This window comes from Hibiscus syriacus, unplaced genomic scaffold (assembly GCF_006381635.1).
Source record: "Hibiscus syriacus cultivar Baekdansim isolate YM2019G1 unplaced genomic scaffold, ASM638163v2 tig00110338_pilon, whole genome shotgun sequence".
NCBI lineage: Eukaryota > Viridiplantae > Streptophyta > Magnoliopsida > Malvales > Malvaceae > Hibiscus > Hibiscus syriacus.
In genome coordinates this window covers 1,406,869-1,551,047 of record NW_024062691.1, presented here as the reverse complement: position 1 = coordinate 1,551,047, position 144,179 = coordinate 1,406,869, and the positions used below count along the sequence as shown (strand labels likewise).

The following is a 144,179-nucleotide window of genomic DNA, read 5'->3' as shown; positions in this document are numbered from 1 at the left end:
CAAGCCGAAACTCATACCATTTAAAAACTGGCCTTATTCATCTCCTCCCTGCTTCCACGGATTACCAAACGAGAATCCACATAAACATCTCATGGAATTTCATATGGTCTGCTTAGCATGAGACCACAGTGAGTAATTAAGATCAAATCAAACTTAAGTTTTTCTTCTTCCTTAGCCGATTCGGCTAAGGAGTGGTGATTTTATCTACCCTAAATTTTATTATTCATGGGCTCAAATGACACCTTTTCCTGACAGGTTTTTCCCTGCGGCGAAAGCACGTGAGTTAAGAAGAAGAATACTTGGAATCAAGCAACTTGATGGAGAGTCATTCTATGACTACTGGGAGAGATTTAAAATGTTATATGTTATTTCCCCCACAACATGGGTTAACCGAACAAACAATCCTTCAATATTTTATGAAGGATTAACTCCCTGGAAATGAAGATGATCGATACTGCTAGCGAAGGAGCTTTGGCGAACATGACTCCTACTGAGGCTAGAGATTTAGTTTCTACAATGGCAGCAAATTCTCAAAAGTTCCGCCCAACTAATGAACCTCCTCGAAGGGTTCATAAGATAAGTTCATCTTCTTTAGAAAGTAAAATAGATAAATTAACTGAAGCAGTCAACTCTCTTGTTGCAGGAAAGATAAAACCCAACAGATTATGTGATTATGTGCATTACCTGATCATCCAACAAACAGTTGTCCACTGATTCAAGATGGCACAACAGCTCAAATCAATGCAGTAGGGAACTTTCCAGGACCTCCCCAGAGGGCTTATAATACCTACAGTAACACTTACAACCCAGATGGATGGATCATCAAAATTTCAGTTACGCTAAAAATTCAAGGTCGAATCAAACTTATCAATCAAGGCCACCTCCACCACCCCCAAAGCCACATAAGACATCGTTAGAATCAATTGTTGAAAGATTAGCTCTTTCCCAAGAAAAATTCCAGATTTGTACTGAAGCCCACTTCCAATAGATGGACAAGAAGATGAGACAATTGGCTCAAACCATAGGATGCTTAGAATCACAAGGTAAACTTCTGTCTCAAACCAAGGTAAATCCAAGAGAAAATGTCAGCACCATCATTCTTCAGAGTGGTACAGTGATCGCTCCACCTAATCTAAAAGATGAAGCAATCCAAAAAGGAAAGAAGACGGTTGACTCAGGATCCCAGAAGAAAAGTGACGAAGTACAAATGGATCCAACGTCATCTCCCTATGACGTGCCACCACTTTTTCTATCGAGGTTAGTAAAAATGGATAAACAAGCTGAGGAAAAAAATACTAGACGTATTTCGGAAGGTGGAAATCAATATACCTCTCCTTGAGGTTTTCCGAAAGGTTCCAAGATATGTCCGGTTTCTGAAGGATCTTTGTACAGCAAAGAGGAAGCTTTCTGGGGTTGAGAAGGTGAATTTGGGAGAACATGTCTCAACTGTCTTCCAACGAAAGTTACCACTGAATTTGAAAGACCAATGTATGTTTGCAATACCCTGTAAAATTGGTAAAGTTGGGATAAAACGAGCCATGTGTGATCTTAGTGCCTCTATTAATGTAATGACTCTTGTTGTTTATAATATGATCACTAACGAGCCCTTGAAGGATACAAAAATATCAATTCAGATTGCTGATAGATTTATCATTTACTCGGAAGACTCTTGGAAAATGTGTTGGTGGAGGTAGACAACTTAATATTTCCCGCTGACTTTTATGTAATTGACATGGAGAATGATCGTACCAGTACTTCTTCCAATATTCTATTGGGGTGTCCTTCCTAAGTACAGCGCACACAAAAATTAACATAAGAAGCATGATTTTAACCATGTTGTTTAATTGTGAGATCATTAAATTTGATGTGTATAAGAAAATGAACACTCAGACAAAGTGGCGAGCATAAATTATGTTGGTATTATTGATCCCTTGGAAAATGAGTTTGTAGAAACTAATTTTTCTTTTGATCTATGCAGGGAGTTAGAAGAACATGAACGGGAAATCAGGAAGTTGAAAAAATATTTTCAGATTTTGCCAATTTAAAATTGATTCTTTCTAAGTCTAAAATTCTGCCTTCTGTTTTATAGGCACATGAGATAGAATTGAAACAAATGCTGAAAAAACTTAAAGAATGCCTTTTTAGGAGAAAATGCTACTTCACCGGTTATTTCGGATAAGCTTTCAAAGCTAAAAAAGATCCAAAGATAACATATGAGAATGCCAAATTCTACAATGAGAAAATAAAAGAATTATACGATCGTAGATTTTCTCATAAGGAAATTCTTAGGTGGAAAAAACGTATGAAGTGGAAGAAGTATTTCTCTTAGAACATGTAGTTTGAACTAGGTCGTCGAGCTAATGAGTTAAACAAAAGCACTTCGTGGGAGGCAACCCGTTGTTTTTAATTTTGTTACATTTATTTTTATTTTATTTCAAATGAGCAAATTTCATTTATTTTTTTGTTTTATTTTTCAGGAACCAAATGTTTTTAATCAAACATAAAATGATGAAGATTAGCGCAAATTATATTCGAACAGTGCAAAAAGCAGACCCTAGGAGCAGTAAAAATCGCACAAAGCATTGAAAAAGTTTATGTGTGTCTTTTCATTAAACGACTAACGTTAGCTTTCCCCTTAAGTTGGTCGGCGCACATTAACCAAAGTCTTAGAAAAATTATCACCCTATCTCTTCTCTTTATTTTTCTTTGACCGAGGGCCCACCACTATCCTTATCACACTCCTTTTAAATTTTAAACTTTTTTTCCATTATTTATCAACCCCAACCAGTTTCAACTCAATTAAAACTCTTTCCCCCACATATTTTTGAAACCACACTAAAACAAATTGAAATCCAAACATATTCATCTTCCCCAAACCATTACCCTCTTCTCTGTCAATTACCGTCACCGGCCTTACCGTAGTTCTCTGGCGCCATATCACTTCCCTCTTCAAACAAATCGATGTACTTTTACCCGTCCGTTGTTGCTCACAATGTTCGTACAAGGAACCAACAACATTGTCACGCTGCACCACCACCAACTGTCCTCGGTTGGCATCGCCAGCTCAACGCGTCGGTGTTTGTTGAACTACTTAGTGAATTTGACTCATTATACCGCCATCCACACATTGCCCGATGTGAGTATGAGGCCACACACCCAACTCTCTGCCACATCGTACCATTCAACGTTCACACCCACCGTCTCTCTTCAACCGGACCGAGCACTGTTCGTCATCTATCTTCGCGCTCGGCATCTCCATCATTCCAATCCATGCCAACTGTGGCCACTTCTTTCGACAGTTGGTATTCCCCTCATGTCCAATCATTCAACAACATCAGATAATACTCCTAAAGTAAACTCCAAACCTATTTTCGTTCAACTATTACTAATGTACTATCCCATTTATAGTTTTACAGGGGATTTAGATGATGGCTTTCACCTACCACACACCTGATGATTTATTTTCACGGCATCAACTCGGGCAGCTCACTTCACCGTCCCAGCTCCTCCCACCGCGGTCGTGGCTGTAGTAATGGCCTACAGTAAATCTGGGGAGTACTCTATTCCTTCTCTTATACATTAATTTTACGTTTTTAGATAAAACTCTTTAAATGATGGGGAGTAGAGTCTAGGTTGAATTTCCCTTTGTTTATCTCTATGTTTTGATGCTAGTATGTGTTGATTGGATTTGCGAAAAATTTCATTGAATTCTTGTCTTGTTGAATATTTTTGGTATTTTATGCTTGTTTGGGGACACATAATTGTTTATATTAGGATATTCTTGATAGTGGATAGCATGAATTATGATCAAGTTGGTATTCTTGTGATATTTCATGATTTTTTGATTGAAATGCACTTAGCTCTATGCAAAAAAACAATTTGGTGAGATTTGAGTCTTTACAAGGATATCATTTTGCTCTCATTTTGTTGGATTGAGTGTGTCAAATTTGACATTGGTATTCTAGAACCTACATTTTAAAGACTGTCAAGATTACACATGAACATCATGCTTAAAAATGATTTGGGCACTTTATGATTAACCACTCCGTTTCCCACTAAAATTGTCTACCCATGCATTTTCCCCTAGTTAACCACTCTTGAGCCTATTCCCATTTCTTTGTTTTCACCACATTTATAAACCCAAGCCTTTTTATTTTATCCCTCTTTTCTACCCTTTTCAGACAAGTGAACAATTTATCCGGTGTACGCTCCATGAATAGAAGAATTTTTTGGTGTGATGTGCAAAAGAGAGAAAAAATAAATAAAATAAGTTCTTTTATTTTAAAAAAATAATAAATAAATAAAAAATACAGTTCGAAAAAAAAAAGACATGAGAAATAATAGAAAAAATAAAAGCAACAAACTAGTGTGGAAAAATCAAATTCAATTCAAAAGGAAATGTGATGTTTGATTGTATTGTGTCTTTTATCTTGTTGTACTTAGTCGATTGATGGAGTTGTACTTATTTGTAGTTCCTTGTCTTTAATTTTTAGCCAAACTATTAGCCTTTTCCCCACTTTACCTAAGCCATGTTACAACCAATAAAAGACCATTTGATTTATGCATCTTTTTCTTATTAGTAGTGGATATTTGATTTACTTGTAGGCCTATGGTAATATCGTGTTGGTTCTGACATTGAGCGTTTCTATACCTCAAATACATTGAGTGATTTGAGTGAATCCGGTAAGGTGTTGAGTTATGAGCATTGAGATTGATAAATGAATGGATGTTACAATTGCATTTTTCTTGTTCCAGTTGGTGATGTTCAATTGATTGGTGTCTCGACTTGAATAATTATTGTGGTCTCTATCTTGGTTCCTTGAATGTGAAACTTGACAAAAAAAGGTAAATGGAATTTTTGGCTGATTTGATTATATCATACTTGAGGACAACCATGAGATAAGTGAGAGAATTTGATGAGTGTTTTGAATCGATAATATTTGCTTGTTAATTCTTTGATCTTATGAATTTATTGTTGCTGATTTGGTTTGTTATGCTTATTTTCATGCAGGTCTTACTTTCCAGAATTAGTAGTAAAACGGGTGCATTATGTATTTTTTATTATTTGGTCATGGCTGGAGACATGGGCACGACTCAGGGCATTGCACGGTCTGACGTGACAATTTCTAGAAGGTCAGTCAGCAGCAGTTTTCTAGAAGATCTAGTCAGTGCCTTCTGGAAGGTGGACGGGCAGAAAATATTAGGAGGTTTATTTTTAAATTTTAAAGTTTGAATTTAGAAAACATTTGGAATTATCTTTAGGATTATTTTTATTTTAAATTCTATGTTATCACTACGATTTTAGAGGCTATAAATACCCTCTTGGGGTAAGCCTAAAAATAACTCAGAATTTAATCTTTCTCTTCTTTCTAGTTATATAAAGTTATTTCTTTTCTTTTCAAGTTTTTGTTTTTCTTTTCGTTTTCATTTTTATTTTAAGTTTTATTTTTAAACATGCTAAGTATGACTTTTGTCATGCTTAGCTAATTTTCTCATAAGATGAGAGCTAAGCAATGACTCAATTCCAACGTGAGAATTGAAAAACACCTTAATAACTTCGGAATATCTCTCTCAATCCCTACGCTTATTTTCAAAATCAAAACAGTTTTCAAAATCAAAGATTGACTTTGGTCAAGATGTTGTTGTGATTAAATGTGTGGGAGGAATGATCGGCTTATTGAAAACACATTCGACTTCATGGGAACACACTTGGCGAGATTGCCTTGCCAAGAGGGAATTGAGATCGGAATTAGTAGTTATTGAAACAACAATACGAGTCGGTCTCCATGAACTTAAACAGTTATTGATCTACAACAATTGATGTTGATCAGATCAATTTTTTAAGCTGGAGTCAAAGATTGCCTTGGGTATTCGGTATACAAAGAAGAGTCACGAGGATTGCCCTTGTAGACAAAGTAACCGACGTGAATCCCGAAAGGAAAATCTAATTCAATGATCCGAAGGAAATTGAGTCAAAGCGAGGCTTGAGGCTGTTTTTAGCATATTCATTTTCAACCTTCAATTTCTATTCTCTTTATTTTTCTTTAAATTGCTTTTTATTATTTAATCTTTTTTTACCAAAACCCTCTTTTTTACTACTTAACGTCTAGTTTAAACTATTCAAACAGAAATTTAGAATTTTCTAAGTCCCTGAGGATCGACCCTTACTTCTTTTTACTATGTATTTTCTTTATTTATCAAATTAGAAGAAGGAATTTATTTTGACATCAAAACGGCAGTTGTCAAAAAGAATAGGAGAAGGCAAGAGAAGTATGAACCAAGCGCAATATGAACCTTTATCACATGTACACTTTGGACATTAAAATAATGCACGCACCAGAATTTCCTGATACATCTAATTTATGCTACAATGGTATTATCTCCTCTTTCACTGAGGGGGAGTTATATATTAGAATGGAGTTCCCAACCAAAGAACATACATTGATTGTAGTAAAATAAATTACAACAGATGTAATTTCAGTCATTCTAAAGTCAAATGAGCTAATGGAAATAAACATGTTTTCTATTGTGGTCATCTTAATGAGAGATGCAACTGGATGGTATGTGTATCAAAGAAAATGAATATATGAAAAATAGCAATATATAATATACAACAAACCTCGTACAAGTCGTGGAGGAGGATTACTCGGGATCATCAAAACTTTGATTATAACATTATTTGTGTAACAATCTTTCATCAAAGCTATACAATTGCAATATGTTTACATCGTCTCCAACAACAACAAAAATACTCTTTTTATTAAAAAATATTTTTCAAAAAGATGTAAATTTGAGAATTAATAAAAAAAAATTGTCATTTTGATAATAAATTTGTATATTTGAGTAAAACCCCCCGATAATTGAGACATATCATTAGTAATTGGGTTTAATTGGTCATATAAATTTTGATAGAATATAGTTTCAACCAAGATACCATTTTATAATATGGTGTTATGGGTGAGCATTCGATCTAATTGAGTTATTTGAGTAATGAGTTTATGTTTAAATTTAATTAAAAATATTTATAATATTAATGTAATATTTGATTCTAATTTAAACGATTTTGTGATATACATATATCATATATAATTGAAGAACTTGACTCAAACTTGAAAACCAGTAATCTAATTACTAAAAATTTTGAGTTATTCAAATATTCAAGTTCTATTTTACAACTTAACTTAAATTTGAAATTTTTTCGAGCCGAATTTATAAAATTACAAGTTGAGTTAATTGAAATCGAATTAAAAATATCAATTTTTTATATCCAATTGAGTTTTATTTACCTCTAATTAATGTCATTGATAGTGGTTTTTTCTCAAACGAGCCATCGGTTTAGAATAGTGATGCCACAAATAATTGTTTTTATTTCAATCGAGCCATCGATCCAGAATAGTGGTGTCACATATAATGATTTTTCCAACTAAGCCACATATTACGGTAACTTCAGTTTTTCTATTAAAGGTTTAACCTAATCAATTAAGCTGCTCAAAATTAATCTTACATATTTGTGAGATTTTATTTCACAAATTCAAGATTTTATTCCATTTTGGTTCGAGACATCATAGAAGTAGCGAAATCAACACTTAAATTTTCTTTTTCTTTTTTCTTATTAATTTATAGTAAATATAAGATAATATATGTTTAAAGATAATTCTCACACATTTGACATCAAACGCTCACATTCCTACCATTCATGGTGCTCGAACTATTTATTTACTATATATATATATATAAAATATATATATGCAAGTAATATACTTAAAAGGTTATATCACATGCTCAAACTTCCAAGATATACTTAAAAAGAGTGAAACCCAACCAATATGATTCTTTTATATAAAGTACTTTCAAGAACCACTCCATTTGTTTGTTTGTTTGTCACATGCAAATAGCAGCAGTAGGAGTTAAGGCATAGTTAGCCTGGCTCACCTTCATTTATTCCAACCTTCTCAAGCTTGCCCTCCTCAACGTGCTTCACTGACTGTATGAACAAGAAATGGGAGATTTTGCTAATCAAAGTCAAAAGAAAATTCCAATGGCATTTTATGATTTAAACCCTACTTTTCTTCTTCCCCATGAAAGGAATCCAACATATCAGAAGAGAAGAAAACATTAAAGTATTAACCAAAAAGAAGTTTCTTGTTATATATTAACAGCCAAGCTTAATCCCATTTTACATAATTAACTTGCTTCTCATTTCCATTTGTTTCCCTTAGTTTCTGGGACAAACAAAAAAACATGCTTAAACTCAAAGGTCTTCTCGTTTGTCTGCTGATTGTTGCCATGGATGTTGCAGCGGGGATTCTTGGCATCCAAGCCGAAGTTGCACAGAACAAGGTGCTTTGTATTGTTTAGTTTAATAAATTTTGTTAATTCTATCAACTAATTCACCAGGTTTCATCTTTCTCGATATTGATCAACAGGTTAAGCATTTGAGATTGTGGATATTTGAGTGCAGAGACCCGAGCCATGAAGCTTTCAAGCTAGCTTTGGGTGCAGCTATACTATTGAGTCTAGCCCACGTTCTCACTAACCTGCTGGGCGGCTGCATGTGTACCTGTTCTCAAGAAGAGTTCCAAAAAGCCTCCCCTAACAGGCAACTCTCATTGGCATGCCTCATTTTCACATGGTAATTATGTTCCTGCACAATCAAGCATTGAAAATTTAACCCTTCAGTGTATCTCATTTCATACTTAATTTGTGGATTGATCAGGATCATGTTAGCCGTTGGATTGTCGACACTGGTGATAGGGATGATATCAAACAACAAATCCAGGGCTTCCTGTGGTTTCACGCACCACCATTTCTTGTCGGTCGGAGGGGTTTTGTGTTTTGTTCATGGGCTGTTTTCTGTTGCATATTACGTTTCCGCCACAGCAGCTACTGAGGAACATTAGGAGATGACATCTTTAGAGGAACCTTACTCATCATTGATTGACAATCACTTTCGCCCTGCAACTAAAACAAAATGAATGAATATCAATCTTGCGGGACAGCTGATTCAATTGCTATATATTGGTTTTAAGTTAAAAAAAATTAGTTCAGTAATTGGAGGTTTGACACATTTGTTTACGTAGAAATAAGAAATGTATTAAAAGATAAGATTTAACGTGATTTAATATTATTTATTTTTACAACCGAACGAAATAAATAATCCACTATATAGTAGAGATCATAAAAATATAGATACATGATGTTTCATGTATCTCATGACATGGTATATATATCTCAAAATCTGGTGTATCTCAAAATACTATCTTAAATTGTTTACAAGATCATCCTTACAACTGAAACCCCAAAAATTATATAAATCTAAAAAAATATTATAATTATTCAAAATAATTATCTCATAATTTTAAAGAATAAGACATATTTTATATTTATAGCGTCAAATAAATTATCATCAAGAAATCAAATTTCATATGACTTTTTGTCTAAAGTAAATATTTATTTATTTATTTATTTTAATCACACATAATTATTAACTCGTTATTCGTTATTCAAAGCTTTAATACCAAACACAACTCTGACACTCTTAATTAAAGTATGAAATTTCGTTGATAGGTTCGAAATTACCAAAAATATTGGTAGTTGAAGTAGAGGTCATAAATGACTTTGATGTTAATTGAACTCTCCTAGTATTTATCCAAGAGGTTTTTAAACATTCTAATATAGTCCAAAAGGGGTGAATTGGTAATATAAATTTTGGTGAAAGTTTCTGTCAGAAAAATAAAGAACAATTTGACACAAGTGACTTAGAATGGTTCATCTTCCTCAATCAAATTTAAATTCACTACCTTAATTATCCACACTAAAGATTTTCTTGTGAGTATTGATACTCTTAAGGGAGTATCGTCAGTCATCACAAAAGTATTGATTCTATGTTGAAGTATTGATATTATTTTGTTATACTAGAATCTTTTAAGTTGTTTTAGCTCTGAAGTAGTATCGATGCTCATATAAATAGTATTAATATTACTATAAGAGTACTGATACTCATTTTTAATATTGGTACTATGTTCTAATAGTCATTACAAAACTCAGTGAGTCTCGATACTCTTAAATGAGTATTAATACTCATCATAATAGTATTGATATTATATTGAAGTATCGATATTGTCTGATATGCTAAAATCCTTGAAGTTGTTTTAACGCTTAAGTAGCATCGACACTCATACGAGTAATATTAATACTACTATGAGAGTATCTAGTACTCATATTATTTTATCAATATTATGTTATAATCTTAAAGAGTGAAAATTCAAATAGCATCAATATCGTAAGAATAATATCGATATTGTTTATATAATATCTATACTTTTGATAGAGTATTAGTATTTGTCAAATATTGAATTATTGAGTAGAAAATGACTAAAAACTTGATTAAAACTTTCTTATTTTACAAGTATTTTATCAATATGTTGAAAAAGAGAAATCGTTTATTTTGTTAGTCTAGAAAACTTTTTATTAATTAAGTTTATCTTAAAATTTTATTTTGAGAAAAAGTGTTCGTATGAGGATATGAATTCATCAAAAATATTTTTAACCCTATCACCTCACCTTTAATCATATATCATGATGGACCCCTATTTAAAAAACTCGTGATCAATTAAGCCTCTCTTATTGTTTGTCATTGATCACACTACTTGTCATTAAATTTATTGACATGAAAACATTTAATTGGTGAAGTTTGTTTGGGATAAAAATTCCTTACATAATGAAAAAATAATTTAATTTTTCAAAGATTAAGGACGGTTGGATGAGAAAATAGATTATCGAGATTAATAGTAGTAAATAAAGAGATATTCATTAGGGGGAAATGAGTTCAACTCAGCTATCTATTTTCACTTGTCGCACGATCATAAATCTATATAAAACTAAAGAATTTTACATTAGGTAAGTGGATCCTAACTCATTTGTTTTTCCATTTAAAATCATTAAAAATTCAAAAAAAATAGAAAATAAATATTTAAATAATAAACATTATTAATAATATTCATAATTAAAAATATAAAAATTCCAACAATATCTAAAATATTCTAAAAAATAAATTTAGTTAATTTTACATATTCGATAACATAAAGACAATTAAAATATATGGTTTTAAAAATTTAAATAGTGGGATTTTATTCCTTAAAAATTGATGGTCAAAGACTCCTTATAAAAAAATCCATAAAATAAAGTTTATTTAGTAAAAAAATCATAAAATAAAGTTGATTTGTCAAATAAGTAATTTCCATAAAAAATATTTGACTTTTTAAATAAATTTCTTTGGAAAACAAAATATATCATCAATGTTGTTAGAGGAAAGATTTGATGATAAGCCGGTAACACAATGGACGAATGAGGAAAAGCGTAAGGATCGTAAAGCTCTTTATCAGATCCGTTTACACTAATCAAATCAAATTTTACAAGATGTGTTGAAAGTAAAAAACCAAATGCATCTTTGTGGACAAAATTGGAGGAACTTTGCATGCAGAAATCATTGACCAACAAGTTGTACCTAAAACAACGTCTTTATTCCCTCAAGTTGGCAGAAGTCTCTTGAAAAGCACCTGGCCACATTCAATGAAACCGTCTCTAATCTAGAGACTTTAGAAGTGAAGTGTGATCAAGAAGACTTAGGATTGATCTTCCTATGTTTGTTGCCTCCTTCATACTCGTCTTTCAGAGATACAATCTTACACAGTCACGAAACACTTTTGAAGAAGTTTATAATGGTTTACACTCGTTTGACAAGATGAAATATCTTGTATCTGTTTCCGAGCTCCAGACAGATGGTCTCGTGATGCATAAATTGATTAGCTCAGACACTGGAAGAAAAGGCGAGCTTTCTTCTGATAATATTGGAAGGGGTAAATCAAAATCTTCCAACCAAGATAAAACTTGTCACTATTGTAAAAAGAAATGTCATGTTAAATCGAAGTGTTACAAGTTGCAAAATAAAATCAAAAGAGAAACTGAAGAGCAGAACTCTGGAAAATCTAGTGTGGTCAGTATAGTAGAGGAGTACGATGACGGATAACTCTTAGTTGCGACTGATGACAACTTTATAACAAGTGATGAGTGAATACTTGACTCTAGTAGTAGTTTTCATATGAGTCCTAATCGTGATTGGTTTACGACGTATGAAGATGTTTCTATAAGTGATGTATTTTTGGGAAATAATGTTCCTTGTAAAGTTGCATGTATTAGCACAATTAATATTAAGATGTTCGACGGGATTGTTCGAACAGTTGGTAATGTGAGACATGTTCCAGATTTGAGTAGAAATCTAATTTTGTTAGGTACTCTAGATTCAAAAGGGTACAAATTCTTCAGTGAATGTGGAGCTATGAAAATTTGCAAGGACTCTCTTGTGTTGAAAGGGCAGAGAAAGACTACCAAGTTTTATGTTCTACATGGTTCAACAATTTTAGATAATGCAATTGGTGTTTCATCCATCGTGTCAAATAACGTTGTTGAACAAAATAACAGTGGTTAGAACGGTTATGTGAAGCAGAAAGTAGTTCAATTTCATGAATATAATACATTTGAAGACAGAACTATCTTTGATGATTAGGATCGTGTTGTGCATGATATTGCTCGTGGTGAAATATTTGTGAGCAAAGTTGACACTTATGATAATCATGTCGATGTGAAGACTATATCCAAGCCTAGAAAAAACTTAGATTCGATCAGTGTCCATTACTGAAGATTTCCCCTTTGAGGGGTGTTGTGGAAGAGATAGAGAACTTGTTCGCTGAAGTAAAGAATTGTTTTTTTGTTGAGTTTGGATGTCACATTGAATTTGAGTGTTTTGTCTCGAAACCTTTGCACTTTTAGAATTCGTGTCAATGTGGAGATTTGTTAGAGTTTGACTCGAATTCAAAATGGCACAAATTAATTAATATATAAATATTAAAAAAATAGGAAACTCAATTTAATTAAAAGTAGAAAACTTTATTAAAGTATATTTCTACTTTATTTAGTTTTCATTTATAATCATGTGCTATCTCTATAAATAGATACTAAGGGTCATGATTAGAAATCAAATTTTTTTCTTTCACCAAAATATTCTTGTATTTTCTTCCTTCATATTAGAAAATTCTTCTACTCTACCTGTGATTTTTCCATGTAAATCTGATATCTTTGTTTTTCCTTTTCGATCCTGTTTATTGGTTTGTCAATAATCGTTCCGATATAACAAATGTTTATCTCCGAATGAATCAACATTAAATTGTCTTAAATATATTATTATTTGGTTGAATAAAAAATCTAATCAAAGATTAGGAAAATTATAACCCAAGACCAAAATGTATTCACTATTTCATTAAAATTCATATCATACTGTGATCAACAGGCATAAACCCCAACAAAAATGGGGAAAAAAGTAACCCGAAATCTGTACCTAAACTCCAGTACCTTTGATAGAGTTCAATACGGATTCAGCAATTTCCTGAGCAAACTTTACCTTCTTCAGAAACAGTTCCAATCGATCAATCCTCAGCTGCTTCTCCGCCTTCTCCATTTGCTTCAACTTCTCTCTACCAGCAGCATCGGTTTTCCTCCCCATTTCCTCCAACATAGAATAACCCGCAACCCCCCATCTTTCAGTGAAGTCCGTCTCTAAACTCTCCTTCAAGAACGGGAAATCCTTCCAAAAATCTACATTATCTTCTTTATTACCTGAGCTAATTTGGGTTGAGGATTTAGAAGCTTGTTCATTGTCTTTTATAGAAACAGGCAACCCAGAATTCTCTCCTCCGTTAACTTCAGTCTTGCTTCCATCTTCACTGCACGGAGCCTTTGTTTGCGTTTGGGGCTTGTCATCATCTGCGCTGCTCAAACTCTTCGTTTTCTTTCGAGTCTTGTTGTTCTTTTCATTAGTTTCATTTCCCCAAATCTTCTTTGATAGCTGGAAACATTTGCGAACGTGGTAAATTGGTAAACCAGGTTCATTCCCGTTCTGCCCCTTTTCAGCGTTTACTTTGTATTTGTTCTTTAGTCTCCTGATCTTCTCATACAACTGGGTCTTTGACACGTCGGCTTCGAACTTTTTCTTGATGAAATCAAGAAACCCGCTACTAGAATCCTTAAAAGAGTCGGCTCCTTCCTTTGATTTGTACTCGATCAAACCTTTCAAGATCGCGATCTCCTCAGCCTCACTCCACCGCCTAACTATCACTGGCGACTTCACGGCACCAGATCCACCATCGGATGCAGATGACAATGCCCTCTTTCTCTTTGAACTTGATTCATTAGCAGATTGCTTCGGCTTCGGAGCGGACTTGTTGGGCTTGGGAACAATAGGCTTAATAGTGAAATCAGAGACATTAGGGGATGGGAAAGACTTATCTGAGTCGTACTCGTAGCCAAAGCCAACTTCACCGGAATCGGCCTTCTGCTTTTTCAATGAAGTTTTCTCCTCTTCCTCTTCATTGGTGGCGTTGCTGCTTCCGTCGGAGGACTCTTCGTCGTTGGAAGAGGCGGGAGGAGTGTATTCGTCGGGAAGTTTGCGAACCATTGATTGTTTCAGACAAGAAATGAAGTTGGGAATTTGAAAAGGGGAGGACGGTTTATGAGGTTAATATAGAATAGAGTCTGTGTGATTAGTAGGGTTTTGTCATTTTACTGCATCAATAAATTAATTACAGTGGTTATTAATTTTGTTTAGTAAATTGCTAGAGTAGGTCCCGCTATTTTCTCGTTGGAATAAATACATTCAATCGTTTATCTAGTGAGTTGATCTGGAGTTGGATAGTATTAGATTTGTGTTTGTTAAAAAATATTATTTAATTTAATTCGTTACTCGTTGTTCGTTAAAATTTTATTAATGTTGCTCGTTAAAAAAATTTATTGCTCAACTCGCTGTTCTCTTTAAGCTCACTGAAATTTTTATCTTATTTTTTTAACTAGATAAAATAAACTAATATTATATAAAGCTTAATAAACATAAATTAACAAATTTAACAAAAAAATTATTAAAAGAGTGCATGAAGCAATTTCAAAGTTTTAACTCAAAAATAAAATCCATAAATATACCAAATTAACATATTAAAACCAAAGTAACAATCCACAAATATATCAAACTACAATATTAAGCATTCCGAAATAAATTCAACGATACATAATCATAAAAATGAAGAAATCACCAAGAACAATTATAACCGCTTTCCCAGGGAATAACCGTTTTTCTCTCTCGATAGCAGATCTATTGTTTTTGAGTTTTAGGGTTTTCCCCTGGTTCTTGCTGATTGTTTGGCTCCATTCGCTTAGGATGGATTCCTTGTGACTGTCTTGTGGCATGGATTGGAGGAGTTTGTTCTCTGGTGTTGAGGACTAATCGCTGGAATTCTTTCCTCCGGAGTGTTGTGAGGGGGCTACGACGGTGGTTCCTCCGATTGTTATCTTTGAGGAGGGGATTTCGGAGTGGCAAAACTCTCTGGTGGGGTAATTTATTGGGTCGACGCCCAATTTTGGTTCCCTGCAGAAGCTGGTGGAGATTAAGTAGGGTAAATCGGTGGTTAAGGTTAGTATTGCTAGCTCTAACCTTTATGTTTTCTCCTTTGCTAATAGGGTTAGTCGGGACTGTCTTGAGAACGATCCCTGGCATTTTCAACACAAGCCGCTGGTGCTTAGGAAGTGGGAGCCCAATCTGAAGCGTCTTGATTTTAACCTGGAAATGATGCCGGTGTGGATTCAGTTGTTCAACGTTCCGCTTGAGCTCTTTTCAAAGTTAGGGCTTAGTTATATAGCTAGTGCCCTGGGTGTCCGTTGTACATGGACTCGATCACGACTGCTAAGGAACGGCTGGAATTTGCAAAGGTATGTATTGAAGTTGAGGTTGGGACTAGATTGCCTCGTTCGATTGATATTAGGTGTGAGAGAGTCTGTTTGTACTGTGAAGGTGGTAATTCCTTGTTTCCTGCGTGCTGCTCTAAATGTAAGATATTTGGTCACTCAGATAAGATTTGCACTGTTGGTGGAATTGAAGGAAAGATGGAGTGGAGAGTTAAGGACAAGGCTCCTGAAATATCAGATAAGCTACCTGGGATGAGAACTTATTCAAGGTGTGGAAGGCGATTTGGGTTTGGGTTTGGTTAATTCTGGATTACAGCCTATTATGGAAAAGGGATATGTTGGGCAGAGTCACGCTAATGATAAAGATGTTCCTGGGTTAGCTCCAATTGATAATGTGAAGGCTAGTGAGATGCCTTTTGCTGCTGAGGATGTATAGGGGCTAGACAAAGCTAATAACGTGGAGGTTGGGGAGTTGTCCCTTAAAGAACAATAAGATATTGGGAAAAGTTTGAAGACTAGTATGGATTCAGGTAAGGTTGCTGACAGTATGGTGAAAGCGGCTCCTAAGGGAGTTGATATCTTGCCTGTGGACCCTGCTTCTAATCGGAGAGGTAGGGGAAAAAGGTTAAAAGAATAAGGGGCATGTTGTTGGTTCTTCAAACAAGTTTGAAGTCCTAGGTTCTTTATTGGATAAGTTGAGGGTGGGGGAAGAAAGCCGAGACTAGCTTCTCAGGGTGTTGCCAATATTCTTCTGAAAATGAAAGCCAAGAAGAAAGATAATATGGAAAAGATAAAAAGGCTTGGTGAAGTGGGAGGTTTAAACCTTGTCCCTATCTTATGACTGTGATTTTTTAGAATATTAGGGATTCAACCATCCCTAAAAACATAAGGTGTTATGTCTCGTATAGAGAAAATGCAGGCTGAGATTGTTTGTTTGCTTGAAACTCGGGTCAAAGAGATTAAGGCTCAGAATGTTATGGCTCAGTTTGTGGAAGAGTGGAGTTACTGCTGGAATTACAGTTGCTTAGATAATGGTAGGATCTGGGTCCTGTGGAGGAAGAATTTATAATTTTTTGTTCTGAAAATGGAAGATCAGTCTATTTCTATTCAGGGTTGCTTGGGTGGTAGGAGTGTTGTTGTATCTGTTGTGTATGGCAGCAATAATGGTGTTTCAAGGAAGAGCTATGGAATCAACTCTCTAATGTTTGTTCTTTGGTTGGTAGTAATATTTGGTTGGTTGGGAGAGATTTGAACGTTACTGTTAAAGCTATGGAGAGCTCAAAGTATGAGGATTGGCACCTCACATCAGAAATGGATGACTTGAGGAATTGTATGACAGATTTGGGTCTAGTAGATCACCCCTTTTTTGGGCCTGTGTTTACTTGGTCTAATAAACAAGAAGAGGGCTTCCTAGCCAGAAAATTGGATAGAGTTATGGTTAATGATCAATGGTGTGAGGCATTTCCAAACTCTCATGTGGAGTTTCAAGCCCCTGGAGTTACTGATCATTGCATGACAGTTGTTTGGTGCACTCATGAGAACCTTGCTTCTAGGCCAAAGCCCTTTAATTTTTTTTACTTTTGGGCATTGCATCATGAATTTAAGGAGGTGGTTGGGCAATCTTGGGCAAGGATGTGCAGGGGGACCCTATGCAAGTCCTGTTTTGTAAATTGAAGAGACTTAAGCATGTGCTGAAAGTGTAACACCCCCAACCCGTATCCGACCTAATACGAGTCTGAGGTGTCACATTGACTTTTCAAACTTTGACTCTTGAGAAAATTCAAATAAAATTTAAAACTTTCATTAAAATAAAAGCGGTTTATTTACATAAAGCGACCAAAATAACCAAAATCGATCAGAGCATATTCAACTTAATCAATAGTACATGCCAACTATATCAAAATAACCAAACACATTTAAATTATCTATTTTCTGATTTGAAATTTTGTAAGGGAGATGCTGACATGTCTTGCTCTTCTTCGCTTCTCTTCTCGATTCTGTACCTACGTGTGAAACAATCACACATTAAGTCTATGACTTAGTGAGGCATAAACAAACTGACTATAGCATATCATAACTAATTCCTATTATACACATTTCATGTAATCATGATAAACCATAAAATGCATCCAAACATAATATATATATATATATATATATATATCATATACATACATATTGTTTCACAAAGAAATACCCATATCATCATATAATTATGGTAATATATTTCCTAACACAAAACATATAAAGCGTATATAGTAAATTTCTCATTATCTCTTTAATAGTCTTATTTTCTTCTTTATCTTTTAGTCATATGTTCTTGTGCCTATTCTTCTTAACCAAGCTATATACACATCACCATCATATCACATATATCATTTCACCATAAAGATTACAAACAAAGCACATAATATCATACAAGGTTCTTTTATATCATATTCTTTATTAGCATGATCAACTATGTGTCTCAAAAGACATCACACATTCCAAGGAATACATATATGTCCCGAAAGACCGCGTAGACCCTCGACTCTTGGCATGCCAACTATACCCCTAGCTCTCATTACACATATCATGGGCATTATCTTTTATATCCTTTTTCATATTCATGTAAACATATCACATATTCATATAAACTCGTATCTTCATTCACATATACATTAACGTAGTTCATGTAAATTCTCATATCATTTCGTATTCATGTATCACATGGCATATAACACTTCTCCTGTGTTCCATAAACATGTCATATCCTATCCTTATATAGTTCATATAATTTATGCTTTAATCTCTTATATTCACTGATTCAATATCATTTAACTTGTTTCCTTTCTCATATAACATATACTTTCTCTTTCATATATCTAATATCCGGTATCATATCTTGTAATCGTGTAAACATGTCTCTTTAATGTAATTTACATAGTAATGCCCTATATTTATACCATATAATGATTTACCCTAAGTCCTCTTTATAAAGTTTATAATACATGTTCAAATGGTCTCATTTATCCTATAAATAATTTCTACTTATTTTATCTCATTTCCCCTTTCACTTACATAATTCATCTATATATACTAATTTAATATATTTAATTAGTTTAATTTCCCATTACTTCATACATATACTCTTTCATAAAGCTTTGTAGCTCTTCACTTTAATTCTAAACCATAGTTTCCTTTAACTATATAAATCTTCCCTATATAACTTATGTATCCTTATTTATGCATATACCCTCGAATTTATACTATCCTCATAGAGTCTTATAACATTTCTCGTGTAATCACCTATACCATATAATATGACTTATACTCGATTATCTTATACTCACTCGTTCATTTCATTCCTTATGTCTCTATCATATAATTTATTTCATGTTCTTCCATTATTACATTTTAGTGTTTTACACAAATCCTATAGCATATACAAAGCATATCAATATCTTTAGTTATGCATACATACAATTAATGTAAAATATATAATCACATATAACACATATAATAATAACAACCACATAATCTCATTCATGACTTCATGCATATTATTCTAGGAAATAGACTCATCGCAAGTTCTATTTCCATTAAACAATACATGTCACTATTATGCACTCACCTTGGCCTCACTAAATTTTGATCCCCTTTTATGATTTTCTCTCTTTCGATCGAATCTTAACTTGATACTCGTTCCGAAACTTGTTCATGTTCGATATTTACATAATCATACATTAATACATATATCCATTGATATACTAATCTATCATTTCTTAGACCAAAAGAAATGTCTATTTCAATTTCCCCTTGAAGTGCATCGATGCATTCTACAGTGCATCGATGCATTCTACAGTGCATCGATGCATTCTTTAACATGTGCATCGATGCACTACACATGCATCGATACACAACTCACCTTCGATGTTTTCATTTTAAGGGGGTGCATCGATGCACTCCTTATGCATCGATGCACTAACTGCATTCGATGTTTTCATTTGTAATGGGTGCATCGATGCACTTCTTGTGCATCGATACACTCTGAACAATTTCTAGAAATTTACCCTTGATGCATCGGTGCACATTCAATGTGCACCGATGCACATAGCCCAGAATTCATTTTTAAGCCTGAAAATCTACTCAAATCAATTTAAATGCTTCATCTTTCATCCCCTTTCATGTTCTTAACTCATAAACACATGCTTAAACCAATTTATATCCATATAAACCATCTTTAACTTCAAAATTCTACTCCTCATATGTAACTCAAGAATTAAACCAACTTTGCAATATGTTTTGATTCCAATTCTATGACTTCTACTTCTTAATTAGACCCTTGACAAGTCAAATTTAACTTCCAACTCTAGTTATGAACTCTATTTCAAGATTTTACCTAAGAACCTAAAATCTTTAATCCCTCCTAACTCCATCATACTTTGATTTTAAGATAACTTAAGCTTTCCTTAAGCTTAGTTATCATCTTATATCAAAACCCAACCTTAAAATCAACAATTAATCCATAAACAAAGAAAATCACCTTTGAGCTTGGAGATACGGGAGGAGGAAGAAGAAGAAGAAGAAAGAAAACTCTGGATAATTCTCTCCTTTCCCACTTGGTTTCTTATCTTATAAAGAATAAAAATCTACTTGTCATTGACCATTTTACCCTTTAATTCATTCAATAATTACTAATTAACCTTCATCATATTTCCAATAAATCATTGAACTATTCAATTATCACTTTAATCACCAATTTCTAAAACTTTACAATTTGGTCACTAACCCAGTATTGAGGATGTTACAGAAAGCTTTCAATAAAAGATGCTTTGCTAACATAACTGAGAAAGTGGCTGAAAAAATGATTCAATTGGAGAAACAACAAATTCTGAACCTTTTTGGAGGGATTCCAGGTGATGTGATGAATGAAAGGAAACTAGGCCAAGAGCTTAGTGATTTAGAAAATGCTGAAAGATTATTCTACCAGTAGAAGGTTAAGGTGGACTGGCTGGTTAGTGGAGATCAATGCACAAAGTTTTTTCATTCTCATGTGGCAGTTAAAAGAAAGAGAAACACAATAAGGGTCCTGGTTGATGAGGGTGGTAATAAATTGGAAACTTTTGATTCCATAGCTGATGAACTTGTGAACTATTTTACAAGGCAGATTGGTTATGTTGATGATATTGTGCAGGGGTGTACTAACAATTTAGTGATAGATTTATTGGGGTACACTCTTCCTGCAGGTGCTAATGAAGACTTGGTCAAAACTTTCACTAATGATGAAATTAAAATGGTTGTATGAAACCAAGGCAAGGATAAAGCCCCTGGCCCAGATGGATACACTGTTGGGTTCTTTCAATATGCCTGGGACATTGTTAGAGTTGATTTTATTGCTGTTGTGAGGTATTTCTTTGAAACCTCTAGAATGTTGTCTGTTTTTAACTCTACTGCCATAGCTTTAGCTCCTAAGAAGCCTAACTATTGTAAAGCTATGGATTTTATACCCATATCCTGCTGCTCTGTATTTTATAAGACTGTCACTAAGATACTGGTGAGTAGACTGGTTGGATACCTTCCTGAGATGATTACTCCTAACCAGTCAGCCTTTGTGAGGGGGAGAAATATCGAAAGCAATACACTCTTGGCTCAAGAGCTTGTCAGAGGGTATGGAAGAAGTTATATTTCCCCTAGATGTGTTATTAAAGCTGATTTGCAAAAAGCCTTTGATTCTTTAAGTTTGAAGTTTCTGCTTGCTGTCTTGAAGGGGTTAGGGCTGCCAACTCAGTTTAGAGGCTGGATTGAGGCTTGTGTTATGGACTCCAGATTCTCCATTGTTTTGAATGGTAGCCTTGTGGGATATTTTAGAGGGAGAAGAGGAGTAAGGTAGGGGGACCTTTTATCCCCTTACTTATTTGTCATTGCTATGAACATCCTGTCCAAATTGCTTGATGTTGCTGCCTCAGAAAAAAATTAGTTTCATCCTAAGTGCAAAAGAGTGAATCTAACTCACTTGTGCTTTGCTAATGATTTGCTTATTTTTTTCAAAGGCAGCTTGGATTCAATTGTTGGGGTTAAATGTGTTTTGGATAGGTTTTATGTGATGTCTGGGCTAAGGCTTAATGCCTCTAAGACTGAAATATACATTGCTGGTATAAATGAAAGACAGAGGACTTTGATTCAAGAGACTACTGGATTTACTATTAGCTGTCTCCCAGTGAGATACCTGGGGGTACCTCTTGTCCCCAGGAAACTGACTGAGAAAGACTGTGCTAGCTTAGTGGAGAAAATCAAAGCTAAGTTGGGACACTAGTCCAACAAATGGTGAGTTATACTGGTAGGTTACAACTGGTGAAGGTTGTTCTATTTAACATAGCTAATTTTTGGTGCAGACAACTTATTTTACCTGCTGTTGTAAGGAGGGTTTACCAACTTTGTGCCAGGTTCTTTTGGAAGGGAGGTGATATCCCAACTAAGGGTGCTCGTGTGAGCTGGTATTTGATTTGTTCCCCTAAGTATGAGGGGGGGTTAGGCCTTAAACATCTAAAATGCTGGAATAAAGCATGTACTATGCTTCAAGTAAATATTTGCTCTTTGCTGAGGGTTCTTTGTGGGTAGCTTGGGTGAGGTCTTATGTCCTTAAAGGGGCTGATTTTTGGTTCATTGAAAGTAAAGATTCATTCAGCTGGAGTGTGAGGAAAATTCTGAAAACAAGGGAAGATTTGCAACCTTTGTTCTCAAGGATAACAGACTGGAGCAAGGTGAATGCTCATTGGATTTGGCAGGAGATTAGGGAGAGAAGAGTGAAAGTTGAATGGCACAGGATAGTCTGGTTTCCTATGCACATACCGAAGCACTCCCTTATTACTTGATTGGCTATACTTGATAGGCTGCCAACTACTGATAAGCTAGCTCGCATGAGGATTGAGGTGGATGACAAGTGCAGATTGTGTGAAGATACGCCTGAGACTCGCAGCCATTTGTTCTTTGAATGTTCGTTTTCGAAGGCTGTGTGGGAGAGGATTGCACGACTTTGCAATGTTAACAGACCTGTAGGGACCTGGGATGAGGAGCTAATTGGGCTGTTAATAGGTTCAAAGGTAAAACTTTCCCTGTGTTTATACTTAGAATTGTATGGTATGTTTATGTTTATTGTATATGGATGGAGAGGAATTATAGACAGTTTAGAGGAGTGAGTAGGGATATAGATAATGTGGTGAATTGTATTAAAGAGGTAGTGAGGGTGAAGGTAGCTAGAATTGTGATTAAAAGTAGTATAGGTAATTGTAGACTTTGCCAGGCTTGGGGGATTACCTCCTCCTAGAAGGCTAATTCTGTTTGTTTTGGGTGGTCTGTAATTGTTGTAGCAGTGTTTTTGTCTACTGCTTCTTGGATAATAATATGAGGAATTTATCCAAAAAAATGAAGAAATCAACATATCTTCACTTCGTTCATTGTTGTTTGCGATCATCAAACTACACAGTTGGAAGAATAATTTTCTTGTTGATTAACATAGTTATCCTGTTAATAAAAAACAGTTATAACATCTTATAATAATTATTAATTAATAATTTGGTTTTTTATTAGAAAATTAATAATTATCATCTTTTTATTATTTATTAATAAATTAATATTTTTTTGAATGAAATAATTTTTAAGATAATTATTAAAAAAATATATAAAAAATTAACGAGTTGCTTGCGAACTTATCGAGTCGAGTTAAACCTTGCTCAACTCAATTAAATTTATTAAAGTCTCGAGTCAAGTTTAAATTTGAATTTAAATCAAATTTTAATCAAATAAATTTAATTATTTTCAAACTACTCAACTTATTAAACACCACATTCTAGTAGTCACTTAATAAAAATTAACGTTTATTCTTAATTATTCATATTTGTTGCTTTGTCGAATGTCACATTGATAGATCGATATAATGATGCAGTTAATTTTGACGGAACGTTTCAAAATAATATCTTAAGACAGGATGATATCACACCTGTGTCCCCTAGTTGAAACAAAGATGACTGTAGATGTGTGTTAAGGACAAAGTTGGAAAATTTAATTTGAAGGTCATATTTAATCATTGTGAAATGTATTTTCTTTTGAGCCTCAAAATCCTTTTTAAGTGTGGTGTCATTTTCTTCAAATATTATATATATATATATATTTTTATAAAAAAAAAATTTAAAAAAATTTAAATGTTAATTGACACCCCTCGTTGTATATGGGCTCCGCCCGTAAGGCGACAAATTCTTAAATCTTATATAAGAAAGATATATATATTTAATGAAAATGAGGGTCATAGATATTTCGATGAATCCTATCAACTAGCTGAGGTGGTAATGTGCCGAAAGTAACAAGGGAACCATCAAGAGGGGCGTCCATCTTGACGATGAAATCAACCGCGGCATTGGCTTCACCATATATATGACGGTAATCTACGAACCAAACTTTATTAAAAAGGCTAGCGATTGCTCTAACAAGAGCAAAAGGATTGGTCGTAGTTGGAGGGGAAAGAAGGTGAAAAGCTTCAGAACTATCGGTCTGAATTATAAAAAGTATTTTGTCAATATTGATGTTGGTGTCAAAATTTGAAGTCGACCTTTGGAACGATGTTCTTGAAACCATTCTATGTAAAAGGGAAAACGCGTGAAGGGTATGAAATATTATTTGCCTAGGATCCCATGGGTTTTAGGGGGAAAATTGGAATGCTTATGCATTGTGAAGATTTGAAGAATGCATTGCTCATGTGGTGGAAATTGGGAATATAAAGGCCACTATACAATTGACTTAACAGTCTGAGCGTTTATATAACTCTCATTTTATGGGTGATAGATTACAATTAGTGGCAGGGATGAGGACTGTTAGGAGCGATCGTCTCCTCCAAAAAAAATTAAATTGTTATATATTTTAATTTTTTTATATTTTATATTGATAATTTATTTTTATTTCTTTAAAATTTTATAATTCACTTCCTTTAAATTAAATTTTGTATTCGTGTATGTTACTAGGTTATTACAAGTAGTTTTTGTGAAAAGTCAAATTAGGTGGTGGTGGCTTTCGGTGCATTAATGCACCGAAATTATACAGCTTGATTTGTTGAATTTTTGTAATGGGTAAAAGGCAAATTTAGTCATTACAATTTAGGGTATTTATAAGATTGGTCTTTAAGCTTCAACTATAAATACTCTAACCCATTTAGCTTCAAAATCATCCTAAAGCATTATAGCTTTCCTCCAATACTAGAGAGAATTTAGAGAGTTTCTTGAGAGTTATTTTCTCATTTTTATTAAGAGATAATTATCATTGTTTTCTCCTTGGTAGATTGAGAGAAGTTGTAATTCCTATTTTCTCATAGTGAAATTCTTCTACTGTTGCCCGTGGTTTTTACCCTATATTATTTAAGGGTTCTCCAAGTAAATTTTGTGTCTTCTTTTATCTTCATTTTTATTTTCTCAAATTATCAGTTGTGATTTTGCTTTATTCGATAGTTGTCTTCCGCAATAATTGATATCAGAGCCAGATTTGAGTGTGTAATATCTGCTTATTGTCTTTGTGGTTGCCACCAAAAGGTGAAACCTCCAACATAAGAAAGTAAGAAGTTATTACCCATTCTTTGAAGGTTCCAGAGAACTATTCACGATAGTGAAATAGTGGGAGCTATCTGTAATAGAAGCTATGGTAACGAAATTTGATATTGAAAAATTTAATGGGAGAAATTTCTCATTGTGGAAATTGAAGATGAAGGCCATCCTGAGGAAAGACGTTGTCTAGCAGCTATCGGTGAAAGGTCGGTAGATTTCACAGACGATAACAAATGGATCGAAATGGACGGGAATGTTATGGCAAACTTTCATCTAGCATTAGCATATTGTCAAGCATATTGTCAACCAGTACGAGAAGAAGTCCTAAGGAGATATGATCAGAATCTACTTCAGTGACGGAGCACTTAAACACACTAAACACTTTATTTTCTCAGCTTACTTCCTTAAGCTGTAAAATAGTAGAACAAGAACGTGTAGAACTTCTACTTTAAAGTCTATCGGATTCGTATGATCAACTCATCATCAACTTAACAAACAGTTACCAGTCTAGTCTTCGATGACGTTGCAGCTGCTGTTCTACAAGAAGAAAATCGACGCAAGAACAAGGAAGACAGACAAGTAAATCTGCAACAAGCAGAAGCGTTGACAACGATGAAAGGGAGATCAACAGTGTAACATCCTCCATACCGGGTTATTGATCAAATTGTAGAATTTTAAAATTCAGTGACCAGATTGGATAGATTGAAAAGTTTAAAGAATTGATGGAAATGTTTTATGTAGGATTAATCAGCAAGGAATGAGGAATAAAAGGGCAAATGAATCTTTTAACAAGGAAATAATTAAATCTTATTTGAGGATATTTATTCCCACGTGGAAGCTAGTGAGAAAGACCAAAAGTTTCTAGATTTCTCTTCTTCTTCTTTCTTCTTCTTCACCGTGAAGACAATGTTAGAGGTGAGTTTCTTGTGAATCAAATTCTTGATGCATTTAAGGTTGCTAATTGATCATTAGATGATAACTAAGCTTAAGGAAAGCTTAGGTTATCTTAAAACCATAAGATGATGGGGTTAGGAAGGATTAAAGAAAGGAAGTAGAAAAGTAAAATCTTGGAATAGAGTTCATAATAAGACTTAGAAGTGGGATTTGACTTGTCATCAAGCTAATTAAATGATATGAAGTGTTAGAATTCGATTTAGAACATGTTGGAAATTGAATAAAATTCTTAAATTTTATATGGAGAATTGGATTTCTAAGTTTTAAAGGTATCGAATGGATAATAATTAGTTTAAGTAAGTGTATGCAAGTTAGAGATATAAAATGAGGTGAAATATAAAGTGTATAGAAGATTATAAAGAGATTTTCGTGCTTAAAATGACATTTCTGGGCTATGTGCATCGTGCAAATTCAATGTGCACCGATGCATCAAGGATAAATCCCAGAAATTGTTCAAGGTGTATCGATGCACATGAAGTGCATCGATGTACTCTTTTAAAATAAAAACATCGAATGCCATCAATGCATCTATGCATAAGGAGTGCATCGATGCACCCCTTAAATATAAACATCGAATAGGATTTATGCATCGATGCATGGTGCGGTGAATCGATGCATACCTTCATTAAAAGATGAAAATGGCTTTTCTTTTAGCCCAAGAAATGATAGTTTATAATACATTAATTAGTATATTGATTAGTATCAATGAATTACTCTGTAGATACCGAGCCTAAACAAGTTCCAGAGCAATTACCTCGTAAGATCGATCGAGGAAAAAAGCAAGGAAATATGGTGAGTGCATATGCATAGCATGAATATGTATTCTATTCAGTTCTAGACTTGTGATAAGTCTAGATTCAATATTTTGATACATGATCGCATTTCATATTATGATACATGACATGAATTCATATTATATGCATTAAGTGACATGAATATGCAGGAAATGTTATATAAGTTATATGATAAAGTGATGGAACATGATATGTTTATGTGATAAAGGTATGGAAATTATATGTCTATACAATATAAATTATGGGAATGGTGGAAGTCCATGTTATGTAATTGAGAACTATAGGTATAGTTGGCATGCCAAGAGTAGAGGGTCTATGCGGTCTTTCGGGACATATATATATTCTTTGGAACATGTGTGAGGTCTTTTAAGACACATATTTGATCCTTGGCATATGTATATGATTCTTAAGGAAATTTTTTACTTGGTCCTTAGGGACAATCTTATATGGCACTACGGTGCAATTCTACGTGGCAATTCGGTACAATTCTACGTGGCACTTCGGTGCATTTATATGAGCTGTGGTGACAGCATAGTGCACAACCTCACAGTAGTCACATACCTTAGGTTCTTAGTATGGTATCATGGGCCAATAATCTTACTAATATGAATTCATGAATGTTAATATATTATGCTTACAGGTAAAGAACATGGTGATATAAACTGTATGGTTAAGCATTTGATTTCGTCTCATTCTATTTAATTATGGCATTTCCATTACATTTCTTTGTTATCATTATTATTATATTGCCTCACTATGTCGATGACCTAGCGTGTGAGTGTTTCACACGTAGGATCCGAGAAAGTAGACGATCAAGGTTAAGCAGTTGGACAACATTACTCCTGCAACTATCAGATCAGAGGCAACTTGAGCAGTAGGTCCTTTTGTTATGTAAATGAATGTTGGCATGTAATCAAAGTGTCAAGTGGTGTATGCTCTAATTATTTTGATAAATTTGTATTAACATATGTATATTATTGTATTTTAATAATATAAGTTCAAATGTTTTATCGGTTTTTTTAGAGTACTATTTTGTTTAGTCAATGTGACATCCTGGACTCGTATCCGGGTCAGGTACGGGTTGAAGGTGTTACATTTAATGGTATCAGAGCTATAGTTTAGCTGATTCTAGGCATAAACCAGAGTCTATAGAGTCTTTAAATGGAATACATGCGACAAATAGTGAGACTTCTGATCTGGTATAGTATGAGTATGTTGTTTTGCTAATAGAACAATGTGTTTATTTTATTAGATGTCCGGACATAATAGCTCTCGAAGTGAAGCGGGAGAAGAATAGGCCTGTTGAAAGCAGTAATTCACCTGCCCTGGCCAGGCAAGGTGAAGGACAAGCATCTCAAGGAGTGCATGTACAAGATCAAGACACTTTCTTTAGGACGTTGGACGCTATTCTGACGCATCTTCAACCTCAAAAAGAGTTAAGAGGTTTAGGAGCTCCCAAATTTAAGGGAAAAGCCGAGGAAGGGTCGATTGCGGTGAATCTTTGGCTAAATGACTTGAAAATCATGTTGGATGGTCTCCACTGCTCTGAAGTGGAGAAGTTAGATGGAGTTATCTCTTTACTGAGGGGTCAGGCGAGGATATGGTGGACGAACGTCACCATGAGGATGTCAAGTAACCAATTGACTTGGTCTTTATTCTTAGATGAATTTAAAAACAAGTATATTGGAGATCAATTTATTCGGCAGATGAAGCAGGAGTTTATGAACTTGAAACAGATGAACCGCTCTGTATATGAGTATGAATGCGAGTTCAACAAGCTGAGTAGGTTTGCATTGAGCTTGTGCCTACTGAAAAAGAGGCTTGTGAATTGTTTGTGGAGGGCTTACGCCCTAGATTGAAAGAGATGCTGATAGTATTGAATTTGTCCTCGTTCTAAGAGGTGATCAATCATTCCAAGGCTCTTAAAAGAGCTTAGAATGAGAGATTTGGGGACTCAAGAGTTCAGACATCAAAGAGGACGGGTGCTTCTTCTAGCTAGCACCACCAAAAAGAGGAAGAGACTCCAGATTTCAATCACAAGCTAGATCAGAATCAGTTGCATCATCTGCTAGGGGAGCAAGTCAGGCAAGACCTAGACAAACACAGTCAATGGATCTGGTACTGGGAGATCTAATCAGGGTCAAGCAAGACAGTGTCAGTATTGTGGGAAAAACCATTTCAGGGCTTGTCGAATGACTATTGGGACTTGTTTTCGATGCGGAGATCTCGACATTTTATCTGGGATTGTCCGTTAATGGTTGGTAAGCCTGCACCATCTAAAGAGTTGGTTCTGCCTCATAGAGAGGACGAGGAAGAGACAGAGGAAAAAACCAATCTGAATCCTCTGCTCAACCTGAAGTTCGGTCAACCACACGGGTGTACAATCTAAAGACAAGTGAAGACCGTGATGACCCTGATATTATAGCAGGTACTTTTCAGCTGTACATAAATTAGTATTGGTATTGATTGATCCGGGCTCTAATTATTCTTACATTACAAGTAAGTTAGTAAAGGAATTAAAGATTCCTTTAGAAGCTACGAGTAATGAGATTATAGTAACTAATCCTTTAGGCCATAGTGCTCGGGTGAACAAAGTCTGTAAGGGGTGTCCCATAAAGATTCAGGGAATTGAATTCCCTACTAATCTGATGGAATTACCCTTTGACAAGTTTGAAGTGATTTGGGAATGGATTGGTTGTTCCGTTACTATAGAGATGTTAATTGTAGATCGAAAAAGGTAACCCTGAAAAGTCCGGGATGAACAAAATAAGTGTGATCGATGAAAGATTTAATCCTTTAGCAAATGTAATATCAGTAATGTCTGCTAAGAAGCTTTGTTACAAGGATGTCAGGGTTTTCTTGCAAATGTGATAGATACCAGAGCTAAAGAGAAAGAATTGAATGAGATTTTAATAGTTCAGGAATTCCCTGATATTTTCCCTGTTGAGTTTCCAGGATTACCTCCAGATAGAGAGGTAGAATTTCAAATTGAAGTAATGTCGGAACAACTTTGATTGCAATGGCACCTTATCAGATGGCTCCGAAAGAATTGCAAGAGTTAAAGAATCAATTAAGAGTTGTTAGAAAAGGGATTTATTCGACCAAGTGTGTCACCTTGGGGAGCTCCGGTGTTATTTGTTAAGAAGAATATGGATCAATGCGTCTTTGTATTGATTATCGACAGCTTAATAAGGTTACCATCAAGAATAAGTATCCCCTTCCGCGCATTGATGACTTGTTTGATCAGCTAAAAGGAGCTTCGGTATTTTCGAAGATCGATCTATGTTCGGGTTATCACCAATTGAAGATTCAGGAGAAAGATATTCCGAAGACGGCTTTCAGAACGAGATATGGTCATTATGAATTCATTGTAATGCCATTCGGAGTAACGAATGCACCTGCTGCTTTCATGGATCTCATGAACAGGATTTTTCAGCCCTATTTGGACCAGTTTGTTGTTGTCTTTATTGATGACATACTGGTGTATTCGAAATCCATTGAAGAGCAAAACACACATCTGAGGATAGTTTTGCAAATTCTCAGGGATAAGAAGCTTTATGCGAAATTGTCCAAATGTGAATTTTGGCTAAATGAAGTAATTTTCTTGGGGCATGTGATCTCGGCAGATGGGATTAGAGTGGACCCTCAAAAGGTTAAAGCTATAATGGACTGGGAAGTTCCCAAGAATGTATCTGAAGTTCGGAGTTTCATTGGACTTGCCGGTTATTATCGAAGATTTGTTAATAATTTTTCGATGATAGTGTTGCCTTTAACAAAGTGATGAGAAAGAATGTACCGTTTGTTTGGACTTCTGAATGTCAAGAAAGTTTTGAAGCTTTAAAGAGGATTCTGATAGAAACTCCTATATTGGTTCAACCAGAATCTGGCAAGAAATTTGTCGTATACAGTGACGCGTCCCATAACGGGTTGAGGTGTGTATTAATACAAGAAAGAAGGTGGTAACGTATGCATCGAGGTAGTTAAAACCACATGAAAAGAATAACCCTACCCATGATTTAGAAATGGTTGCAGTAGTGTTCGTTCTCAAGATTTGGCGTCATTATCTGTATGGAGAACGATGTTATTTGTATACGGATCATAAGAGTTTGAAATACCTAATGACTCAAAAAGAGCTTAATTTAAGACAAAGGAGATGGATTGAGTTTTTAAGAGATTATGATATAATAATTGACTATCATCCTGGAAAGGCTAACGTGGTAGTAGATGCTTTGAGTAGAAAGACGTTTACAGCTTTACAAACTATGGATGCAAGGTTATCTTTGACTGGAGACGGTGGTCTATGTGCAGATTTAAAACTTAAACCAGCATGGTTGGAACGAATAACAGAATTGCAAAGTAAAGATGAATGGTGTTTGAAAAGAATTGATCAAGTAAATAGCAAAGAGATTAAAGACTTTGAGGTTAAGTCGGATGGAAATTTGTATTATAAAGGAAGAATTGTGATACCAAATTATAAAGAGTTGAAGAAAGATTTATTGACAGAGGCTCATTGCAGTCCATTGACGATGCACCCGAGTGGAACTAAGATGTATATGGATTTAAAAGATTGGTATTGGTGGCCAGGGATGAAACGAAGCATTACTGAATTTGTGTCCAAGTGCTTAACATGTCAACAAGTCAAAGCCGAACATCAAGTACCGTCTGGATTGTTGCAACCACTTTCCATTCCACAATGAAAGTGGGAAAATGTAATAATGGATTTTTTTCGGGGTTACCCCTGACTCCAAACAAAAGAGATTCAATTTGGGTAATTATTGACCGATTAACCAAGTCATCACATTTTCTTCCTTTCAGAACAAATTTCTCTATGGAAAAGTATTCAGCCGTATATTAGAGAAATTATTAGATTGCATGGAGTACCTGTTTCTATAGTTTCTGATCGAGATCCTCGATTCACCTCGAGATTTTGGAAATCCTTACATGGAGCGTTAGGACTCGTTTAAATTTTAGCACAGCTTTTCACCCTCGGACAGACGGACAATCAGAAAGGACAATTCAAATATTAGAAGATATGTTGCGAGCATGTGTCATTGAGTTTAAAGGGCCGTGGGAGAAATACTTACCACTGGTGGAGTTTGCTTACAATAATAGTTATCAGTCCATTAAACTGGTATGTGCTCAAAGATCGAAGTGTTCTTGGTCCAGATTTGATTCAAGATATGGAAGAGAAAGTTTGGGAAATTCAGCATAACCTAAAAGTGGCATTTGATCGAAAAAGTCCTATTCGGACCTTAAAAGGAAGGAGATTGAATTTGAAGTTGGGGATAAAGTATTTCTGAAGGTATCTCCATGGAAAAAAGTATTAAGATTTGGTCGGAAAGGAAAGCTAAGTCCTAGATTCATCGGGCCATATGAAGTTGTTAAAAGAATAGGACCAGTAGCATATCAGTTATCTTTGCCACTAGAAATGGAGAAAATCTATAATGTTTTCCATATCCATGTTACGAAGATACATGTCCGATCCTTCTCATGTTGTTGCACCAGAACAAGTAGAAATTCAACCTGATTTGACCTATGAAGAGGAACCAATACAAATTTTGGCTCACGAAGTTAAACAATTGAGAAATAACGATTCCGTTGGTCAAAGTTCTTTGGAGGAATCACAAGGTAGAAGAAGCCACTTGGGAACGTGAAGAAGATATGAGACTTCAATATCCTCATATGTTCGTGCAATGAAAATTCGAAGACGAATTTTCTTAAGGGAGGGAGATTTGTAACATCCTCCATACCAGGTTAGTGATCAAATTGTGGAATTTTAAAATTTAGTACCAGATTGGATAGATTGAAAAGTTTAAAGAATTGATGGAAATGTTTTATGTAGGATTAATCAGCAAATAATGAGGAATAAAAGGGGCAAATGAGTCTTTTAATAAGGAAATAATTAAATCTTATTTGAGGATATTTATTCCCACGTGGAAGCTAGTGAGAAAGACCAAAAGTTTCTAGATTTCTCTTCTTCTTCTTTCTTCTTCTTCACCGTGAAGACAAAGTTAGAGGTGAGTTTCTTGTGAATCAAATTCTTGATGAATTTAAGATTGCTTATTGATCATTAGATGATAACTAAGCTTAAGGAAAGCTTAGGTTATCTTAAAACCATAAGATGATGGGGTTAGAAAGGATTAAAGAAATGAAGTAGAAAAGTAAAATCTTGGAATAGAGTTCATAATAAGAATTAGAAGTAGGACTTGACTTGTCGTCAAGCTAATTAAAGGATATGAAGTGTTAGAATTCGATTTAGAACATGTTGGAAATTGAATGAAATTCTTAAATTTTATATGGAGAATTGGATTTCTAAGTTTTAAAGGTATTGAATGGATAATAATTAGTTTAAGTAAGTGTATGCAAGTTAGAGATATAAAAGGAGGTGAAATATAAAGTGTAAAGAGATTTTCGTGCTTAAAATGACATTTATGGGCTATGTGCATCGATGCACATTCAATGTGCACCGATGCATCAAGGATAAATCCCAGAAATTATTCAAGGTATATCGATGCACATGAAGTGCATCGATGTACTCTTTTAAAATACAAACATCGAATGCCATCAATGCATCGATGCATAAGGAGTGCATCGATGCACCCCCTTAAATATAAACATCGAATAGGATTTATGCATCGATGCATACCTTCATTAAAAGATGAAAATAGCTTTTCTTTTAGCCCAAGAAATGATAGTTTAGAATACATTAATTAGTATATTGATTAGTATCAATGAATTACTCTGTAGATACCGAGCCTAAACAAGTTCCATAGCAATTGCCTCGTAAGATCGATCGAGGAAAAAAAGCAAGGAAATATAGGTGAGTGCATATGCATAGCATGAATATGTATTCTATTCAGTTCTAGACTTGTGATAAGTCTAGATTCAATATTTTGATACATGATCGCATTTCATATTTGATACATGACATGAATTCATATTATATGCATTAAGTGACATGAATATGCAGGAAATGTTATATAAGCTATGTGATAAAGTGATGGAACATATATGTTTATGTGATAAAGGTATGGAAATTATATGTCTATACAATATAAATTATGGGAATGGTGGAAGTCCATGTTATGTAATTAAGAACTATAGGTATAGTTGGCATGCCAAGAGTAGAGGGTCTACGCGGTCCTTCGGGACATATATGTATTCTTTGGAACATGTGTGAGGTCTTTTAAGACACATACTTGATCCTTGGCATATATATATGATTCTTAAGGAAATTTTCTACGTGGTCCTTAGGTACAATCTTATATGGCACTACGGTGCAATTCTACGCGGCACTTCGGTGTAATTCTATGGCACTTCGGTGCATTTATACGAGCTGTGGTGACAGCATAGTGCACAATCTCACAGTACTCACATACCTTAGGTTCTCAGTATGGTATCATGGGCCAACAATCTTACTAATATGAATTCATGAATGTTAATATATTATGCTTACAGGTAAAGAACATGGTGATATAAACTACATGGTTAAGTATTTGATTTCGTCTCATTCCATTTAATTATGGCATTTTCATTACATTTCTTTGTTATCATTATTATTATATTGCCTCACTAAGTCGATGACTTAGCGTGTGAGTGTTTCACACGTAGGATCTAAGAAAGTAGACGATCAAGGTTAAGCAGCTGTACAATATTACACCTGCAACTATCAGATCAGAGGCAACTTGAGCAGTAGGTCCTTTTGTTATGTAAATGAATGTTGGCATGTAATCAAAGTGTCAAGTGGTGTATGCTCTGATTATTTTGATAAATTTGTATTAACATATGTATATTATTGTATTTTAATAATATAAGTTCAAATGTTTTATCGGTTTTTTTAGAGTATTGTTTTGTTTAGTCAATGTGACAACCTAGACTCGTATTCGGGTCGGGTATGGGTTGAGGGTGTTACAAACAGAACGTGGCCAAAGCAGCAGTCACAAATATGGTAGATCGAAGTCGAGAAGCAAGAAGAATTTAAAGTGCTACAACTGTGGAAAGAAGGGTCACTTGAAAAAGGATTGTTGGAGTCTAAATAAAAACTTCAATCCATAAGACAATACTGCAAACACTTCAGATGATGGAGATGCTATATGCCATGAAGCGTCAACCACCGTAGAAGGTAGACAGAGATATGCAGACATATGGCTCATTAATTCAGAAGCAACATATCACATGACCTCAAGAAGAGAATGGTTCCATCATTATGAACCTATCTCAGGAGGATCTGTGTATAGTTGCAATGATCATGGCTTAGAGATCATTGGTGTGGGAACCATCAAATTGAAGATGTATGATGGAACAATTAAAGTTCTTCAAGATGTGCGGCACGTGAAAGGCCTGAAGAAAATTTATTATCCAACGGATTGTTGGATAATAATGCAAGTAAGATTGAAACACGAAAAAGAATCATGAAGGTATTCCATGGAGCGATTGTGGTGCTAAAAGATGAAAAGATAGCTCCAAACTTGTACATGCTAAAGGGAGAAACTTTTCTAGAAGCAGAAGCCTCTGTTGCCTCATGTAGTTCAGATTCTGAAATGTATGGCATCAAAAACTTGGACACATGTCAGAACAAGGAATGAAAGTCCTTGTGGAGAAAAAGCTACTTCCAGGCTTAACAAATGTATCACTTCCATTGTGTGAGCATTGCATAACAAGTAAGCAACACCAATTGAAATTCAACACGTCAAATTTTAGAGCCAAAAGTGTTCTAGAATTGGTTCACTCTGATGTATGGTAAGCACCAGTTACATCCCTAGGTGGAGCAAAATACTTTGTCTCATTTATTGATGACTACTTCAGGATATGGTGGGTGTACCCTATTAAGAAGAAGTCAGATGTGTTTTCCACTTTCAAAAACTACAAAGCGTAGGTGGAACTTGATTCTGGAAATAAGATCAAGTGTTTCAGAACAGATAATGGAGGAGAATACACAAGTGAAGAATTTGTTGACTTTTGCAGGAAAGAAGGCATCAAAAGACAGTTCACAGTGACAAAAACTCCTCAACAAAATAGAGTGGCAGAGCGGATGAACATAACCTTGTTAAAAAGAACAAGAGCAATGTTGAGGGTTGCAGGCCTAGAAAATCATTCTAGGCAGAAGCAGTCAATACCGCCTGTTATTTGGTGAATCGAGCTCCATCAACTGCAATAGAGCTGAAGACACCAATGGAGATGTGGACTGGTAAACCAGCTGATTATTCAAACCTCTATGTATTTGAAAGTATTGTGTACATGATGTACAACGCCCAAGAAATTTCAAAGTTGGATCCAAAATCCAGGAAATGCAAATTCTTGGGGTATGCTGATGGAGTAAAGGGGTATCGCTTGTGGGATCTCACTGCCCGCAAAGTGATCATTAGCAGGGATGTTATCTTTTTAGAAGATAAGCTACAAAAAAAAAAGACGATGATAGCGTTGAAAAGTCAAAGACTACATAGATACATGTGGAAAAGGAGTTTGAACAAGGAGATTCTTCTGAAGCAGAACCAGCACATGATGAACAAGAACCAGAGAGTTCTGAAGTTCCAACAACTCGTCAATCAGATCGTTTGAGAAGACGTCCCAATTGGCACTCAGATTATGTTATAGAAGGAAATATTGCATACTGCCTTTTAATAGAGGACGGTGAGCCATCAATATTCCAGGAGGCAATAAACAGCTCAGATGCTTCACTGTGGATTATGATGATGAAAGAAGAAATTGAAGCCCTTCATAAAAATAATGCATGGGACCTTGTGCCACTACCACAAGGAAAGAAGCCAATTGGTAACAAATGGGTCTTCAAAATCAAGCGAAATGGTGACGATCAAGTGGAGAGATATCGTGCAAGACTGGTGGTCAAAGGATATGCTCAAAAAGAAGGTATTGATTTCAATGAAATATTTTCTCCTGTGGTTCGACTAACAAAAGTTCGAGTAGTTTTGGCAATGTGTGCTACATTGAACTTACATCTAGAGCAGCTAGATGTTAAAACAGCTTTTCTTCATGGAAATCTTGAAGAAGAGATTTACATGCTCCAGTCTGAAGGTTTTGAAGAAAAAGAAAAGAAGAACTTGGTTTGCAGGTTGAACAAATCTCTATACGGTCTAAAGCCGTTTGATTCCTTCATTATGTTCCTTGGATACAACAGACTTAATGCAGACCCTTATGCTTATTTCAAGAGATCTGATGATAATGATTTTGTTATATTATTGTTATATGTGGATGACATGTTGGTTGCAGGACCCAACAAAGATCATATTATAGAATTGAAGGCACAACTGGCTCAGGAATTTGAAATAAAGGACTTGGGATCAGAAAACAAGATTCTAGGGATGCAAATTCACCGAGACAAAAGTAATATGAAGATTTCGCTTTCACAAAAGAATCGCTTAAAAGATCTTGTCACGATTCAACATACAAGATTGTAAGCCAATTTCTACCCCTCTTCCTATTAACTTCAAATTATCCTTCAGTATGAGTCCTAGCAGTGAAGAAGAGAGGATGGAGATGTCTCGAGTATCGTATGCATCGGCAGTGGGAAGTTTAATGTTCGTTATGATATGCACAAGACCAGACATTGCACGAGGAGTGGGACTGGTTAGTCGGTACATGGCGAATCTAGGCAAAGAGCATTGGAATACAGTAAAGAGGATCCTGAGATACATCAAAGGGACCTCAAATATTGTATTATATTACGAAGGATCAAATTTACTTATCAATGGGTATGTTGATTCTGACTATGCAGGGGGTTTGGATAAAAGCAATACGACATGATATGTGTTTAAAGTTGCTGGTGGAGCTGTAAGTTGGGTTTCAAAATTACAGTCAGTTGTGGCTACATCCACAACAGAAGCAGAATATGTAGTAGCTACACAAGCCAGTAAAGAAGCAATTTGGTTGAAGATGTTATTGGATGAGCTTGGGCACAATCAAGAGTAAGTCTTTATGTTTTGTGACAGTCAAAGCGCCTTGCATCTAGCAAGGAATCCAGCATTTCATTCAAGAACAAAGTACATACGAGTTCAGTACCATTTCATTCGTGAAAAGGTGGAAGAAGGACGATTATGCAGAAAATTCATACCAAATATAACATAGCAGAATTCATGACGAAGGCGATCAACGCTGATAAATTTACCTGGTATCGATCCTCTTGTGGCCTGTCAGAAACGTAAGCAACATGAAGGTACAAGGTAGAAAGAATGGTGTGAAGATATGATTGTTCCAATCAAATCTTCAATTGAGAGATTGTGAAAAGTCAAATTAGGTGGTGGTGGCTTTCGGTGCATTAATGCACCGAAATTATACAGCTTGATTTGTTGAATTTTTGTAATGGGTAAAAGGAAAATTTAGTCATTACAATTTAGGGTATTTACAAGATTAGTCCTTAAGCTTCAACTATAAATACCCTAAGCCATTTAGCTTCAAAATTATCCCAAAGCTTTCTAGCTTTCTTCCAATACTAGAGAGAATTTAGAGAGTTTCTTGAGAGTTGTTTTCAACTTTTTATCAAGAGAGAATTATCATTGTTTTCTCCTTATTAGATTGAGAGAAGTTGTAATTCCTATTTTCTCATAGTGAAATTCTTCTACCGTTGCCCGTGGTTTTTACCCTATATTATTTAGGGGTTTTCCTCGTAAATTTTATGTCTTCTTTTATCTTCATTTTTATTTTCTCAAATTATCAGTTGTGATTTTGCTTTATTCGATAGCCGTCTTCCGCAACAGTTTTCAATGATTTTTCCTTATTTTATATTTTGTAGAATCATGTAATTAACTCATTTGTGTAATAAAAGTGATGTTTCGCTTTCTAATTTTTTTGTTCGTTATATTTCTCTACGTACACAGTTAATTTCAAATCCCATAACACATTCTTAGAAAAGATAAAATATTGGATATGAAGATATATCTTTGAGAGGACATGATAAGCCAACACATATGCAGATTTTTCATAATTCCTTTATGATGATGTAAAGTAGAATTTGAACCAAAAATTCATTAGTTATTCTGTCACAACCCTATTTTTTAAAATAAAAATAAATTAAATTAAAAATTTAAAATTTATAAATTAATTTGCCTGATTTATGGACTAAATTATAAATTTAACAAGTTTACAGCTCGGTTTTGAATATATAGGAAGTTCAGGGACTTTATCCTGAAATAACCCATTTCTCTGGTCAGTGGGAAAAATTAAAAAAAATTAAAATATGTATTAGGTGGCTAAAGGGTTTTGAACCTTTACCCCTAGTACAAGGACCCATGCCTTAGTCGTTTTGCTTAGGGCACTATTTACAATTTTTTTATTAAATATATATTTCATAAGTTAAGGCTCGGGTTATAATACTCAAAACCCCATATCCCCATGTCACAACCCAAATTTTTTAGAAAATTAGATTTTAAATAAAATAATTAATTTGGGTAAAAATTCAGGGACTAGATTATAAAATATTAAAGCTAGTAGACCATTTTTTGAAGTTTCAGAGAATTCAGGGACTAGAGCATGAATTTGCCCATTTTTAATACCAAGTGATATTTATTTTTTCCCCGGTCGAGCTATCTCATTTTCCCCAAATTTGTGAAATCCCTAACCCAAATTATATCCCCCGTCGGTCACCATTACCGGCCAAATATGTCGTCGTTCGGTGTTCACCGTTGACGCGCCATCGTCGACCACCGTGGGTAAGTTATCGGTTGGTTCATTGGTGATAATTGGATTGGTTTATTGGTGTAATATTGGATTGATTTAGATGTATTTGAGTCTAATTTTGAAGTGGGAGTAATCGGTCGGTGAAATGGGTCCTGGACGCCGCCGCACGCGTCGACAGTGTGCGTAGCAGTCTCCAACTGGTCTAAGAAAATTTTGGAACCGGTTCGAACAGAACTGACCCGCTTGCCCGACCCGTTGACTTTGGTCAAACTGTTGACTTTGACTGGTCTAACCGTTGACTTTGATTTTCAAAATTCAAAATTTTCAAAAAGTTCTATTTTATGTTTTTCGATGTCCTGAGCCTGATTTTGAAGTCCGTTTTACCAAATTCTAACCCGAAAGCCTCCAAATTAACCGTCAAACCTAAATATGCTTGTGTAATTAAATGTTTTAATTTCGAAAAAAAAAATTAAAGTAAGACTTAGGACTGATTAATTGTTGTTATAATTATTTGAAGGTACTGGAGACTTATTTGATCGCTCGCCAGCTCGACCCAGCTCTTCTCGATCCGTTAGGCCACGGGAGCGATAGTCACTCGTATGAACCGTGAACTTTTTGAATTCCCCGATTTAAAACATTACTTCGATATTAACTCTGATTGTATGAATTATGTTCAAGCACTGTACCAGAGCGTGACGAGGCCAGTGCTTAGTAGTTTTATTGTGTGCCCTTGTTGAAAATATTTTGATGTTTCGATATAACAAATTAAGTATAAATGAATTTTAGGATTTTACAAATGATTTTCTAAGTATATTCGATTTAATTACTCGAATATCAAATTATTACTCCAAGTCTTTCAAGATCAATTTCAAACCTTACTAAATGTGTAAAATTGTATTTTATACTTGATATATTTTTGAAACAATTTTCACAAAGTATTTTGAACCAAAATCAAGCCTAAAATCAATTTTTCAAAGTGATGCACCGATCCATGCATCGATGGGCCATGGAATAAATTGAACATCGAATGCATTTTATGCATCGATGCACATACCATGCATCGATGCACTTAGGGTTTTATGAAAACAACGAATGCATTTGATGCATCGATTCACCAGCCATGCATCGATGCACTCAGGCTATTTTGAAACATCGAATGCATTTTATGCATCGATGCACACTTGGTGCACCGATGCACTAAGTGGTCCAATGGTCAAAATATTTGAATTTTACACTTGATGCACCGATGCACCTTGGGTATGCATCGATGCACTGACGCTCTCAACTGATTTTATTAATTGTTTTCACACTTAAGCGCTCTATTGACTCCACTAATCATCCCCAACGTTCAGAATCAATTGAAGGATTATTTAAACAAGCTTAGAAGCCATTGATCAATAATAAGAAAACAACAAGCAACTAGAATTAAGAGAGAATCAAAGAGAAAGCATCAAACTCATTGTTTGAGCAATTCAAGCCTATTTTTCATTCAATATTCATTTTGCTTTCAAGAACACTACTTGTACTCAATTGTATTCATTTTTTAGTGTTCTTTTCTTTGTTCTAGAATTGTGCAAACATATTGCCTTGTGAGGTTTTTTTTGTAAGTTTGCAAATTTGTGTATTTCTCTTTGAAAAAGAGTGTGCTCAATAATTGTGGTATAATTCTTGAGTGAGTTATAAGGTTACTCTTTGGCCTCAAAAGAAAGAATAAATTAGTGAATTTGTTTGAAAATCCTTAGTGTGGATAGCTAACGTAATGGACTTAGACTTTGGTTGAGAAAGTCGAACCACTCTAAATCGTTGTGCAACTTCTTTCAATTTTCTACAAAAGCTTCCACCAACTTTTTAATTGCCAATTCACCCCCTCTTGGTTGATTCCGTCAATCGATTAACTAAACAATTGGTATCAGAGCCTTACTCATTTGAAGGTTTAATCACCTCTTGAGTCGATTCAGGAAGAGTTAAATCGATTTTCAAAGTCATCAATGGTTAAACTTCAAACTCCGACTTTGGTCTCGATTCATTGCCCGTTAACAAGCCTCATTTCTTCAATTGAGCTAATTATACTTATTGGAAGAATAGGATGATGTATTTCATTCAAGAAAGTGATATGGGAGCATGGGAACATCATAGAAGATGGATACATCAAACCCTCTACTCACCCGAGGTTATGGAGTGAAGGAGATACAAGATTGTTCCAGCTCAACTCCAAAGCTATCCATATCATCTTTTGTGCTCTTGGACCGGATGAATACGGGAGAGTTTCATCTTGCACAACCGCCAAGGAGATATGGACAAACTACAAGTTACTCATGAAGGCACAAACAAGGTAAAAGAATCTAAAATTAGTCTTCTAACTCATAGCTATGAAAATTTCAGGATGAAACCGGATGAAGATGTCAAAGCTTGACGGATAGATTCTCCATGATTGTCAATAGCCTCAAATGATATGGAGAAATCATTCCAAATAACAAGCTTGTAAGGAAGTTAGTTTACTCTCTTCCAAAAGCTTGGCAATCAAAGAAGACGGTGATCATCGAGGCTAAGAATTTGAAATCCTTAACCCTCGATGAACTTATTGGCTCTCTCCTCACGCATGAAATGATGCTTAAAGAAGAGGAAGACCTTGAGAGAAGAGACGAGCCAAAGAAGGAGACGGAGAAAAAGAAGAACGTAGGAGTTGCTCTCAAATCAACAAGAGATGAGATTGATCCGGATGAAGATGAAGATGATGAGGAGATGGCTTTGTTTGCCAAACGGTTCAGAAAAATGATGAGGCCTAACCGAGGAAAAAAATTCAAACGAAATGAAGGCTTCAAAAATAAACCAAAGGAGAAGAACCCAATCATTTGCTATGAATGCAAAAAACTGGGGCATGTTAAATATGATTACCCACAATTGAAGAAGAAGGGTCAATCAAAGATTAAGCATAAGGCTCATGTGGCTATATGGAGCGATGAAGAAGGTTCAGATGAAGAGGAACAAGAAGTAGCAAACTTGTTCTTGATGGCATTCGGGGAAGATTCTAAGGTAACCTCTAACTCATTTGATTTAGATGATTTATCTTATGATGAGTTATTAGAGGAATATAATGGGTTGGCTTCGGATTATGAGAAATTGTTTTTAAAATATAAAAATGATATTTCAAAATTGAAAAATGAAAATAAACTCATATCCAAAACCAACAACGGTCTTGAAGTCAAATCAAAGATTTGCAAATCAAACTAGAAGAGTTTGAAAAGAAAAATTCAGATTTGCAAAATTTACTTCCAAAGGTCAATGATGATCATCAAAAGAAAATTGATGATCTTAAAGCTTCTTCTGATAAAGTTGGAACAAAACGGAGTTAGAAAAAGTTTTAAAAACTATAATCATAGAGGTCCCCGAAGAACCTCTAATGGAAAAATCGTTAGAAGTATATGGGTTCCTAAAGGACTCGTTACTACTAAAGATAAGGATATCCTACACAAATAGATACCCAAGGGGACTAGGATTTTGGAAACTAATGAATATGGACCCAAAAGAATTTGGGTACCAAAAATTATAAATTAATCTATGTTTGTAGGAAAAGGAGCATTGCTACAAGGCACGGGAAATAAATTCAAACTCATGGTACCTTGATAGTGGATGCTCAAGACACATGATCGGGGACAAAAATCGGTTCATAGAGCTTAACGCCAAAAATGGAGGAGAAGTGATTTTTGGTGATAATTCAAAAGGTCAAATTGAAGGTATAGGTACAATAGGTAATACCTCTTCCATACAAATTAAGAATGTTTTATATGTGAATGGATTAATGTATAATCTTCTGAGTATTAGTCAATTATGTGATAAGGGATTCAATGTCATGTTTGAAACTAATGGTTGTAAAGTTATTGACATTGCATCTAATCGAATTATGCTTATTGGTCATAGAATAGGAAGCATTTACATGGTGTATTTAGATTCTATAAATATGACTAATTTGTACCTAGTTGCTAAGGATGAGCATGATAGTTGGTTATGGCATAGGAGACTAGGACATGCTAGTATGAGTGTTTTGCAACGGCTAATTCAAGGAGATTTAGTTCGAGGGTTGCCTAAACTAAAATTTGATAATGATAAAATATGTGATGCTTGTGCTAAAGGAAAACAAAAGCTAGTTTCTTTTAAATCCATTAATGATGTATCAACTAGTAGAGTATTACAATTGATTATATAGATCATTTTGGGCCAACTAGGACTACTAGCTTGGGTGGAAAACAGTATGCATTTGTCTTGGTAGATGACTATTCTAGATATACTTGGGGTTCTATTATTAATTACTAAAGATGAAGCATTAGAAAATTTCATCATATTTTCAAAAATAGTCCAAAACGAAAAAGGTTACTCTATAACTAGTGTTAGGAGTGATCATGGCACTGAATTTGAAAATCTTGGATTTACTGAGTTTTGTAATTCTAATGGTATAATCCATAATTTTTCATTACTAAGAACTCCTCAACAAAATGGAGTTGTTTAGAGGAAAATCGAACTTTAGAAGAAATGGCTAGAATCATGCTTTGTGAAAATAATTTGCCAAAATATTTTTGGGCGGAAGCCACAAATACCGCTTGTTATATTATTAATCGAGTAATGATTAGGCCTATTTTGAAGAAAACTCATATGAACTTTTTAAAAATAAAAAGCCTAACATTAGCTATTTTCATCCTTTTGGATGTAAATGTTTTGTTTTAAACAACGGTAAATACAATCTTGGCAAATTTGATGCTAAAAGTGATGAAGGAATTTTTTTGGGTTATTCCTTAAATTCTAAAGCTTATCGAGTATTTAATAAAAGAACTTTAGTTGTAGAAGAGTCTATACATGTTGTTTTCAATGATAATCTCCTTCCGAGAAAGGATTCTTGTGTGAATGATGATGTAGGCATTATAAATATAAATGACGTTGGACATGACATTGGAGAACCATCATCAAATGAAGAAACGAAAGATGAGGAAACTCAAGATCCTCTCGAGAATCCAACCATTGAATAAAGGGATATATCTTACCCAATAGAGTACAACTATATCAAGGATTGTGAAATTATAGGTGATCCATCCAAAGGGGTAACAACTCGATCTTCTCTTAGAAATGTTTGTAATTATGTTGCATTTATCTCATGCATAGAGCCTAAGAATATTAAAGAGGAATTAAATGATGAACATTAGATTATGGCTATACAAGAAGAGTTAAATCAATTTGAGAGAAGTAAAGTATGGACATTAGTTGAAAGGCCTAGTAATAAATCTATGTAGGTACTAGATGGGTGTTTAGGAATAAGCTTGATGAAAGTGGTAATATAGTGAGAAACAAGGCTAGACTTGTTGCTCAAGGGTATACTCAAGAAGAAGGCATAGACTATGATGAAACATACGCTCCCGTAGCTAGGATGGAAGCAATTAGAATGTTATTAGCATTTGCATGTTTTCATGAATTTAAATTATATCAAATGGATGTTAAAAGCTCATTTTTAAATGGGTTTATAAAAGAAGTGAATGTAGAACAACCTCCAGGTTTTGAAGATTTAAAATTTCCAAATCATGTTCTTAAATTGACAAAAGCACTTTATGGTTTAAAACAAGCTCCTAGAGCTTGGTATGAAAGATTGTCAAACTTTTTAATTGAAAAAAGGTTTTTCAAAAGGGAAGGTTGACATTACATTGTTTTTAAAGCATAAAGGTAAAGATTTATTAGTAGTTCAAATTTATGTTGATGATATAATATTTGGTTCTACTAATGATGTTCTTTTCCAAGAATTTTCTAAGCTAATGCAAAGTAAATTTGAGATGAGCATGATGGGGGAGCTCTCATTTTTCTTGGGACTCAAATCAAGCAAAGAAAAGATGGCATCTTCATCAATCAAGCTAAGTACGTCAAAGATATTCTCAAGAAGTTTGGACTGGAAAATGAGAAACCTCATGGTGAAAGATTGTCAAACTTTTTAATTGAAAAAGGTTTTTCAAAAGGGAAGGTTGACACTACATTGTTTTAAAGCATAAAGGTACAGATTTATTAGTAGTTCAAATTTATGTTGATGATATAATATTTGGTTCTACTAATGATGTTCTTTTCCAAGAATTTTCTAAGCTAATGTAAAGTAAATTTGAGATGAGCATGATGGGGGAGCTCTCATTTTTCTTGGGACTCCAAATCAAGCAAAGAAAAGATGGCATCTTCATCAATCAAGCTAAGTACATCAAAGATATGCTCAAGAAGTTTGGACTGGAAAATGGGAAACCTCATGACACTCCAATGAGCTCATCAACAAAGCTTGACATAGATGAAGGAGGTAAATTTATGGATGTTAAATTATATAGGTCAATGATTGGCTCTTTGCTTTATCTAACTGCAAGTAGACCAGACATTATGTTTAGTGTTTGCTTATGTGCTAGATTTCAATCATGCCCTAAGGAATCACATTTACTAGCTGTTAAGAGAATCTTTAGATACCTTAAGGACACTCCTAGTTTAGGACTTTGGTATCCTAGAGACTCTAGCTTTAGCTTGCATACCTTCTCTGATGCATATTATGGAGGATGCAAATTAGATAGGAAAAGCACCTCCGGTACTTGCCAATTCCTTGGAAATATGTTGATTTCTTAGTTTTCAAAGAAACAAAATTGTGTTGCATTATCTACCACTGAAGCGTAATACATTTCAGTCGGTAGTTGTTGAGCACAAGTTTTATAGATAAACAACAACTTTTTGATTATGAAATTGAAGTAGGTATCATTCTATCAAGTGTGACAATACTAGTGCTATTTTTCTCACTAAAAATCCCATTCAACACTCTATAACTAAGCACATTGAAATAAGACATCACTTCATTAGAGACCATGTCACTAAGAAAGATGTAATTCTATAATTTGTTGATACTTTGCACCAATTAGAGGATATCTTTACAAAACCTTTAGATAAAGAAAGATTTTGGACACTTAGAGAGAATTAGGTTTAACTGACCTATCTTCACTTAGTGTTTAAAATAATTTTAGCACTTTTAAGAATAAATGAAAAATGCTTATAATAGTAATTTTTTGATTGCATTCATTGCTATTAGTTAGAGGGAGTTTATGTTTCTTGATGAAAATTAATTTTATGTTCAAATGTAGTTTAAGGATTAATTTGATTGATTGAACATGATTAATTTTCATTATATGAGTTGCCAATACCACTAGAGCTAATTAATTTAGCATTTTGAGTGTTTAAAATGGATTTTTGACATTTTTGTGCTTAATGCATCGATACACTTAACAGTGCATCGATGCATCCCTTTGAATGTGCATCGATACACCATGAAGGTGCACTGATGCATGCCTTGAATGTGCATCGATGCACAAGGCCATGCATCGATGCATCCGTCGGTTTTGGTTAAAAACCTTATTTCTCTTCTTTGTTTTAAAACCCTCAAAAACACTCACTTGCCGCCACTCTCTCTAAATTCTCCTCTTGCTCGAAATCAATGAAAATTTTTCAGAATCTTCGAGCTTTTCATCTCTATATCCTGCTACTATCATTAAATCGTACAACACAACATCTCATTCTCGTCAATCCGAAATTTTCAAGGTATTTTTCTATAAAGTTTAGTTTATCATATTTTGATCTTAGGACTAGTTTTAATTAGTTCTAGATGAACATTATATCGGGCATTGATTGTTTGATGATTACAAACTAGATTTTACAACTAATTTCATCAAAAACTCACAAATTTTCAATGAATTTTTGAATTTTTAAAATAAAAAAATTGAAAATCTAAATTTAATTTTTAAATTTGATTTTTTGATTTAATTATGTTGTTTTCATGAAAACTATACATATTATGATTTTTCAAATAGTTTTCAAAACCTTGCCCATTAGGATTAGGTTTAGAGAACCTTGAACTATTGAGGACTCAATTGAGTTTTGGGATTGATTATTGTGCATACATGTGTTTCAAATTGAAGGTTACATTCCTTATTCCGAATCTTTAAACCATGTCAAATCCAAAACGCCCTAGGACTTCTTCTAGTCGTTCTACCCGACCTCCAAATCCCATTCCTCCTCCACCTAATAGTCTTATAGGACTCTGTTTCAATATGCCTGAACGTCGTCGAGACGACTTGAACCATAGGTACATGGAGTCTTTCCAATCATATAGAATCCGGGAAGAGTGTATTCCTTCTCTTCAAGCCATGATAGATATTGACTCGAATACCTTCTGATTCTTAAAACTTGGAGGTTTGATAAAATGTTTCACCTCAAACCTATCGTCTATCATCAGTTAGTCCGTATTTTCTACTCTAATGCGGTATGTATTCAAAACAATACTCAATGTGGGACTATAACAATCAGATCCTATCTTTTAGGCCAATATATTAATATTGACCTCGAGATTATAGCTTTCGTTTTGGGCTAGATGATGATGGGTTATATAATGAGAATGAAACTGTGGAATATCCCTATGTTCCAAACGCTAGTGTTAGTACTCTACGATCTCATCACGATCGTTTTCTTCATTTGATGATCTCTTGGTGGTTTAGACCATCCGGAGGTAGGTACTCCACTCTCGTACTAGGGATTTATGGTGGATGCACTGTATCAAGAATAAGAACAAAATAAATCTGCCCCACATTATATTTAGTCAACTAGTGGATACCATAAACATTGTTCCTTTAAAACATGTTGAAACATTAGTTTATGGATGTCTTCTTAGTAACCTTCAAACTCGGTCTAAACGTCTCTCTCGACAATCCTATCCCTCTCCAAAATCAAATCAATCTCACCTCGTTGAAGAAAGCGGATTGGAAACAAGACAAGGAAACCGGTCTTTGGGTCTTTCGACCCAGTAAGCAAACTCCGGGAGCGAGTTCTTCACGAGCTGCTCCTAGCTCCTCTCGTGCTCCTCCTCCGCTCAGCTACTGACGATGATCCCGAACTTCAACAGCTTATGCAAGATATCGATGATCACGTGCCAGATAATGAGCCTGCACCAGAACCAGCTCCACAAGAGGATCAAGTGCCTCCATATTTTTGTTCGTTTTTGGAGACATTTGATCTACGGTATGCTTCCATCGAATCCCACTTGACTGCTACTCACGAAGCAATAAATCATCGCTTAGACACTTTGGAATCTCGACATATGGAGTTTCAAAGAGAGACGCTTGCACGTATGGATGCTCTTTCTCTTGATATGCAAGCACGATTTCCTCCTCCTCCTCTCGATCCTTCTATGGGCGAGTAGACTTTGTTTTGTTTTAGATCAATGTAGAACTTTAATTGTTAAAACATTTTGAATGCTTTGGGATTGTTTTCTTTAGTTTGACGTTTGTTTGGATTTATATGCTTGGATATTTAAGCTTATTATATATTTGGTTTGGTTTTAACGTTCAATTTGAGCTTAATGTTTATTAATTTTGCATCATTAGACATATTTGACCAATTATCCATTACTTGTTTATGAATATTGATTATGAAACTAATGGCTAATCTCTCTTTTAATTGTGATCTTAGCAACTTAACCTTATTTACTTATAATTAATTGGCTATTTTTTTTAAAACCTTGTTTAAAACATTTTAGAGTCTTTTTGATTTAACAAAAGGGGGAGAAGTGTAAAAGTGTTAAATGGGAGAAGTTGTAGAGTAAGGGGGAGTAATTTTCATAATTTAATTTTTTAAACTTTATTTTCAAAGAAAATCTTAAAATTACACAAATGTTTTGTTATATCAAAAAGGGGGAGATTGTTGAAACATTTTGATGTTTCGATATAACAAATTAAGTATAAATGAATTTTAAGATTTTACAAATGATTTTCTAAGTATATTCGATTTAATTACTCGAATATCAAATTATTACTCCAAGTCTTTCAAGATCAATTTAAAACCTTACTAAATGTGCAAAATTGTGTTTTATACTTAATATATTTTTTAAACAATTTTCACAAAGTATTTTGAACCAAAATCAAGCCTAAAATCAATTTTTCAAAGTGATGTATCGATGCACCAATCCATGCATCGATGCACCATGGAATAAATTGAACATTGAATGCATTTTATGCATCGATGCACTCAGGGTTTTATGAAAACATCGAATGCATTTGATGCATCAATGCACCAGCCATACATCGATGCACTCAGGCTATTTTGAAAATCGAATGCATTTTATGCATCGATGCACACTTTGTGCACCGATGCACTAAGTGGTCCAACGGTCAAAATATTTGAATTTTACACTTGATGCACCGATGCACCTTGGGTATGCATCGATGCACTGACGCTCCCAACTGGTTTTATTAATTGTTTTCATACTTAAACGGCTCTATTGACTCCACTAATCATCCCCAATATTCAGAATCAATTGAAGGAGTATTTAAACAAGCTTAGAAGTCATTAATCAACAATAAGAAAACAACAAGCAACTAAAACAAGAGAGAATCAAAGAGAAAGCATCAAACTCATTGTTTGAGCAATTCAAGCCTATTTTTCATTCAATATTCATTTTGCTTTCAAGAACACTACTTGTACTCAATTGTATTCATTTTTTGAGTGTTCTTTTCTTTGTTCTAGAATTGTGCAAACATATTGCCTTGTGAGGTTTTCCTTTAAGTTTGCAAATTTGTAAATTTGTGTATTTCTCTTTGAAAAAGAGTGTGCTCAAGAATGGGGTATAATTCTTGAGGGAGTTGTAAGGTTACTCTTTGGCCTCAAAAGAAAGAACAAATTAGTGAATTTGTTGGAAAATCTTAGTGTGGATAGCTAAGGTAGTGGACGTAAACTTTGATTGAGAAAGTCGAACCACTCTAAATCGTTGTGCAACTTCTTTCAATTTTCTATAAAAGCTTCCACCAACTTTTTAATTGCCAATTCACCCCCCTCTTAGCCGATTCCATCAATCGATTAACTCAACAGCCTTATTTTAGGAGGTGTGTTCCCTATGTGCCACCGATTGTTTTATCTGATTTGATATATGTTTCACTAAAATTTACAATTCAATGATGATGGCTCGTGAACTATGATGATTGATGCATAATATTTGAATGATTATTTTCACTAGACGATATGATTTTGATGAATATGGATCATGGAATTTTTGCTTGTAACGTGAAATGTTTTATGGGATATTATCATGAATTGTTTTCATATACTTGTGGATAGACACCCGAATCAGTCACTCGGAGATCGACACATTATTGAAGAAATTTTTGTTGTAATGTTTCTATATTCTGAATTTCTTTTAATTATGTTACATGGGCCTTTATTTTGATGTACTCATTTTATGACGATGATGTTTATGGATTTTTCGACTGATTCTTGGTTTATCGTACTTCAGGTTTATGACATATTTTGTTTAATGTAATCGTTTTTAGTTTTATATTTACGAGTTAAACTTTTATCGTTATTTATTATACTTTTATAAATGTCATTTGTAATATAGTTTTAAATTATCAAATAATGTTTTTGGAAAAATGTTTTAAGAATTTTTAATGTAATTCACTAGACTTAGTCGAAACGCATAGGGTGGGTCTATGAGGTTACACCCAAAATCAAACCTCCTAAATCCATAATTGTCGTTACCCTTCCACCGCAATTTCTCACCGTCCGACCACCTTTGGAACGCACTACCACTCCCATCATGATCTCCGCCTTGCTCGGACCAAAACTTCTCCAACCCTACTCCAGATTTCGCCGTGGGGGAGCTCATTAAGGAACCGTCGAAAAACCCACCCCGTCGCTTGATTTTTCCTCGATTCCAACCATTCAAGGCATTGGTTCGCCTCACCGCTACCACCACTGAACTCCCCACCTCCATGCGCTTAAAACCCAATCGGCGGGTCACGTCGACATCGCCGATTTTGTCCATTTGTCGTTGGGGTAATCATTTCAGCCTTTTGTTTTTGGTTCTGATGATTTTAACTTGTTTTGAGCATTGATATAGCTTGTATTGATGTTTTTGTGATCTAGGAGTGCTCGACTGTCGCTTCTGACCCCGTCGCCACCGTCACACTTCGTCACGCGCTACAGCGTGTGCATGGGGCTTCTCCCCGATCTTAGAACATCCTTGAACTGGTCTGAGTCAACTCGACCAAATTGAGTCAACCCGAAATGGCCTAAGTCAACCCGAATCGACCTGAGTAAACTCATACCAAATTGAGTCAACCCGAACCAAACTTAGTCAACCTGAATCGGTCTACCCGTTGACTTTGACTTTGACCAAAAAGTCAATTTTTATGTTTTTTAATGTCCTGAGTCTGAATCCGAAGTCCGTTTTACCAAATTCTAATCCAAAAGCCTCCAAATTAACCGTAAACTCGAACATGCATAAGCCATTTAATTAAGTTCACAAGGTAAATAATGATTACTTTATGATGTCATTAATTAGGGTACCTATGATTCTCCCGACCGTTTGTCTCCTCAACCTGGTTTCTCCGGACCGCTCGTCTGCGAGAGCCCGTGATTACTCGTATAGTTCTATAACCCTGTTAGATACTCAATTTAGTGTATTACTCTGATAATAATTTTGTTCTAATATGACTTAGGTTCTCGTACAGTCGAAAACCATAGTGAAGTTGGTGCTCGATAAATCTATCGGACTGATTCTTTCTACGAGGTGTGTTCCTTGTGTGTCATATATATGTTTTAAATACATGTTTGAAATATCATGTGCACATGACTGTTTTACCTGATTTGCAATATGGCTAGCTGATCTAATTAATTTCGCATGATTTATCTATTTTAAGCCTAATTTCTAATTTACTGAAGTTTTAAGTATGCTTGTCTGATTCATGTTCTCTAGTTACTTCTTTTATTGAATTGGTATATGTCTGAACTTTTTTTCCTGCTACTACTGTTTACTGTTTGAAAACTATTCTCTTCGGGGTACTCTGGGATATGGTATGAAGTCTCTGTAGGTTTATCACCGATCAAGCTGGTAATTCCTTATAGACCTAAGGCGACCCCCTGGGTAGGTTTCTAGGCCCAATGGGCTTAGTGGAAAGGCCTTATGGACCCTAAGGTACTCCTTTAGGGTGGCTCCTCTGCTATGTGCATTGGGTAAGTCCTTATGAGTCTGAGAGCACACCCTTCATGTGGGCACCTACGCTTCGACTAGGATAAGACCTTATGGATCCAAGGTGCTCCCTTAGGTAGGCACCTACGCCCTTTGGGTCTAGGGTAAGTCCTTATGGAAGTAGTTCTGGGGAACTACATATGGTGTACGATTGGAGGGTTATTCTATATTTTAAACTACAATTCTATTGTCGTTTTGATAACTTTGATAATGAACTGATTTTGAAACTTAATTGTATGTTTTTATTTTGCACTACTAGAACACACTGAGCTCCCTAGCTCACTCCCCAAACTTCTCTATTTCAGATACTATTTGATAGGCGACTCGAACCTGGTACTTGAGGATCACACATTCGTATAATATTATTTTATTGTAATATTTTTATCTTTCGATTTGTCATTATGATGGGTGACATGTGCCTATTTATTTTGAAATACTTGTCTTGCGACGTATATTGCTTTTGCGACTGATGTTAGAATTACATCGATACTGATTTGTGAAAGATTTTGTTTTACTCAGACATTTATAGTTTTATATATATTATTCGAATTAGAACTTATTATTAATAATTATGTTTTTAAAGTTGTTTATTCATAATATGAATTTAAATTATTGAAAACTATTTTGAAAAATTTACTGTATTTCACTAGATATGGTCGTAATGCATAAGTCGGGTCTATGGGTTACATATTCACTCAAACCTTAACAATCAAGATAAAGTATTATCTTTTTAATTAAAATTTGCGTAAATAATAGGTTTTGAATATAATTTCGTAAATAATCTAAAAAAAAGTTATACTATTTAGGTAAAAAGGCTAAAGAATGCCTCCCTGGTTTGGATGTTTCGCTAGTCTGAAAAGACTTACATAACTATGGAAGATGTTCACTGTTGTCTACGGCAATCAAATTTGCTTCAATCTATAACGACCTTTGTACAAGTGTAACAGTGAGGTAAACTATAATAATGAAAAGAAAAAGGAAACGTTAATATGTTGCCATTTGAAAATCTCTTATACCTCTCTAAATTTACAGTAAGGAGAGAAACTGTCTTCGTCTGAACTGGAATCGTCCACCCGCTGACTAGTAATTGCTGGAAACAATTGTTTACGAATATCTGGGGGCGGTGGTTGACGCTCTGAAGATGATTGTTGTGGGTTCTGTCGAGAAGCTGATGCTAATGAACCTTCATTTTTGGAATCCTTGTCTTGCTGAAATTCCAAAGACGATTGTTGTTGGTTCACTTGAGAAGCCTGTGCTGATGAACCTTCATTATTGGAATCCTGGTCTTGCTGATGCTCCAAAGATGATGATTGTTGGTTCTCTTGAGAAGCTGTCACTGATGAACCTTCATCTCTGGAATCCTTGTCTTGCTGACACACCAAAGAAGACTGTTGTTGGTTCTTCTCTTGAGAAGCTGACGCTGATGAACCTTCTTCTCTGGAAACCTTGTCTTGCTGACGTTCCGAAGATGATTGATGTTGGTTTTCTTGAGAAGCTGGCGCTGATGAACCTTCACCTTTGGAATACTTGTCTTGCTGACGCTCCAAAGAAGATTGTTGTTGGTTCTCTTGAGAAGCCGGCATGATGAACCTTCACTTTTAGAATCCTTGTCTTGCTGACGCTCCAAAGAAGATTGTTGTTGGTTCTCTTGAGAAGCTGGCGCTGACGAACCTTCAACTTTGGAATCCTTGTCTTGCTGACGCTCCGAAAAAGATTGTTGTTGGTTCTCTTGAGAAGCTGGCGCTGATGAACCTTCATTTTTTGAATCCTTGTCTCGCTGACACTCCGAAGAAGATTGTTGTCGGTTATGTTGAGAAGTTGGCGCTGATGAACCTTCATTTTTGGAATCCTTGTCTTGCTGACACTCCGAAGAAGATTTTTGTCGGTTATGTTGAGCAGCTGACGCTGATGAACTTTCATTTTTGAAATCCTTGTCTTGCTGACACTCTAAAGAAGATTGTTGTCGGTTATGTTGAGAAGTTGGCGCTGATGAACCTTCTTTTTTGGAATCCTTGTCTTGCTGACCCTCCAAAGAAGATTGCTTTCTCTTATGTTGAGAAGTTGGCGCTGATGAACCTTCGTTTTTGGAATCCTTGGCTCGCTGGGCTTGCTGCTTAGCTCTGGTGTCTCTAATTTCTTTACAAACCTTTTCTAACATTGTCAAGAAATCTCGCACAATCGCAAACAAACGCAAGCCTTCCTTCGTTCCTGCCTGACCATGAAAATAATCCGCTGTGCTCTTGATGAGCTCCATTATGCTTTTTTCTTCCCCTGATAGCCCTTGAATATCAGCTTCTGCAGCGTCAGTGAAACAAGTTATCGAATGATAAAATTGAGTGGCCTCACTATCGGTATCCTTCATATCCATATTCAAAAAATCTTTAGTTTTTTTCAAAGTAAAATCGAGTTTTGTCACAGTAGATGTCAGGGCATCAGTATCAATCACAGCAGCCTTCCTAACAACTTCAAGTTCACTGGTTAGACTTGAAACCACTTCAAGACCAAAACTGCGGTAATTTTCCTCCTGGTCTTGGTCATCACATTCAGTGAAGTCCACTTCCTTGAAATGGCCAACGCTCTCGCCCCGGCTTGATGATTGTGAGCGAACACATCTTATACCCTCATAACGTATGATCTCCTGAACTACAAAGTGCAGAAGTGTCGTCTTACCATCCGTTCCCTTTACATCAGATAGTTTCAAGAGTGTGTCAAGCTTGAATGCCTGTGCACCACCACGGTAGGTACCATCATTCATGCGGTTACCGGTTTTAAGCACTGCTTCTAGAAGCTTCATGAACAATCTGCTATCTTTTAGCTTCGAGCAAGCTACCTGCCATTAAGACAATAATCACAACCATCAGGTTACTTATCTAATGAAGTAATAGAGGTTTTCATATAGGAACTATATTCATGAAGATAAATTCCTAGAAAATATGTTTTACGGTTAAATTCTGTGGCCTCCGGTTTATTGAGAAGCAGAAGACTCCATCGGCCAAAACATATATAAAAAGAACTATGATAATTATTACTATTTTCTTTTCTTTCCTCCTATTGAGTTCTTAAATCTATCATTTCACCTCAAGAGTTGCAAAGGATTCTTTAATGCCAGCAACTTCCTCCGAAAAAGTGCTCATGAACAACAAGGCATCAATCCGTTTGAAGGCAAAAGGTATTTCAACCACGGTTTTAAGGAACCTCTCTGCAGGGCCCAATTGATTAATATCCCCTGCGAATAATCTAAGCTTCAGCTCCTCATCTTGTGTTGGTGTCATCTTCTGCAATGTTTGAAGGAGCTCTCCTGGAAGCCTGTGACCTGGTTCAGTTTAGTTTAAAAGAGTGAGCTATCACATGCATTTAAGATTGAAAAAGGTGGATCTAAAACGAATACTTCACATCCATATTCGACTAGATGAATAAGAATTTAAAACTTCTTTTTTCAGCGGCTATCTATGCACTTGGTATGTTTTCAATAACTATCTTTATACTGTTTGATTCGCTTATCTCGATAAATGTGAATACAATGCATAGAATTATTTTCCAATAATACGCACATATAATTACTCAAATTCCTACTACATTCAATACCAACAAGTTCTCTGCCAACATAATTTCCTTTATGTATTTGAGATTAGAAATTCTATTAACCCCATAGCAATATCATCTTAAGCATTTAAATCTCTTGTTAAATCAAATTTTATGCATTTTAATTGTCAGTAAAACTAAAATGTAGATGATGTTTAGTATCAGTATGATAGAGCGATTCCGTAGTATTCCTTTAACAGATAGAAAGAGACCTTCTTGGAGAGCATCAACAACTTCATGTGTTGTGACATTTAGTGCACGTAGAAGAATAGCCAAATTTTGTGCTTTCCTAGGGTCGATAATTTGAATGTACTTGATCGCTGGTTCACCTGCTTTATCTTTCTTCTCATTACTCTTGTTCTGAGTTGCTTGATAACCAAATAAAATCTCCATCATCTCCTCATTGAACCTACAGAGGTTTTCCAAATGCAATTTGGAATCAAAGAAAATTTTTGATGAAGCATTATTAGTCAGATTGTCTATAATTAATGCAAGGTAGAATTGTTTCCTTACTGGAATGATCCACCATGGATCTCATGCCAGACCATTGATTGATCTGCACTAGCCGTTACCTTGTCCCAGAAAAAAGGTTTCAACTTGGCTTTTTGTGAAGAATCACTGTCGCCATCAGAACCACTCTGTTTACGTGCTCCAAGAGGTCCAGCCTTCGATTTTGGTGGCGGAGGAGGACGGACACCTTTAGGCGGAGGCGGTGGGGGGGCAGCACGAGGAGGAGGAGGAGCTGGTGCTTTGGGAGGTGGTGCTGGAGGAGTAGGAGCTGGTCTCCCAGGAGGAGGTTTCAGGCCTGCTCCAACAGTGGCATTATATCCTGGTGGTTTTGGAAGTGAGTTATCATCTTGCTCCGTGGGCGAACTACTAGCCAAAGAATGGTCATTTTGGTCGCTAGTAACGGGTTCTTTGTTGCTAGAACTTCCTAAACTGATAGACTTGTGTGAAGAATCTGAAAGATTGTAACGTTAAAATGTTTGCGCAAGCATGAAAAAGAAAGTGAATACAACTCAATGACAACAAACACAACAAACACATACCTTCGCTCAAGTAATCGGTTAAGTGTAAAAGAGGTTTTTCATCCTTTGGTTCTGTTGTTTTCCTCAAACAACAAAAGAAGACCACTGCAACAAGGATGAATGTTGTGGCAGAAGTTGCACCAACAGCTATAACAATTGTCATCATATCCTTCTTCTTCTTCTTCTTCTTACCAGATTTACCTGGTTTTGCACTGGAAACCTTTTTCGATACATGAACTGAAAAATCCAATACACCTCGAGATGGATGCATGTAGCTTGAGGTAAACTCTGAGTCGTAAGCATGAAAGGCAAGCCCATTCTTTCTTAAGCAATCAAGAACCCCTTCTCTCACTTGAGGAGGCAAAGTATTAATAGCTTTGTCCACGCTTTGTTTTGTTAATAGTGTCGATATCAAGTCGTTGGTTACTTGTGGTATATACAGGTTGAAATCTTTCCTAGCAACTCTCTTTTCTCCCATCTCCCTCGTGCAATGATTCCATTCCTCTGCCTGTAAGTATAATTTTTTTGTCAAGCTTTCAACAGGTAATGTTTTCAACACGACAACGCTTGATCCATAATTGCAGTGACAGATGCATGAACCTTTAAAATATTTCTAATGTGCATTAAACATCGAATAAAATTCGAAGTAAAGGGAAACAACTAATCTTATAATTCAAAGTAAAGGCAGGACACATTTTGACATAGCTGAATGAATTACCTTTGATAGTCAAATCTTTGTCCCATTGTGATTAGAAATCGACATATAATTGCCTAAGAAAAAAAATCAAACTCGAACCTCTCTAAGTTTCATTCATCACAATGCTATACATGTTAAAGTGCCTTAACAACATACATACTCCGAGAATTCAACAAGAGGAGGAATAATAAGAATGCATACCATTTTGTCATTTATGGGAGATGTTGTGGTGCCATCATCTTCACGTATCCCCCGCTTACCTTCCAAGCTCACTATGCTCAAATAGCAAACCAACATCACCAAAAAAATGGCATAACCAGCCCTTCTCATTTCCATGGATCTTCCAAACATTACCCCATTCGCTTATTACTTTTCTCATTTCATCGAATACACTAATGATCTTTCAACAAAAACACAACCTTTCTTCCTTCAAGATTTTCCCGCCTTCAAGGAAAATGGCAAACACCCCCACAGAAAAAATGCCATTTTTTTAATCTTCTATACAAATAATTTGTTTCAATGTCTGTCAATCTTGATAGAAATGAAAAACGAAAAAAATAAGAAGATGAAAAGACAAACAGGCTTCTACGTGTCTGATGTTTGCAACGGGCAGAACAAAAGACAGAAAAGCCAACAATGTGATAAGAAGAGAAAACCCAGGTGTGGGTTGGTAATAATATTTGGCCCTGGGGGATAATTTGTTCACCCGAATGTTTCTCGTTTTGTCGGGTGAGGAAAGACTCTGTTTGAGACGCGACGAGGACGATGCAACATAACCCACCCTTTTTGTTCTTCTTTTATATGTTATATTTGTTTAGGGAAGTTTTTATTTTTTCCCATTAATGGCACCTCATTAGTTACTATGCCAACTCTTAATTCTTCATTAATTAATTCATATTATACATGTTTTTCATCTTATATTATTGTTAATTTTAACTAAATTTCTGCACACATATGCACCCTATTAATTAGAAGTCTTATATTAGATATTGCATAGAGAAAAATAATTTGGGATTTGTTTAGTATGAAAGACAAACGCAAGAGAAGATTGTTAGAAATGAAGTTATTATTAAAATTAATTAATTTTGAATAGTTTTATAATGATACAAAAAAATTGAAATAAATTATTAATTTTATTTAAAATAAGAAATGTATTAAATTACAATAAAGATTTACAATTATAATTGTAAATTAAGTACATGATTATGAAAACTTCCTATAATCATTGAAACAAAACTAGCAACTTAATATCACATAAAAATCATACAAGGAAAAATTAAATTAACCAAGAAACTTGTACAAAGATAGATATAAACAGATCTGATCGTATCGGCAAACGAACCACAAAAATAAATTAAGCTACTGAAAGACCACCGACAATCCGCAAATCAGACTCGACAACGTGAAAAACTACCACGAACGTATAACATGTATCCAGATCCAATCGAGGATCTAATACATATAATATCAATAATATAACAGATAAGTCATCTTTATCAATTATGATGACGTCTAATTAACCCTTAAAAAAAGATAAAAGAAAATGACGACCAAGCGGCCAAAAAACGTATCAAAAGGAAGAAGAAAACGTGTCATAAAGACAGATGAAAATGTGTTATACAAGCAAAGGAAAATGTATTATATAGTAAATTATTGAAAATAAAAAAAAAAAAAATGACAATAAAGAATAATAACGGTTAACAATTAACATTAAAATTTGTGTCACCGTCGATCAATGAAGAGAAAAAAAAGATGAACGACTTACCATGAAAAAAATAGAAAAGAAAACCAGTGAAGAATTACTCTAATAAAAACTAATGATCCAAAATGTTAACGTTCGAACGTTATTTTAAAATTTGGTAATTATTTTTAGTTCTTGCGTTAGAGTCTTTGTACTAAGATTGAGCTCTAATTGGGTATGTTTTGGACTCAATTGGGGTGAAAATGAATTTAGAGTTAATGATACAAGGAACGACAATACTAATATGATCACCAATACTATTAAAATTTAGTAATTACGTTAATGTGTTTTTTTTTAATTTTCTACGTTCTTTTTTAATAATATGGGTAAAGTACATAAATGGTCACCCGATTATAGATACTATTTGTTGAGTCATTCAACTATTAAAAGTTATAAAATGATCCCTTGTTATGGGCATTGCATTGTTGAGTACATCAACTATTAAAAGTTACAAAATGATCATTCGAGTATTTATATGTTTATTTACTTATCCTTTTCGTTAAAAATTTGTTTGAGTTGGATGATAACATGTTTATTGGAATATAATAAAATTTGATCCGAAATTGTTTCAACTATATAGTCATTTGATATTCTTGTATAAGAATTTATTATATCTCAATCAAGGTTAATGTCCAACACATGTTGTTGTCAATTTTTTAATAATAAAATACGAGCTTGGAATGTATGAATAATCGGATGATCGTTTTGTAATTTTAATAGTCGAAAAGTAAACAAAATAATACTATGTAGTTAAAGGATCATTTTATATTTTTTAATAATCAGACTCACAGTACCATATATTATCATTTGTTTCCTTTATCCAATGAGTCAAAATTGTTTAATATTCATATAAAATGGCCACTATTTGCATGCTGTCACGTATACATGGTGATAGACATGCCTGCAGACACTCAGACTCGAGCTCAACTCCCAAAATATTCCTCTTTCACTCTGTATTTATATTTAGGCAAATTAATTAGATGATCACTTAATTTTTAGCACTTTAACATTTTGATAAAAAATTATTTCAATTTGATCATTCAGTTTTAAGGGAATTAATGTTTTGATTTTTTATAATAACCAATTCTCAAAATTGGGCAAACTAGAGTATAACTGTTGTTATTATGTTCATATTCCTAACATTTACGATATTCGAATTCAAAATCTTAAAAATAATAGCAATTCATTTATCAGTAAAGTCACTTTATATCTAACGGGCATGATTTAAATCCGTAATGGCATTACAAGCTCATGTTTGTCTCTTTAATTGGCCTTCACGTGCACTCGCATATTCACCTTAAATCTCAAATTCCATTGCCAATATCATATAATGGCGAAACAAACCTATATTAATATCTAACTCAAATCCTCAAAAGTTCAATAAAATATTTTAGTCGACAAAAGTATGTGTTCAATAAAAAATAAATTTTCATAAATAATTTATATGATAAAATATATTATTTTGTTTAATATTAAAATTAACAAATCATTAACTTAAACTAGAGTTTATTAGAAAATATAGTTTTCTTTTTCTCTACCAACAACAAGCTTTTTTCTTTTTTTTATTTTATCAATGACAGCAACGACGAATCCACCCTTAGTTCAAATCTAAATTTTCTTCGATTAGTTATCTATTTTATGAATTATATCCAGCTCATACAAAAAATTTATATTATTAAAGCATGAGTGTTCACCCTCAAAAAAGCTTTTGAATTTGCCACTGAACAGAAACACCAGTCTTGGTGTTGATCGTTGACTGTCATTGTTCATCTTCATCATTGTTTTCTCATATCTCGCTTTGGTTTGTTATTTTATTCACTTTTTATTATAATTTTTAAGAGTTAATTGCATCACATGTCCTCAAAGTATAACCTTCATTTTAAATTTTATTCTCTTTTTATTATAATTTAAGAGTTAACTACATCACATATCCTCAAAGTATAAACTTCATTTTAAATTGGTCCTTAAATTTTTAAATGTTTAAGTTTCATCCCTAAACTATGCCTATGATTCTAAATTAGTCCTCAAACTTTTGAACATTTCAATTTCATCCCCAAACTATGAGTTTCATTCTAAATTGGTTCATAAACTTTTTGAACATTCCAATTTCATCCCAAACTATATGTACATACTAATCATATCCCTTGTTAATCAAATCGTTACGCCAAGTTATACTATTATATGCTTAAAAACAAAATTTAGGTTAAATTATGGTTGAAACTAATTAAATATTTGGATGAATTTGGGAATGAAATTGGAATATTTAAAAGTTTGGGGAACAATTTAGAAAGAAAGTTATAGTTTAGGGATGAAATTAGAATGTTCAAAAGTTTAAGGACTAATTTAGAACGTGAGTCATAGTTTGAGGATGAAATTAGAATATTTAAAATTTTAGGGACCAATTTAAAATGAGGTCATAATTTAAGGACATATAATAATTAACTTAATTTTTAATAAAAATCTTTTTTGTTTAATTTCTTACTTTTCACATGTACTATTATATTCATTTACCTTTTTGACACGCTTTACTCTACTATTATGACATTTTCTTTATCTTATGACACATTGTTTATCTACCTTTATGGTATATATATGATCTTATAGAGATCTCCACGTTGTTTGTATCTGATTTATGATTATCGGTGATATTTCATTGATTAGATTTCTTTTGATGTTGTTTGTCAATCTATTTAGATATATTTTACGAAGAAACTTGTAATTTTATTTTAATTCGCTCCCAATCATTTATCATCTCTAAAACGTCTAATTGGATATACAAAGAAATACTATTGATGGTTATTAGATTACTATGGATGATGAACGTTAGTTTCAAAAGAAAGTTTCAACAATTATTTTACCTTTTTCTTTTTTTATCCTATTTTATGTTTGAGATTTTTTTTGTGTGGACATAGTACTTAATTTTTTTATTGGTTGCATTGTTAATGTTGTATCTTCTTTTGTTTCAATAAAATTCATTATCATTTCAAGGTTAAAAAATGATTATAAGTAGGGGTGTTCGGTCGATTTAGATGGATTTTTGGCTAAAAATGCATCCGATCACAAAGTATAAATGTTTGCAATTTGAATCGGTTTGGATGTTTTTAAAAAAAATCTGATCCGATCCGATCCAATTAATGTGGTTTGATTCGGTTTGAATTTTTGCAGTTTTTGGATTCTAATTTTTCAAAAAATTCAAAGTAATAACATGTCTAAGGGGGTCAAATAGTTTCACATTTCACATCCTAAGCTAACATGTAACATCGATCGAATAAACATCAATCCAATGTAGTATGTTTTGTCGAAAGCTTGGAATTCTTAAGGCGGAGCTTTAAGTCGGGGGTTAATTTCCCTTGGAAACTGGGAATTCTTGATGAACAAACAATGTGCAGGAAAAAACACAATACTTTAAAATCTTTGCATTTAAATTTGTAAATCGGCATAACAGTAGTAAAAAATCTTTTGCATTTTCAATAATCTGATTACAGCTTTAGGGACATATATTATATATATTCAAGAGTCTTAATAGAAAGTTAACTATACAAGAAATATGGAAACACCTATAAGTTAGCCTATAAATTTGGCAAATCTGTAAACAATCTGTCCATATCAAACAAGGTAAATACTTGAAACGGTGTCTCACTTCATTGTAATAGATATCGGTTCGAATCGGTTTCAGATTTTCAAACCGAAATCGAACCGAATCGATTGGTTTTTTTTTTTAAAAAACAAACTAAATCGGTTTCGATTTTTTCGGTTATCGGTTTTTTGGATCGATTTTCGATTGTTTTTTTAGATCAGATTAGATATGAACACCCTTAATTATAAGCATGCACTTTTTGACTTAGTAAGAAGCTATTACATTTACAAAGTAAATGTTGAAATTTAAACAAAATAAATAAATATCCTTAATCATCTGACCTCACAAACATACAATTTATTTACTATTTAGATTAATAACAAAATCAATTTAAATTAAAACTAACTGCAAATTCACATATGCTTAAACTGTATGAACCTTTAAATAGGTAAAAAACTATTATATATTTAAATTTATAATCTTTTAGATATTATAATAATTATTATATTAATTAAATTAAGGTTTGGGCTAACATAATGATAAAAATTGACAGTGGTAAAAGTTGAGGAAAAAGAATAAAACTAAAATCCTATACTCTCTCTGTAAACAAAGACAAGACACCGTTTGAGATTTGCAGGTTTTTGGAAGTTAGTTCTTCTACTTGTAGTACAAAAAGGAAAAATGAAGATATGTTATGTGGGAAAAGCAACAAAGATCTTCATCTTCCTAGTGACAGTGTTGGTGGCTTTGTGTCTGGTCTTGGGATTCGGTCTCTTTCGTCACGGCCACCAAAACTCCCACAATTGCTCGGCGATTCTTGCCCTTCTTCATCCCTTGTCTTCCCACACCACCACCACCACCGTCCTCTTCTTCCTCTCCCCCTCCTGCATCTGCCAACCCTACCACCACTCCACCTGCTCCTCCTACCACAAACCCAAATCCCCCGCCACAATTTCCTCCACCGCCTGCTTCTACTGCAGAGTTGGCGCCGCAGCCCTCAAATCAGCCCACTCCGGTATTGGTGGCTCCAGGTCCTGTTCATGCTTAGATTAGCTGGTTAGTTTCCATTTTAAGAAAAGATTTGTACGGCGTTTTCTTTGTTTATATGGTGAGTTAAATTATGGTGAGAGATGATCAGATTTGAATTTTGGTTATTTTTTTGTGTACTGTAAAAAAGAAGAAGATATTTTTCATGTATGATCTGTAATGGTGGATTTGACTTTGTTGCAAAATCTTTTAATCTACACTTTCCAGTTCCATTTTCCCCCTTGTTATGTTGAATCCTGGGTGGTGGGTGGGTGCTACTTGTTTTGTTGTTGGAAATAATTTATGGTTTCATTAGTCACAATTTTAAGGATATTGATTTTTAAAGATTTTAAGTTCGAATAACGCCATGACTAATGCCATAATTTGAAAACAAAAGGTCAAAATAAGTATAAAAGTACATTTTTAATGCTGGAATCAAAACTTCAATCCTTTAGATGTCAAACAAAAACTTAAGTATAAAAATACAGAGTAACAGAATGAGATTACTATTAAAATAAAAAGACAACAAATATCACATAAAATATCAAGTCAAGACATACAAAACAGTAGCATATCAATCATACCACATATTCTATCAATGCATACATGTTGCAGTCACACGCTCAAACGATTCAAAACAATAACATATCAATCATATTCAATAAATAGGGTAAGGAAAGTGTAATATTAAAATAAGGAACACACCTTAGCAGATATATATGTATGTATGTATGTATTGCATAAAGTACAAAAAGCAACAAGACCTAAATTTGATATACATCGTTCTCTAAAGGTAGGTTAATCTATAACAGAAGCTTAATCTCACATATAGGATCAAAACAACACAAGATCACAAACATTCGTGTAGGAAATAATTTAGAATTTTTACAGGAAGACGTGTTTTACATATTAGATTACTCAAGCTACATGATTAATGGCTAAACAGATAAACTTCAACATACCGAGACAAATAACGAGTACCAACTTTACTATCATACAGATAAATCTCTAACTAAAGAACTTTGAGTAAAAACATACAAGTAGTAGTATCAAAATCTTATTAAATGATCAAGTACACTTACGCGAAAGCATGCACAGTATGAAGATAGAAATGATTATTAACAAATGAGACATTTTTAAGGCTTAATAAACAAAAAAAAATGCCTAAACTATACCCTTTTTCTAGTTTAGGTGCCTAAACTTTTTTCCGATCAATTTGGTGTTTAACGTTGCAGACATTGTTATTTTAAGTGCTTCGGCCGTAATATCCGTTAAAATATTTCGTTAAGTTACACATGTCATATTTATATAATTTTATTTTTTTTTATTTTTTAAAATAAAATTCATAAATTTTCAAAAAAAAACCCTAATTCTTTCTATTTTACACAAAACACCCCAAAACCATAAAACCCTAATTTCCAAATTAAGTTTAGGGTTGAGAATGGTTGGCAGTGACGGTGGTAGCGACCAATGACAAGAAAGATTCGAACACCGACGAACAGATAGATGCATAACGATGCCTAAGGGTGTAAATAAACTGAGCTTGAACGAACAAAGTTATGTTTGTGTTTGTTTTTTTAAGGTGTTCGTTCTGTTCGTGTTCATTTAAATTTTTAATATCGTATTCGTTTATTTATTTTTGAAGGTGTTCGTTCATTTATTGTTCGCGAACGTGTTCATTTATATAATCACGAACATGCTCCTTTAGCGTTCGTTTAGTGTTTGTTTAGCATTCATTTAGTGTTTTTTATTGTTCGTTTATATATTCAATTTTTAGTTTTACCCTTTCATTTGCAAGCTAAATAAAAATGATAAAATTACACCACTAGTTCTTAAACTCCTTAAAATTCACAATTTAAATTTCAAGTTTTATCATGTGTTCAATTTAGTTTCTACCTTCACCAATATTTAAAATGTAAAAAAATAAAATAAAAGGAAAAGGAGAACCGGGTAAACGAGCTTGTTCATGAATTTAAATGAACTGAATATACCTTTGTTCGTATTCGTTCATTTATTAAATGAACATAATTTTTTCTTATACTCATTTATTTAGCTTAATGAATGAACATAAAGGAACATTATACGAACAGTTCACCGAATGTTACGTTGATTTACACTACTAACATTGCCTCCTTGGTGAGAACACATGTAATTTAGACAAAATGCAAATGAACGGTAAAATGGAAAGGAACGCACAAATCAGATGCAAAGGAATAGAATTTGACAAAATGAAATCTGCGAACAAGTGGGTGCTAATTTTCAAGGAATTTAAGCAAATTGAGGTGAGAATGGGATTTGGCAGGGGGACGCATATGGTGCCACATTTCGCAAAAGAATTTGGGCGTATGGGTAATTTAGGGTTTTGTTTGATTTACGGGTTTAGGAAATTGAAGCAATGACAATGGGATGATCGACCGTGGAGGTCCAATAATGGATGGGTAGATAACCGATGAAGGTGGCGGAAGCAATTGGTGGTGAAGTTGATGACATCGTTGACGGTGACTGTGATCGACAAAGGAGATGGTAAGGTTATGGTTAAGGATTTTAGGGTTGATTTTAGATATTTTTAGGGATTTTGGGCTTAATAACATATGATTTAAATTTAGTAAAAAAACGACTTCAAACGAATGGAGAATTAAAAAAATAAAGAAATAGGAGATTAAATCGCAAAACAATCAAATTACTTAACTAAAGACTAAATTAATTTTCAGTTATTCTAACTTTGCAATGTGAACTTGACTCAATCTCAAAACCCAAACTAAAATTTGAATTAACTCGAATAATTTAAAATTTTAAAAGAAAAATTATTTCTTTAAATTGAATCAAATTTAACTTACCTCTAATTTCATCAAAGCTATGTGCACGTTGCCCCGTAACAACGTTAGTTGCAAAATCATGGTATGTAATTAAGAATCCAAGAGAAACAGACAATTTTCGCTACAAGAACATAAATCGAAGATTCTTGTAAACAAAGGAATCTCCATAGGCTTAAAAAGCCAAAAACACCATCAGCACAAGGCCAAACCCAATGTGAAGCATGTTCCGAAACTGTTCTTGATAGCTGATGAGGGAGGTGGTGGTGGTGGTGATGATGGTGAAACACCAATTGGTGCTCCTTCTGAAGGCACATCAGGGGACAATGGACTCCCAGGAGCTGATTCCGGGGCATTTGCCGGCGAGGGAGAAGTTTCCGGAGGCGGAGACACAGGAGATGTTGCCGGTGGAGTAGACGTCGCTAATGTGTCGATTTCAATCTGCATTCCTTGGTTACAATGTCCAAGTGTACCACAGATGAAGTATTGCTTTCCCTGAGTCGTAAGAGGTATGACCGTGTTACCGTTTGTGTATGTCTGAAGCGGGTTACCGGCCTGGCAGGAGTCGTGGTCCGCCTTGGTAACTTCAAGCACGTCATGGTTCGGAGTGTACTGAAAAACTGCAGATAATCGAATGTCAATTCAAAAAATACAAATTATCAAGTAATAATATAAGCCAAGCAATGTGCAACTTACCCAGATTATCGCCTACTGCAAATGTTTGAGCTGCAACCCAGGATTGCAGGTCAGTGCTTGTATCCCACCCTCCATTTGCACCTCCAACTGTGTAATTTGCTGCCATGGCGAGCTCCATGAACATGCCTATGGATGCCAAACATATTAATGTTCTCAGCACTGCCATTTTCCTGGCTTAATTTGAAAGGTAATAAAATCACAAGTACGAAACTGAGATCCAATATGGAATTGGAGGGAAGGAAGATCAATTGTTTATATAAGGGAAAACGAAGACCAAGAAATGCAGTTTTGCAGAAGGAAGAGGCCATCAGTTTATAATTAATTATTTTCCTGTTGGAGTTGGTTTAATTAACATGAAGTTTAACAAATGCCAGCTTGTTTTGTCGAGGATGCCAAACATTTTTGGAGCATATGTTTTTAATAAATTCTTCCATTCTTACAACTTGAAGCCATTTTATGGATTAAGTGATGTTCTACCATGAACTAATCATTTTTTAATGCATGAGCTGCCCATGTTATTTGACTCGGACATAGAAGAACTAGTCGAGCAGAATAAAAATAAACTACCATCCCTTTATTCTAATCCCCATCAATGTACACGAATCCAACGAATTTAATAATTAAATAAATAATTGTTAATGATTCGATATTTTAATTCGAATACGATATTTATAAATTTATTTAAACACTCGTAATTAAATGATACAAAATCTTTATACAAATAATATATTGTAATCACCTGATATCGCAATAACTAAGTCAGAATTCTAACTTAAAGAATATGATTCGTGGCAGCCATGTGAAACAAACAAGGATAATATATATTTTAAGTTTACATTATGGAAAAACCATTGACCTGCCTTTCATTCTATCCTTTTACTATCGTCATTTGTTGTGACCATGATCGCCGTCACTTTTATTTTTGGCAAAAGATACTTGCGGTCTTCGTACTTACAAAAAAATTAATATGGTTCTTAATTAAATTATTTCCATATTCAATATCACCTTTAAACTTATAAAAAAATCTAATATAGTCTTTTGATCAATAATTTTCATTTTGACCACTACATGTTAACATGACATTTTACAATGCTAACGTGACAATTTACTATATTGATGTGGTGGTTCATGATGCCTAGTAACATGACTGATAATGTGACAGATAGATTAAATTGATTTTTTTTATTGAATTAATTTTCTAAAGTTAAGAGGCTTATTTTATTTTTTAAATTAAAATAGTTTAAATTTAAAATATAAATATTAAAATTAAACATAAGAAATTACCAAAAATTAAAATTATATATTATTATTTTTTATCTCGAATTTAACTTGTTTTATTTGTATAAACCTAAACTCGTTTAATCCTATACAAATTTTATTTTATATATTTACCTATAATTATCTTAAACTTTAAATGTCTTTCTAATTATATTTCACTAAATTTTTATAAAATTGAATTAATTAAATATTATAACGTCTTATAAAAAATTAGCATTTTAGTGAATATAACAAAGGTGTGAAGTGCCTTTTTGCTTAAAAAATAACGAAAAATCAACCTACCTATCAATTTATTAGATACAATTTTATAAACTAAAAACAAATATAGACTCCATGTGTTGGAGGTTTTTTGTCACCCAATATTTATTTATTTATTTTAATTTTTTCAAGGAACAGCACATTCACCTATACAAAATAAAAATAAAATAAAACTCACATTAGAATTGACATGTATAAGTACAACAATATAATTATATTACTAAATAAAACAAATCTCACATTAAAATTTACTTTTAAATTTAGTGAATCATTTAACAATAATATTTTCATTCATTCTAGTTAATGTATATATATATATATATATATATATATATTATATTTTTAGTAATTTTATTAATATTTTATATTTTTATATATTTTTAATTTTAAAATATTTTTTTATTAAATAAACCCACAAACTTTAAAAAGAAATTAATATGGTCCTCAAACTCAATAAAAAAACCAATTTAGTCGTCTATTACGTCATCAGTTACAGTGGACCGCCATGTCAATACTATAGACTGCCACATTAGCATCGTAAAGTGTTTCATCAGTATCGTAACAGTCAACGATAAAAAACATTGATCAAAGTAACATATTGATTTTTTTCTAAATTTGAGGTCATATTGAATACAAAAATAAGTTCGAGCATTATATTTTTTTTATAAAAAAAAAAACAAAAACAATGGCGTACCCTTTTGCCTTTATTTTTTTAATTCGGGGGTGCGGTTAGACCGAATCCCCAAGAACACAACCGGAGACTGCCTAAAACACATGGATAACCTAACTGTTTGGAACTGTTCTGGAAAATGGAAGATTTGGTTTACAAATTTGCTGTGTTAATTTATTTATTTAGATTAGAGATTAGTTGTTGCACCTGCTGCTAGGGATGTTCAAAAACATCATATTCTAATTATTCGATTCGTTGATCTGTTCAGCCCGTTTATGAGATTTCAGTGATCTAAGATGAACATAAAATCAAGTCACTAATAATAAATATCGAAAAAATTAAATTATAATAACAAAAAATTTGAATTATAATAACAAAAAAAATTCTTGTAAATTATAATAAACTATCTAATAAATACATCAAATTTTAAATAAAAAAACATACAAAAATTTATTAAACCAATTACTCACACAAAATAAATGCGACTCTCTCTTTTGTTTAAATAAAGAGTGAGAAAACAAAGCTGGAACAAACTAAGAGAAATACCTAGTTTCCATCAAGCAGAGTCTGTTGCATGAAACTCTCATCATCTAGCAATCCTTCAATAGCCGAGGGTGGGTCTAGAACATCTGAAACCCAGAAGGTCAACTCCAAACCAATTTAGCCATAGTATCTACTGCCTTGTTGCCTTCATGGTCACGAAACGGAACGACAAACTTCATTCTCTGTTCAATAGCTCATAAATATGTGGAGCAAGGGAAGAAACACCATGGAATCTCGGATCTTTAGCAATAAACGCCGGTGCCTCTTTGTTGTCCACCTCAACAATCATCTCATTTATATTCAAAATCCACGCCAAACGCAAACCTTCATAGATACCCCATAATTTTGAATCAAGTACGGAGCAACAACCTATAAAGTTACAGAAACCGGACACTCATCCACTTAAGTGGTCGCGAAGACCCCTCCACAAGTGGCCATACCTACGCACCGTTCGAAATACGACTCTCTTTTAAGTAAGCACAAATTGGATTTCAGCCTTTTTCGTACTGTCAAAAAATAATAAAAGAATAATTAAGTGAAAAGTTAAAAAATAATTTTAAAATCCCACATCAACGTCCCCATTAATATTTTAATGTTGGATAACCAAAAAAGAAACAAAATATAATATTAAGTATAATTTTGAAAAATAATAATTAAATGACCAAAACTAAAATAAAATAATAGTGAGAGACTAAACAGATAATTTATCTTTTTTAATTATACGTAGACTTAGTAATTTTGGGCCATAGGCAGGAGGGGCTCTGGACAGGTGTCCCTCAAGTCCAAGCTCAACTACAAGCATGAATCTGCCAATTCAGTTAAAAGTTATTAGATATTTATAATTAAAATGTCTGAATTTACAAATCAAGTACTCGGTCATTTCACCATATAAAAATATAAAGAAAATATTTAAAACATATGTGAATTTGAGAGACGACTACCCTAGTTCCCTCGATCTATCCCTATTTGTGTTCATGCTTCTGCTATTTGTTTACCATTATACATAGTTACATATACTGTTCCAACATGCATTAAAATAACTCGTGTAACAACCCAAGCAATTAGACATATTTCGAAGTGTGTCTCTATCCATCAGGCATCTGCTCTTACTTCCAGCCTTTATTTTCTTTTCAACCTGGCGTGAAAATGATTTTTTTCTGATAATAATGTATGATTTTTACATCATCCCTACTGCTGCAGGATCCACGGTCTGTTGGGGCTATTGCAGGACTTGCTGTTGCAATTATCTTTACATGTAGGTTGATGAGATCGCCTTCACCACCTCCAAGAAGGCAACCGAAACGTCAAGCTCCAACAACTAGTAACACTGCTATCAGTACCCAGTCGAATATCCTTCTGGAGTTTATTCATCTTCAGAGATTTAAGAACACAGAATTCTGTCAAAGAGTTTTTCCAGCCAGTAAAGGTATGAATTCCCCTCTTTCTAGAACAATTTGATAGATTTATCTTTGTCAATTAGATTTGTTTGTTTGCAATTCATCTCTCTTCTGCGGCCAACATTGGGGCAAATAGTTAGGCAGAAACTGAATGAAGGTAGAAAGGTAACTTATATATACTCCTTAATGCTGTAAGCAATGTTTAGTACTTACATTGTCTGTGTCTGTTGGTTTCTAGAAGTAGAATTCTTAGTTATATTAACCGTTCTCCTTTAATAGGGACTAATAATCTGTGCTCACCAAAAGCAACAAAAAGTTTTACTTTTAGAAATGAGATTCTTTTGGAAAGTATTTGTGCCCGTTCTTTCTTAAAATGATTGTTGGTGTCATTAAGTTGATGTTTGTTTGAAAATTTGTGGTTATATGAGCCTTCTCATATAGCCATACTATTTGAAGGATTTCTCTTCTTAGCATTGGGTTTTATGGGAATTTTGTTACTGTCAATTGGTTAAATGGCCCAATCATCACATTATTTAGTTTGTTTGTTGGATGTTTTATCAGAATAAATTGCTAATATAAATGAAAAAATATAATCTTTACTTCCAACCAGCCGTATTAACCAATGTTTTAACCGAATTGCTTTTACAGCTTCTTGCTATTGTAAACTTAACCTTTAGAAGTCTTCCCTTGCACCTTGAATGTGCACCCAAGTCTCATATGACATGGTTTAGTACTTTAGTTATTTCTGAGGGCCATTACCTGGTGCCATACTACTGCTAGTGGCTGAACTAGATGAAATGATTCTGGTTCTTGTAATTGTTTCTATAATTTAGAACGCATGAGTATAGGCAATAGTTAAAATGTTTCATATAACTAAAAGTAACTTCAGCTTACCTGGTTTTTATGCTTAATTATGACTGACTTTCAAGTTTGGGATATGCTGGTATTTGATGCTTAGGCAGCTATAAGGCCATTGGTAAGAACCCTTTCTTACTCTTTCTCCGACTTTCATGTTTTGATGCCTTATTGGCGTAGGTAACTTGTCGTTTACTTGGAGTGGTCCTTGAGGAAAGCAGTCCACAGGAGCTGCTGGTGCGGAAACTTTTCGTCAAGCTTCATTTTTGCAACTAGTATTTGCAAATAATTAATTTGATTTGTTTCATTCTGGATAGAAACAAGCAACTGTAGCGTCCTCTGTGTTGGATGTGCAATTGGAGATTACCAAATTTTGTGATATTTATCTCATGGAGAGAGTTATTGATGATGAAAGCGAAGTGCGTTCAAACCTTGTTCTATATTATTTTTTTGGCATAATGACAAAAATAAATAGGTACTTATAGCTAAACCCTAACAAAATGAAAATACCAGACATAACCTAAAAACATAATACTTGGCAAAGAGGTAAAATACTATCTAATATTGAATAACCTTGATGCAAGTGAAGATTACAATAAGACATGTAAAATATAAAATTTAATCGTAAAATAATACCATAACTATTATATTTGCAGTATTCCTCCTCATTTATTACATGCAATAGTAGTATAGTACATTAGTACTTCTTTATCATGGTTTTGCTTGTATAAAGCTACTAGCATGTTTTTACATCATATATTTTCCCTTGTGACTAACATTATGAACTGTTTGTCTTCAGAAAAATGTTCTATTAGCCTTGGAAAATGCAGGGATCTTCACCTCTGGGGGTTTGGTGAAGGACAAGGTAAGTATTGGCCCAATTGTGATTGTATATAATTTTTGTTTAGATATCTCAAACTAAATTGATCCTTCAGGCAGGAGAGTTATGTCTGGACCATGTAATATTGCTGTTCTATCTAGTTTTGGTTCATATATCTAGTATTTACTTTGCCTGAAATGAATCTGCAGGTTCTCTTTTGTAGTACAGAGAATGGAAGGACATCTTTTGTTCGGCAACTAGAACCGGATTGGCATATCGACACAAATCCTGAAATAGTTTCCCAGTTAGCTGAATTATTCAATTAATTGCCATAATCTTCAAGACAGCGCATGAAATGTCTTGGTGTCTAATTCTAAGCTAATATTCTCGTCAAAATGCCTATGATTTTGAGATATTTTTATTTATTTATTCTTTGCAGAGGTTCATCAAACATCAGCTCCACATATCCCCCGTCAAAACTGAATGGACTGCGGGTAAGGTGTTCAGTTCACCATCCTTGGAACTCTTCTTCGGATGTGTTAGACACGCGAACTGGTAAAGAAAAGATGCAAATATGGTTTAAAGTTTTTGTTTGCTCCCCTTTGGCCTTCATATGCTATCTTGTTAGTTAAAGCCTGATATTTTTCTTTCTTCTGGCACCCCCTTGTGTTGATGCCAACTTTTAGGTTAGCATACAACAATTAATGTTTGTAGTTTACTTCTAAATGATATGCCATCATGCATGAAAGAAATTTGTTGTTCTTGCCTCTACCGTGTTCTGCTTTTTTTTCCCTTTCTATTAGTTATTAGCACTTCATATATTTACTTTAAAAAATTGTATGAGAATGTTACATGAACTAGTGTTGAAAAGACACTAGATCAATGGCTGGATCGGTTTAGGCCTGTTTACATTAGTGTTTTTTTCTTTAAGTCAAAAGAAGAAATTGTGCTTTATAAATACTTTTCAGTCCAAATGCAATAACTAAAAATTTCAACTTTTGCGTTAGAAAAATGTTTTTTTGAGTCAAAAGTATAGTTTTAACTTTCATTTTGTTATCATATAATGTCTTTATTCTATAATTTATAAGCTTATAATTTTTAAGTAAACAATGTATTTAGTTTAGTAAATTATTTTTTTTCTTTCAAAATCATACTTAATATTTTATTTTGGTTTTATTTTGTTTATCTACAATTAAAAAAATAACATAATTATTGATGTGATATTTTTTAAATTTTTTAATGATGATGTTACATTATCTTATAGTGACACGTTAATATCAACATTAATTTTTTAATGGTAAGTGATCAAAATGAAATCAAAACATAATATTAATTATGATTTGAAAGAAAATAATAATTTAGTGACCAAATACGTAATTTACCTTAAAAATTATAAATTTATAAATTGTAAAATAAACACCTTATATGATATTCGGTGTCCGATGATCGGTGGATAAGTAATCGACGACAGTAATGATGACAAGAACGATTGGCAATAGAGTTAATGATTTAGATTAGAGATTTTAGAATTCTCTTTTATATATTTTAGAGAAAAAATTCAACTTTTTAAGACAATAATAACTATAAATTTTCTAAAATAAAATTTTAAAAAATTTATAAATATAACTTCTTTTATAGTTTGTGGTTGTCAGATTTTTTTAATTACCATAAAAATTCATACACTTAAAATAGTAACAGAATAAATATTAAACACTTAACTTTACTAAAATAAATCAATACCTAAGTTTTTTTATTGATATGAGTATGAAACAATATTTATTTGAAGATAATTTTTAATTATTTAAAATTAAACACTTACATCCAATAATATTCATCCTATTCAAATGTGAAACCTTAAGAAATTACACTCGTTTATTTACCTAAAGTTAAAAGATATACTTTGGACATTTGTTTTTTTTTTTTTTAGTTTAGATAATTGAACTTGTCGGATTCTCATATATCCAGTTCAACTGATCGGTCCGGTTTGATTCTAATTATGTTACTCTCTTTAGTTCGAACTGTCCTCCTTTCAAGCTCAAGCTTCCCGAATGCTAATCCTAAACCCAAGTACCAGTGAACAAGACTGGAAAAATGGCGTCGTTTCGGCTGACTCGTTCCGCCTCACGCGCCCTCCTCAGACCTTCTCTTTCTTCTTCACTCTCTATCTTCTCTTCTTCATCGCAATCATCGTCAACCACGATTACCAGTCCCCATTTCAGCAACCAATTCACTCGACTTTCTCACTTATTTCCTGATTATCATAATTCTCGTCATCATTTCAGAGTCTCCAAGGAAAATCTATCGTTCCTTACAAAATTCAGACCTGGGATTGTTTGGATATCCACCTCTTCTGGAGTCGCCGGCCGCTCTGGTAAAGGTGATCAACCTCGTAGTAGTAACAATAACAATAGTGTTGCCGGGGTTCCATCTTGGGTTGACGTTTATTTGCCCCGTGGAATTCAGCCTTACGCTAAGCTTGCCCGCCTCGATAAGCCTATTGGAACTTGGTTGCTTGCTTGGCCTTGTATGTGGTAAGACTTCCTTTTTCTTTCTGTCTTCCTCTAATTGTTGAGCTGATCCGTCTTCGAATTTGTTTGAAATTTTGTTGCTTTTGACATGGAATCTTTTAAATTTTGCAGGTCAATTACATTAGCAGCAACACCTGGCCATCTTCCTGATTTTAAGATGATGGCTTTGTTTGGTTGCGGGGCACTGCTTTTGAGGGGTGCTGGTTGTACCGTCAATGACCTCCTTGATCGGGATATTGATACTATGGTATCTTTAATTGTTTGCAATCTCACATGATTTTGCTGGCTATAATCTTAATATATAATTAAGAATATTAGGAACTTAAAGGGTCCTAATATTGACAACTGCACTTAATATTCTACTCATACACGTTTCTGTGTCTTGACATTTACCGGTTCATTAGTCCAGACATTTGATTATAGGAAGCATTTTGCACGCAGGTGGAACGGACAAAGCTAAGACCTGTTGCAAGTGGTCTTTTGACACCATTTCATGGGATTTGTTTTCTTGGTTTACAACTGCTCTTGGGTCTTGGAATTCTCCTTCAACTTAATAATTATAGGTTAGAGTTCCTTCACTTGTTGGTGCTTCCTGTTATCTTTCCGGTGATTTGGATGTATGCAACATTCCCAAAGGACTTGCATAGTTTTTCATGAGATTTTCCATTGGTGATATTGGGTTGGACTTAATCACAGGAGTTCTGTTTCATATCCTTTAAATTTTAGTGGTCTTTCTCAATTTCCTTTGAAAATTAGGTGAAATCTATCTTAGATAGTTGGTACACAATTTTGATTTATACAACTGAACTGATATTTCCTAACCGTTTCTTGCAGCCGGGTATTAGGAGCTGCATCCTTGTTGCTAGTCTTCTCCTATCCTCTCATGAAGAGGTTTACATTTTGGGTAATGATGTTTTCATGTATCTTTTCTTCTTTTGTGCACAGTATTGTTTATTTATTTACCTTTGATTCATCTGGTCGATTCAGCCCCAAGCCTATCTGGGTCTGACCTTCAACTGGGGAGCGTTATTAGGTTGGTCGGCTATTAAAGGAAGTCTAGATCCAGCCATTGTGCTCCCACTGTACTTTTCTGGGGTATTCTGGACTCTTGTGTATGATACAATATATGCACATCAGGTACAACTTTATCGCATGAAAGCTATAAGTTCTTCATGCTTTCTTTACAACATTTACTTGAGTAAGATCCTAGCTTGAAATAATCTGCTATTGTTAATTTTGTGGAGCTGGTATGATTTTGTTTAGCTGATCTCTTATTTTAATATATTGGATAAACTAGAATGTAGTTAATAATTTTTCATATTTTAACTCTGGTTCTTATCAAAAAAATATATATATATATATTTTAACTCTGGTTGGTTTTAATGGGAGGATACGCTTGTGATGACAATTGAGGCTGGTCATTTCCAGATGGTTACAGTTTAACGGGAATGAGGGTTGATTTATGGAGCTAACAATGGCCTTTTTGTGAACCTAACTTTTTGTAGAATGTGTGTGTGTATGAGATATAAATTGAAAGGAGAAATTTTATGGGCACTAGTAGTTCGGTATCTGTAAATGAGTTTGTAAGACCAAAAAGAGAAGAAGAAGATTTTATTTGTTAATTAATCGATCCTGTTTAAGTTGCTTTTTGTTTTTTGCCCCTTACATGCACACTCCCACCAAACAAAAGAAATTCTGTGAGGTATGCCATCTCTATGAATTAAAGATTTGTTTTCCAAGATCTTGGGACGATAAAACAATAGGATATTATAGCTGCTTTGACATTGAGAACTGTTCATTCAGGATAAAGAGGATGATATTAAAGTTGGTGTTAAATCTACAGCCTTGAGGTTTGGGAATTCAACCAGGGAGTGGACTACTGGGTTTGGAATTGCATCCATAAGTAGTCTTTCTCTCAGTGGATTCAATGCTGATATAGGTATTTTCCTGCCTAATTTTTAAAATTTGCTAACATGTAATTTGCTTATGACAACCTTTTGTTTTGCTAATTTTTCTAAGTTACTTTTGAGCAGGGTGGCCATATTATGCCTTTCTCGCAGCAGCATCTGGACAATTGGCTTGGCAGATATGGACCGTTAATCTAACATGTCTTACAGATTGCAATAGGAAGTGAGTGATAGGTTTAAGTCATTTGGTTTCTGTGCTTGTCAATATATCTTAATATGCCTGTAATTTTGGATGCAAATAGAGAAAGTTACAAAACCTACCCTAGGATCTTAAACTTCCTCCAATGCCCGCGAACTGGAGATTCGTTTTGCCTAGTGTTTGTTTTCTTTTGTGCTTGGCTTTCATCTTGCAGTTTCTCATTTCTTTTTCCTCTTGTAACAGGTTTTTGTCCAACAAGTGGTTTGGTGCACTTATTTTCAGCGGGATTTTATTTGGAAGAGCCTTCTCATAAAGGTATTCTTAAATTCTTTATAGCTAAGCATGGACCCATAGAGAAGATTTTGCTTTATTCATTTTATGACGAGCTTATTACTAGTTGATAAGGACCTTACTGATGCTGGTATTAAATTTGGTTTCATATATGCTTCGTGAATTAGACATCCCAAACGGTTGAAACCAAAAACATTTTGTTTGAGTGCTTGTGATTGTTTTGGTAAACTTGAAGAGAATTAGAAACTGGTAAATAAGTTGTTCCATTTTCATTTCAATGGGAAAAGGGAAAGAGGGTAAACTAAATTAAGTGGGAGCTACTTAAGTTGGTTCCATTCTCATTTCGATCTGATTCCACCCAAGAACATAACTGAAATGACACCGACTATATCCATATACAACTAAGCAAAATTTCTATTAGCTTTCTCCAAGGGACGTCTAACAATCCGAAAATCATTTGTATCCCCTCATTTCCATTTAGCAACTTGCCCTGCAATGCTAGTAGTAAGTAAGAACGCATGCAAGCGATAGGCAAATCTAATACCAAAACTCTTGAGAAGTGTCATCCACCATATCCAAAAGGTAAAGAGAAGCATAACTACCTACCTGTTTCGAGTGCTCATGAATTGTAGCTAAATATTTTATTGTGACATTCCCATAAACTCTGACCTGGGAAATAAGTAATGATAAGAGAATATATAATTGGAGTCAATTCATGCAGGGATGGACCGAGGGGGGCTGGTGGGACAGTCGTCTCCCCTAAAAATTTCAAATTCTCATATTTCCTTTGTATTTTCTATTGATAATATGTTTTTGTTCCCTTAAAATTTTATAAGTCCACCCCTTCTAAAATTTTATAAATTCGTCCCCTAACATAAAATCTTGTGAATAAGCATAGGATTCCAATAGATTAGTTTCCGTTTCAGCTATATTGCCAATACTTTCCCCAACATTGTCGGCTATCATCCCAAAAACACCACCCATTCATCACCGTAATAGAGCTTGAAGGAAAGGCCCTTTATGACTAGATATAAATGCAGACAAAAATGCCTTTCCAACCTTTCTTGCATTGAAACAACCAGTCTATGTTGTTTCAAGCATGGCAACTTCAGCCCTTGGTTGACTACTAACTAGACCTTTTGGTACAATCACGGATTCAGCCTGTATTGCCCAAAATTGCGGTGTCATTGTGTTCGAAAATACAAATATAAATATATGAGGAATAAATTTTGGATTTAGTTTCTCCTGTTTGAACTGATAGATGGAAATGGAAGGAAAATAAGAGGGGAGCCACCAAAATGATAGTAAACTCATACAATATTTATACGGAGGGACTTGTAGATTCTATTTCTGAGCCATTAATATATTTCAGTTGTTTTTATGGCTGAAAATAATAAATGGGGAAGTCAAAATAAACATATTTATACTAAATGTCTATTTGTAAGGAAATATGTTAGAAAAAGGAAAATGATAATTGAACATATTGGTATTGAGCATATGTTAATTGGTCATTTGATTAAAGACATGAAATTTTCATTGTAAAAACAATTACAAAGAAGCTCTATTAATTTTGATATTCTTTATATTTTATTTGTGCACACATATTTGTATAGAGTTTCTTTATATTTTACAAAGGAACTCTATTAAATTCCATGTTTACTTTGCGTGATTCGTGTTACGAGAATCATTTTTAAAATGAAAAAGTTTTGACTTTTGCAGCATGATAAAATTGCCTATGTGGTAGTTTTCTAGCATCTTCTCGCATGTCTATTACTTGAGTTTATGGCCATGAAGAGATGGTTATGTTTTATTGTAGTTCTTGATAGGGAAACTAATATATAGAGAGAAGATTAAGCCATTGATATTCTGAAGGACAAGCAATTCCATTTAGAAAATTATATCCCTAAATGAAATGTTGGAGTGTTTAGAGGACTTTTGGTGAATCTTTGTGTGATCAATGAAGGTGTCACGCATTTTAATTTTCGTGTTTAGTTCAGACAATGATTGAAGGTATTTATTTTCGATATTTTTACTATTTTTGTACTATAAACAGCTTATTTACGTTTACTGTTTGAGGCAGTGGTGGAGAAAAGTGAGTTTTGCAAGAACTAGTTGAAGAGTTAAATATTAACAGAGGAGCGAGTGGCATACAAAAGGAGGAAGAATGAGAACCAAGAAGGGTCGCAATAATGAATGGATAAGTGGAAGAAACCAGTAGATGTGATGGAGCGTTTGATAACCACATAAAGATTTCTGATGGAGATACATCCCACATAAAGGGTTGAACTTGCAATTACATTTAGAAGGAAGTGGCAAAATGCAGTAAAACAAACTGATGGAGAGGTAGTCCTACATCCTCTAAGTGCCAAGTCGAGTCTACGAATAACACAGCTTAGAGTTCACTCTGGTAATATATCGAACAATGATTAATCTAAAAATTAGATAGCCGATAATAAATAATTTGATATTATTTACCCAAAAGGAAATTTAATCGATACACATTATTAATAATAAAAAATCATTTTGAGCCAAAATTGTGTTAGGAAGTTATATTATCAAATAAAAAATATATTTTATTTACTAAAATTGAAACTAAATAATAAAATATATTGTAAAATATTTAAAATCTTTTTCAAGGTAATTGTCCAAGTCAAACGATTCAATCAATTGGACCAAAAGCAGAAGAGAAAAAAAAATCCAACCTATTTGGTGCTTGATCCGACTTCTCATCCTTACAAGCAATAGCATCTAACATTGGAATCTATGGGTACTATTAATGTAATGAACATCAGAAAAAAGATATATTCAAAATTTCATCTGCATATTTGAATGGTCATATGTCTAACAAATAAAAATATTTAAAAATAAAATCAGAGATTACATTCTGCATCTTAGGTGATCTTCCTCACCCGGAATAAAGACAATGAGGACCATTCAAACGCCTAATAAGTTACAACCCTACCTGTTGCCCTTCTCTCGTCTCAACCCGTCCAAAATGGATGAAAAATTAAAATTAAGGGGGCAAAAAGTGCAGCAAAATTTTTGCATCAGAAACCAAAAGGCGACTTCCTTCTGCTACCGCCTTCCCCATATTGCTCGTTCCATTTCCTAAGCTCATTCATGCTTGCAGCATCATAAGCAACAGATGGACCCACCTGTTTTTTTACATAAACAGAACATCATCACTTCGACTCAATTGAGCATACCATATTCAGTGTTACTCGGACTGTGCCAGTGTCAAACAGAGATGTATACATCACGAGGATGTTCAATTTTTTAAGGTTTTTCCACAACTATAACACAGGATGTTGTTTATGGCTGTATGCCACACAAATACAAATATACTTCTGCATTTTTATATTAATAAACAAGGGTACTCTTACCTTGGCTTTGGACTGAATAAAGTCATCCAAATTAAGAGGCCTTAGTATTGCAGCTGCATCATTTTTTCCACCCTAGACAATCAAGTGAAAACTGTTAACACGAGAATCAAAGTGTACATTTTATCTTCCTACAATGTTCATTTTCCAAATGCTATGTACTTCCATATCTAAATTTACCAACAGAATACTAATGATCTCCCCTTAAAACATGGTGCATAAAAATAATAGTTCCTTGCAGAATAGTTTAAAAAATGCAGGAAGAAAATACAGCAGGTGCGTAGGAATTAACGTGAAAGATCAGACTATTAGCGTATAAGCATTACCATATTGATACAGAACTTAATGCACAAGAAAGTACCTTGTTTTCTTCTTCTAGAAGTTCTTGAACAGGCCTGTATGCTGCAGCTATACAGAGGTTCTGCACGTAAACTTACAGAGAAATGAGCCAGACAGTTCAACAATTCAAGAGGTACTACAAATCAGTACTTTACCTTCAAATCACTGCCAGAATACCCATCAGTTGCATTTGCAAGTTCTTCATATGAGAAATTAGGTCCTATATTCTCTTGTGCGAGAAATATTTTCAGTATCTTCATGCGGTTTCCAGCATCGGGTAAGTCGACATATATCCTAAAATGGCCACCCAGGATAGTTCATAAGCAATACTGGTGACTACCATAACTGTTAGCAAACACGTAAGAAGAACTTGCTTGCAGAACCTTGGGTGTTGGATTTACCTTCTTGGTAAGCGCCGAATAACAGCATCATCAAGATCAAATGGCCTATTTGTGGCACCAAGGATGAGGATTCTTTGGCTATCTTTTGACCTTAATCCATCCCAAGCTGCCATGAATTCATTTCTCATTCTCCTAGTTGCCTCATGCTCAAAACCACCGCCACGAGCACCCAGTAAACTATCAACCTATGATGCGAAAAGTCAATTCCAAAATTTAACCCCAAGCATCATGAAACATGAATCATTGAATTTCAGAAAAAGAGAATATTGTTCTCTTCCAAAAAGAAAAGGTATATATTATAGAAAGGATAATCTTCACTTAAAAATTTGATTCATCCAATCTTCCAGAAAGGGTAATGATAATTAAAAATGTTCATGATAGTTTAATAGAAAAAGTTCTTTAATTCCTCTAGAGGAACTCACCTCGTCAACAAAAATAATGACTGGGACCAGCTTGCTAGCAAAGGAGAAAAGGGCCTTGGTGAGTTTCTCAGCATCTCCAAACCACTGTGATGTGGAAGAAAGTAGTATAAAAAAATTCTAAAATTTTCATAACTAAACATAAACAAAACTATTCAACAGTAATCAGAGATAATTTTCTCTTTTTCTATCTTTATAGTCCTCGTGTTTCCTTGCTTTTTTTCTTTTGGCCAGGACGTATATATTCGCACAAAGATGGTTTTGATCAATTGGCATGCCACCATAGGTAGAATCATGACCCTAAACACTAACCGATCTTCAATTGTTGCTAAACTTTCAATCTAAATGTGCACTTATTTCAAATCTGAACAATAAAAAAATGAAGATACGTAAAAGAAAATATGCAAACAAATCAGAGAGGTTTAGACAAGATACAAGTGCTAATGCCTTCACAAACAAAATAGTACCACCTAGCATGAAAAACAAGAAATTGATTGAAATAAGTACATAAAATTCATCAGTTAGTTAATTCAGGCTGAGGAGGGATTTTCCATGATCATAAAATTGTTGACCTGGAAATGGAAACACCGTAAAAACAGGCGAGTACCAGACAACAAATGTGGGTCTACTCTTATAAAAAAAAAAACCAAATGTGGGTCTACAAAATGAAAAAGGTACTATAATCCCATTGATCTGATAACATTAAATTTTCCACATACCTTTGATGTAAGAACTGAACCAGTAATGCTGATAAAGTTTGCTCCTGCTTCTGTTGCCAGTGCCTTAGCAAGAAGGGTTTTCCCAGTTCCAGGAGGACCAAAAAGTAATATTCCTTTGCAAGGCTGAAAACAGATTCACATAGTTAAATACAGAAAACCGATTTCAATTAGCATCCATAAGAGTTTAAGGCCAAATACCCGCAACAGGTTTCCATGAGAAAAAAGTTCAGGCCTTCTCATTGGTAGAATGACAAGTTCATTCAATGCTTTCTTCACATCTTCAAGAGCACCTATATCATCAAATTTGACACCAATTTCACCAGGTGCTACCACAGCTGAAACAAAGTTGCTTTCATACTCATCCTTTGCAAGGTTCTGCAAAATTCACATTAAGTAAACTCAGTACTGACGATACATTAAAGTTTCAACATTTCCTTATAAACAACAGAAACATTATTCATGCCTTCAAGTTTTGTGCGGGCTTTCGATATAATGTTTCTTGCTCCTTCAATCTCAAAACTGCAATTTCAAGGCTTTACATGAAATGAAGAATAAGTAAAAATCAAGTGGTGAAATCCTATATATTGTTATGCATATATAGGGCATAGATACTCATGGTCACTAAACATGAACAAATACTTATCACCTTAGGGAGACATACCTTTCACGAGGCAAACATAATCTTCCGCCTTTTATGGAAGGAAATGTGCAAGATGATAAGTAATGGTTTTTAGCCCAACCAATAACCTTTTCAGCTTCTGCCAACAAAAATTAAGAGGTATCTTAGTACCAAATTAATTTTTGATAGAGCAATTAAATGATCTCATTCCCGGCAGACAGCAAAAGTGGTATTCCCAGTGATCTAGCACAACTTAACGGAATCAGCATATGGTTAAGTTTTCAGCTTCTAAACTTAATATGGCCATAGCAGATATAGTTAATGGCAGTTCTGATTGCAATCACAGGAGAAAAAGATGGTAGTCAATACCACCATGTGATTAACCTATCAAAATGGTTAAAATGAAACTGATTTTGTTTTACTGGTCAAATTGACTCGTTCCTATTGCACCAAAGATTATGTCTGTTCTTGACAATCAACTATGACATAGAGGAACATGAAGATTAAACATTACTTACATTTACTCTGAGAGGAGAAAAATTAAATTTACAACCATCTTATTAAAGTAAAACTAGCTGAAGATAGATTTATCTGAATGTGAATCCTTACTGCGTGTGGTCAGTATCACACCATCAGTATTTATATGTAATAGGTCCATGCATGACAGCTCATTTTCTTCAAGAACCTACAAGACAATTGTTTCAGCAATAAAATCCCCAGAACAAAATGTTACAATGATGTTTTTTTTTTTTTGATAGGAAAATGTTACAATGATGTTAACAGTAAGCCTAAGCTCCATCTGCACTCCACAACTGAAACCACTTTTTATCCCTTTAAACATAAAGTTGAGCTTGAAAGTTGCCAAATAATCAAATTGTATCTTAATGCATACCTTATGTAATTCATTTATATTGCTTCTTGATATCACAATTCTTCGATCTTCATCAAGTTGTTTCTTAAATGTTCCAAGGAGATCTTCCTCCTGGGAAGAGTAGCAAAAGATCAAAAGAAAGAAACATTTGGACAATTAGATCTAGCCTTAGGTCTCCTCCTTTCACTTGGAATTACCTTAGGAGGATGAATGCACAAAGCATTAGTAAAGAGTTTGTATATTTCATCATCAGTAGATCTCTTAGTTGCTTTAAGACCCTCCATAAGGCGCTTCAAAGGGAGAGGCTGTAAAATAGAAGAAAATCATATTAGTATTTCTTAGACAGAATAAGATTGAATTTAAAAGTAATGAAAATCCATTACATAAAAAGCACTTTAGAAACAGAAAACATGAAAAATAAAAGACCTCTTTTTTATTTAAATAGGAAAAAATTATAATCCATATGAAGACCTAGATATCCTCACCCCGCCCTCTAGGCATTGAGCAATTCAATCACCAAGGAAGTTTTCTTCAAGGGCTCAAAACTTTGAATATATGTGTGTGTGTGTGTGTGTGATAGCACTTGAATTACAAAGATATTAATGTTGCTGAGTTAACTGATTGAGATTGAAGGAGAAGAGTCATAACCATGAACCAACAAAATGAAAATGCATTAGAACAGCAAAAGTGGATCCCTCGAAAAATATTAATGTATACTTCAGAAGCTTATATTAGCCGTATACTATACAATCTAATCAAGGAATAAACAATAGTTGGGAGAAAAAACTTAAACCCAACCAAGATAAAAATACAGCTCAACACTTGAATAAAAAGATGGCTTCCATGCAAAATAAATTACAATAAAGTTAGGAAGCTTACCAGTTTCGCAAGGCGACCAAAATTTGGGAGTATCATCGTCTGTTGAAGAAGGCACAGAAAAAGAGAAAATGTCATTGCTAATAGTTAAGAAACTTTTAAAATAAACAAGCAAAAACTTATCATCTGGAGTGCAATTTTATGAGTGCAAGGATTCTTCAGTTATCGAAATACACTGAATACTTAAAGCTCCAGATGTTAGCTCGCAATGCTTACAAATTTCTCTTTCTCCTTTGACCCTGTTTCAACTCTGTTCTGGCCGCAAATCAAAACAACAGGACCTGGTAATTTGTCAAACATTTCTTGAACCCTGTTAACAAATTCTTTACGATTTGACTTGGGAACCGCCCTAGACAACCACTGTGAAGAATCTTGAAAATATACAATAAGAGGTTGCTTGGAATGCAAAACCTGAAAAGAAGGCCAAAGCAAAGATCAAGGATCAGGGAAGCTCGGGTTAAAACTCAATTAACATGTCAAGAAACGGCTTTACTTGTAGATTAAGAAAAAGTAGACTTTTTTAAGATGCTTTTGGGGACTTGGATGAATTCGGGATTAAAGGTTCAAGAATTTAAACCTTGAGAATAGAGACAACATTAATTGGCTTGAGACACTTTTTTTTATAGGAATTGAAGGCCTCGTTAAAAACCCCCTTCTTGATTAAAGGAGCTTGTAGAGAAGCTCCTTAATAAGCGGAAGGAGGAAAAGAGTGCCTTAAGATTTCATTAAACATAAGAAATTACATAAGATACAACCAGAGAGCCACCCCCAACATAAACAGAAAACCAAAAACAACCGAAAACAACCCTATACAACAATACTAACTCAACCTAATCCATCTTAGCTACAACAACAGCCTCTAAAATGACTGACCAGACTTAAAGCCTAAACTTGGCCTGAAATACAACACAAAACAATACAACTATAATAGAAGCCAAATATATCAGCTGACTCAATCCCTAGAAGCCAAATTCTAACACAAAAGCCATGAGCTCTGTGTTTTAAAAGGCGTGAGGCGCTCCAAGGCGATTAGCTACCCGAGAGCCTCAATTTTTTGAGGCGCTTTGAGGCGAGAGATTCACGTACGCGAGGCGCTTAATTTTACAAAACATTTGTAAATATTTTATAACCATATCTCAAACACAAAACAACTTAATAAGCAAAAACACCAAGTAGCATAGGTCATATTGTATCTCAAAAAGACAAATAAAAACATCATTAATAATCAAAATGCCTAAAGCTCGTCTTCATCATCATCGTCATCAACATCAATCCCAAGCACCTCCTCCTCCCCATCATCTTCGGAAAGTCCAATATCCTGTTCTATCTCTTCATCGTCTTCATCAATCAAATTTAGTCCAGTAGAGGGCCTTCTACGAGTGGAGGTTTGGGCAACACCCTTTCCTCTATCTCTTGATGAACTTGATGTAGATGTTCTTCTAGTGGAATAAGTAGCTTGAGATGCCCCAGAAGCTTTATCAACAGCAGACCATGTTTACATATTTACATTGTGCTTAAAAGCCTAAAATGAGTAAATTCTATTTTTCTATGAACAGATTATCTAAACAAATACCTTAATTGCGAAAACCTTAATGATTATATATCTAAATTCTAAACAGATTACCTAACAATTAAACATATTATAGATAAACAATTAAACAGATTACCTTAACAAAATAACAAGTAAGCAGATCACCTCAACAATGAAGCGGATTATATATCTACAGCTGTGATAACCGATAAAGAAAGCTTGTGTCTTCCAATATATAAACAATTAAACAAATTACATTGAAGATGAAGCAATTAAACAAATTACAGTGAAGTAAATTAACCATGTAGGAGTGGAGGGGAAAAGAAAAGCAGATTGTACATACACTACAGTGATACAAATTTTAAAATTAAGACTTACCTTAATGGAGAAAATCGAGAAAGGAGATGGGAGAAACTGAGAAAGGAGTCTGCTTTCAACTTCAACGTAGAACAATCGCTGAATTAAGCATGAATGGAGGAGGGAGAGAAAATTTTAGGAGGGAAAAGAAGCTCCAGGGTATGCATCGGAGAAACTAGAGAGCTTGGATCATGATTTATAGACATACAGTAATTAAAAAATTGGACGTTAGAAGGTCAAGAGACAGTTCAAAGTTCCAGGAATACATTAATGTAAGTAATTGGAATTTAAAAGGTCTGACTGTTGGAAGATTAAAAGGTCTGACTGTTGGAAGAAAATCGAGCCCAGACCCAAAATTTAAAAATGGGTCATTGTACGTGAATCGCTAAAAGCATCGCCTCGCCGCCTCTCGCCGCCTCCGACGACTGAATCGCCACCTCATGTACTCGCCACCGCCTTGGTGGTCGGAGGCTTTTTTCTAAACGCCTCGCCTAGCGCCTCAAAGCGCCTCAGGGGCGATTTTTAAAACACAGCATGAGCTTCCACACGATAAGAGTACAAAAAAGCAAACTTCGAAAACACTCTATCCACCTTTTTGCCACTAATTGCTCGTCTTGTCGTCGGAGACCATCCGAACCTCCAACTCCATTATGAATAATCATAAGCGAATCACCTGAAACTATTCACTACATTTTGTTTCTTGAATCAACACAATCTCACACTTAAACATCCAACAATCCTCCTTAGTTCAGAAAAATAAAACATTTGATCCCATCCCTCGTATGATCCAAGATAAGAACCTCATCTTGACCTACTTCCTCTGAAAACAGCTGAAAATCAATAGAAAGGGATTGTGACACACCTTCCAATACTTCAACTGCTATAATATTTGCAGAGAGCTACATTTATTGTTTTTCCCCTCCTTTGCTCTCAGGTTCTGTCTGGAAGACAAGTAAAGGCTCTGGTTCAAATCCTCACATACTATCCCCGATTTGGTTTTTCCATCCACCCGATCTACCACAGCCCCATCCTGTTGGACTTCCTCACCCTTGGATCTTTTGATAGCACAATTATTTGTAAGGCCCATATTAATCACATCCCCCACCACCTTCGACTCTAATCGACCATCCAAAATGGGAAAATCTATTAAATAATCCTTCATTCCCTCAATAGCACGTGCAGTCTTACAAATTTTCCTATTGTCATCTTCTGCCTCTCTCTCCGCGTGATCCAACACTTCCTCGAGTTCCACCGCTTCCTCGATTATCGTTTGAACCTTCCCCTGACCAGCAACAATATTCCTCAGACCCATAATAATTTCCTCCCCTATGTTCCTTTCCTCCTCGTCCTCACCCGACAAGTTGCTGCCTCTAGTTTTGTTCCCCATACAACAAAATTGACTGTCTTCTTCCTCAGAACACCTCTCGGAATTCTTCTTCCTGCTTCCTCAGAACAAACCTCCATCTCGGGACACTTTACTGGCGTGAGACCAACGAGCTCCCCCACTGTGAATACGGGGAAGCAACTGTCTTTTACATCAAAGACGAATCTACCCAGACAGATTATGGGCTGAAACAAGGTTCAAACTCATAAACATATACTGAAAAGATCCATTCCCCGACTTTCAAATCAAAGGAATCTTCCACTCGAGCTTTGCAGTTCGTAATAATCTGAATCAAAGCCCTATCAAACGAGCCCGGATTTAAGGTCCCTTCCTCAATGGAGATAAGTTCTCCCCATTTGTCTGCGATATTTCTGAAGGTGGAATGACTCCACAAAAACAGTGGGATTCCTTTGCACGATAGCCATGCCCGACAGCTGCTGCACTGAAAATTTTCCGACCACACTTCCTCTTTGTCAAAACAATTTTTCAACGCCCCAATCTAATTATTTAGAGTATAATCCCTACTCTCTTCATCTTCAAATATGATTAAAATTGCTAACCCGCTTAACCTCATAATTTTCGGACATAATATGCCTTCCTTGTGCATAATAGCAGCCAACTCTTTCATTTTTATAAATTTTCTGCACCAACCTACCAAGCTATCTCTGAGAGTTAAGAGCTTATCATCGTCAACAAAACCGGCAATGGGAGCCTCTGAATGACTATCATCCTCCACTTGACTCTTGGCTTCGGCTGGTTTTGAACCAAAAAACTTCTTTCTCCAGAAAGCTTCACGAGGTTGAAATCTCGCCATGAAAACTCTAACTTTATTACCTTGAATCCTAGATCTATCAGCACAGTTGATGGCCTTCCTCGTGTCCTCCAATCTGGTGAAGCGAACAAAGCCAAACCTACTTCCTCCTTTGCCATATTTAAAGTTAATGTTGATGGGGCAGTTAGTGGGGATGGGCTGCTGGGGGTATTGGGGGCATTTTAAGAGACTTGGATAGTAAAATTCTAGGGTCTTTCTCGCACGCTGTTGGTTCAGGTCCCCCTCTACTCGCTGAGCTGAAAGCCATTGAGAAAGGCATTGATTTCTTCCTTTCGACGGATTGGGCATTGAAAGGAAGGTTAATTATAGAAAGTGATTGTAAGTCAGTGGTGGATTGGATTTTGTTGCCGACTACATCTCGTTTTCTTAGTTCGTTGGTTCAAAAAATTGCTTCCATAATCTTGGAGAGGGAAATCATTATTAGACATATCCCGAGGAGTTGCAATTGTGAGGCTGATTCTCTAGCTAAACAGGGGATTGGATGAATATTATTAAGTGTCATAGAGGTTTTCTAGCAGGTTCTTGGTCTATTGAGGCTGAAGGGGCTGGGAAAGTGTTGTTATTGTTTAAGGAAGGTTTGGTCGTTTAGGGAGTTTTGTTTAAATATTCTGTAATTTTTATGGCTTTGACAGTGTGTCTTGGTTGTATTTTATGTAATGAGTCCCTTATCAATAAAATCCTAAGGCACTCTTTTCCTCCCTCCAATGATTAAGGAACTTTCCCAAGAATTCCTTTAATCAAGAAGGGGGTTTTTAATGAGGCCTGTAATTTCTATCCAAAAAAAAATCGAATATTAGCCAAAGACCTTGTGACGCTTTCAAAAGTAATATTACACCCTAATTATACCTCATTTGGTTGGTTAGAGTAATAATATGACTAAAACTTATTTTAATATATTAGTACTAGAATACATGTGATAGCATCAGAGTTAAAATAGTTCAACGTTTGGTAGACAATTGTTAAACAAGCAAAGCTAAGGTACTACTTTATGGAATATTACTTTTGTCCTCATTTTATGGTAAGGTTCTCCTTTATTTTGATTTGAATCACTCCTCTTATAAAATTCTATCAGGGTATGCTAATGGAAGTTGGCAGAATATATCTGAAAATTTTACCTCGCATAAAGCTTCCATGGCAATAAAGCAGTCCTCTGCCTGAATCTCATGATCATGCTCTACATCCTTAACTGCAAACAAGTTGTCAGGTTGTTTAAAACTTGTAGGAACAATACTTCTCTGACACTAATAGCAGTGAGTTAGATTCATATAGAGTGTGTGCACAAAACATTATAGATCAGTGCAAACCTAACAAATTCTCACATAATATAAATATATAATATCTAAAAAATGCAATCGAATAGATTAACACCTTGAAGGCATTAAAATTATTAGTATAGAAAATGTAAGAACATATGCAGAGGATCTAAAAGCCTAGGCAGACGAAAATATTCCCCTTCAATTACTAGCATAATTTACATTTGGTTGATACAGTTAACGGCTTCAGGTGGAGAACTTCCAAATCTTTTTATTTAAAAAAGCACTTAATAAACTGAGTTTTAATAACAGGAATTACCGAGGCAAGAACAGTATTAAGAAGTTCTGAAACCTAATGAATAGAGAAGGAAAAAAGTGGATTTGGATTGAAACCCAAAATATAGTCCCTATAGACAAAATGTTTACCATTTAACCAATAAACTGGTGGGCTTTCAGGCTTGTCCCTCTCTTCTTTGCCTTTGTTATCAGCACTAACATCCAAAATTACTGCAACTCTGTCTCCGTTCATCTCATATACCTCCCCACGTTGACCACTACATAGGTTCCTGTGGACATCAAAGATAAGTAAAAGGGCCACAATATCAAAATTAGGATGTTTAAAACGGGAAATATACAGTTCTAACTTCGAGCACGGTTCCCACAAGATAGAAGTTGAAGCTTGGACTGCTAAGTGCATCAACTATCAAGATGTTTACTCTTTACTGAGAAAAATGAAGCAAAAGAGAACTATGCCAGACTAGAAGAAAGAACCATAAACACAGAAAACGCATCGCAGTTAGTATAACAATGGCCAAAGACAAAATAGATAAAAGAAATTCCAGAGAATCTAGTTTTTACATAATTTGCTACCAAGAATTTTGCACCTGATCAGACCACTAATCATATAAAAACCAAATACCTAAAATTTTCAAATAATTGAAAGAAAGACAACTCAAGATGTAACCACATCAAAATACCAGATATTCAACCATATCTTGTGTAGTCAAATTAGATGCTGCAACATCAAAATAGCACCTTCTTAGAGGAATTTTACGTTCTAAACATGTGACATGGATAACTACATATGGCATGTCTAGTTATCCATTCAACACTTGCATGATTAAGAAACCCCTAAACCTATTTACAGTTTTACCCCCAAAAAAAAGCCTAAAACTTCTGACGGGAAAATGATTCGACCACTTTCCCTCCATAAATGTCCACCTATCTACTATAGAATCTCTGATGAATTAAAGACTAATGTAACAATGTGCGTCCTTGAAAAGCTAAAAGTTCCGAAACCCCGCAGATTTAGTTGGAACTGCAATTAATAATAACAATAATAACAGTTAACAAGCCCTCAACTCAGTTAATCAAGAAAAGATAAGAAAAGAAATCAGAGAGCGTGTCAAAAAAGTGTAATTGCATAAAAATCTCACTCATAACGCACTCTTTTAGAAAATTAAAATAGATGTGGACAAAGAAATTTCCTCATATGTAGCCAATAATATCTATCAAACAATTGGCTGTCATCCACTTCGAAGGACACGGCATGAGTCAACAAAAGAATGTTCATATTATATGATGTTCCATGTACATATGGTTCGCGTCATGTTTTCCTTTATATTTGGTTCTCTATAAGGGGAACATTAATATGAACACTTTCTTATTCCAACAGTTTTTGGAGTTTCCTTTTTGTTCACCCATGATTTTGAAGCACAAAACAGCTGTCAATGGATTCATTATATCTAGATGAGTTTATACAGCCACAACTATGGAGCCAACCCATCCAGGGCCAAGATTAATATTACCATTCTGAAGCAAATAGTTTGAAGTCATCCTAATTAAGAATGAATTCAGGAGAAAAAGGATAATGATAAGACAAGATTCGAGCAGTAGTCAGAAAAAGGTCTGAGTTTTGAAGATATGCCGTATTGAAGATTGAGACAAGCATAGTTACTACTTGCCACAACTAAAAGAAGACGGGAAAACCCGCTAAAGAATGGAGGAGCCAATTTGTGAATGCAAAATAACTGAACCAAAAGTAACAAAAGAAAAGAACCACTGACATTCAAGTTTATAATCTACTAATGGTTTAGATCTCTTTTGGTTAGCAAACTTTATCTACCCACCAAGAAAACTACCCTCCATCATTTGCTCACTGGAAAACATTGTCGAAGATATAAGGACCAAACGGATCCTAAAATGAAAATGAACCATCACTAGAAAACACATTGTCAAGAAACCCCCAAGAAAAATAGGTTTAAGAGCTCTTCTTTTATACATCAGACTGACTTACCAACCCACCTGCCTCGAATACTCGTATAAACATTAGTTGGACCGTCAGATGTTCGTATCTTCCCCAATATGATCCTGTGATGGATATATATGTCAAAATTGTAGGAGGGCAAAATGGAATTTCATGGAAAGGATGAATTTTAGGGGTGTTTCCAGCAAGTAGAAATCAGCTATGACACTCCTAGAGGCATGGTTATTACCAATCATTATATACAACTAACTAGTAGCTCAAACAATTTGATTTCAACAAACATAAACAGGTAACCCTTGATTCTTCAAAGGAGAGAGAGATTCCAAACAGGGCGTATCATGAGACTGGCCATTAAGGCATCTTATCAGCAGACAATTACTGCTCAGAAATCTTTCCATCATTTGGAAACCCATAATAAACAATCATAAAAAGGAAGACACAACAAAAACAATAAAAATAATAATATAAAAAATAAAAACAGAAAACTGGTAAGGGATCCATCACCAGCATAGCAACATCCAAAACTGCCTAACTAGAGTCGCACCATTTTCAATTCTTTCACAAATCAAACATAGTTGAAATTGCTAAGTGGAGAACAAGGCAGAATCTAAGAAATCTAGCATATAGATGGACATGGTAGATAAAAAAACAATGTACAGGTAAAATTAATCCATTTCTAACCTCTTGCTAGCTTCACTCTGCATGTTACGTCCAATATATTTCACACGGTCCCCTAAAAAGGAAGAAAAATTAGTTAGAAGAATGAATTCACATGCTCAAGCATATTATGCAGTCCACCCACTTATGATATGTGAACATGCATGTACACTGTAACAACCTAAACTTTTCTTGCCAGTTAACTTTCACAATGATCTGTGGTAGATAAGGAGTGAGGGAGGATAAACGACCAATTACTTAGAGCATTACTAAACACTTTGCATCCAACCGAAAAAATGGGCAATAGGTGGAGGGGCCCAACTTTTAATATAGGACCACACTAAACCCAATATTTCACTGATGTGAGATAACACACTTAAAATATGCCAAAACAGAAAGAACAAAAAATGATTTGCAAAAACAACTACCAGGATATACATAAATACCACTTCAAAAGTGTTTGACATAAATGTGTTCGCCTTATAACATTCGACATATCAATGCCATATATTTGTTTTATTTTTTTTACTTTCCTTGTTGAAGGACTTTCTTAAAACCAGACCAGGGCATTCTATTTTTTTTCCAATTTCTAGCAATAAGTAACCTCAGTCAAAGTTTATAGAGCAATTTCTAATAGATAGTTTTCCATGTTATCATTTAAATCAAATACAGCAGGAATACTGAGGGAAGTGGCACCTTCTATTTTGAAAGCACATTTTAGAATAAATGGAACTTCCACACACATATTTAACACACAATTGCAAATATAGCAAGTTGAAACTAGTTACCTTTCTTTAGCAGATGCTTGGATTTATCAGCAGATACATCAGCCTCAGCTTTTGAGGATTCTGAGGAACTCTCAGATTCTCCAGAGACTCTCTTCCAAGATGTAAATACATAAAAAGAAAGAGTTATAAAAAAACCACCCCCTAAAACAAGTTTTACAAATGCACAAGAAATGAAAGACTCCATGAAAGACATAACACACAAATACTAAGCTTTAAGCTAATTGGTGATGAGTCCTTTTAAACACATTGAATACCAGATTCAAGCCTTCCTTCTTTCTACCCCCTTTCACCAAGTACTATAATCTTTCAATCACAGTAATCTCATAAAGTAATGCATGTATTTTTCAGCTCTGCAGCCTCAAAGATTCCAAGGCCGGATACAGACAAGCACCAAAACCATTCCAAAAAAGGTTTACCTTAATTTTATAGAGATAACCTAGTGTAGGAATTATAGAAATGAGCTGTAAAGAGATTCTGTAATTATTTTCTGTTTTTCAATCCCTTATTTCAAGGGATTACATCTCCTAGGATTAATATCTTTCCTAGCTTAGAGTTTCTTAGTTTAGAGGCATAATTTGTATATAAATATGTAATATGTTTCTACTGAAAGTATGCAAGAATAAAATAACAGACTTGTCTGTTCCTACAGTCTGTTTTCTACAATACAGTCTGTTTTCTTTCTACAGTCTGTTTTCTACATGGTACCAAGTTAGAGCGATCAATCAGATTTCCGCTTCTCTTTAAATCAATTCCTGTTCAACTCTATTTTTTTCATGGCTAATCGGGATCCCTCAGCATCCGAAATCACTTCCCAGACCAACCCCTCTCAATCTGTTTTTCAGATTTCAGATTTTCAGTGCAGCAGAAGCAAAATCGCCTATGGTGTGAACATTGTAAGAAACCAGGCCATATGATAGATCAATGTTGGAAGCTACACGGAAACCAGCCGACTGGCAACCCACACGGTCCAGGTTTCAAAAGGAGGCCCATATTCCCTCTCAAGATGATTCCTCAAGCAGTTTTAGCAAGAAACAGATAGAGGAGCTTCAGCAGATTTTGAGCAGTATGACAACCAAGCCTACCAATGTGACTTATACTGCTATTGATGGAAATAATCCATATGCTTTCTCGATACAATGGATAATAGACTCGGGTGCATCAGATCATATGACAGGAAATATTGATCTCTTGGAGGAATATAATGAAAGCAGTTTACCAGCTTCTATCAAAATAGCAGATGGCTCTCTCACTACAGTCAAAGGGAGTGGTTCTGTTACATTAAACAAAAATCTAATACTTCATAATGTCCTCTATGTTCCTAGACTTGCATGCAATCTGTTGTCAGTCAGCAAATTAATTAAAGATTCTGGTTGTAATGTTGTGTTTAGTACTGGTGGTTGCATTTTCCAGGCACAGGACTCGAAGAGGGTGATTGGCAGTGCTAGGCTGGGCAAAGGATTGTACACCCTTGGAGGTAAAGCATCTCATAATCATGCCTTATCCAGTGCTCTTAGGAAACCAATTTTATCTTCTGATCTCAATACCGATAAAATTATGTTATGGCACTCTAGATTAGGTCATCCTAATTTTTACTCTTTCCAAAATGTTACCGAACTTATTTATAAATAAAGATCCATCCTTGTTTTCCTGTGAAATTTGTCAAATAGCCAAACACACCATAAAACCATATATTGCAACCAAATTTGAACCAACAACACCTTTTTCCATCATCCATAGTGACATTTGGGGCCCTTCTCCTGTCAAAAATATTTCTGGGTATAAGTGGTTTGTGTCTTTTATAGATGATTACTCTAAGACAACATGGGTATTCTTAATGAGAGAAAAGTCTGAGGTTAAGTCTCTTTTTAAAAGTTTTTATCAAAATGTTGAAATCCAATTTGACACAAAAATAAAAAATCTGAGTGACAATGGGAGTGAGTATTTGAATAAAACTCTTGGGTATTTCTTTAAGGAAAAAGGCATTGTTCACCTTACGTCTTGTGTCAACACACCTCAACAAAACGGGATAGCAGAAAGGAAAAATAGACATCTTCTAGAGGTTACTAGGTCTCTTCTGTTTGCTGCTAATGCTCCTAAGTATCTTTGGGGGGAATCTCTTCTTACAGCCACATACCTCATCAATAGAATGCTAAGTAAGACTTTAGATTTCAAAATTCCTACTAAGGTTGTGTTTCAGCTTTTTCCCCATTTTAAACATTTAAACTCAAGTCTTTCTCCTCGGGTGTTTAGGTGTACAGCCTTTGTTCATATCCACAACAGAGGGAAATTAGATCCTAGGTCCATAAAGTGTGTTCTTGGGCTATTCTTCGAGTCAGAAGGGTTACAAGTGTTACTCACCTTCCACACAAAAAAACGTCTCCTTTGATGTTACATTTTTTGAAAACCAACCTTATTTTTCGGGAACAGAAATTCAGAGGGAGAGTTACAAGGAATTTCAGCCTATTCAAACCAATATTTCTTTACAGACTATCCTTTCTTTACCTATTACTGTCTCTCCAAAGCCGGCTAGCACTGTCCCAATTCCTAGTGAGGGTGATGGGAATAACCTAAATAACTCTGATGAATTACCTTTCTCCTTATCTCAGAACTCTAGTCCGTGCAAAACACCTTCCACCACTACCAAAAATGCACCTAATAATGACCCTGAAACCATAACTCTCCATCCGAAACAACTTAGTGTTTACTCAAGAAGAAGGAAATATGTTGCTGAAGAAATCAGTCAGCCTAGCATTCGCCAAGAACCAGATTCGGATTCTGTTGCCTCTGAAAGCCAAGAACCAGATTCGAATCCTGATACATCTGAAACAGAAGGTAATGATGGTTACCAAGAGGCTACTACTATAAATCTTGATGACTTTCCTATTGCTATTAGGAAGGGGGTAAGAAAATGCACTGCTCATCCCATAAATAAGTATGTTGCATATGGGAAATTACAGTCTAATTTCAGGGCCTTCACTGCCAGCATTAACAGTGTGAAAATCCCAAGAAATGTGACAGAAGCATTTCAATTTCCTGAGTAGAAAAAGGCTGTGGAAGAGGAGATAAAAGCGTTGCAAAAGAATAAGACATAGAGTTTGACAGATTTGCCAGAAGGGAAGAGAGCTGTTGGATGTCGATGGATATTCACAGTCAAATATCATTCAGATGGGAGTGTGGAAAGATACAAGGCAAGGCTGATTGCTAAAGGTTTTTCTCAGTCCTATGGCATCGACTACCAGGAGACTTTTGCATCGGTTGCAAAATTGAATACTATCATAATATTGTTATCAGTAGTTGTTAACATGGACTGGAAATTGCATCAGCTGGACATAAAGAATGCTTTTCTGAATGGGAACCTTGAAGAAGAGGTATACATGGAGGTCACCCCCGGATTAGAAGGAAAGGTCACTAAGAAAATTGTGTGCAAGCTCAATAAATCCTTATATGGCTTAAAACAGTCTCCCAGGGCTTGGTTTGATTGATTGGCTAAGGCTATGACACAGAATGGTTTCAAACAAAGCCAAGCGGATCACACATTATTCAGAAAAATTACACCGAGTGATAAGATAACCCTCCTAATTGTCTATGTAGATGATATGATTATAACTGGCAGTGATATAGAAGAAATAGAAAAGCTAAAGATGAATCTTGTAAAGGAGTTTGAAACCAAGGATTTAGGGAGTATGAGGTATTTCTTGGGTATGGGAGTTGCAAGGTTCGAAGAAGGGCTGGTCATAAACCAGCGTAAGTATGTTTTGGATCTTCTTGCAGAAACAAGGATGCTCGACTGCAAACCAGTTGAAACTCCAATGGAGCCAGGCTTGAAATTTTGCAAGGACCGGACTGGAAATCCAATAAACAAGGAAACCTACCAAAGGCTAGTTGGGAAGTTGATCCACCTTTCACTGACAGGTCTGATATTGCACACTCAGTGAGCATTGTCAGCCAACATATGAGTGATCCTCAAGAAGAGCATTTGGAAGCTGTTAACAGAATTCTAAGGTTCTTGAAGTTTACCCCAGGAGCTGGACTTATATTTAGAAAAAATCAAGACAAACAGTGAAGGTTTATACGGATGCAAGCTGGGGAGGTGAATTAACTGATAGAAGGTCAGTTAGTGGCTATTGTGTCTACGTTTGGGGTAATTTGGTGACTTGGAGAAGTAAGAAACAAGCCGTTGTCTCTCGAAGTAGTGCTGAGTCAGAGTTTAGAGCAATGGCTCTCGGAATATGTGAAGGAATGTGGATTAAAAGATTGCTCACAGAACTGGACTTAGATGACAAGAAGAATTTTGAGAATTTTAGTGACAGTCAATCAGCTATGAGTATAGCAAAAAAGCCCAGTGCAGCATGATAGAACGAAACACATTGAGATAGACAGACATTTTATTTACGAGAAGGTCAACAATGGAGTTGCACAACTGCAGTACATTCCGACGAAGAAACAGCTTGCAAATATCTTCACCAAAGCCCTTCCACGAGTGACTTTTGATGAGTTGTTTTTGATGAGCTGTCATTCAAACTGGGTATATACAACATATATACACCAGTTTGAGGGGGAGTGTAGGAATTATAGAAATGAGCTGTCAAGAGATTCTGTAATTATTTTCTGTTTTTCAATCCCTTATTTCAAGGGATTACATCTCCTAGGATTAGTATCTTTCCTAACTTAGAGTTTCCTAGTTTAGAGACATAATTTGTATATAAATATTTAATATATTTCTACTGAAAGTATGCAAGAATAAAATAACAGACTTGTCTATTTCCTACAGCCTGTTTTCTACAATACAGTCTGTTTTCTACAATACAGTCTGTTTTCTTTCTACAGTCTGTTTTCTACACCTGGATCCACTTTGCCAAGTCCAGGTTAACACTCATCACTCATAAACCATAGGGAAAATGAGTACAAGCATTTCCATAGCCTAGATTTCTGGTTTCCAATTTCCCAAGAGTTTGCGAGTTAAAGAATGAACATAAAATGAAGGGTCAGACCAGAAGCCAATTAGAAAGGTTACCATTTTGAGATTAATAGATACACAAACCTAATATAATAATGAGAAAAATCATCTTAAACTACAAAACAAATGCCCTCATTCTTTCAAACCGCATGAACCTGTCCAACACGACTCCTAAGCCCATTAGTCTGTTAACATTTTTAATTATGCCTTTCCCAACAATTCCTTTTTTCAAAGTAACCTTAAGAAGGTAATGACATGATATGCAAGTAACATTCTCAATAAAAACCTTGAAAATATACCTTCTCAAACTCTTCCAGGCTGTAGGGAACAAGTTTCTTGAGAGCTGCTTCAGCAGTTGCCTGCACTTCATCCACTTCACTGCAGTTTGTCTCATTGCTGCTTGTCCAGTCTTCCTCATTACTGGCATCGTTCTCATCCTCAATATCTGATTCTGAAGTGCCCTCTACTGCAGATTCCAAATTATCCTCATCTGATTCAGACTCAGATGAGCAATCGTCACCAAAATCCTGAAAGAAAGATGAACAGATAAAAAAACCCATTTTGGAGATAATTAAAGGAGAAAACAAAGTTTGAATTTCTAAGTCATGTAAAGCTCACATATGGAGCAAGAACGCTGCTATCAAGAACCAGAAGTGGCACTTGTAACTCCCGCGCCAGTGCCCTAACCACTCTCTCTCGATAAAGTTCAGTGCCTAGAGAGATAGCAAGACTTCAAAATCATTAGAATGAAAAATATATGTTCATGTAAAATCAAAGATTAGAAGGAAAAAGGAATGAATAATACAAGGAAAAATACATTGAAGAAAATAATTTATGTCATTGTCAGGTGAATACCTGGGACACTTTGAAGCAATATTCTCCCACTCGAAGATGGCAATTGAGCACCATAAGAAGCAGTGAGCTCCTTATGTTTCAAATGTGAAGAAACACATTCAACCAAAATATTTTTGGTATTCTCACTACAGAGAAAAAAACATAGTAAATTGTTAACAGCGATAAAATTTAAAAAATAAAAAGGAATGCAAAGAAGAAAAATGGGGGGGGGGGAATGCAATAACATTTACTGAATGTGATAAGGAAATGTTTCCCAGGAAATATGAATTTTCTCCCAAGGCAGAACTCTGCGCAAGAACTCGTTTTTAAACTTCTCACGCCTGGTCAAAAATGGCGATTCCTTCTTCTTGCTCTCTATAGAAAGTTTTTCATTATTGAGCCATTCCTTCTGATCTTGTTCCCCAAGCTGAGCATGTATATCACAAGGCTTCACATCCTTCCCAAACTTTTCCTGCCGAGACTTCCCCTTATCAAAGTTAGTCCCATCATTCACAGGTCTATAGTTATCCTCGCTAGCATTCCTTCCATCACCCTTAGAGCTATACAAACGCAACTGATGGCTACTTAAAGATGGAGCAGACCTTCCATACATAAATGCAGGAGCAATACCTCGAGTATAAGATGAATCTAAAACACTTTTTCTAATCAAATGAACATCTGAACAACCAGTCCGCACAGCATATGGGCAGTTCAAAGATCGATAACAAGCATTATCTTGGGAATGTGGCCTAATCAAATGTTTCCACTGTTGAAACACCAGACTCCATCTCTGTCTTCTACCCTTTATCCTCCTTGCATACATTGTGACCACCAGCTATTCTAAAAACCTGTCATGCAAAGTAAGCTTCCATCACTTGATATACACTCCAAGTATCAATTTAACTACAAAAGATAAATAAAGAAAGAATGGTCATCATATAACCAGGGCGAAAAAACACTATCTAAGAAACATTGCCCATCTCCATTTCAAACAACAAGATTTTCATAATTTCGAAACCATTGATTGCTATTTTGTCACCAGTAAAAAGCTACTTCATATCCGAAATAAATTAGAAAAGCGTTTTCCAAGAACAAGTCCCGCAATAGCAAACCAAAATTGCGAAAATTTTAAGCTTACTTGTACAAAAAAACCTTTAAGCTGACTTTTTTTAAAAAAAAGAACCTTTTAAGCTGTGAGAAAAATTGGTATTTCCAGGAGAAAAAACAACCCATCGAAGAGATAGTTTCCCAATCGAATCGAAACCTTGTAAAATAAACAAGTTAGCTTCCCAAAATCGTCCGCTCTCTAAGCTTTCTCCATAACCAAACGCAGGAGCGCAACTCCAATACTAATAGTCATATATAATCTGAAAACTATAATAAAATTGGAAAGAAGAAAGAGATAAAACAAGCAACAAACCCGTTCGTTATTAATGTTAGAAGCAAAGTTAAAGCGAGGATTGTCGTCCAATGGACATGATATAGGGGGCAACAAAAAGGGGCTTTCTTAGAAACAGGGAGAAGGAGAAGGCGAAGGCGAAGGAAAGTGCGAGAAGAGCGTTGGTAATAAAAGAAAGAGAGAGATAAAGATCTGGTGAAGTGACTGCGAGTGAAGGAATAAACAACTGCAGTTCTATGATAAAGTTCGGCTTTAGCGTTTGGGAGATCCAAAAGCGTAGGTTTGGGGGTGACAGTGAGTCAGATTTTTTTTTAGGTTGGATTCTAACAAAATTTGGGCTATCCATATGAGCCATATTTTTAACTCAGTCTGAGTGGACTCATCCCCTTTTGAGTCCAACTTATGGCCCAAGTACAATATGCCTGACACCACTATTGTATTTCCCTTAATATGTAGGGTAAACTATGGTACCTAAATTATTACTTTTATTCTGTTTTGATATCTAAATTTTATTTTTATTTCAAAATCTTATCTAACGTTTAGTTTAGGTTTCAATTTGGTATCCACCGCTAATAAATTAACATAATTGTTGATGTGTCATATTTCTATTTTTTTAATAAAGACATGACATTACCTTATGATTATACGATTATATCACCGTTAAGTTTTTAACGATGAGATATCAAATTGAAACATAAACTAAACGTGAGGTAAAATATAAAATATTATACGTAAAACATCAATCTTGTATAACTTTACACATGAATTTTTCGACTTACTTTAAATCATCACAAAAAGCTAGTAATATTGTTGACGTAATGTATACATATTGTATACATAAATAGTTATAACCTACATATCATCGAATTCATAACAACATATATTATTTATACATATCCAAACTTCTATTACATCCACCTAACTCCATCTTTTTCCTTTGAATTGTAAGCCCTAACTTGATCTTGGGATTCGACTATCACACATATGCAATCGAAAGATATATTTAACAATCAATCATCATTTTTCAGAAGTAAAATGAAAACTATCAAAGATTATGGAATTAAGGTTTTCACCTTTCTCACATTGCTTGTTATATTAAGCCAACCACAATTCTAAAATATTCTCTTTACTAAGGCAATTACTTGACCTAAATACTCATCAAGCCCCATTATCTTATTTTTGGTCCAATTACTATTGAAGGACCCTAACTTTCATTTCACTTTATTTGATTAATATTCAAACACAACAATGTCATTTCAATTATTAATTCAATAAACAAAAAGGATAACAAGACAATTACTTGACCTAAATCAACAAAGTTCAAATCTCAAATATTATAATAAATAAATAAAAACTACTATGATCTCTATAGTCTATTCTTACACAGAAGGGTTTTTGCCCTTCTAGGTTTTTTTGCTTCTGGTTTGATTTGTGGGTTGTTGTTTCAGGTGTTGATTCCTTGTTTCATAATGGGAGACGTTGAGCAACAATTGGATGTGCTATAGTTGGGGGAAGAAGAGGATGAAGCGTTGCCTCTGAACATTTCTAAAAAGGTGGTTGGATTATCGATTGAGAATTGGTTTGTTGGTTTTTTTCATACGTCTAGCATGATCAATTTCCAAGTGATGTGTACTACGCTAGCTAATATATGGCACCCCATTGGGGGATTTCCATATCGGATTTGGGGGAGGGTGATTCCTTTTTCGTTTATATCACGTCGGTGATGTAGACCGTATTGAGATGGAAGACCCTTGGTATTTCAATGCCCATTTACTGGTTCTGTATAGTTGAAGGGGAGAGAGGACCCAATGCTTGTTCATTTGCAAACTGTTGATTTTTTTGTCCAAATTAAAGAGTTACCAGCATGTTATATTTATGAGGTTGTGGCTCATCAGTTGGGAAACTTATCGGTATTTTCTTTTCATATGATGCATCGGCTATTTCGATGGGTTATAGGGGATGCATTCAGGTTCAGGTTCGGCTTGATATCCACTATCCGCTTAAACGTAAGAAGAAATTAGCATTGTCTAATGGTAAACATGTGTATGCACTATTTCAGTATGAGAAATTACGTCTTTTTTGTTTTCTATGTGGCAAGCTGGGCCACAGTGAGGGCTTTTGCCCTTTGCATATATTACAAGAGAAGAAATAGGTCATTTATCAGTGGGATGTGTTTCTTTGGTAACCTCCAAGACAAAGGGGGATTCCTACAAGCCCTTGGCTACGTGACGAGGGGGAACCGATCAGGAAGGAACACACTGAATGAGGTAAGAGTTGTGTGGTTTCATCGACGAGGTTTTATGAGAGATAACAGGGGGCTATGGCTTATATGAATCAGTACTTTGCGAGTGCCCCTCCGACTTATGAGGAACATATTAATATAGCGGCTCAGCAAACGGTTGATGATGTTGTTATGACAGGAGTGGAGGAAAATTGTCCCATAGAAAAGATGGATAGCTCTAAATGTAAGCGTCATTCTCCTAAGCATGGGGTGAGTTATGGTAACCAAAATTTAAAAGGAGAAAACATTATTCCAGCAGCATGTCTGTACACTCAGGCCAACCGATCGCAATGAAGTTTTTTAGTTGGAATATTCGGGGTTTGGGGAAGCCTCAGGTGGTGAAGCGTCTTCGCCATACGTTATGAGACGTTAACCCGAATGTAGTTTTCTTGACTGAAACGAAACTATAAGGTTCAAGTATAGAAGAGTTCGTCGGTTATGTGGATATTTGAATGGTATTGATGTTATCTCGCGTGGTAGTTGTGGTGGCTTGTGTATGGCGTGGCGCAGTGATTGTGATGTTCAATTACGATTGTTTTCTAGCATGCATATTAATGTTTTGATTTCTGATAAGGATGGTGGTTCTACTTGGTGATGCACTGGCTTTTATGGGGCGTCTGAGGAGTAATGTATATATCTTTCATGGAATATGTTGAGGCAATTGACTGATGATCATGTCACCTTGTGGCTGGTGATTGGGGATTTTAATGAAATGTTGTTTTTTACTAAAAAGAAAGGGGGTTCGTAGTAAGAAGTATTTGGATGCTTTTCAGAATGCATTGTCTGATTGTGGATTTGAGGATATTGGTTATAGTAGGGCATGGTATACTTGGGAGTGTGGTCGTAGGGTTGAAACCAACATTCGAGAGCACTTGGATCGAGTTCTAGCCAATTCAAGATAGTGGGAGACTTTTCTTAATTTCTCTCTCACGCACTTAACACATTACATGTTTGATCACTGCCCTTTATTACAGAACACATCTCCGATGACCATATTAGGGAGGTAGTGGCATGTTAAGTTTGAGGCTTCTTGGCTTCTTGAAGAGTCGTGCGAACCTGAAGTTTTTAAGTTATGGTCTGATTCGACAGGGTCATTGCTGGACAGGTTAGATCATATTAGGAATGGCCTTGATAAATGGTTCAAACATATCCGCAAAGACAACGGCTCATTGAAGCATATTTGAAGAAACGACTAACGGGCCTTATGGAGATATCTCATACTACTGAGGTACTTGATAAAATGATGGAGGTTCAACTTAATTTAAATTTAGAAATAGATAAATATGAATGGTACTGAGAACAAAGAGCTCGAACTAATTGGCTCCGTAATGGAGACATTAATACTACTTTTTTCCATAGATTTACGACATAGAGGAGACGTAGAAATCGGATTCAAATACTAGAAAATGAAGCTAGTAACCATTATGAAGAGCAGATGGATATTGAATCTTTGGCACGGGAGTATTTTTTCGCTTTGTTTTTGCCTGACAGAAATTCTGTTGATAGTTTCATTTTGAATGGGATATCTCAGTCAAACACCCCTGAGTTGAATGATGACCTTATAGCCAATTTCACATATGAGGATGTTACACGTGCAATTAATGATATGGGCTCCCTTAAAGCGGCGGGCCCTGATGGGCTTGGGGCGGTGTTCTATCAGTGCTTTTGGCATATCATCGGTAGGAATGCTGTTGAGTTTTGTCTTGGATTAATCTTTGGTGTATATAATTTTGAAGATGTAAACATGACCCATATTGTTTTAATCCCTAAGGTTCAATACCCTTCGAGATTAACACATTATTGACCAATCAATATTTGCAATGTTTTGTTTAAAATTGTTTCTAAGATGTTGGTTAATAGAATGAGGAGCCTTTTAACTCTTTGTATTGATGAATCACAGAGTGTTTTTGTGTCGGGCCGGTAGATTACTGACAATATTATTACTGCTTACGAGATGCTCAATTCTTTTGTTAATAATTGATGTGAGAAGAAATGGTGGTTTGCTCTTAAACTCGACATGAGCAAAGCCTATGATCGGGTGGAATGGTCGTTTTTATGGGCAGTCATATAAAAGATGGGATTCTCGAAGGAATGGATTTCATTATTACGAAGATATGTTTGTTATGTTTCCTATTCGATCATCATTAATAGAATCCTAGGTGAGGTATTCTTTCCCCATAGAGGAATCCGACAAGGGGATCCCTTAAGCCTATATTTGTTTCTTACATGCAGCGAGAGGTTATCATCTCTAATTTGACAGTCAGCTACTATGGGAAAACTTCACGGAGTTTGAATTAATCGGTATGCCCCTTTAATTACCCATCTTATGTTTGTGGACGATCGCCTCATTTTTGGCGAAGCTAATGGGGTCAATACAAGTGATATAAAGGATATTCTTAGTATCTATGGGGATAGTTCTGGCCAATTGATTAATTTTTGATAAATCAGAGCTATTTTTTAGCTCCAATGTTGTTGATTCAAATCGGGATGATGCTCGTAGGATCTTGGGGGTATCTAGTTCTTCCAATCCCGAGAAGTATTTGGGGCTTTCTGCTTTAGTTGGAAGAAGTAAAAGAAAAGCTTTCATCCATTTTAAGGAACGAATTATGGCAAAAATCAACTCATGGAGTATTCAATGTCTTTCTTAGGGTGGTAAGGAAGTCTTTATTAAATCTGTTTTGGAATACATCCCCTTCTTTGCAATGACCTGTTTTTTCTCCCTAAAAGTTTATGTAATGATATGGAAGGTTTACTAGCTCGTTTTTTATGGTAAAAATCGATTAATAAGCGTGGTGTTCAATAGTGTGCGTGGAAAGACCTATGTGGGCTTAAAGAGTTTGGAGGCTTGGGTTTTAGGGACCTAGAGAAATTTAATATTGCCTTGTTAGATAAGTAAGGTTGGAGACTGTTGACGGCACATGCCTCTCTTCTTGGTAGGATGTTACGAGCTAAATATTTCCCAAGTTCTGATTTTCTTCAGGCTCGACTTGGCTCCAATCCAGCATATGTATGGCGCAGCATCTGGAGTGCTCGTGGTCTTCTTGAAATGGGCATACGATGGAGAGTTGGCTCAGGGTGTGCCATCTCCATCTCGAATGATTTATGGTTACCGGTCACCCCCCACTTAGGATTACTAGCCCAAGAATTGGTACGGTTGAGTAGGTTTATGAGTTACGACATCCAAATAATAATAAGATGGATGAAAAATTGGTACGACAACTCTTTACAGCCGCTAAGGTTGATCAGATTCTTTTGATACCTCTCCCCTCGAATAAGATGGTTGACTACAAGGTGTGGAGTGGGGAACGGGCCGGGTTGTATACTGTCCAAAGTGGGTATCGTCTGTTGCTTGGTGATTGCACTATTCTTGTCCAAAATATGTGGTTGTATCGCCATATTTGGGCGAGTAACTGTCAACGAAAGAATAAGTTGCAAGGGTGGAAGTTCATTCATAACCTGGTTCCGTCTATGCAAAACCTCTATGCTCGATGGATTGTGTCTAACCCTCATTGCCTTAAGTGTCCCACCAAATCTAAATCTATTGAGCATATTCTACGATAGTGTCCACTATACAGAATTGTCTAGTTCAAGCTAAATGTGCATTGGCCAGCTAATTGTATTAATTGGACTATTAAGGAGTGGCTAAGCTGACTTCTTGATAACACACAAACACTTATTCATGGGACTATCTTAATAGCATGTTGGGCTATTTGGTATGCTAGAAACCAATTCTATCATGGGGGAAAACATAACTCAGCTGATGAGTTTGTTGGTTTTATTCGCTCCCATTGCGGCGAGTTTGAGACAGTGCACCAACGAATTCAAACTCCTCCTCCTGGTGCCTCCGCTCATTAGCATCCCCCACCTCCCTTGATGGTTAAAGCTAATTTTGATGCTAGCTTCACACAAACAAGAAATAGTGGGTGATCAGGCATCATTGTTAGAGATTGCAACGGACATCTTAAGTGCTTACCGAAGATGTCTACAGAGAGTTACCTCGGCTTTCGCAGCTGAAGCGTTGGAGGTTGTTCATGCCCTTTAACTAATTATTGATATGGGGTTTTCTCGTGTTGTTATTGAGGGGGACTCAAGATCGGTGCTTCGATTAGCTTCCACGAAGATGGATTTATCAGAGATTGGGGCTTATATATGGAAGGGTCGTCAACTGACAGCTTCTTTGCATGCTTGCTCATTTCTCTACATTGCACGCCATGGAAATCAAGCTGCCCATTTACTTGCATCTGCTGTATTGACGAATGAGGAGGATCGATTTTGGGTCGATGAAGCTCCTCGGCGAGTGATGATTCAGATCAAGGAAGATAGGCGTCGGTTCAACCCTCCCTAATCTGATTGGGGTTGATGTGTTTGTGAAGGCTCTAATTTTCCTGGTTTTCTACTTTCTTGCTAGGCATTCGTCGTGTCATCTTCTGCAAGTGAGGGTGTTGGTTGCCTTGCCACGATGGTGGCTCTGCTTTTATTTCTTGTTTGGCTTCCTGTTTCCTTCATGCTTTTGTTGATTCTTTTTATTCGACTCGTCGAGTACAACTATACTGCTTGGGCATTATGTTTTTTTCTTAATAAAGCAATCGACACTTTTAGTCAAAAAAAATAATAAATAAAATAAAATAATTAATTATATTTTTACTACGGCTTGATTTCAAATAAATTTCAAGTTTCAAATTTTGAGACGTTACAAATAAGATCTTAAAAACTCGTACCTCCTAATCATAAGTCTTGCTAATGTTGATCTTCAACAAATCTTCACCATTATTTCCTCTACACTTATTAACACATATGGTGGATTATTTCAAATACAATCAAGATACTGTCAGCTATGATTCGACAAGATACAAAAGCATAACTTTTTTTTTTGGGAATGTGAGGGAAACAAAAGCCGAATACCTTAGATTGAGACTAAACGTCCATGGGAACCATGAACATTCCTGTGAAGAACTTCAAACAAATAAACAGGGGTATAGTAAAAACTGTTGAATGGCCAGTTGATGCTAAGAAATCTCAGTTTCGTTGAGTTCTCGTAGGATGAGATCGATATCAACAAATCAAGCTTTACTAATGAGGATAGCAATGGCTCTTACAAGAGAATAAGGACTGTTGAAATGATTGGAAGATAAGAGCTTGAAGACATCGGCGTTGTCAACTTAAAACGAAATACAAGCTACGGCCTTCAAAATTTACATCAATAACAACTGGAAAAGAACAAGCTTTGAGTCATGGAAGTGACATTTTTAGTTATTTAATTTTAACATATTTGTACATTGCTGTATTTGAATTTTAAATCTATTGGAGTATCATCTTAAAAAGATAATAAATTAAGGCTTAAATATACAAAAGGTGCCCAATTTATGTTCGTTTTTCTAGTTTAGTGTCTCACGTTTATTTCATTCCAGTTTGGTGCCTAATGTTTCATTCTGTTAATCAAAATGGGTCAAGCCGTGACGGACTGTTAGTTTTCTCCGTTAAGTGACACATGTCACAATATTGTAAATTTTGAATTTTTTAAAAATTATTAAAAATATTATTATATTTATAAAAACATTATTTCTTTTAAATTACAAAAAAACCTCAAAATCCCTAAAATCCTAACACTAACTCGTTGTTGCCGCCCTTTCTGACCACGGCCACTGCCGTCGACGTGGTCCTTATCATCATCCTAGTTATAATTCGTCGTAGTTGTCGTCGATTGGCCGTCGAAATCACTTGGGATTGCGATTTTCATCATAGGGTTCACATGGTATAAAACGTCGATTCTTTGTCCATCAACTATTGATCAGTCACAATTTCGTAGGGGTTTTGGTCACCGGGGGGAGGTGAGGTCGGGTGCAACTTCGCTGACGGCAAAGGGCGACGGTCGGCATGGGTTTAGGGGTTGAAATGAAGGTTTTCAAAGTTTTGGGGTTATTTCAAAATTTTTGTGTTTTCTTTTTTATAATATATAATTTTATATAATTTTTTTAAAATTATCATATTGTGACACGTGTCACTTAACGGAGAAAACTAACAGTCTATCAGGGCTTGACCCATTTTGAGTAACGGAATGAAACGTTAGGCACCAAACTGGAACGAAATAAACAGTAGGAACGAAACTGGAAAAACGGGCATAGATCGGACACCTTTTGTATATTTAAGCCATAAATTAATTGGATTTCTCAAGAAAAAATATCAAATAGTCAACATAGATGATGGTACAATTCAAGAATTCTTTTCGGATTTTTATTATTATTTTAGTTTAGGATTAGGTGAATGTTGAACAAAACAAATAATATTGACCATCGTGATCGAATTACAGAAATTAAACTCATAATATACTCCTCACCCGCAAAAAATTATATTATGGACTAGTTTTACCATATCGGTCATAATCTCAACTTATAAAAATCATTCGTTTTATCATTTTTTTTAGCAATGAATTTACACTCCTATATTTTTATTTTATTTCTCTTTTTTTTTTTAATTATGAAAAGGAATAGTAAAACAAATAGATTTTATTAATTGAAACGATGACTTATGTGGTGAAAAGATCCATCCTATACTTCGTCTACATCAACCACAAATGCCAGTTAAACAAAAGAAAAGAGCATTCATTATTTCATTCGTAGAGGAAAAAAACTTTAAACATAGGCAGTGGCAGACGTATGTATATTTTAGGGTGGACATTCTGAAATCAGAAATATTTTTATGTTAATTATTCATTTTATTATTAGTGTTTATTCTGAAATTTTATTTGTATTTATCTTATACCAAAATTTTCTATTATTAATATATATGTATTTATCCTGAAAAATATTTCTAGATCCATAATTGAACATTGACCCACACTTATTTTATATCATTTTTTTATAATTTTAATAAATCTTATTAACATTTAGCCTTCAAATTTCTGACCGCCATTCTTTAACAAATAAAGATTGAGAAAGATGAGTATTGATTTTTCGATGCTGATAACTTGCACAAAATCCCCATCGGGCTCACTTTAGCAAACAAAGTACAGTTACATCTAACGTGCACATGATCCAAATGTACACCTAAGGTAAACGGTCGGTTCCTCTGGAGCAACCCTTCCAGCACCACCTTCTTCTTATACTCCTCGGTGCTCAAATGTAAATCGTCGGCGTTGGCTGCGGTGCTTTCATTACCGGTACTTCTGGTTCCAAAACGAGGACAAATATATAACCATGCCGACGTACAAAGAATGGCGCATACTCGACCCCAAAGTGCCATTATTATCAAGGTCACCATGATAATAGATATACCCATCACCGGTTCGAATTTCTCAACCAATTCCTCGTTTTTTCAGTCGGAGATCGTTTGAGCAAATCGGAGCATGAATTCGGTCATTCCCCGCCCGTTGACTTCCTTCTAGAACCGGGAACGAAACCGTATAGGACAACCCGATTGGCGTTTCTTTATGTTTGGATTTGATCATCGGTGGCGTTTTTTGTCTGGAACAGTGAAATCCAAAAATCCAAAACATACATAGATCAGTTTTTTAACCTACGTAATAATGCAGTAAAGAGCTCAAATAAGCTTATTAATTAGGGTTTCAGCTCTTTTACACAAACCTCTTTAGGTGTTTCTCGTGCAAAATGGTTGGTGGATGGAAGTCGTTCGGTGCTATCTGGTTTCTTCTTCGTCTTGCTACGATCAGCCTCTGTCTTGTCTGTGTTATTTATAGGCATCGCTTTGGTGCTGGACTTCCTCGAGATTAAGCGAAACCTTGCCCAAGAAATTAGCGAACCGGTGTTCTTTTGCAGGGATTTCTTCTTCATGGAAAACCCAAAACAACCGAGAAAGCAACTGTTTGTGGGGTTGGGCCATAGAAGAAGAGATCATTAAACGAAGACATGCAGGAGGAGGAACTTTGAATACTCGAAATAGTTGACTCTCTTATTTGCTCGCTATATTAGTAGTAGGGGTAAACTCCATATTTTGTCACTCTACTATTACTTTGATTCCATTTTGATCACCAAACTATTTTTTCATAATCATCACTTACGTTACGTTTTTGTTTCATTTTGGCCATCTGATGTATATTGACGTGTCACCTTAAAGTAATACCACGTCATTATTGAAAAAAATATCAAGTCAGTAATTATGTTAATTTTTTAATGAAAAATGGTCAAAATGAAACCAAAACGAATCGTTAATGATGAATTTGAAAAAAAAATAGTTATATGATCAAAACAGAACTAAAATGATAATTAAGTGATTAAATACCTTCTTTACCTCTAATAGTATCATTCTATTCTGTTTTGTTTGATTTGATTATTGTATTGATGGAGGAGACTTGGTGTATTTGTTCGTACACGTTTTCCGCGATGGTACTGTCAGATTCCTTAAAATACACTATAATACAACATGCTACGTTGATATGTAAAATCTGCGAGATACGGAATGAACTTACAAAATGTTATTAATAACTTACTATATTACATCTTGATTTTTAATTTTTAATAACTTTAAACGTAGATATATGAACTTATCAATCCCTGACTTATAACATCGATATAAAAAAAATTAAATATCAATATAGTTTAAGCGGTGCAATTCTGGTTATTGATTTCAATTGAGATATTAAACTTTGAGTGGATATGGGTTGTTGGGTTCATGTGTAGAAAACTAGTTGAAAATATTATAAATAGAAAGAAAATGGAAATTTATTTGTGGCCAAGAGACGGATATCATTTGCTAAATTAATATGTGCTGTTACGGTTCCTTTAGAACAATCAAAGAAATGGGCCTTTATTTAGTGTCTGCACATCTACAAATGCCATGGAATCTAAAGTCACAACATTTGCACGTCGGAGAAATTGGCGTCTTCTTCAACATTCAATGTCTCTTCTCATTTGCACAAAAATCACTTTAGTGGTGTCAACACATATTTTTCGTCCTACTACGATTCAAACTGCTAAAAATATGATAGAATTTCAGGATTCAAACTCCTAAAAATAGGATGAAATTTTGTTAGGATTCAAACTCCTAAAAATATGATAGAGTTCTACTATTATTTAAATTCCTAAAGATAGGATCCACAAGCACTATAAATAGCCATTGTAACTCACCATTGTAACGGAGGATTTACACACAAAACACAGAGGAAAGCACAGAAAATACAAAGGCAAAGTTGTTGTAAACGATTCGAAAAGGAAATAAAAGGTAGCATCTTTTTTTACATTGGTTCGTTCATTTCTCGCATGTGCACGTTATTTTTCTTGAGATTTGGTTCGAATAACCCAAAACGTGGGTTGCGCCGATGACTAAAAAAGGTGGAATTTCGAAGTTTCGAACCTAGATCTACCCCCGAGGCGTGTTCATTTTTTTTTAAATATTTAATTCTCCCCCTAACTCATTTTTTTCCTACTTTATTATTCTTGTTATATATGCATATTACTTTCTATTAATTTTATTATATATGTATAGATGTTTTTTATTAGTGTTATTATATATATATATATATATATATATATATATATTTCCTATTTTGCATGTATATATACGTATATTACTTTTGATTTTCTTTTTTTTTATTATTATTTTACTTATATATATATGCTTTTACTTTTTTATATATTTTACTCATTTATTTATCTATTTTTATATTTATCCTATATTTTATGTTTTTATATTCTTTTACTTGTTTTATTTATTTATTTGCATTATCATTTTATTTTTATTTAGTTGTTTGCTGTGCATATATTAGTGTTATTGTTTTTTTTATTTTATATATTCTATTCATTTTATATTTACTTTATTTCTTACTTAATCTCCTTATTTTATTTGTTTTACTTTATTTATCATTTATTCATCTCTTCTAACCCATATTTTGACTTTTAAAGGGTATATTTGTAAATCCGTCAAAGGTAAGTAATTTTGGATCATTATTTTATCTTTTAATTTAACTTGTTATTTTTCTTAATTAAGACAACTGGAAATTACGTAGTACCGAAAGGGCGGTTCAAGGGTGCTAATCCTTCCTTGACCGTAACCGACTCCCGAGCCCGACATATTTCTGGTAAGACGCAGATCAGGTAAGAAATAGGGTATCCGATCAACCCATTTATCTTTAAATAAATGATCGGTGGCGACTCCAATCCACATTTTTCAAGTCGAAGCCCAATTCCGGGGCCCAACCGAAAGACGGTTGCGATAGCTTGGCGACTCCGCTGGGGACGGTAAGTGAGTCAGGCTAAGGTAATTTCCAATTGTCTTTTTAACGAAAAGGGTAAGTTTAAATTTTAAGGTAATATTTCGATCCTTTTTACTTACTTTTGATTATTTTCGAGTAAATAGTTGGACTAATCGTTTTTTCATGATTTCAGTCTTCAAAGTTTTCTTTTTTTCATCTAAAGGCTCTATACCCGAGCTCCGAACCCGTTTTAAGTGGGGGTGAAAGCGACGCCTTCGTGTGAATTTATTCATCGTATGGGCCTAGCAACTAACCTTCGGGATTCATATACCTTATGCCTTCGTGTGAATTTATTCTCCGTATGGGCATAAGGGAATGTGTCCTCTCGAGTTTAACTTAGTCCACACAAGCATGTGATGGGTTTAGGACTAAGGGTCTGGCAAGCCCAAAGGGGCACCAGCAAGGAGAACTCGGGTACCGTTTTTTTAGAACCTAAACCGGGAGACTATGGAGAATTAGAGCCCACCCCAAAACCTCACTTCAAACCCTAGGCTGTTTTATTTCATGCTTTACTTTCTGTTCAAAGCATGCGAACTAGACAAATATGCGGTTAGGATTTGTTTGAAATTAGCATGCGGGATAGAGATCATGTCCGGATAGGAATAATAAGCATGTGGGGTAGATATCATGTGGGGTAGGACTTTCATTTTTATGATCGTTTTTTATTATTTTTCACCTCACTAACTCTTTTCATCTTTATTTTATTTTATTTTCATCACTTGCATCATTAAAGAGAGGTCATTGATCCACTAAAACGTGTTTGTTAAAACTCGAATAATCTGAATCCATGGACAAAGGTGTTGTAATACAAGAGATGAAAATACAGAGGATAGTCTACAAGGCGACTATGTGTCACATTCAATCCAGAAGGCGTGGTGCCCACAATTGAAGAGTATATCACTCTGTTGCATTATAAAGGACTCAGAATGAACCATGTCTACATCAAGCACAATGAAAGCTTATCTTTAAAGAACTGACTGGCAGAGGTTGCAGGGGCAGGATGAAGGTTATGTATCTTGGAAGTCCCTTTGAACACGACAATGGCAAAATAATAGCTGAAATTGGAGACCATTGCTGGCGAATTCAAGAAACAGATTAATGAACTTCACATAGTTCCTATCAATTAAGGGCTCCAATGACGAATTCGTTGGGAACAAGCTCAACAAAAGTAAATGCTCGAGATGCGATCATTCGAGACTTCTTGGACCAGTACAAAAAACAACTCAACATTTTCACGGTTCATCCAGAGAGGCCGGAGCGGTTCGACAGGTTATTCAACCGGTGAAAGACGAAAGCAGAAGACTAGTCAACATGTCAGAAGCTGTCAGGATATTTTTTTCTCTTAAAAGATAAAATATTTTTATCCCCAATAAGGATTATTCATAATAACAGTCACATTTCTTGGATCAATGCCTCGAACATTTCATGCATTCTTGCATTCTTGCATTTTTGCATCTTCATCTACATTTTTAAGCATTTTTATAAACATGAAATTAAATCACGGAGGATTCGATGAAGTGGTCTTAACCACATTACACCACATGGAAGCCAGATTTTAACAATTAAAGAAAAACTGAAATCAGTACAGGGGGAGCTGGATCAGCTGATTGTAGGACTAAGCCTGCCAGGATGATCTGAGAAAAGAGTACCCATCTCCTAAGGGTTACGATGTTGAAGTTGTTGCCATATAAGGATTCCCAAACATTCTTCTGAAAACTGTAAGGCGCTTGCCGAAAAAGGGGGCATGGCATATACCATTTGCACTTAGAGGATTATTTTGTTTGAACACATCTTTTAAACGATTGAATTCATGTTACTTTCTAAGGTGGAACAATTGAACAAATTTTAATCTTTAGTTCTTTGAATTAAGGATTCTTTTAATTCTTCAAGAATTATAGATTTTTGACATATGACAAGATTAGACCTTTCTTACCCTGTCTCAAACCCTAGAATAAAACACCTTGATTCTTTACCCAAAATAACTCATGGTCATTATCAAAAAACCAAATTTTAACATTACCTCCATTTGAAATTCTTGAACATTACATTTATCTTTTTGATACACCCACACCTTTCTTTGAGTCAATAAGATCACACAACTGTCTTTTTAGACTCAAAATTAACCTTTTTTACCATTAAAACCCAAGGCATTGAGTTGTTCATTTGAACATGAGCATTCTTCTAAGACACAATTTGGGGCATCTCGCCGGGAGCCTGAACATTGAGATATGTTGGGAGCAAGGAGCAAAAAAAATAATTCATTCGAAATAATTCTATCACGCATTAACTACACTGTTTTCATGTGAATGAAATTAATCCTGAAAATCTATCCCCCTGGGGATACCTCTTCTGTGAGGACTTCCATGTATGAAATGATGAACGGCTTTCTTTCTTTATCCCTTTACAACAGGAGAAAATATATATCACTTGTGTCCCCTTTTGAGCCTGTAGTATTTTTCTTCTGATTCAACCCTAACCAAGGATCACCCTCCACATTGGGGGGCAAGGTGGAAGAAATCTGCTCACATGAGTGAAGACATCAATCAAAAGGAGACACCAAAAGGTGAACCAAATGGCAAGTGCGAAGATCCAATCAAGAATAAAAAAGAAAAGAAGCAAAAAAGCAAAAAAAAACAAAGAAAAAGAGAAACAAGAACAAAAGGAAAAAAGAGCAAAAATCAAAAAGAAAAAGGGACAAAAAGCACATGCAAAGATTCCCTAAAGACAAATGGCACATCAAGCTTCAAACTATGAGATTGATCAAGCACAATCATTCTCGAATCTCTGAATCACTTCACTCGAAGATCATGGAACATCCAGAGAAAATCCAGAGAAACACATATGAGCAGATCCAAATTGAGCAAGACAGGATTGAAAGCATCAGAATGAATTGATCCTTGGTTCAACACCCTGAAACACTTGTTTGGGCCTATTTATCCTTTTATTTCATAACCATGAGCCTTGGCCTACATTACGTGCCTTAAAAGTCCCTTCTAATCATACATAGATTTCTAAACAGAAGAGACTATCTTCAGATTTCATCCCGCCCATCAGGATTAATCTTTGTTTGCAAAAAAACAATGTAATTAATGCATGGTAGAAAAAAATAGCAAAGGGGGGTTCAAGACGTAAATCCTGAATAACGTCTTGAAACCAAAGGAGGGTTCGAGTTGAAAACCTGAAAAGGCGGCTCGAATATAAAAATTGTGCAACTGAGGCGATCACGTAAATTCCTTGATAAGGCATCGCACAATTCGAGTGTGACAACAAAGGTTGGGAGTCAGGGAACACTTCCAGCAGAGGAGCATGCAAGCTACCCCATCAATCTTTTGAGCATCAAATGTCAAACCTTTGAGCATCAAATGTCAAACCTTTGAGCATCAAATGCCAAACCTTTGACCAAACACAATAACCTGAGACTTTTTATCCTTTCCTTACTTGACTATCTCCCAAAGATAGCTTGGATCTTGGCAGTTGTCAAATAGCTATAATTTATTGAAGGATTAACATTGTAATTAATTATTTGATATCCGATGAACTCTAGTTTTATGATTCGTCTCAATTGTAAAACCGTGATAGGGGCAATATTTTTAAAACTTGAGATTAAACATTTTTTGAAACTCTTTTAATTGATATTTTCATGACTTTGAAAATAAAAGAGAAAGAAAAACATTTTTTTTCAAACAAGACAGTCTCTCTAGAGTGAATCTTGGTAAATGACATGTGACTCTCAAATACAAAGCTCATGCTTAGAATCAATGATGAAGCAAGAAATGAGGAACATTTGGGGTATCTTTGAAGATTCAACATCAAATATTGGGGCATTTTTGGATATTGAGGCATCTTTGGGGATTCAACATCCTAATACGAATTATCAGACCTTTTTCAGGAGATAAAATATAACCAATTCATGTTACATGCATCTTATGCATACATTTTAGAGCGTCATATCTATCATTTTCTTTCCACGTACATAATTTTTACAGCTTTAGAGTCAAGTTCGACTTCAAGACGAAGGTACTCGATTCAAAAGCACCTTTACAGATTGATGTCGGTTGCTTAGCTCAGCAGCAAGAAACTACACTTCAACCAACTCGACAGACAGAAAGATCGATATTCATTTTCAGATTCGACATTTCCAATATAAATTCTGTCTCGCTTGAGACAGTCTCATTTAATGCAGATGATTATCTCACTTGAGATTGCTTTTTTAAAACAGACTTTGTCTCACTTGGGACTGTTTTACTCGAAAGAAGATTTATTTCACTCATGATTGTTTTTCTTAAAACAAGATTTGTCTCGCTTGAGACCGTTTTCACTAGAAGAGTTTTGTCTCTCTTGAGACAGTTTCCCTTGAAAAAAATTTTGTCTATCTTGAGACAGTTTCTCTTGAAACAAATTTCGTCTATCTTGAGACAATTTCCCTTGAAATAAATTTTGTCTCTCTTGAGACAGTTTCCCTTGAAACAAAATATTTGAATATGTTTTCTTTGAAACAAATTTCGTCTCCCTTGAGACAGTTTCTTTTGGAACTAAGTTTTGTCTCTCTTGAGACAGTTTCTCTTGAAACAATTTTCGTCTATCTTGAGACAGTTTCCCTTGAAACAAAACCTTTGAATTTATTTCCCCTAAAACAAATTTTGTCTCCCTTGAGATAGTTACTCTTGAAACACAAAATCTTCAAATTTATTTCCCTTAAAACATAATTTTGTTTCCCTTGAGACCATTTCTCATGAAACAACAGATATCTTTGAGATCGTTTCCCTTGAAACGAATTCTATCTCTTTCAAGACAACTTCTTTTGAAGCATCATCTGAACCGTTACACTCAGCTCAGGCACATACTTGAGATGGTCGAGAAGCATTTCTCAAATCAAAAATAGAATGTGCACATCAGATTTGAACATTTGAAGAATTCAAGATCAGGGATCAAAATTTGAAGATTCAAGAATCAAGATTCCAGACAGGCAACTGGAGATCGAGATTTCTCTCCAGAGCCCTAAGATAACATATGTTGCATATGCATTTTAGGCACACCTAAGAGCATTGCATCCATAGCATCACATATATGCATAACTTTTTCAGGTTTTAGGTAGAGTCAATTTCAACTTCGCGGCGAAGGATATTGAATTCAAAGCGACACGATTTGCTCGAAAGTGGATTTCAACTTCACGACGAAGGATATCTAGCTCGAAGCCAAACTTCACAATAAAGGGGTCTCTACGGTTTCAACTTCACGGCGAAGGGAATTGTGTCCACCCGCAACATACAATACTTGGATTTCAACTTCACGACGAAGGATATTTAAGTCAAGGCTCAACTTCACAACGAAGGGGCCATCTGCAATTTCAACTCCACGAAGGAGGATATCGTGGCACTCGAGGCAACACAAGTTCAACTTCACAACGAAGGGACGGTTGGTTGTCAACAAACAACTTCTCAATTTCAGAGTCAATTTCAACTTCACAACGAAGGATATTGGACTCCAGACAACGCAATTTCAACTTCACGACGAAGGGATCGCTGCATGTCAACAACAACTTCTCAATTTCAGAGCCAATTTCAACTTCACAATGAAGGATATTGGACTTCAGACAACGCAAGTTCAACTTCACGACGAAGGGACCGCTGCCTATCAACAACAACTTCTCAATTTCAGAGCCAATTTCAACTTCACAATGAAGGATATTGGACTTCAGACAACGCAGGTTCAACTTCAAGACGAAGGGACCGCTGCTTGTCAACAACAACTTCTCAATTTCAGAGCCAATTTCAACTTCACAACGAAGGATATTGGACTCCAGACAACGCAAGTTCAACTTCACGACGAAGGGACCGCTGCTTGTCAACAACAACTTCTCAATTTCAGAGCCAATTTCAACTTCACAACAAAGGATATTGGACTTCAGACAACGCAAGTTCAACTTCACGACGAAGGGACCGCTGCTTGTCAACAACAACTTCCCAATCTCAGAGCCAATTTCAACTTCACAACGAAGGATATTGGACTCCAGACAATGCAAGTTCAACTTCACGACGAAGGGACCGCTGCTTGTCAACAACAACTTCCCAATCTTAGAGCCAATTTCAACTTCACAACGAATGATATTGGACTCCAGACAACGCAAGTTCAACTTCACGACGAAGGGACCGCTGCTTGTCAACAAAATTTCATTCAGATTCAATTTCAACTTCACAACGAAGGATATTGGACTCGAGACAACACAAGTTCAACTTCACAACGAAGGGACGGCTGGTTGTCAACAAACAATTTCCCGGTTCCAGAGCCAATTTCAACTTCACGACGGAGGATATTGGACTTGGAACAATGTTACTTACTTGGATTTCAACTTCACGACGAAGGATATCCAACTCAAAGAAGGATTATCTGCCATCAAAATTGTCGAGTTCGACTCCATTCAGCTCGATGACACATCAATCGCACTACTTTCCGGTTGCAGTCGAGGTTTTCAAGTCGAGAAGAGGACCTGGGTTAGCCGTGCCTTAGTGACAAGAAACCATTTTCAAACAACATAGCTTAAGTCAAGAAAAAGCTATCTTTCAATGAAGATTTCTGAGTTCAATTCCGATCCAAGGTCTTTAAACCGAGAAGAAGACCGAAGGGTAACGGGAAGCCACGTGCCGATTCAAATTCCTAACTACGGCTTTAATTTCATATCATTTCAAGATGAACTCGACTTCACGATGGAGGAGTCATCCGTAACTCAATTCGACAGGGAGTTATTGAAACATCAGAGTTAATTTTCAACTCCACTGAACGAAAAGTGTGTCTTTTAATCTTTGCCCTATCCCCGTTACACGACAATGGGCAAAGAGGGGTAGCTGTCAACACACATTTTTCGTCCTACTAGGATTCAAACTCTTAAAAATAGGATAGAATTTCAAGATTCAAACTCCTAAAAATAGGATGAAATTTTGTTAGGATTCAAACTCCTAAAAATATGATAGATTTCTACTATTATTTAAATTCCTAAAGATAGGATCCACAAGCACTATAAATAGCCATTGTAACGGAGGATTTACACACAAAACACAGAGGAAAGCACAGAAAATACAAAGGCAAAGTTGTTGTAAACGATTCGAAAAGGAAATAAAAGGTAACATCTTTTTTACATTGGTTCGTTCATTTCTCGCATGTACACGTTATTTTTCTTGAGATTTGGTTCGAATAACCCAAAACGTGGGTTGCGCCGATGACTAAAAAAGGGTGGAATTTCGAAGTTTCGAACCTAGATCTACCCCCGAGGCGTGTTCATTTTTTTTAAAATATTTAATTCTCCCCCTAACTCATTTTTTTCCTACTTTATTATTCTTGTTATATATGCATATTACTTTCTATTAATTTTATTATATATGTATATATGTTTTTTTATTAGTGTTATTATATATATATATATATATATTTATATATTTCCTATTTTGCATGTATATATACGTATATTACTTTTGATTTTCTTTTTTTATTATTATTATTTTACTTATATATATATGCTTTTACTTTTTTTTATATTTTACTCATTTATTTATCTACTTTTATATTTATCCTATATTTTATGTTTTTATATTCTTTTACTTGTTTTATTTATTTATTTGCATTATCATTTTATTTTTATTTAGTTGTTTGCTGTGCATATATTAGTGTTATTGTTTTTTTATTTTATATATTATATTCATTTTATATTTACTTTATTTCTTACTTAATCTCCTTATTTTATTTGTTTTACTTTATTTATCATTTATTCATCTCTTCTAACCCATATTTTGACTTTTAAAGGGTATATTTGTAAATCCGTCAAAGGTAAGTAATTTTGGATCATTGTTTTATCTTTTAATTTAACTTGTTATTTTTCTTAATTAAGACAACTGGAAATTACGTAGTACCGAAAGGGCGGTTCAAGGGTGCTAATCCTTCCTTGACCGTAACCGACTCCCGAGCCCGACATATTTCTGGTAAGACGCAGATCAGGTAAGAAATAGGGTATCCGATCAACCCATTTATCTTTAAATAAATGATCGGTGGCGACTCCAATCCACATTTTTCAAGTCGAAGCCCAATTCCGGGGCCCAATCGAAAGACGGTTGCGACAAGTGGCTAAATAAATTATTGTTATTTTTAAAAGTTTCAGACTCGAGCACCAATAACTGTAAGGTATTTGAGCGTTCATTTTCAAATAGTTAAGAATCTTTAAAACAATTATTATTACTTGTATTCCCCCAAAATTAATTAAAAAATGACTGCCCTCATTTAACAGGGATCGAAAAGAGTATAATCTATAGGGAATTCAAAGAGAAGGTCATTAATTAATTATAATCTCTTAAACAATATAAAATAGTTATATTATGAACGTTTCAACACAATGCATGTAAAATTCTTTTGAAATCTGTTCAACAAAAAGGGCATGCCATATTAGATTGTGTCTATAATGTTTTATATTGGTATATCTATCGTTTTGTTAATTAATTACCGATATATAATCTATTCGTTAATTAATTAAAATAGATTTTGTAAAGATTTATTATGGTATAATTATTTCAACTCAATTTATTTCATTTGCAATCGTCATAATTCGATATGCTTATCATTTAGTATATACTTTTGCAGTTTTAAGAAAGAAAGAAATTCTTCAAATTATTCCGTCTATAATATACTAGAGTTGAAATTAATTTTATCAATTGATTCTAACAATTTGATATTACTATTTCTCTTTAAAAATATATTAATACAATTGATATATATAAACATTTTTATGCAATTACATTAGTTTCATAGTTCTTGTTTATTGTTTTTTAATTTATAGAACAATTGTCCAAATTGTTAAAAAAGAAAATAAATGATAAAAAAATCAATTGATAGAATAAAACACACTTTAAATTGAAAATTAATATATATTGTTTTAAAAAAAATTGAAATTGAACTTTTTTTTAATTAAGCTAAAGATGATTACAAGGTAATATTTATTATAAATACTCTTAATCATTTGATAATAAACGTTCAATCACCTTTATAATTATTGTTGTCTGAACTCGTGATCTTATTGAACAATTAGAATAAAAGAATGCTAAATTCAAGACATACACAAACTACAAAACCACTTCACATGAAACATGAAAATTTCAGAAACCTACAAAACTGAATTTATTATTTGATTAAACTTCCAAAAACTGAACATTTTTCACCCTAAAAGGATAACCTTTAAATCAAAATTCACTGAAACCATCTCGCACCTGAAACATGTCGTTCGACGGGGACATCAACGGTCAACGGCGGCGGTAACACCGTCTCCGTAGATCATAAGCAGTTCTTTTGCCACCAATGCAGCCGTACCGTCACTGTAACTATCTCTTCTTCATCCGAACCGTCTTGTCCCATATGCAACGATGGCTTTCTCGAAGAATTCGAAAACCCTAACATTAATCCAACCTCCGCCTTCCAGAACCCGAATCCCAACTTTAATCCATCTTCTAACCCCTCTTTAACCATGGCGGATCCGGTATCGTCCTTCCTCCAGCTCCTTTTTCCTTCTTCCACAATGACGACCTAGTCATCCCCCGCTTCTATTGGCTCCGCCCGTTCAGGCGCTGGGGACCCGTTCGCTTGCGATCCCTTTACCTTCATTCAAAGTCATCTAAGTAATCTCGGTTCACGCGGGGGGCAAATCGAGTTCGTGATTCAGAACAATGCATCCGAGCCTGGCTTTCAGCTTCCAACAAACATCGGAGATTATTTCATAGGACCGGGCCTCGGGCAACTGATCCAGCAGCTGTCTGAAAACGACCCTAACAGGTACGGGAGCCCACCTGCATCGAAGTCAGCCATTGATACGTTACCTTCAATGAAGATAATGAAGAATGACTTGAGTTCGGAGTTCAACCAGTGCGCAGTTTGCATGGACGAGTTCGAGGAAGAGACTGAAGCAAAGCAGATGCCCTGTAAGCATAATTATCATAACGATTGCATATTACCGTGGCTGGAATTGCATAATTCGTGCCCTGTATGCCGTCACGAGTTGCCTACTGATGATCCTGATTATGAGAGGAGAGTTCGTGGGGCACAGGAGACTACCGAAGGCAATGATGGTGGTAGTAGTGGTTTGGCTGATAATGCTCCAAGGTCTGCATCGCTTCCTTGGCCATTTAGGGCTCGTGGGTCGGGTTCAGGGTCAGTCGATTATGCGGAGACCACACAGGAAGGTTTGGATTGAAAATCGCAACTTTCTTTTTCTTACCTATTTTAACAAGTATATAGATCATTATATCCCCTTTACTGGTGTTGTCTTTGTGTTGGCCTTCAATTTGTGTAGTTGAGAATTGGTATTATAGTTCAATTTCTTGTGTTCTATTCATCAAATCAGTTTACAAGCGGATACCTTCTAGAAAAAATAGCCCATACAATGAAGCCGGTCATCTGAGAGCTTTTGGTATGTTTGGTTACAGGCCTTTGATCCATGGTTTTTTTCATCCTTGTGATGATGATGGTCATTTAGAGTTTTAGGACCCACAGGCTGGCATGCATTTATTAACAAATTAACTGTATAATTTATCTAATTTTGATAGGAAAGTATTAGTCAAAGTAATTAAATTAGTCCAATCTTTTATTGTAAGTCTCATACACACAAATGTTATGCCTGCATGAACTTTTCGATTACTTCATTGCAATTATTGTTGATTTAAAGGAATCTCCGATGCGTCCAAAATTATCTTAATCCTTTTTTTTCAATATTTGTAATTTTTCACTAATTAGTGTGAGCTAGAGTTTGATTGATATTATTAGTACATTTTTGTACTCATTTTAAATACAGTTTGACCAGCATCTATCATTGCTATGATTATGAAGGCGGAGTTGAAGACTCGATTGTTTTCTGCCTAATTCCTATCATAAGTTTTTGAGGGACAGGAGGAGAAATCTGAACTTGCTTAAGCATCAAAAGATTTAGTCATGTTCTTCCAATAATTAAATTGTAGCTTAGCTGTTGATATGAAAATTTAAAATTAGAGTAATAAGGGAGGGCTTGTATGGATCTTTTAATTTCAGGCATGCCAGCTATTGGCACGTCTCTTAGTTTTTATACTTCTATCCTTGGATGATGGCCATATTGAATTTGGAGGGAATTAAGGTGGTGTGTTTTATGAAACTGTTTCGTAGCTATTTAGTTACTGGTATTATATTCTGACTAGTTTTCTTTGTCAACAATGTATTTCTCATGTTTTATGCTTTTAGTTGGTGTATTTGATAACCGTCGTTTTGCTATCAAAATAATTTCGACTTCTTAATAAGTAAAAAGAGAGTAGTATAGAGAAGCAGGGTCGATCCAAAGAGACTGTGGTATTTCTGATTTATTGAAACTCTTTCTTGATTTAGAAGAAGATAGAAAAAAGATGAAAAAATAGAATAAAATAAAATAAATAATTATAAAGGGAATAATAATAAAATAAAAAATTTTAAGATAATAATAAAGATAAAAATGGGGTTTTAAATTGTTTAAAGAAATAAAAAAGATAAAGATTAAATAAAACAATTAAATAAATAAAGTAGATTGAGATAAAGAAAACTTATGGTAAAAACAACCTCAGACTTCAGCTTTGCCTCAAATTCCTCGGATCATAGAAACATATCTTTATTTCAATATTCACGTCGGCTACCTGTCTACAAGGACAACTCCTTGTGACTATGCTTTGTACACCGAATATCCAAGTGCACTCTTAAAATTCGGTTTGTGAGATGATCTAAGCAACAACAATGTTGTAGATCTTTAAAACGTTGAAGATCGAAAAGCTGTCGACTCGAATTATGTTGTTTCAACAATAACTGATTCCGATCTCAGTTTCCTCTTAGCAAACAATTTTGATAAGTGTGTTCACAGAAAGTCAAATACGCTTCAATAAGTCATTCCTTCTTCCCACGTTAACCATAACAACATCCAGACCAACGTCGACTTTTGGTTTTAAAAATTATTTTGATTTGAAAATAAGCCCAGAAAATAGAGAAAAAAAATCAGAAGCGATTTAAGTGCCTTACAATTCTCACGTTTGGAATTGAGCCTTCGCTTTAGCCTTCGGCTTAAAAGAAAATTAGCTAAGCATGACCAAAGTCATACTTAGCATATTTTGAAACAAAAATTTAAGATAAAATAGAAAAAATATTCGAAAAAGCTTGAAAAAAATAGAGAGAATTTTATAAAGCTAGAGAGAAAAAGAAGATTTAATTCTCAGATATGATAGATATGTTTCTAGGTTTACCCCTGAGAGGGTATTTATAACCTTCAAATTCCTAAAAACAAGCTAAAGATAATTCCTAAAATAATATCTTCAATCATAATTAAAACACTTAAAACTATTTAAACTAAAATACCTAAAACAAAGATAAAATAAAATAACATTCTAAATCCTAATTAAAATACTAAAATCTATTTAAACTAAAATATCTAAAACAAAGATAAAATATAATATTTAAAATATTATCCTAAAATTTGAGTTTAATTCAAATTCGAATTGCAGAAACGTGCGGCTGATCCATTCGTTCTTCTAGAAATGCTGACTGGACCTTCTAGAAGGTGTTGACGTCATAAGTCATGCCCACTAATCTAGCTTTGATTTCGAAAAAAAAAATGCAGAATTCTTTCCTTTTAGTACAATTTCCAGAATCTATCGCCCTGCACAGAAAATGAATCAAAACGAGCAAATAAGCCACAAAAACCAATGATTAAGGAATAATTTAAAAGCAAAATATTAACTAAATTAAACACTTATCACTAATTTTCAAAGAATCAAACTGATGATAGCTTTGAAATGCTTGGAGTGTGTGGTAATAGTTCTTTTTGTACTTCAAATCTATGACTTGTGGCACTAAAATTATATTCGGCGGAAGAAATTCCTTGCATGTTATATTGATCGCATAGATTATATTATGTGTTGTCACTCAGCTCAGTATTTTTTCTTCTTAATTTTGTGTCAATATTAAGCTGTCTGAACTTGTGGTCCTGGTAGCTGGAGTTTTAAAGCCATTTATGTTTTTCTTCAGCACAATATCTAGCTGAACTTTCATGCGTGATGCTTAAGAGGCGCAAGAATCTTTTTGATGTTCGATTTATATGCTGCATATAGATTTTCTTGCATTACATATTGGCCTATGACAATAAGGTTGAATTTCATTGTCAAGTTTTTAGGCTGTGGGGGTTCTGGGCTAGGTTTAGGTTCAATTTATACCGAGAAAAGCAGTATAACTTACGTTCCAAAACTGGATTTAAATTTTTCTAGTTTTTCTATCAAGACCAATTGCTAGCATCATTCCATATAACTGGCAACACATGGAACTGCCTCCACCTATATTTTTTTTTTTGGGGGGGGGGGGGGAGTCTAAGCCATAAGACAACATAAATAGAAAACACCCTATCAAAAGACACTCGTATGTCATCCAGGTAAGCATCTTCTACCTCCGTCTGCGGGCAAGGAAAACTTTGAACCTCAATCGCTGCCTGAATGCCAACTTATCTGCTGCCTTGTTCGCCTCTCTGAATGTGTGCATAAACATGACTTGCCCTTGACTGCACATGAAACGGATTTAGCTCACAAGGCTGAGTTTTACATTAGATTCCCTATTAAGCTTGTACTTTGATTGTTCACAAATTAATGCTTTACTTGATTGAAAGGTGGAAAGATACAAGGCTGATTCTGTTATTTAACCACAGGAATGGGAAGAAACTTGTAGTTAACGGATTGATGGTTTCTTGACTCATTTACGTCTATTGTGATGTACACAAATTGGGTCTACTGTCTGATAAGGGATTATATGTTTGCGTTGTTCAACAGTTCTTTTGATTCACTTTTTCTGATGAAGATTTATATATAAACTGCCTGCATTTTCAAGGCAAGTTTTTTAACCTACTTTTCTGGAGTCATATCAGTATAATGGCACCCTAACTTGGACTTGATTTTTTGGCAGATTGAAATACATCACAGTATCAGCATTTCACGTTAGATATGATGATAGAACGGTTCTTTCAAATTTGGGATGCAGAGTTATGTGTAAACATGGAGAATTTAGATTAGTTTGGTTAACCTCTAACAAAGTTTTGGTTTGCCTTAAAACATAAAGACAAGTTCGGTCAAATTGGTCTCCGAACTTATTTTCAATCAAATTGCCCTTAATTATTTTTATTGGGTCAAATATTCAAATTGTCCCCTTTGAGAACATGATACAAATAGCCCTTAAGATTAAGGTAGTGACATTTTCGGCAAAGTAGGGTTTTAAAGTCCATTTTCAAAAATTAATGCGTTAATGTTCGGGTCGTTTTTTAAGTTGAGAGGTAACTTGACTAAACTTGCTAATGTATAGAATAAATTTGATTGTAAGAAAAGTTTATGGGCTAAGGTGATCGAAATTATCAAGTTCAATGGTCAATTGATTTAACTTGTCAAAATTATGGGTAAATTTGATCAAAATTTTCAGATTCAGTGGTTAATTTGATGAAAAAATGTTGAGGAATAACTTGGCCAAAGTTATCAATTTCAAGGGTGGTCTGTGTTAGTCTTGCTATTTTAGTATTACTTGCACATCTAATTCCCCCCCCCCCCTTGTAAGTTTCTCTTTTTTCACGTTGTATAGAGTTCATTGGTAGTTGCCCCAATGTTCTTTCGTACTATATCAAACTACATCTCCCTGCGTGTTCAGCATGTAGAAGACATCTCGATTCCCATTTATCAGCTAATCTTTCCTCTTTAATATAACTTAATAGAGAACATCGTCAATTTGGCATCCTCAATGGTTCAATTGATCTCTAATTTTCCATTGAAAACAGTATTATTCCTTATTAGCCAAAGTTGCCAAAGAAAGGAGAAGTGGAACAGTAGCCCGTTGGTCCAATCATCATTGAGACGATCTGGTTAAAAGCTCAGTCTACTTCTACTTTATGACGGGACAATCCCCCGAGATATGTTGGAGAACTTCATTATGGTCCATTCAAACTGGACAATAATGGTCCAACTAGCGTAAGCAGTACATTGTGACCACTTGTCTTAAGAAATGCAGACACAAGAAAATTTGAAGATCACCTCTAAAGATCAAATTTCGATATCATTCATTCTGCTTTACTCTTTCAGCATTCACATAGAAATCAAAATGATTTTCTAACGTATCCACAAACCTAGTAGAATCCATTAGCTTGAAAAGAAATTAAAAAATTCACACTAACAACAGATTCTTGGGGACTCCAAAAACACAAGCTATGCAACTCACTAATAATCATCTAACACTTCTGTTTCCTTTTGTGCTGCCAGGGGGTTCCTTATCAGAAGAACCTCCTTCCTCCTGATCAATAAAACCAAGTGAGGTGTTTGACATGTTTTCACAACAAATGGATAAAGGAATAACTATGGACCACATCTAAATCAAATGTTTGAAGAGAAAGGTAATGAAGCCTTACTTCCTCATTTTTAGCCTTCTCATACTCTGCCTTGAGCTCAGCAGCTTTCTCAATGTAACACTTCTTTTCCTGATTTGAATCAAGGTTGAGCAAAGCCCCATCACTAGTAAACTAGTTTCTAATTAATAAACTAGGTATAATTAACTGTTGGAAAATATTTTACAGTTAATATTTTGGTACTGTGATTTTTTCCCACTAATCTGTAATTTAGATTATATTGCAATACCGCTAACAATTACCTGATCTCCATTTCTCACCACCTTCCTTTGCAACCTAAATTCATTGTCAAAATGCTCACTACCAATTTTGTTCAAGAAAAATACTAATGAAAACCATGTCGAGCACAAAAGTGAGAAATGAGTACCCCTGTTACACCCTTTGCATCTGGATTTGCTTCCTTATAAGATTTCCTAAAGTCTTCCCTGACAAGTAACGAGAGATCTATCAGCACTACCCCTGGGATTAATTAATACAAAGAAACAGTAAACAAAAAGTCATTACATGAACAAAAAGAAGGCAGGAGGACGGTTGGGGGCATTAGGATCTTTCCCCTTTTTCAACTTCTTCGGCTTTTTAGGGTTAGGTTCTGTTGTTGAAGGCTTCTTCCTGTGCAATTATCAGGAACATAAGTAAATCAAAACCTTTCTGCGGGTTTCTTATTGCCTTCAGCAGGTTTCTCAATAACTTGAGCCTCTAAATTAAGAAAACAAAGTAAAAATTATAAGGAAAAAAAATCCCACCGTGAATAACCTGAACTCAGTTATGTGAATGAAACTTGGAGACTAAGTGACTAACCCAAATTCATTTCGATTTTAGCTTCAAGGCTACAGCTATGCATATTGACAAGGGCCACTGGAACAGTTTTGTTACACTCGTCACTGCAAATCCAGGGTTGAAAATTATGAATGCAAATAACAAGAATAGAGTAGAGCGTATCACAAGAGTGTACTTGCTACATGCAAAAAAAGCATGCAAAAAATATGTGAAAAAAATAAGAAATCAAATAAAAATAGATTTGAATCTCCATGATAATTGTTATTTGCTAAAGGAATCTCCGGAAACCAAATTCGCTGTACATTCAATGTTTTGATGATTTGTTTTCTTATATACAGCTAATCCTTCATTAGAAAGTGATTTGTTAATCAAAAATGGTTCCCTTAAAGTTACTGGTGAATATCATGCCGGTGATGAGAAAATACTCAACTTTGATCTTATTATCATGATGAAAACAAAGCAGCAGCCAAGAAAAGAAATTAGATTTGTCAAGCATTTGCCAATCTATATATGCTGGTTTTGTAGAGAAAATATAAAGAATATTTAAACAGATTTTAGAGAGAGAAAATAAGATTTGATGACAGAGAGAGAATGTGTGAAGACTGACCAAAAACCACCACGTCGAAGAGCTTATCCAAAAGCTTGGCATCGTTCAAATCAACTTCCACAACCAAAACACCATATGGCTGTTAAGCAGCGATTTTCTGGCTCTCTTCAACGAAGGGTCGTAATAGTTATTGAAGTTGTCAAGCCCAAAGCCACCGTCTCTGCGTTTTTATAGGGCGAGCGAAACGTGTGTGTACCGACGAAACCAGCCGCTCCGGTCACCGACACTGACATCCCCCGGAACGATGGATACGGCGGAGTTTTGGACTTGTTTTTCCCATTGGATACCTTCCCACGAAGCACTGAAATATCGGCTACCGGAATCAATGAAACTCTGAACTCAAATACGACGCCGTCAAAGCAATCAGAAAAATGACCAATAGAAACATGGTGTTAGTCGGAGCGAAACAACTAAGGAATTAACGGTTCATACTGTGCCCTCTATCGATCTTAAACTCCCCGGACGTCGACGGGAACAACAACTCCTCCTTTAAGGAGGGCATTGTGGTACACTTTTCAAAGTAAAAAGTTTTTAAATAAATTAAATATAAAATTATTGTTGAACAACTTATTTCATATTTTAACTATAATTTAGTGATAAAACTAAATATTAATTTATTTAACGGATATAATAATAAAATGATCATTTTATTATAAATCAATAATATTAGTGATTAATTTATTATTTGTTGAAACTAAATATTTAACGTGTCTACTCCAATATTAGAATAACAACTATAAAAATTAATTTAAAATTAAATCAAATCTTTTTTAAAGTTGGATCAAACAATCAAAATTTGTTGCATTATTGGAATTACTATATTCCTTTGCTGCATACCCTTGTGATTGTAAGATACTCCTTGATGAGAATTAGCAAGTGAAGATTCAGCACACACCCGCACAGAAAATTGTTGTCAACGCGCTTGCAAGATTTGAGACCAATTTTTTTTTATCTTCCTCGGATATGTTATCCGGGTAGTTTTATTGTTGGGCGGTATAATTTAAGGTTAATTTACTATTATTTTTAATTTAATATATTAATTTATTTTATTTAAAAAATTATATAAATTTATAATATTTTTGTTTACAATCGGAAAAATTATATTTGTGGGTTTTATGACTTACAATTAAAAATATTATAAAAAATAATATTTAAGATTACAATCAATATCGTCATTCTTTCAATCATATATTAAAAAGTTATATTTTAGAATTTTGGACGTTATCCCTACTAATCATATTGTTGTTTGTATACAGCCATCAGACCGCATTATTCTGATCAAGTTACTATGCGTGCTGAAATTTTTTAATGTATTTTGGCCTTGTTTTCTGACTGAAAAATGAAACTTTTTCTTACTGAATTTTTTGCCAAATTAGTTAAAACAAGAACCAGGGATCATTAATACCAAATCATCACTAAATCACTTTAATGAAGACGTTAAGAACGAGTGTTTAAGCTATATTTCGAATTAAAATAATCAAGAATGAGTATAGAATCCATAGACCTCTCCACCTATATATGTATATATATTCCATTTTGGGAACAAAACATAAAAAGAAGTGATGAGTACCAAGTATATATATATATATTCTCTTGCTGAAACGCAGATTCTTTGAAATTTTTGATCAAAACCAACCCCAACAAGAAATCTACTGAAATGACCCAATTTTCCTTTCCCACAGTTCTTTCTTATTATAACAAGTGTAAGGAAACAAGAGCTACCTGCATTTTCTTCTCCATTTCCAAAGGTATATTCTTTTCTCATTGTTTCTAATTTGTTTCTGTCGTATTAAGCATCATAGTAGGACAAGGAAAAGAGTTTGTAAATCTATCCATACTTGTTTTGGAAGGAGTTTTGAGCTAAAAGAGGTAGATTTCGTTTCTTTTGAAGTTTGATTTTACAATCATTACCATCAAAAAGCAAACTTTGAAACAAGTGGGAAAAGGGAGAGAAATTGACAAAAAAGAGGCTTACAAAACAGACTTGATTTCTTCCACTTTTGATGATGATCAGCATAAGAAACCGAAGTTGCCATTGTCGAAGTTGAGAGCATAACTGAAGGGATCATAGTTGAACCGAAACTTCTGCTTTGATATCGACCTGCCCTTCACACCTCTCCTTATCTTTGCTCTAACCTTCCAAAACAAGCTCCTAAGCTTCCTCTTCCCACAAAAAACCGCCTCATTTGGATCAAAATATAACCCCATCACTCCCATTTTTTCTCAGATAAAAAGTGTGGGGGTTGCAGGAATTATATACAATGAAAAGTAAAAGCTAAAGCTTTGAGGTGATTTGACCTTATTGACCTTTTTTTTAAATTCTCTTGTTCTAACCCTAGTTAACTAATATTTTTCGAAATAACCCTCTTTCAGTTAAAGTGACACAAAGGCACATTATGTTGGATTGGACATCACATGGGGAAGGCGCGTCTCCGAGGACGCGCCTTCTATTAAATGTCATAACCATCTGTTTTCCCTCAACTATCCCTCCTCCTCCCCTATATAAATCCCATCAATCTCCCTCATTCATCATACTAAAATTATCTTCTTTTTTATTATATAACTCAAATTCTCAAATTATTTGAATTTTAAGTTTCTTATTAGTAGTAAGAAATTTATTTTTAAGTTATTATTTTTTTAAATAATTTTTATATTTTATAATAATATAATTATATAAATATTATTTTTTATTAAAATAATATTTATATAATTATTATTTATTTAAATTTATTAATTAATTATTTTTTGTACTAATTATATTTTTTTGTCTGCAATTATAATAGAAATTGAAATACTGTTACAATTGGATGCAAACCATATCTCCAGATATTTTAGTAATATGGTAATATTTTTTATAATTAATGTTAATATTTATTATTATTTTTTATTTAAATTTATAATAAATTTTTATTAATTATAAATTTTTATAATACATATTATTTAAGAAAATGATCGTATTTTAGAGACTTTTATTAAAAACTTACGTATACTGACATCGCAACGTATTTTGCCTTATTTGTCTTCTGTTGGGTTCGGGTATATTACAATAATTATTACAGGTTGCAAACTCGAACTTGTCATAATTTCTGCATTGATTGAAAGGTGGAGGCCCGAGACACACACATTTCATCTTCCATGTGGAGAGACTACAATTTCATTAGAGGATGTCTCTATACATTTGGGGCTTCCCGTCGATGGGAATATTATGTGTGGTACGATGGATGGTGATTGACAGTCAATGTGCATGGAGTATCTTAGAGATGCTCCGCCAGAGTTTAATGGAGGTAGAATAGTTTTATCATGGTTGAAAGCTAATTTTGAAGTTCTGAATGAAAATCCTTCAGATGATGAAGTAAAGGTATGTGCTCGGGCTTATATTTTACGAATCATTTGAGGAATATTGATGTCCGACAAATCTCGCAACCAAGTGCATTGTATGTGGTTGCGTCATCTGATTGATTTTGATAAAGTTGGATGATATAGTTGGGGCGCTACAGTTTTAACATTTCTCTTTAGAGAAATGTGTCGTGCGACAAATTATAAGAAAACTACTATCGGTGAATGTCTTCTGCTTCTGCAATCATGGGCGTGGTTCTTTATGCCTTTCTTATGTCTGATCGTCAATGAACCATACGTATTCCTCTTATTATTGAGGTACTTTTTGAACTAAATTTTGATTTAAATATTTTAAATTAAATAGGGTGATATTTAGTTTATATTATATTTCATAGGTGGTCGATGAAAAGAAAGAACCATAGAGATATATCTACTGGACTAGAGGAATTTCGTTTACTTATTGATACAAAAGTTGTGTCTAAGGTATGTTTTAAAATCTGTTTGAATATTAATATTTTAATTTAAAATGTTAGATATAATTAGAATATTATATTTATTTGAATTGTATATTTATATTTCAGTTTCAGTGGATGCTTTATGGGAGCGATGAAGTAAAGACTTGCATCACACCCCACCTGAGTGGGTCATTAGAGGTATGGATGTCAATTGTACCTCTTATATGTTATGCTATTATTGAGTGACATCCAGTTAATCGCGTGCCCTATCAGTTTGGTTGTACGCAATATATTCCTGCAGCACCTAGAAATTTAGACGACATGCATAACATAGATAGACGAGGCAAGAAATATGTTAACTGGGTGGTGATGAACATAGATTGGATTGCGCTTTGAGAGAGTCGGTATGCACAGTTGGCCCATCGACAATATTACGCTGAAACTGGTCATATGGTTACAGATAACTATATGGATTGGTTTAATGAAAATGGAAAGTCGTTTCTACATTCGGCGGAAGCACGAGGGGTTAACATTCCTAGGCGCCGAGAGAGATGTCCACCGTCTCAATATCATCGTCCTCCGACTCGTGGACGGAGAGAATATGCTACCGGTTCTGCATGAGTCCCACCATAACATCCCTATCCACCGATAATGATGCCCAACCCTCCAGTTTAGATGTTATCTCCTCAGGGTATATGCCAAGCCCATCAATTTATATGTGATCTCCGCATGGTTACATTCCTAGCCCTCAGGGTTACATTCCTAGCACTCAAGGTTATATTCCTAGCCCGAAGGGTTTTATGACACCATATGGATGTGCATATACGGCTATGTTTAACGATCCAACATATGGTTTATATGCATCTTATTTGGCTGGTGGTCCTTCTCGACAGACACCTCAATCTCTATATGGATCACACACATCGATGCCAATGTTTTCTCATTTTTCTCAATTTTCTATGAGCGGTGGGATTGTTAGTCATCCAGGGTCGTTATTTTATACAGACTCTTCAGCGTCATCTACGACACCAGTCGAAGAAAATGCCGATGATGGTGATGATAGTGAAGATGAGGAGACTGAAGAACAAGTTCCACGAAGAAATCCTCAACGAAATAGACAACCACCTCCATGTGGAACTCATTCGAGAAGATGTCATCGGTGATCTAGTTTTATTATAATGTTATTTAAATAGTTATATTTCATAAATTTTTGTAATTTGGTTATTTTATTTTAATTTTTCATGGTTGTTAAAACAATATTTTTAATGTTATTTTTTATTCAAATTTAACATTAAATGTTTTTAATATACAAATTATAGTATTCGAAATTTAAAATTAAAATACAAATTATGGTATTCGAAATATAACATTAAATTCAACTTAATATTCCAATAGTATTCAAAATTAAAAGTTATATTCCAATTATAGTTCATAGTACTTAAATATGTACTAACATAAATAATAGGTACTGATATAAATAGTGCCTCCGGGGGATATGAGTGACATAATAGGGCAATGATAACATATTATCTGACAAAATAATTGAAGGCGCTCCCCTGGGAATGCGCTTTCACCACTTTGCTAAGTCCCCTCATAAATAATAGGTACTGACATGAACAGTGTCCGAGGAACATGAGTGACATAATAGGGCAATGATAACATATTCTCTGAAAAAATAATTGAAGGCGCGCCCCCGGAAATACGCTTTCACCACTTTGCCAAGTCCCCTAAAAATAATAGGTACTAACATGAATAATGCCCCCGAGAGACATGAGTGACATAATAGGGCAATGATAACATATTCTCTGACAAAATAAATGAAGGCGCGTCCCCGGAAACGAGCTTTTCCCACTTTGCTAAGTCCCCTCATAAATAATAGGTACTGACATGAATAGTGCCCCCGGGGGACATGAGTGACATATTAGGGCAATGATAACATATTATCTCATAAAATAATTGAAGGCGTGCCCCCGAGAACGCGCTTTCACCACTTTGCCAAGTCCCCTAAAAAATAATAGGTACTTACATGAATAGTTCCACCAAGTGACATAATAGGACAATGATAACATGTTCTCTGACAAAATAATCGAAGGCGCCCCCGGGAACGCGCCTTCACGTGAATAGTACTCCGATTATAGACACGATTATATTCAACGTATTATGGACTTTCAAAACAAATTTCAGTTCATAAGCTTTCAAATTCTCAAACTCTAAATTTCTCAAAAATCTCATTCCTCTATTTTCTGAAAATGAGTCGTCTTTCTGCTGTTGTTTTATATGATGGAGAAATTAAGGAAGCTGAAGAGGGGGTTGTTTTTGAGTCAGATCAATATATCTCCTTAACCTTGAAGAGAAACATCACTCTTGAGGAATTAATCACAAAAATTTCGTTAAATATTCGTGTAGCTGGCCGGAGAAGAGACATAGATAAGATTCAAACTTTTACAAGTATTCAAGGTATATGAATTTGAGTTTCCGCCCATAGGAAACGAAAGAGACCCAGATGAGATTCAAACTTGTCTTACAATAGTACCATATCCATTGCTTTTGAGGGACTCGGGTCGTCCAAAATCTACTAAAATACATTGTGATATGGATATTCAGAAGTAGTCAACTGTAAACACCATTTTTCAACACCAACACCTACCACCCCATTTTTTTCAACACCAACACCCACCATCACATTTTTTTCAACACCAACCCCATCATCCCTTGTTCCCTGCGAGAATCAAGGCATAACCAACTGAAAATCATTGTAAATCTGGCTATAAAAGCCAAATGCATGTAATCAAAAAAGAGGAGGGAATTTTCTATCCGATTTTTCCAGATAAATACAAGCATTTTAAGGGTAAATTTTTTATTTTCGTATTCAAATACTGATTTTTTTTACTCTATGCTATTAAGAAAAAATACTAAAATAATTTAGAATCAGAGGGAAAATAAATAAAAATCAGATTATTCCAAGGTATTTTGAATATTTTTTAGTTTCGAATCTAATATATTTTTTTGTACTATTAAAGTATGTTTTATGTTTTAGGTATTTATTTTACTTATATTATTATATATTACTTTATTATATACATAATATTGTATATAGAGCACGATAAATATTATATTTTATATTTTCATTATATTTTAGAATAAATATTATGTCATATGTTTAATATCATATTTAGAAAATATGTATCTATTTATAAAGTAAAACAAAGTTAAAATTAACCTTAATGTGTGTATTTATTCTTTAAATATATCAATGTATCATATTTTATTCTGTTTAAAAATAACTTTAGACTTTTAAATCTTTTAGATCCGATATTTTAATTCTTTGACATGTTTATTCCCCGAACTACGTTTAGACTTTAAATATTGACATAATTAAATAGGTTAAATAGAGCTTCCATTTTAGCTTAGATTTCAAAGTATTCTTTTAATTTAGGGGATAATTCGAGTTGGCCCTCGCGTAAACGCTCGAGGGACCATCTCGGTTATTCGATTTAATAATTATTTAAAATCAAACAGGATTAATACTAGAGCCTACATTTTTAGATTTGAGCCCCCTAGGTTCTTTAATTCTCATTATTTGACACCGTAGGTTAGAAAAGAGCCTTAATTAATTTTTAGTATAATTAGGATTAAATAAAATTTTGCTTGAACGCATTATTTTTATAAATCTAAGGCACTGTTCACTTATTAAGGTATTAATAGTATATCTCCCGCGATCATGCTCAGGGGGTTACTACTGGTAATTCCCTAAATAAGTCGACATCATTTTAAAAACCACATCATGTTTAAAACAAATGAGGTAATGTTCGGTTATTAGACACATTAGATGATCTCCCGCATTTACGCTCGGGGGCGAATGCTATCGGTCTCAATAAACGAATATCCTTTCAAACTCTGCGTCCTTAATGATTTTAAGTTAAATAAAGATTGAATTCAAAATTTCCAATTTTAAATATACGGTAACCAACTAGGTACCAATTTTTGGGCGCTTGTAGGGGTGCTAATCCTTCCCCACGTGTAACCGACTCCCGAACCTGATTTCTGGATTTTCGCAGACCCCAAAACTTGGTATTTTATTAGAATAAAATATTTTATTAAAATCACCCAGTTTTTTTACGGTGTTCCAATCTCACCTTAAATGATTGGTGGCGACTCCTCACATTCGAAACGATTTTCAAAGAGAAAACCCCGAGTCGATATCGGTCTTCCAGCCCGGGCGAAAAACGGTGTCGACAGCTTGACGACTCTGCTGGGGAGTTTTGTTTTTAAAACAAATTGAGAGTCGAGCCACGAGTTGGTTACCATGTATTTACTATTTTGGAAATTACGAGTTCGATCTTATTTAATTTATTATTCATTATCTTATTTCAAAAAAAAGAAAAAAACTTATTTCACTCTGGTTAATGCTTACATTTTTGTGAATATTTAGGATATTTGCATATCATAGCTCTAAACCCGAGCTCAAACCTAGTTTACCTAAGTAGGGAGAAACATCACACCTCACGAGGAGCATTGGGCTTCCTTGTGTGGGTCTGATAAAGTATCTCTGGAAAGCACCCTAAGTTGCCTATCCAGATATTGGATCTGAGGTACGCTTTTAGTGGTGTGATCCCCTGAGCTAAACCTGATTCGTAAGTTTATAACGGGCCAGAATCGGGGGCAACCTTAACAGGTTGGAAAGATGGCTTGGGAACTTTTGTTAGAACCCAACCTCATATAGAAAATTTAATAAGCCTACCCCGTTAGAGACATGTGGTCAACCTAGGAGAATTAGATCGTATGAGACTAGGATTCTTAATTTTCTGTGATTATTTTACGTTCGATCTTTTAAATATTCACTAATCTTTCCTCAATTCTTAGTGATTTATTCTAATGTCACTAACTTTTTGCTTTGTTTTCTTAATTGCATGTATCATTATCATATAATGTCATTTCATAAATGATATTGATTCCCAGATTACCTAGTTAGTATAAAAAAGCTTAAGGCAACAATGTCTTCCGATGGGACTGAGAATGCAATCAGTGTTCAGACATGGGCTGAATATGGACAGAAGCGGTTCGGGGATAACCTTGTTAGTACTGACGATTCAGTTTTGCCGGAGAAGGTGATTATTCGAGTCAAGCAGGCACACTGGGTAGAATTATCAAGATTCTGGTCCACATGGGACGATAACGAAAAGACTTTATTTAGAGAGACATATGGCGATATCGTAGAGCTGCTAAGAGTGCCAGTAGATTCAGTGGTGATTCGAGCCTTAACCGAGTGTTGGAATCCAACTTACAGGTGTTTTACTTTCGGTAAAGTAGACATGACCCCTACTTTGGAAGAGTATACAACTTTGTTGAATATCCCGAATGTTAGAAGACATTCCATTTACACCAAGGAGTGGGTCGAAGAGTACATTCGTGATGAGGGGATCTCTTGGGCTCAGTTGAAGAGTTTGATTTTTGAGCAGACTCCATCAAAAAGAAGAAGAGATCACTTCGCACTTGCAATATATGGCCTGGTAATTTTCCCCAAGAACGAGGATCACTTTGACATTGCCTTAATCGATTTCGTCGAAGCTATTGCCAGAAAGAATCCCGCACCAGCCATCTTTGCGAAAACATTCATGTCACTGAACCAGTGTAGACGATTAAGAGGTGGTCAGTTCACTGGATGTACTTCATTATTACTAGTTTGGTGGTGGAGCCACTCCTGGATAGTTGAGAAGGGCTGGGCTCGGAGACATCAATCGAATTTTTTGCCTATGGTGGATTTCCTCGACAAATGCCAAATCCCGGAGCATAGCAAGAGAAAAGATTGGGTTGAAGCACTCCGTAACGTAAAGGATACTGAGATTGTGTGGAAGGCTTACTGGTTACCCAAGGAGGACATACTTTTCAGATGCGGTAACGATAGCTTTGTGATGCTGCACGGATTATGGGGAGCAATCGGGTATACTCCACTAATTGTACTCAGACAATTCAGTACCCGACAGTTCGTACCAGCTACCCACGGCCTGAAGGAGGCATAATTTTCTTTCTCTATTCCAGGTTACCGAGAGCGGACTTCAAAAATCTATACAGCATGGCAGAAACCCCACTGCATGAACTTCAAAATGATAGAGCCTGGATTCACTCTAGCCTATGAGGTTTGGAGGTCACAGAGAATTAATAACAATACACCAAAGCCAAATTTAGAAGACGAGTTGACTATGGAGGAGCGATTGAGGGGGCTCCCGACAGAGGCTGAATTGTTAAAAGAGGATATGCGACTAATGAATCTGGAGAGAGAAAAAGTACAGAGAAACTTCTCAGATGAGAAGACAATGTGGGAGCTCGAGATGATTAAGAAGGATGGAGTGATAAAATAATTGGCCAAAGATAAAGAGAAGGTTCAAGAGAGTTTTGATGCGCTAAGTCAAGATTTTCGGGCCTTAGAGAAGAATATGAGAGCCCAGGGTCTACATCATACTGCTAAGACCCTAAAAATAAAACTTGATAGGGTAGAAAGAAGCGTAAGAAGAGGTCAAGAAGAAAAGAAGCGAGCCCTGCAGCACGCTCAAAAACTGAGAGATCAAAGATATGAGGCTAACCAAGAATTGACACAGAAACGGGCACAGATTGAACGGCTCGAAGCACAATTATTTAGTATAGATAAGACTTTTCACAGCGATGTACTCCGTCTTCAAAAGGAAAATATGATGTTAAAGAAAAGGATAACAGAGTTAGAAGAAGCAAGGTTGATCCACTCATCTGCACAAGACGTAGCCAGGCAAGAGAATGAGGCTTTAAAAGTTAAAATTGCTGAACTAGAAGCTGCATTACAGAGAGGCCATCAACGAATCCAACAGTTGGAAGAAAGTCGACCATTGACCAATCCAGAGCTCAGAACTGCGCTACGGCAGGCTCAGGACACCATTCAGAGGCAGCTTGAAGTAATGGAAAGAGCAGTGAATCAAGCCCGTGATGTTGCTCATCAAGTCTACGAGATATCTGAAGAAGCGACAGCTCTCAGAGTTTTTGTGATCCCAAATTCAGAGGAAGAGCGACGCATCCTGGGGTTGATGATAGAGCTCGAGAGATTAGGCGATAGGGCAAGATTCTACATTTAATTTCAATGAAGATGTATTCTATTTGCCTAAGTGCTTAGACTTTGTGTGTTGTTGAGTACTTTTTGTATGAACTAAGTTATTTCGGAATCAATATCGGGTTGCATTTGCATTTGCATTTTCTTACATTTTTTCAATATTTGAAATCTTAATAATTGCATTATAACAATTCATCCATTCATTAAAATTCACCAAATAATAAAATATAATTTCTAATTATTTGAAGGTTATCCTGGCATTCACCTCACACCCATACGGTACCCGTAAAACTAAGAAAATGGAGGCGAAATTAGCTCAAATTGAATAAGAACACAAACAAGCTCAAGCAGATATGAGAGAAAGATTAAGCAAAATGGAAGCAGAGATGGAAAGCTCACAAGATGGTTTGCTACAAAAGATCGAAGAAATGTTTAAGAAGCACACTACAAGTGGAAAAACTATTGTTAACCAACCAAAATCATCTGATCAGGATCTTTTGCATCCTCCAGGATTTGAACCTATGGCATCGCATCCTGTCGGGTTTACATCTGGCCCCCAGCACCCACCAGGGTTTACACCCGACCCTTCGCATCCTCCCGGTTTCACCCCAGTGCACATTTCAGTTAGATCGCCAGCTGTGCAAGAGACTCACCCGGGAGTCTATATAGTGAATCAGCAAAATCATAATGAGCCCGCATTTCAAACCAATCACCCACCGGCTGCTAGGGCAAGACCAATTGAATTAGGCGTAGAAGAGTTACCACTTGATTTTCAGGTAGTCTCAGAGAAAGAAAGGGTTAACAGCGATATAACCCAGCAGTTAAAAAGCATGGAGGAAAGAATGAGATCAGTAGAAGTGGAGCCATTCTATGGAATGGATGCTAGAGAGCTAAGCTTAGTGCCCGACCTGATTCTACCCTCGAAGTTCAAAGCACCAAACTTTGAAAAGTATGATGAAACTACTTGCCCATCAGCTAACCTCGTCATGTTCTGTAGAAGAATGACAGGGTATACTGAAAATGAGAAACTATTAATACATTGTTTCCAGGACAGCCTAACAGGATCAACAATTAAATGGTACAATCAATTAACTAGATCCCAGATCAAGTCATGGAGAGACTTGGCTCAAGCATTTTATGAACAGTATTGTCACGTCACCGAACTAGTGCCTGACAGATGGACATTACAGAACATGGAAAAGCGACATAATGAAACTTTCAGACAGTACGCCCAAAGGTGGCGCGATGTTGCTTCACAAGTACAACCCCCGTTACTGGAAAAAGAGGCTACGAAGAATTTTGCTACGAAGAATTTTGCTGACTTGGTTATTTCTGGAGAATTAATTGAAAATGCCATTACAAGTGGCAAGATTGAAGGAGGTGATGGGTCGAAGAGGCCCTATTTCAAGAAAAAAGATAATGAAGTG

General features: G+C 34.9%; 8 protein-coding genes, 1 long non-coding RNA gene and 1 pseudogene across 11 annotated transcripts; 6 read left to right on the top strand and 4 right to left on the bottom strand.

Moving 5' to 3' along the window:
- The first annotated feature begins 8,201 nt into the window (after positions 1 to 8,201).
- Positions 8,202 to 8,968, top strand: LOC120120391. Its single transcript, XM_039140053.1, has 3 exons — positions 8,202 to 8,340; positions 8,427 to 8,632; positions 8,717 to 8,968. Exons 1-3 carry the CDS (start codon positions 8,242 to 8,244, stop codon positions 8,898 to 8,900), a joined length of 489 nt encoding a protein of 162 aa, XP_038995984.1. The 5' UTR covers positions 8,202 to 8,241; the 3' UTR covers positions 8,901 to 8,968.
- Positions 8,969 to 13,362: 4,394 nt separating this feature from the next.
- On the bottom strand, positions 13,363 to 14,554 carry LOC120120287 (STOREKEEPER protein-like). The gene has a single exon (XM_039139949.1). It carries the CDS (start codon positions 14,507 to 14,509, stop codon positions 13,394 to 13,396), a length of 1,116 nt encoding a protein of 371 aa, XP_038995880.1. The 5' UTR covers positions 14,510 to 14,554; the 3' UTR covers positions 13,363 to 13,393.
- A 1,554-nt stretch (positions 14,555 to 16,108) lies between these two features.
- LOC120120427 lies at positions 16,109 to 23,165 on the top strand. The gene is made up of 14 exons (XM_039140073.1): positions 16,109 to 16,216; positions 16,301 to 16,397; positions 16,482 to 16,601; positions 16,695 to 16,831; positions 16,963 to 17,412; positions 20,579 to 20,684; positions 20,829 to 21,014; positions 21,081 to 21,654; positions 21,823 to 22,068; positions 22,161 to 22,262; positions 22,349 to 22,600; positions 22,658 to 22,868; positions 22,937 to 23,017; positions 23,136 to 23,165. Exons 1-14 carry the CDS (start codon positions 16,109 to 16,111, stop codon positions 23,163 to 23,165), a joined length of 2,700 nt encoding a protein of 899 aa, XP_038996004.1.
- A 30,525-nt stretch (positions 23,166 to 53,690) lies between these two features.
- Positions 53,691 to 58,455, bottom strand: LOC120120381 (formin-like protein 3). Its single transcript, XM_039140045.1, has 7 exons — positions 58,302 to 58,455; positions 57,425 to 57,911; positions 56,889 to 57,336; positions 56,588 to 56,784; positions 55,871 to 56,106; positions 54,870 to 55,623; positions 53,691 to 53,976 (listed from the first exon to the last, which is right to left on the bottom strand). Exons 1-7 carry the CDS (start codon positions 58,449 to 58,451, stop codon positions 53,804 to 53,806), a joined length of 2,445 nt encoding a protein of 814 aa, XP_038995976.1. The 5' UTR covers positions 58,452 to 58,455; the 3' UTR covers positions 53,691 to 53,803.
- An 8,950-nt stretch (positions 58,456 to 67,405) lies between these two features.
- Positions 67,406 to 68,119, bottom strand: LOC120120394 (uclacyanin 1-like). Its single transcript, XM_039140055.1, has 2 exons — positions 67,954 to 68,119; positions 67,406 to 67,877 (listed from the first exon to the last, which is right to left on the bottom strand). Exons 1-2 carry the CDS (start codon positions 68,117 to 68,119, stop codon positions 67,453 to 67,455), a joined length of 591 nt encoding a protein of 196 aa, XP_038995986.1. The 3' UTR covers positions 67,406 to 67,452.
- Positions 68,120 to 70,733: 2,614 nt separating this feature from the next.
- LOC120120426 (peroxisome biogenesis protein 22-like) lies at positions 70,734 to 74,333 on the top strand. Its single transcript, XM_039140072.1, has 9 exons — positions 70,734 to 70,802; positions 71,903 to 72,063; positions 72,109 to 72,128; positions 72,164 to 72,264; positions 73,135 to 73,191; positions 73,272 to 73,373; positions 73,754 to 73,819; positions 73,984 to 74,084; positions 74,213 to 74,333. The coding sequence occupies exons 1-9, from the start codon at positions 70,734 to 70,736 to the stop codon at positions 74,331 to 74,333; spliced, it is 798 nt and encodes a 265-aa protein (XP_038996003.1).
- A 1,434-nt stretch (positions 74,334 to 75,767) lies between these two features.
- On the top strand, positions 75,768 to 81,159 carry LOC120120286 (4-hydroxybenzoate polyprenyltransferase, mitochondrial-like). 2 transcript variants are annotated; one of them, XM_039139947.1, is made up of 9 exons: positions 75,768 to 76,305; positions 76,414 to 76,549; positions 76,744 to 76,865; positions 77,137 to 77,206; positions 77,290 to 77,439; positions 78,106 to 78,241; positions 78,336 to 78,432; positions 78,652 to 78,723; positions 80,780 to 81,159. In XM_039139947.1, the coding sequence occupies exons 1-8, from the start codon at positions 75,866 to 75,868 to the stop codon at positions 78,719 to 78,721; spliced, it is 1,221 nt and encodes a 406-aa protein (XP_038995878.1). In that variant the 5' UTR covers positions 75,768 to 75,865; the 3' UTR covers positions 78,722 to 78,723; positions 80,780 to 81,159. The 2 variants fall into 2 exon arrangements, with proteins under 2 accessions (XP_038995878.1, XP_038995879.1); XM_039139948.1 differs by lacking the exon at positions 80,780 to 81,159 and having other exon boundaries at positions 78,652 to 78,761.
- Positions 81,160 to 81,612: 453 nt separating this feature from the next.
- LOC120120347 lies at positions 81,613 to 102,815 on the bottom strand. Of its 2 annotated transcripts, XM_039140009.1 has the most exons (25): positions 102,603 to 102,815; positions 101,434 to 102,030; positions 101,204 to 101,328; positions 100,967 to 101,061; positions 100,648 to 100,875; positions 95,392 to 95,482; positions 94,628 to 94,679; positions 93,985 to 94,050; positions 92,107 to 92,246; positions 91,543 to 91,613; positions 86,540 to 86,734; positions 86,327 to 86,365; positions 85,645 to 85,752; positions 85,469 to 85,558; positions 85,186 to 85,261; positions 84,619 to 84,715; positions 84,421 to 84,490; positions 84,156 to 84,332; positions 83,958 to 84,080; positions 83,242 to 83,325; positions 82,820 to 83,004; positions 82,574 to 82,712; positions 82,441 to 82,500; positions 82,083 to 82,154; positions 81,613 to 81,854 (listed from the first exon to the last, which is right to left on the bottom strand). In XM_039140009.1, the coding sequence occupies exons 2-25, from the start codon at positions 102,003 to 102,005 to the stop codon at positions 81,747 to 81,749; spliced, it is 3,063 nt and encodes a 1,020-aa protein (XP_038995940.1). In that variant the 5' UTR covers positions 102,006 to 102,030; positions 102,603 to 102,815; the 3' UTR covers positions 81,613 to 81,746. The 2 variants fall into 2 exon arrangements, with proteins under 2 accessions (XP_038995940.1, XP_038995941.1); XM_039140010.1 differs by lacking the exon at positions 93,985 to 94,050 and having other exon boundaries at positions 81,747 to 81,854.
- On the top strand, positions 95,782 to 100,368 carry LOC120120349. The gene is made up of 3 exons (XR_005515899.1): positions 95,782 to 95,830; positions 100,041 to 100,045; positions 100,252 to 100,368. It is a non-coding gene; the product is annotated as an uncharacterized LOC120120349 (long non-coding RNA).
- Positions 102,816 to 124,301: 21,486 nt separating the features above from the next.
- Positions 124,302 to 129,170, top strand: LOC120120424 (annotated as a pseudogene).
- The last annotated feature ends 15,009 nt before the right edge of the window (positions 129,171 to 144,179 follow it).

Coding starts and splice junctions, on each gene's coding strand:
- LOC120120381 (XM_039140045.1), bottom strand. CDS start 58,451: ATGTTTGGAAGATCCATGGAAATGAGAAGGGCTGGTTATGCCATTTTT. Junction 57,337..57,424: donor AACCGATTACTTGAGCGAAG/GTATGTGTTTGT, acceptor ACAATCTTTCAG/ATTCTTCACACAAGTCTATC. Junction 55,624..55,870: donor AATCCTTTGCAACTCTTGAG/GTGAAATGATAG, acceptor TCTTAATGGCAG/GTAGCTTGCTCGAAGCTAAA.
- LOC120120427 (XM_039140073.1), top strand. CDS start 16,109: ATGGAAAAGGGATATGTTGGGCAGAGTCACGCTAATGATAAAGATGTT. Junction 16,217..16,300: donor TGCCTTTTGCTGCTGAGGAT/GTATAGGGGCTA, acceptor AAAAGTTTGAAG/ACTAGTATGGATTCAGGTAA. Junction 21,015..21,080: donor GGGGTACACTCTTCCTGCAG/GTGCTAATGAAG, acceptor TATGAAACCAAG/GCAAGGATAAAGCCCCTGGC.
- LOC120120426 (XM_039140072.1), top strand. CDS start 70,734: ATGAAACTCTCATCATCTAGCAATCCTTCAATAGCCGAGGGTGGGTCT. Junction 72,129..72,163: donor AGTTTTTCCAGCCAGTAAAG/GTATGAATTCCC, acceptor ACAATTTGATAG/ATTTATCTTTGTCAATTAGA. Junction 73,820..73,983: donor GGGGTTTGGTGAAGGACAAG/GTAAGTATTGGC, acceptor ATGAATCTGCAG/GTTCTCTTTTGTAGTACAGA.
- LOC120120394 (XM_039140055.1), bottom strand. CDS start 68,119: ATGGCAGTGCTGAGAACATTAATATGTTTGGCATCCATAGGCATGTTC. Junction 67,878..67,953: donor TGCAGTAGGCGATAATCTGG/GTAAGTTGCACA, acceptor GATTATCTGCAG/TTTTTCAGTACACTCCGAAC.
- LOC120120391 (XM_039140053.1), top strand. CDS start 8,242: ATGCTTAAACTCAAAGGTCTTCTCGTTTGTCTGCTGATTGTTGCCATG. Junction 8,341..8,426: donor CCGAAGTTGCACAGAACAAG/GTGCTTTGTATT, acceptor ATTGATCAACAG/GTTAAGCATTTGAGATTGTG. Junction 8,633..8,716: donor GCATGCCTCATTTTCACATG/GTAATTATGTTC, acceptor TGGATTGATCAG/GATCATGTTAGCCGTTGGAT.
- LOC120120286 (XM_039139947.1), top strand. CDS start 75,866: ATGGCGTCGTTTCGGCTGACTCGTTCCGCCTCACGCGCCCTCCTCAGA. Junction 76,550..76,743: donor ATCGGGATATTGATACTATG/GTATCTTTAATT, acceptor TTTTGCACGCAG/GTGGAACGGACAAAGCTAAG. Junction 77,440..78,105: donor ATACAATATATGCACATCAG/GTACAACTTTAT, acceptor CTGTTCATTCAG/GATAAAGAGGATGATATTAA.
- LOC120120347 (XM_039140009.1), bottom strand. CDS start 102,005: ATGTATGCAAGGAGGATAAAGGGTAGAAGACAGAGATGGAGTCTGGTG. Junction 85,262..85,468: donor ATATAAATGAATTACATAAG/GTATGCATTAAG, acceptor ATTGTCTTGTAG/GTTCTTGAAGAAAATGAGCT. Junction 83,005..83,241: donor TCATTATTTTTGTTGACGAG/GTGAGTTCCTCT, acceptor TTCGCATCATAG/GTTGATAGTTTACTGGGTGC.
- LOC120120287 (XM_039139949.1), bottom strand. CDS start 14,509: ATGGTTCGCAAACTTCCCGACGAATACACTCCTCCCGCCTCTTCCAAC.